The sequence below is a fragment of the Phodopus roborovskii genome, unplaced genomic scaffold (genome assembly GCF_943737965.1).
Source record: "Phodopus roborovskii unplaced genomic scaffold, PHOROB, whole genome shotgun sequence".
Classification (NCBI taxonomy): Eukaryota; Metazoa; Chordata; class Mammalia; order Rodentia; family Cricetidae; genus Phodopus; species Phodopus roborovskii.
In genome coordinates, this window is record NW_026125052.1 from 24,414,912 (window position 1) to 24,539,326 (window position 124,415).

Genomic DNA, 124,415 nt, shown 5'->3' on the forward strand with positions numbered 1-124,415 from the left:
TATATCTATGAAACCTTGGTGTGATGGTCTGTTCAGGGGAATGCATATCATACTGGGGAAAGGACCATGAAGCATACATGCATGTTATAGCATTTTATATATACATTGATATTTTACAATTCTGGCAAATATGCATAGAATTTATCATTTTTAACAATTTTTAAAAGCAGTTTGGTGGCTTTGGTTACACTCACATTTTGGGTCAGCTGTCGCCACCATCCATCTCTAGAACTTCTTTCAACTTGGAAAACTGAACCTCTGCATTCATCATACATCAGCCCTCTACATTCTTTTGTCCCCATCTTACATTCCAGGGGATTTAGAATTCAAGACTGGTTTCTTTATAGCTTGTGATGAAGAGAAAATCCTACAGTCTGTCATCCCTTGACTCCCTTGCACCTTCTGCTCACCTACTGAGTTATTGTGAGAGTCAATAAAAAGTCACATTCTTTAGGAGCAGAGACCCAGATCCTGCTGGGTGACTTGTTTGACATGGACAAAACAAATGGCTCCTCTAGAACTGAGAAGCTTCACTATTTGCCAGACTCTAGCCTGCCTAGTAATGTGTGAGGGCTGATTCCAAACACTAAGCTTTACAAAACAGGCATTCGATGCTTACTCTTCAACCATGTTTATCAATTTAGTAATTTAAGAGAGCAGACAACACGTGATTAGCTTAGCTAGGATTAAAACCCATATTAACCCAATATCAAAGCAGGCTTCCCTTAGTGCTCCTACTGCCTTAGAACTCATCAGACATAGACTGGGGTAGAAACCCACCCTCTTCAATTTCTTCACAGTTCAACCAAGAAGGAAACGATAGATCTTCAGCGCAACTCTTTGAAGAGATCAGAAGGGCATATAATAGAGATTCCCTTGACTACTACTAGCAAGTACTCCCCTGAAGGGAGGGGACTCCATTGTGTACAAGAGATAGCTGGTGAAACTTAAAATAATTGTCGTGATAACCTGCTTGTACACATCAAGCCTGCCTGAAGGCCAAAGAGTGGAGCTGGCCACTAGCTAACCACAGAGGTCTGGAGGTCTGTACAGACAGGAAGTGAGGTAGCTGGGCAGAAACAGGGTATAAGCAGGGAGAAACAGGAATTCACTCTCTTGTCTGCTGAGATGCTAAGGAGGTGAGGTGTGGCAGTGGCTTGCTCCTTCTCCCTGATCTCTCAGCATTTTCCTCCATATCTGACTCCAGGTTTTTATTACTTAGACCAATTAAGAACTCCATTACAAATATACTTTGAGAATTTCATACAATATATTTTAATCATATATGTTCATTCCCTTCCTTTAATTTCTGCCAGATCCTCCTGTAATGATTTAACAGTAGAAGGTACCTTGGCTGATTGTAGCCAAGGTGTCAGAAATTTGGTGAGAAGGGGATCTTGGCGGATTCCATGGTGGTTGAGGGACAAACACACCAGGCAGGCAGAGCTTGAGTGGAAAGTTTTATTAGAGAGGGATGGGAGAAGGGGGGAGAGAAATTTAAGAGGGCAAGAGTGATGATGATGATGATGATGATGATGAGAGAGAGAGAGAGAGAGAGAGAGAGAGAGAGAGAGAGAGAGAGAGAGAAGTCCTGTCTGCCCCTTCAGAGGAACAGCAGGAAAGAGACTGAAGTGGGTGGAGGGGTGGTGGGGGAGGTTTCTCTTTTAAGGGGTCCTTTGCACTTGCATACAGACTACCTAGTGACTTAGCACCCATGGAACCCTGGGTTGACCGGGGTACTGCCTGAATGCTTGACCATCACACCAAGGTTGCTTACACAAGGGGCGGGCGCCACAAAGTCAGGCCATGCAGCAGCTCTCATGTGAGAGGGTTATTGGGAGGAGGGTGCAGAGGCTGCCTGTGAGCAAGAGTGGAAGGGGAGGGGAAAGAGGGCAGGCAGAGATGACACTTGTTTTTTATAAGGGGATTTAGCACATGTGCCTAGGGAGAGTGTGTGACTTGTGACAGTGTTGCATCTTGGCAGTTGATAATGACGTATTCTGCTGTGGCTCTGACCAGTGGGAATGCCTGAATGCTAACTAACCCCACCTACTTCTTCACCCACACAATTTCACATTCTCTCCCTCACCACAAACTAACATAATGTCATTCCCTTTTCTTTTCTGTCTTTTTGAGACAAGATCTCACTACTCATTGTATAGTTCAGCCTGGCCTTGAACTTGATACATGGCCCTCCCTGGCTTTTAACTCGTATTTTTCCCATCTCAGTGCTGGAATTACAGGCAGGTGCCACTGTGTCATACAAAGCAAAACATTCTTGATGCTAATTTTGAAGGAAGATAGCATGATCTCTTCTCCAGCAGACCTCCTCAGTGAAAATAACATCAACTTGAACTTGATAATTTTCACCTTGCCAAATTGGCTGGGATGTGAATTGATTTATTATTTATGTGCAGTACTCAAGAAGAAAAATGTTACTGGGGGAGCTTGGATTTCTCTGATGTTAATTTGAAAAATTTCAACAGCTGCAGGGAATCAACAAACTAATAAGAAACAGCACTGGTATCTAAGCTAACTCTAAGTTCCCACATTAATAAAGAGATGAACAAAATACTAATTTAAGCAATATGACTCAAAGCAAACACCGTCTTCCTCCTCCTTTTCAAGCTGGTTCAGAAAGTCAGGGCTCAGGCCCAAGATGAGGTTTCTCATAGCTGTTTACCATTGTCATTTAGGTGTCAGGGGCTAAGTAGTTCATGACTTTCTTATGGGACTGAGATAATATTTAACCATAATTGACTTCTGAGTCCAACAAGAAAGCCATAAAATTACAAGTGTTTCACATTCATCCTCCTTCATGAATTACAATCCACATTTCACATGTAGCTGGGTCACTGGTTGAAGGAGCAAGTGTATTCTAAGAACAAAGTACAAGAGTATTAGCTTGGAGATTCAAAGGAGAGAGAATAAATTAGTCAAAAATAGAATTTTATCATTTCATAATAATGGAGGTAAACACACATTATTGGAGCTAGTGGTAACTTAGCAAAACCAGAGAGAAGGCACAATGGCAATAATTACTTATCTGAGCCTAAAACCAAGTCTTGGCACTTTAATCCTAAGCCAATTCTCCTCAAAAGTCTTTGAAAGTTAAGTTTTTATATGAACTTTATTTTAAAATTTAGATTGAGAATTATTACATCACATTTAGGGATACATATGTGTATCTCTGTGCATGATCATTTTTATTCAGTTGTGGGTGTGCATACAGCTATGTACTTGTGTTTTGTTCTTCAGCATACCATCACTTTATTTATTTATTTATTTATTTATTTATTTATCTTAAAACAGGTCCCTTCATTAGCCTATAACTTACCTCTTTGCCTAGGCTGACTGGTCATCCAGTCCCAAGGATTGACTTTACCCTACTTTTCTTGAATGTGTGGCAAGTACTTTATTTGCCAAGCTACTTATCCAGCCCTTTAATAACATATACTTATGTCCACACTTCCCTTTGATATTATAGTCAGTTAGGAAAGGAAGATGACAGTGGCCATTGTGGAGGGAAATTCCCTGGAAGTGCTTTTACCTCCCTTTTCTTTGATTCCTAATACACTTTTCACACTCAGGGACTTACAATATTTTGTTGGAATCAACCAATTTATTTCCATCTCTTCTAGTTAGTTGTGTTTCTTGAAAGTAGAAGACACATCCGTCTTTGTGTGCTTAGACTATCACATGTCAACGATGCCATAAAGCTTCAGTTAGTGAACAAAATATGTGGTCTAGTCATTGGAGAGGTGCAAACAGTGACACATGCATATATTATTCTAAAAAGAAATTGCCAAAGTTGATTGAAAATTCATATGTGTTATAGTTAACTTTTAAAAATGTTCTATGATTTTAAAAAATAGGCATAGTTGAAAGCTGGGGAATTTGGCTTATTAGTAAAACATCTGCTTGTTGTGTGCAAGATCTTGGGTTTGATCCTACACAGACACACACACACACACAGACACATGCACATGCACACACACAGGCACACACACACAGACACACACACACACAGACACACACACAGACACACACACACACACAGACACACACACACAGACACACACACACACAGACACACACACACACAGACACAGACACACACACACAGACACACACACACAGACACACACACACACAGACACACACACACAGACACACATACACACACACACAGACACACACACAGACACACATACATACACACAGACACACACACACAGACACAGACACACAGACACACACACACACACAGATGCACACATCCTTCCCCCCCCCCACAGAGGCACAATTGATATTTGCATATGGGGCATCAACGAAGATTGCTTTGAGAAATGTAGCTTCCCACTCTTGGATCTGCAGCTTCGTCTGGGACTTCAACCCTCAATCACCTCAGCGTACATCAGGGACACCAAATAATCGTCAATCTGCTTTTGTTCTGTGCCTGCAACGAACTCACCATATGGCCAGTTAGCAATCTGTACATGTTTTTAAATAACCACAATTATCTGGCAAAATTATTATGAAATTAAATGAACATTTTAAATAGCTGAGTACCAGTTTCTTCTAAGAAAGCTCTCCCTGCTGGTTTGCATTTATTGATTAGGTGTAAATGCTCCTTAACTTTGGACTCACTAATGTTGGTCAGATGAAACTCCAACAGATGAAATTTTGGGAATTAATTTAAAAAATTTAAAAAAAATGTGGCATTAAGTAATTAAAAAAAAAATGAAGGAAAAAAACCCCTCAACAACAGATGTGGGAAGAACTCGGGTGTGTTTGTTGACCGGTAGAACTAGCCTTTTGGAATTGTGTGCTAAATTGTTGTCATAAGAATATTTCAACAGGAAGGGAACAATCATTTTCACTTTATTTTACAGCCATTCAAGAACTGCTAGGAAGGTGCACACGTTCAGCAACAGAAGATGCGTGACAACTGCATGGCGGTTTATTTGTCAGTTGCTTTTCCATTGTTGGGGTCCCTGAGTTGAGGGACTTTGTGCTCTGAAACTGTAGTCTCCCTTTTTGTGTAATGTTACTAAGTTTTTCATGCTTCAATTAAACCAGCCAGAAAAACCAAAACAAACCCCCAAAAACAAGTGCAAGGAAAAACTTGCAAGGATCTTCCCTCCATAGACCAGGCTTGACCTATGAATTTTAAAACTCATGCTGGAGAACCTTCTAATAAGTATGTTAATTATTTAAAATGTCTGCCTTATTCTAATTAGCCAGGCAGTGTGTGACAAGTGGAATATACATAGTCTTGATTAAGAATATTGTCTGGTTCTGGCCGGCTCCAGCTGGTTTTGGCCGGCTCACTCTTGTTCTGATTGGTTCTCACTGGCTCCATCCGGTTCAAACTGGTTCTGACCAGCTCAGACTGGTTCAAACTGGTCCTGATTGGCCCAAACAAGTTCTGACCGGATTGAGCAGGTCTTAACAGGTCAGAACTGGTTTGAACCATTCCAGAACCCGTTATAAGCAAAATTATAACCTAAAGACAAAATGGTCATCCTATGTTAGGGAGGGAGGGGCCAAGAAATGTAAAATGGGTTTTAAGTACCAAATTACATGATAGCCATTCATATTTGAATACCAAGATTTATAATCTATCCCCCAACGTGATGCTTCCCTGAAAACCACAACTGGCAAAGCCTAAGCAAAATTACTAAAACTGAAAGAACCAGTGTAACTCTTGATCTTATTGACCTGGCCACTTGACTTCCTGAAATCCAGGCTATCTCCCAAAGAAATGGAAAGCCCAAGTTTTTGTGGAAGTTAATGCAAGGCTTAGGCCACATCAGTGTGGACAGAAATTAATGTTTTCACTTTACAAAGAAAACATAGTTTCTCTCCAGTAACTCTAAATCAAGTTGCGCTTTGAACAGGTTCATTGTTCTGCCTTTGCCAACACCTGCTATTACAATTCCTTGTTTACTTACACAACTGTATAATTATCTTTTCTAAAAATAGTACATTTTATTCTCCAGGAAAACAATTCACAAACATGCATATAAAGCATGAGTGATAATGTATATATTTTAAATTTTTATTAGATTTAGAGTGTTTCAATTATATGAACATATGTATATCTGTGTATGGGTGTGTGTATGAGAGTATTCGTGCCTGTGGTAGCCAGAGAAGGGTGTTGGGGTTCCAGAAGCTAGAGTTATAGATGATTATAAGATACCTTATATGAGTGATATATACCAAATTAAAGTCTTTGGCAAGAGCAGAAATTGCTCCTAACCACTAAGCCATCTCTCTAGCCCCTATTTTATTCTTAAAATAAAGTTATTTATTTACTTATGTGTTTGCATAGTGTGTGTGCATGTATGCACCTGTGAGCTTCAACACATGTGGAAGTCAGAGGACAACTTTTGGGGTTGTTTTTATCACTCTACCAAGTCTGGCCCAGGGATCAAACTCAACTCATCAGGGTTGGCAGCAAGCATCTTCACCTGAGACAACCATATAACTGTATTTATTACGGCCTCTGTATTCTTTCAATCCAAATGTATCTTCAAAACACCATAATTAGAAAAAGAAGAGGAAAGGGACTACATTTGATCAGAAGACAGTGTTTGGAGGTGAGACAGAGAGGGAGCCAAGCATAGACACAGGACAGTGGGAACACCTTGGAGGATGGATGTATTCCCTAAATTCACAATGAATTCTACACCAAGTGTGGGCCTGATGGAGACTACTATGGGGGATAAAAGACTGAAAATGGGGTTTGTAACAAATGTCCTGTGGTGAGGGTGCTGGCTGAAAGTTATTCATGTGTACATTTCCTGCTCCATTCTGCTGTAAAAGTGTTCTGGAAGCCTATCCAATCTGTGATGGGTTGAATGATGAATGCTCCCTCCACATTGGTTGATGTGTTTGGATGCTTAGTCCCCATTGTAGCTGTGAAGGGGCTGTTGTGGAACTTTGAGGATATGGAGACTTGTTGGAGGAAGCCCATCACAGGGTAGGGTGGTGGAGTGGGGTGGAGGGGGGGCAGGCTCGGAGGCTTTATAGCCTGGCCCACTTCCAGTTTATTCTCTTTCTGCTTCCTGTGTGTATGAAAGATATGATGGCTCAGTTCCCCAACTCTACTGCCATGCCTTCCCAACCATGACAGACGACAACCTTTCAGAATAGTAAGCCAAAATAAATTTCCTCTGGTCATGTTTTTTTTTTTTTAATCACAGCAACAGGAAAGAAAACTATACAAAATCCAAATGAGTTAAAACAACTGACATAAAATCCCCACTGCAGAGACTCTTTACTCACTCTACAGCCCTGTTGGGCCTCCCTAGCACATTTCTTTCCCACTTGTGCATTATATGGACTCTATTTGTAAGCATACGTTTCTCGAGTCCCAGGGGTAAACTCGTGAAATTTTCCCTTTTAGGACAGATGGAAGAGATAGGCACATCACAGAGAATTGAGATCACGTGGGACTCCAGAGACAGTGATAATGGCAGGCAAGGAGTTGGGTAATATGCTACATCAACACTCCCAGGCAAGAAATGATGCCTCCTATGGTGTCTCCTGAGAGAATGTTCTGGAACATCCCAGAGCAACCTGACTTAGAAGAAAAGAGAGTTAGACTCGGGAGGGAAGCAGAGGAAGCCAAACTGACTGACCTCAATGGGAAAGAACACAAGCATGGGCATCCATCAGTAACAGCAGATGCTGCAGGCTCTGCAAGCAGTAGCAGATGAGGTGAACCCTTGCAGGGCGACCTATGCAGGGCTGCTCTAGCTGCTCTGGTGGATGTGCAGTTTTTGTGCAAACACGCCCCTCCATCTTGGTCTTGTGCTTTGTACCCACTGCCCTCTTCTATATTTTAGTCTCACAATGTCTGGCTGACATGAGAAAATTTGAAGAGGGGTAGTCTGTCCCCAGGTCATCACAACATTGGGTTTCTAGTCCCTGCTTCTCCTGGTGTCGAGTGTGGAGCTCTGTAGCCATCCTTCATCCTTTTTTTTTTTCTTGCCATCCTCTGTGAACTGTATTTTGGGACAAATTTCTATTTTGAACCTGCTTTTTTCTAGTTTTTTTTTTTCTCCACAAGAATTCTCTACAACTTCTGGTTCACCTATTGTCTCATTTATCTATGTTTTCCATATTCATGATAAATTCATTATAAATCATCTCTGGTGATTTAGAATGGGCTGAAGGACATATTTATATTAGAAGGGACAGCATCTGTTTCAGATTGAGATAGCAAGAAACAAGGAAAACACCAGTTTCTTCTCTTTTCTGATCTCTGCTCCCACAAAACTCATGCCTTCTAGTACATTTGACAAATTATGGGCCTACTGTGCCATAGTCATTCCTGAGTTAGCAATGAAGAATTCCTCCATGTACATCTCTTTTTCTGCACTGTGAACAACCCAGACTCCACTGCTATATGTGGTTATATTCTGTCTTGTACATGATTTCCTCACAGCAAGCTTCATTGGGGGATATCTCTGGGTGGGAAGCAAGCCTGCACAATTGTTATTTTCCTTCTTTCTTTTCTCTGAAAATTCTACATAGAGACTCCATTGAGTAATTAGGGTAACAGAGAAAACACTGTGAGGCTCCATTATGCTCCTGCTCAATTAAACCCTGAGTATGCTGGGCGAGCTTCTCCAGGCCATCCTAGATCGGGGTGGTGAAAACTGGTTCATCACAGGCCAAAGTCTTTACAATAAGCAAAAAGAGAAATTGCTCTTTGTTTTAGTTGCCTTTTCAATGGTGGTTTATGTAAGAACCCAGGTGTTTTGTTTTTCTCCAAGTATTTATCAAAAATTTTTAGTTCTTTAGACCAGGGCTTTTCCCCTCCTGATTTGTGATAGCCATAAATTAAAGTATATGTGGTTTCTCATGGCATCAACTCCAAGATCCCAAACAAGAAATCCAAAGCAAAGGGTGCTATGAATATTTTCTTTTACTTATCTCTAATATTGATCTTGTTTGTGGCACTTTAGGTTTCTCTCTTGATTTGAAAGTATCATTTGATAAATTAACCAAGTTGCAAAATATTTTTTATTGAAGTAAATGTTTAATGTTTGGCAAAAATTTCATGGATATGTCCAGTTTAGATTTGAGGAAATGAATTAAAAGCTCCCAGAATATGGCTCCAAGGGAACCTGGGGTCCCACAGAATTGTTGGTGATTCTGGAGACTGCCATCATGAAGGAGGTCACCTGGAATGAGAAGAAAAAGGACACCAGCCAGGAAGATGTTTGAAGTGCTGGGTTATTTCAAAAGCAACCAGAAAATTGATCAAAACTATTACAAGTAGATATGGCCAACTGATTTTCAATTGGTCAGCTCATGGATACAGACTATGCTGGGAAAACACAAAGACTATTAATGATGAGTATCAAGACATGTATAAGGATCTTAACTAATCAATCTCTCAAGTGTACTATCCCCAAAGGATGGAATAAATAAATAAAAATAAATAAATAAACCAACAACAAAAACCCACTGCTGTAAACCTGATGTTCTGTTTGTCATGGAGAGATCGTCTCCTCTCACAAATCCGTCTGGAGTCACTCTTGCCCAGATGTTCTCTCCTGAGAAGCTGTCTTTTAAGGCACTATATCTCTTTCTCGTGAGTCATCTTTCTCATTCTCTGAAGCTTTCTATTCTCAAAACCCCAAACCATCATGCAAGTCTTCTTAAGCTGACTCAATTCTTTGAGTACTGCCACTGAGCAGTGTATATATTTTAAGCCTTGGTAAAGGTGAAGTAGGTTGCACACTACATAAACAGAATGTTCCTTCTTGCACTCCTCTGGGAATCTGGGTGAGGCAGAGACATTCAGCTCTGATGTCTATGCTTGAGCCTTTGGACCTAGGGAAGGCAATCGAAGAAAAATGCAAAGAAGAGACAAATTCATTGTAGCACTATTGACCAACCATACATAGAATTTGGTGGCTGTGTCCACCACTGTTGTCATCCATGATTTTTTAGTAATGGTGGTGACATTGTGACCCTCAGACTGTCTATGAGGGTAGCTGTGTTCTACTACCTTACTTCTGGTTTCCAAGACTGACTCTTTAGCTTTTCTAGAATTTCTGTGAACTCTCCAAATACTTTATATTAGACCCTTTAACATCACCCAGATGTGACTTTTATGATTTCCATGAAGATGTTTTAAGTATCCACAATGCAGACCCAGGAAGCATTGTGTTGGGAGTGGAAATCCTCTTGAGTTGCTGGTGGTAGCACATATGTACATACATGAAAATTCATTGGTTATTACATGGATTACTGGCTCATTACATGAGAAAGAAGAGAGAAAAGATATCAACTATAAAATTGTGTAAATTAGTTTGATCCATGTCATTTTTCTAGGAATAGCACTATTTTTTATTAAAAGCCACCCAGAAAGGCAGAGAGGCCACATGCACCCACTGATCCTGCTTGTGTCCATCTCCCACCAAGAACAGTTCATTTTAACACTTCCGTGCCTTTCTCTTTGATCTGGATACATTTTTGTACTGCATACTACTCCAGTTTGTTCCCTGTGGAATGAGACCCTTGTCTTGCTTTGTTCCATATCTTCACTGGACCTATATTTTATGGTGCTTGCCCATCACTATCCTACCTTTAGCTTCCAATACGTATGTAACTGGTTTTATAAGTATTTCTTTCCCTTATCTCCACATGATTAAGTAGAAATGGTCCCCTGGGTGGGTAGAGCAGACATAGACGTTGAGATTGACTCCTTACAGCTTCCTGCATCATCTCTTCACTTCAAAGATACTATATTCCAGACACTTCAGGCATGCAAGGCCTTCTCCAGCTGCTGCTTGGGCCATGTGTAAGCTGAGGAAGGTTCCTGTTCCACATACCTCAACTTCCACACTTTTCCAGATGTCACATGTGCCTCCCATATGTCTGTAGATTTGTAGACAGGACTTTTAGTCACTTTTACTCTAAGGCTGTACTCTATGACAGGAACAATTTTGGGAGGAAGTGTTTATTTTGGCTTCCGGGTTAGGAGGAGACCTCAGTCCATCAAGGTGGGGAAGGCATGGTGGCAGAGAAAGCCTTTACCAGATTCTACTTACATGTGTGGACAGAAAACAACCTAGGATCAGGCCCAGGTATAACCATTAAAAGGTTACCTTGGTGACATGTTGCTGCTGGTAGACCACACTCCTTAAAGGTGATACACAGGCTTCAAAATAACTCTGTAAGCTGGGTCCCAAGTGCTCAAAATAGAGTTCATGGAGGCTATTTCAGAGTCAAACATAATCACAGTTTTGTGTGAAAAGGATTATAGTTTCTGTCTTTCTATGACCTCTCAATGTCTAGACTATCTCAATTAAATTTCTGCCTACTCTGCTCACTGGCCTGTCAAGTCCACTGCCACCAGTGGCCGAGCTGTGGGTCTTTGTTGCCAGCTCCAAACTGAGTGTTAAGGCTCAGAAAAGGTTCTGCAGTTGTAATGGGGAGGAGGGGGAGGGAGACAAGAACACTTTAGTCAGGAGCACTAGGCACCTGATATTGTTCAACCACAGAAACTATTTTATCAAGAATATGGTTATCAGTAGGTGTCTTTTTCAGGTGTTTCCATCATCACCTCAGGATGGTCCTTCTTTATTCATTTGAAAATTGTATCTAGTTTTGCCCTGGGTTTATTCGAAGGGAATTATCCAAACTCTTTTGGGTTTATTTGAAGGGAATTATCCAAACTCATGTCACTTTTAGCAGAAGCTGTCTTCACAATTGTTCTGGGAAAGAAGACAAATGGATTTAAGGTTCATGTGCAAGCATTTCTATTCTTTTTATTTTTAACAGAAAAATTAAGTTTGTCTTGATACAAGACCAACATTACAGAGTTATTTTCTTACCTATCTACAAAGATTACTTTTAATTTCCTTTCTGGTCTGTGGGATATCCCTCACAGATGCATCCTTCAGTCCCAGGGGTCTTCAGCAGCTGCAGCACTTTCAAGTGCTCACAGATTGTGAAGTGTGCTGGACAGACAATATTAATCCCTTAGAGATACAGCTGGAGCCACTTCTGATGGTGAGAAATTATAGCATTCTCTTCTAAAACCATTTGTGGAAATGAAAATAGAATAATAATTTTCCATGTGCCTAATTTTTTATCCATCATTTTCCTCCTGTCATAATGTTTCCCACATATCATTGTTCTTCTGTTCCTTTATCGTTGTACAAATATAGTCATTTAAAAAAAAATAGTATAAGCAAGTTTAACTCCTTTATTGCAATACAAGAAGGCACAAATAAAAAATGAGAATGTTAGGGAATTGGAAATATGGTTTAATCAGTAAAAAGCCTTCTGGTCTGAGGTAGAGAGAGCTAGTGTCCAACTGACTTGCTTTTCTGATCTTAAACATGAAACTTGAACCCCAATGTCTGACTTTGGGTCAATTATTTATTGTGTTATACTTACTCTTACTCCGTGGACTGCTGTGTATCTGAATGGCTGTGTGACTGGACCCTGAGTCCTCTTCTCCTTGTTCTCCCGTTGCTTGTACCTCTGTTTTCTCCTTCTATTTATCCTCTCTACCTGCCAGCCTCACCTATCCTTGCTCCTGCCTCACTATTGGCCATTCGGCTCTTTATTAGGGCCACCAGGTGTTTTAGACAGGCACAGGAACACAGCTTCACAGAGTTAAATAAATGTAGCACAAACAAACAAGTCACACACCTGGAAACAATATTCTCCGGTAGTTAACAACCACACTTGCTTATTTTAGAAAATATTTTTAAATGGCTTTTAATGAAATTTGTAAATATGAGGCCACTGAGTAAAGAAGGGGGGGGGGGACACCACAAAGCATGTGAAATGGAAAAGCCAGCCAGGCATAGTGTTGAAGTCCTTTCATCTCAGCACTATGAAGGCAGGCCAAGTGGATCTCTGTGACTTTGAGGCCAGCTTAGTCTACATAGACAGTTCCAGGCTAGCCAGGTGGTAGTTAGACCTGTCCCCACCATCTCGCCTGTGTGTGTGTGTGTGTGTGTGATTTTACATTTTCACCTATTTGGTCATGTGGTTCAAACCTAAATTCATGAGCAGGTGACACTCTGGTGGGTTCTAACAAACCCAGTGTTTTCCAGAACATTTGCATATTTGTAGGTCTTCAAAGCTCAGAGCCTTTAATAGTTAAGGATGGACTTAATGGATTCAGTTCTTTCTGTACAAACATGAGGACTTTAGTTCAGACCTCTAGCTCCCACATTAAAGTCAAGCAAGGCAATGCACAGTTTTACCCAATCAGGCAGACAGACAGTAGGGATGAAGAAACAGCTAGATCCCAGGGGATGTTGGCCAGCCAACCTAGCCAAAACAATGAGCTCATGATAATAAATAAATAAATAAACAAATAAATAAGGTGAGATCTCTCAAGGGAGGTGACTGATGTTGACCTCTGGTCTCCACATGTATATGCAAATACCCCATCCTCCCCCCCCCCCCACACACACACAGAGAGAGAGAGAGAGAGAGAGAGAGAGAGGAAGAGAGAGGGAGAGAGAGGTGAAGAGAAAGGGAGAGAGAAAGAGAAAAAGTGTTAAGGATGGAAGAGAAACGGGAGGAGGGTGAGTTAGAAAATCTTTAGCTCCTTAGCCCCACATCAAGTTTAAACAAATGTAGGCTCGCTAATCTGGGTGTGTGCAGAGGACATTCTATTATTTAAGTTTATACTACATTATATTCTATAGAGGCAACAATCTTATTCATACATTGAGTGATCTTTAGGTTTCTTCTATAAAAGTTTGGAATGTTCATTGAATTTTTTTCTGCCATATTTGCCTATAGGAGTTCTTTTTGATTCTAGGGACTCAGCTGTTAACTCATCGATTTTGTTAGCCTCCAATTGTAAAGCTCTTTAGCATATCCAATTTTTTGTGTAGTTTTAGTCAACTTTAACAACTTCCCCCAACCTTATAGTTTATGTGTATTTCTTATTTAGAAAGTACTTCTGGGTCTGAAGACATGGCTCAGTAGTTTAATAGCACTTGCTGTTCTTACAGAGGACCCAGATTCAGATCCCAGAATTCACACTGGGCAGCTCATGAGCATCTGAAACGTTAATTCCAAGGGATACAGCACCCTCTTCTGGTGCTTGTAGGCATTTGCATGCACATGGTGCACATACACAGAAGCAGTTTCACACATATACGCAGATAAAATTTTATTTAGAAGAAAAGAAAGCATTTCCATGCTTTGAAAATTATATGTACATGCTCCTTCATCTTCTTCAGTGGCCTTAAATTTTTTTTGGTTTTGTTTTATTTTTTGTTTTATCATTGTTTACCTTGGGTATATAATTTTGGTATATATATATAAAGTGTAAAACAGGAGGATCTAAGATGTTGTTGGTAAACTCTTTTGCTTTTATGTCTATAAAGCAAACAGCTCCATCACTAACTTCTTTAAGCTATTTCCTTTTTTCTTGATTTTTTTATGTCTCACTCTCAAATACTAGATATAAACATGTATAAATGTTTTTAAATACTCTATATTTCCAATTAGCCTCTCTGTAGCACTTCTTATATGCAGCACGGTTATGGAGCTTCACAGTAAATGCTCTCAAATACCAGGGAAGATGCTGTGCCTAGTCTCTTACAGTCTTGACGTCCTAACACCTTACCTCCTGTTTCAGACACTGCCAGCTCTTCACCAAGACATCTTACCATCTTTTTTTCTAATCACAAGCAATTCTCCAATCATAATGACAAAGAAATTCCTTTTAGCCAGTAGAATATAAACAGGAGAAATACATGCTATTTGTTGTTGGAAGACGTTGCTGACTGGTCAGAGGTAGCAACCTCTCCATGGCCTAACAGCTTATCTCAATAGCTTCAACAAAGATTCTTGCTCTCTACCTGCCCTTATCTGGAGAATGTCCTTGGGTCTGGAGGACTGAAAGCTGTCTCTAAACCAGATGCCTGATTCATCTTTAGTTTGTCCTTTAGTACAGATCCCGGCTGAAAAGACCTGTACTAGGGGCTCTGCTCTGCCACATACTAAGCCTTATGATAATGCAAATTAGAGTTTGTTCCCAGGCTTCCAAATCCTAGATATTACTTATACACTGGAATAAAATTGAGCTGATTCACTGAAATCTGTATCCTTGAGGACTGTCTCTGTTTGTGCTCATGGACTACTAAAGTTTTCTGTTACCCCATCTCTCCCCTCTTGGCCAATAAACCCAGAGGAAAAGAGGACTCCCAGAATTCATGAGTTTTAATCTAAAATAATGGATGGATTTCTCTTTCATATTCCCTTTCTGCTTTTCTAGATGATCTCGGAAATAGTGTAGTCTCCTCTCAAAGGAGACAGGCCAACTACTGACTACATGAATCATAATGTAAATATTTTTGGAGACAGAAGTTTACCAAAAGACTCATGACCCACAGATTGAGAACCTCTGATCTACACAAATATCTCTAGACACTTTCCAAGCAAATCTGAAGACACTGTAGAAACACAAAATGAGCAAGCTGAACCAATTAAACAAGGTTCAATAGAGTCAGGATATGAACTTTCATGGCTGAAGATGAATAATAAAGGGAACAGTACAAAACTGCTTTGAGTAACATGTTTATTTTCACCTAATTCTGTTCTTTGCTTACTTCTGCTCTACCAGCCACAGAGCACCCTCTGATTTTAGTTAGTGTGTGTGTGTGTGTGTGTGTGTGTGTGTATACATATACATATATATATATATGTATATATACACATATATGGAACTATAGTTCCCATGATGGGCTGGGTTCCACTAATTGCCAACCAACTATTATGCTATATTTACAACCCCTCCATGTGTTCAGATAGGTTTCTTGCAAAATAATTGTACTGGCTGGTTTTGTATCAACTTGACATAAGCTAGATTCATCAGAGAGGAAAGAGTCTAGTTGAAGAAATATCTCCATGAGGTCCAGCTGTAAGGCATTGTCTCAATTAATGATCAATGAGGGAGCACCCAGTCCATGGTGGGTTGTCCATCCCTGGACTGTTGGTCCTTGGTTCTATAAGAAAGCAGGCTGAGCAAGCCAGGGGAAACAAGCCAGTAAGCAGCACCCCTCCATGGCCTCTGCATCAGCTCCTGCCCCCGAGATCCTACCCTGTTTGAGTTCTTGTTCTGACTTCCTTAGGTGATTAACAGCGATATGGAAGTATAACTGTAAATAAACTCCTCCCGAAGTTTCTTTTTGGTCATGGTGTTTCATTGCAGCAACAAAAACCATAAGTCAGTAACCAAATGACAATTTGATCTCTGTAGTCAACATTAATCCTATATACTATGGTTATAACACAATTCAGGCAGAGGTCAATCTGCACTTTATTTCTTGCGACAGGAACTCCCACTAGCCTAGAATTTCCCAAGTAGGCTAAATTACATGACCAACAAGTCCCAAAGATCTGCTTGCCTCCTTCTTACACTGAGACTACAAGTATGAACTAGTATAACTTACTTTTTTCACATGGATTCTGGGTGTCAGAGTTCATGCCCACAGCTTGCATGCCAAGCACTATACTGAGCTACCTCCTGGCTTTAAATTACTGTTTCTGTAACAATTATATAAAAACTAAGCCAATCTTATCAGAAACCATGCAAGCAAACAGATTAACAGAATAAGCTCTTCTGCATATACAAAGAATTTCGTCAATGTAGGCCTCTCACTAAGCAGCAGTAAATTCTAAAGACAAAACAGAATACTTTTTGGAAAAACAAACATAGCTGAGAGAATTTGGCACACAGCAAATACTGACCATACTACTTTAGTCCTAGATAACCACAAAATAAATATGGAAATAAAAAATTCAGCTCAAAACATGGTATACATGAAATGAAATACCAAGATATGAAAAAAGGAAGAGTAAGTATGTGGGAAGTGAAAAGCGTACATGTGGTAGGTTCTTCAACCACTTCAGTAATTATGCTAACTATAAGTAATTCAAGTACTCTAATCATAATGTTGATTCATAGATTTAATTTCATGGAGATGTGATATAAATATATGCGATCAATAGCAACACAAAGGATAAAGAAAACCAACAACAACAACAACCCTACTTTAAACATAAAGATTCAGAGATGAGAACTAAAAATTAGGGAAAGCTGTTTCAGATGAATAGTTATCACTAGATCACTTGAGAAGAAGAATTGAGAGCCTATGTGAATTTTTTGTTGTTGTTTTGTTTTTCCGAAACAAGGTCTCTCTGTGGCTTTGGAAGCTGTCCTGGAACTAACTCTTGTAGACCAGGCTGGTCTCGAACTCACAGAGATCTGCCTGCCTCTGCCTCCCAAGTGCTGGGACTAAAGGTGTGTGCTACCAACGCCCGGCTGAGCCTATGTGAATTAACAGGAAGTGAATTTTGGGGCCAGAGTTATTCGCAGAGATAATATCCTCAGCTGTATAAGGGTTAATTCATTTGAAGATATTAAAAACACAACTGTGCTTAGGCTTGATGCTATAACTCCACAATTCATGAATGCAATAAAGTAAAATAAAGAGACAATAAAAAAAATCTGTGCTTAAAATTTTTTATTTCTCTGTAATTGATAAAAGCTAATGGATAAAAGCATCAGTAAGGGGATTTGATGCATTTGAACAATGCATCAAAGTAATTGACTATTTGGCCTTTTATTAAACACACTAGGAAAAAAAATGCCTCCAAACAAATGAGAATTCTTTTATGGATGTAATGCAATTAACCTAGTTTCATTTCTGTTGCTGTGCTAGAATATCATGACCAAAAGCAACTTGGGTGGCAGGGAAAGGGTTATTTTAGGTCACAATTCCAGATCACAGCCATCACAGCAGGAGAGCAAGGCAGAAGGCCATATCCAGATTCAGGCTACACCAAGGACAGCACTCAGCATGTCCCTCCACCAGACTGGGTTCTGTAAGTGTTTGTCACAGGAGGCACAATCACATCCAAGAAGAACCCAGGGAGCAAAAAGGCCCTCTGCCTTTTCTCCTGAAGGTTCCCTCACAGTTCACCATGTTCTTTTGTTCCAACAACTTCTATGCCAGCTAACATCATGGAAGCATTTTTCTCAACTAGGATTCCTTCTCCCCAGATGCATCTAGGTTTGGGTCAAGCTGACAAAAACCAACCAGCACAGGGTTTTATACAAAGTAATCAGTCATCAAAGCAGAGTGGGAGAGTATTTGCCAGCTCTTCATCTGTTATAATCTGTTATAATATCCTTGATATATGAAGGACTAAAAAGTGTACCTAACCTAAAACTACTCCAATCAAATAAGCAAAGAACCTGTCTAGCCATTTATCAGAAGAAGTACAAGTAGCTTATACATACATACATATACATATACATATACATATACATATACATATACATATACATATACATATATACATACATATATATATATATATATATATATATATATCAATTCTTGTCTTATAAGGAATAAAAATCAAAGCTATAATGAGAATATATTCCATACTACCTGGAATAGCAATTATTAAATTTTTTAAAGTTGCTGATAAAGATGTAGAGAAAAAGCAATAATTATATAGTATTGGTGGGAATGTATATTTATAATATAGCCACTCTGAAAAGCAATATCGAAATTCCTCCAAACCAAAAATATCACTATCATAGGATCCTATTGCAGTTAAATAAGGATCAGGATAAACAAATAGGCCGAATAAATGTTTATTCAGGGAGAAATAACTTACAACCTAGACAGATGAACACCAGCAAGTTCCACCAGATGCTCTCCTGTCCGAGACCGCAAGAGAACGTTTCCCGGCTCTTCCTCAGACCTCCTTCCTCAGGTCACTTCCGTCCATGGCTCCACCCCCCAATGGGCGTGGTCAGTGCCACAGAAGGAGACAAAGTAAATACCTCACTACAGGATCCACTTATTCTAATCTTATATGTGTGTCTAAAATAAGTGAGTCAACATTAAAAAATAATTGCATGCATATTCATATTTATTCCGATACTATTCCCAATATATAAGGCATGGAATCAGCCTAGAGACCCATCAACAAATGAAGGTATAAAACCACAGTATCTACACAACACACAGTGAAGTATCATTAACCTATAATGAAGAAGAAAACTTTGTTATCTGAAGGAAAATACATGGAATTGGAGTGCATTGAGCTGAGCCAAATTAGCCAGATACAAAGTCAAGAAGTGCATGTTTTCTCTTACATGCAGAAATACACAAATCAAAATATCCGAAAGCAGAAGAAGGACATAAAGGGGGCTGAGGGAAGGATGGTGGGAAAGGACAGAAACGAGGATGGGTACCTTTATGCACAGCATATACATGTATTGAAATGTCACAGTGGAACTCATTAATGCATACAATTAACTTGAGTTAAAATGATGACAATATAAGGAAAATTTGTAGAGAATGAGCTAGACAAATGGCTCTTTTTAATGCTCACTGATCCAGTATCTAATGCCATTCATAAGACTTCACACTCATGACCTAATCAGTAGCATCTGTCTCCATGGTCAAATGGTTTATCCATCAGCAATGGATATGTAGCAATAAAGACAAAATTACTTTAAGCTGTTATAGGAGAAAACATCCATAACTAATAATTTCAGTATTAAGCCTCTTCCTGTGGGAGGAGCTTCCACCTCACTGAGGGATCAAGTTCCTTTTCAAAACAATCCAGCTCCTGCTCCTTGGGGAGCTCCAGGAAGACCTTGAAGAGAGGGGGTGGGTGGGGGAGCTAAGATCATATTGCTTCTTATAACACTGAATTCAAAGACCATGCATTTAGTCTTTGTAAGGCAAAGTCACTGAAATTGACCCACCTGCTCCAGGGTGGACTGTGAGAGGCTGTATTCCTCCAGGTCAAAGCTCTGTTTAACTGTGTAAGGATAACCATATGTCAGGATTCTTGTATGTTAAGTCTTGTATGCTTACTAAATCACCACAAGGCACAACTAGCAGCTGGGAACCATTAAGTGAAGTGACAAACATTCTTTTTTCTGAGCACTCTGCACAACTGTAATTAATGTGTACAATGTTTGCTTAGATTTGGAGGGGGAAGAGCTGGTGCTACATTTGCATGCTGTGCAGTTTCTATGGTCTGCATCATGGGACACAGCGATGCCTAGAAGACTTTCTTCCCCAGTGAACCATTGCTTCAGTAGACTTGGCACAGAGGCAGGTTGCAGGGAAAGAGATTTTTGAAAAAAAAAAAAAAAGAAACACATAGAGACAACCTCAAAGGTTATCTAACAAGCTACTACAGCATTGAAAACTCTCTGTTTAATCAATTTATACAGAAGGACAGTTCTATATAAATGGTATATAGGGTTTTTAGTGGAAAGATGCCACCAAAAAAAAAAAAAAAAATCCCAGAAGAACCATGGCAGTAATGTTAATCTTAATCTTAGTCGTACGGCAGTAATGTTAATCTTAATCTTAGGCGTACTGTGAAGGATCACATGTCCCAGAAAGTTTAGGTGCTAAATTTAGACAATGGGATGAAGACACATCAAAGACAGCTTTGGATGTTGCCAGCAGAAACCAGAAGATATCTATGGGGCAAGAGTTGGCTATCTCTTTCTTAGTAGGAGAAGTGACAGCCAAGAGGAGATATTATTGAGCAGTACAAAGGGCTCCTGGGATAAGTCATGCAAGCAGCCATGAAATCCAAAGGTGGACAAGAGAAATCTGTGCAAAAGGGATGACTAGAATGTGTTCAAATTTACACTGAAGACCCTCAATGGATACCAGAGTATTCACACTCATATAGGAATTTACAGATCATGATTAGCCCGAGTCAATAAAATAAAATTTACTTTAATGTATACACTTTCAATATGATCTCTAAAAGGAAATAGAATTTTAGATCTAAAAGGATACAACCTTCAAAATATAGTGAGTTTTGCCTTATATGCAAAGTAAAAGAAAGAAAAAAATATGAAACAAAAGTGGAAACAACAACCCTTGTCATGCACGTGCCATACAGAACAAGCTTACTCCCTTTAGTTTTCTGCTTCTATATTTTAAAATGAACTTTGAGTGTTCCTATTTAGCACAGAATGCTCTAATTCAACTTCTTGCCGCTGTGGGTTCTTTTAAGTTCTGGGATTATTTGCTCTCGGTCTCATCTCTAACTAGCCTCTTACCTGTCTCTAACTTGAAGAAGGCTTAGGATAAATGTTACACACCCTCCCTGGGCAGTTTATAGACCATCAGAGAAGAGTACCTGAGGAGAAAGGAAGGCTAGGTTGACCTCTAAGCACATAAGTTAACATGCATACCATTCACTTCTTCTTTCCATTAGGAAGACGATTTGGCACAGTTGAATGCCTGGGAGTGAGCCCACTGAGGCAGGTCAGTCAGTTGGCAAGGAGGATGAGAATTGGTTCAGTATCTTGGGCTCCTTAGAAGGATATGGGTAGGACCAGTCTAAGCAACATTTTGAGACTGGTCTTTCCCACCTGGTCTCAGGTTTCTTATTCCATCTCACGCCTTCCTAGAATTTCCAAACTTCACAGGCATCCAGGTGGCCCAAATGGCCTGCCGATATTGTCAAGAGAAGAACTTCAATGCATGGAGTCCTCCGACTCTTCCGGATGTTATAGGAAATTCCACATGGCAGAGATGAGAAACAATGAATGCAGACTAAGCAAGATGGAGTCAGGAGGAAGAGGATTATCAAGCCAGTTTCCAGAGAAACATCGGTGGTAGATACATCAGAGGCTGTCACGAGGAAACACGCGGAAGGACAGGTGGAAGACATTCTGAGTGGAAAGGAGGACAGACTGAGAAAGTCAGGTACACAGCGCCCTCCTGGGAACCTTCTGTGTTGAGGAGCGATGCACAGAGGGTTCACAGTGACAGCATGCAGAAACCCAGGCCTCGTGAGCTGCGCGACAAACCAGGATTAGGGCCGCTGATTGTATTAACATGAACCCTTTTGAAATCACAAGTCCGATCAGGCAGGTTAAAGCTGTATAAGGATTGAATTTGACAGAGAATATGGATGGTGTTGGGCAAACTGTTTGTCATCTAACAATACTGATAAAATTCAAGAACTCCCCAACAACTGTGGTTGCAGCCTTGAGGGTGACAGCTCCTTACCATATCTGCTGCTGCCCCTCTGGGTCCATCACCGTTGATTGCTCATCCAGAAGTGCCACAGACGGGTTCCCCAGAATGCTCAGCGCAAAGCACAGCTGTAACAAGGACAGCCCGTCGGGCACCAGCCTTAAGTGTGCTTGGAGTATCAATGGGCCCTGTTCATACCTTTCTCTTCACTCCCTCTGATAATGTCTTCACGGGAGCCTTCATCTGGTCCTGCAGCTTGAGCGCATCAGCCAACCTGAAGAGAGACAGTGAGTACCACAGTCCATTCCACAATGGAGAGAGATGATGGGCATATAAGGTGGTGAGCCCGGGCAAGATGGAGGGTTAGGGTGCAGGCAGGCAGTTCAGGAAATGTGTGGAAACATTCAAGAAGGTTAGGCTGACAAAGGTTGTGATTTCCCCTAGCTAGAGAGATGCATTTACTGTTTGTGAAACTATTAGTATAATGTAAAATATTTCTATAATTTAGATTGTAATTAAATGTTGAGTACGCTCAAACATTTACCATTGAATATTAACCATTTCCATGTGTGCTTAAAGTGAAAGTGGAGAAAACGTTGGAAGTTTCCTCTACCCCACCTAGGCAAGCAATAGAGCCTCCTATCCCAAATGTATTGTGAAAGTGGCTGCCTCTGGCCTTCTCCCCATCACCTGGGTACACAAGCAAACAGGTGCAGACCCCTGTGTACCGTGCAATGGACACTGCGGCATCGCCTTTGCTCATCCCCTTCACGGCAGCAAATATCTCCAGGTGTTCCCTCACCATTAGGTTGGGCCACAGAGCGTTTTCCTGATGACAGTACCCCAGGAACCCCTGGGTGTCCTCTCTTCTGTTTCCTTTCAGCAGAACCTACAGATAAAAGGTCAGTGTCAGGGATCTCTCTCTTCACTGATCCTCAAAGAACTGCTGTGACCACATGATCTCACAAAGAAGAAAGCATTCGTTCACAGAACGAATGCATGAACTCAAGTGTGTACAAAGGTGTCACACCATATTGGAATTACTGATGGTTGTGAGCCACCATGTAACCAAACACAGGTCCTCTGCGAGAGCAAATGGTCTTAGCCACTGAATCATCTCTCTAGCATCAATAATGCTATACATCAGTAATGAACATGTTGAGAAAGAAACTCATCTACAACAAGTACACAAAGTAAGATATATTGCGGTAAACCTAACAAATGAGTGGAAGAAAATCTCTATAATTAAAAGTATAGGATAATGGAAAAAAGAAGCTGAAGACACTGAAAAATTAAGCAAAAAGATGAAGTGAAAGCTGAAGAGGGGCTACTAGAGACTGGAGAGATGGGTGGACAGAGAGTGGAGGAAAAGGGAGGGGAGGGAAGGAGAGGGGAGGGGAGAAGGGTAGAGTGAAGTGGAGAGAAGTGGAATGGAGTGGAGGGGAAGGCCAGGGAGAATTTGGATGGCTGGATATAAATACTATACCACATTTGCTTGCATGACAATATCAGAGTGAATGGCATTAACTTTCACAATTAATATGTATTAATTAAAGAAAAACCATATGATGCTATGGGTGGAATAATGGCCTTGATGACACTGAAAGGGGACAGGAACTCTTGAGTTTCAGCCACTTGCCCAAAGTCACAAGAGGAGTGACTAAGTCACACTGGGTGGGAGAGAGGCAGAAGTCAGCGAAAAGGCTCCTTTTACCCTGTGGTCAAGATATCAGGATGGGATAGCAGAGTGTAGATCAGTTCCCTGGTAAACAGTGTTGACCATTAGGGAAGCAACAACAGTGACTGAATAGGTGTTTTCCATGGTTCAACAACAACAAAACTGTGTGATTTCTCATGCCAGTGTGACTGTGCCCCTATTCAGAGGGAAAAACCATTTCCATCAAAAAAGATGCAGTCAAGGTCACTCTACTGGGGAAAAAAAAGAAATGATGTAGCTTCGGAAGCATGCAGAAAGAAGGGACAGGAACTCTAAATGTTTGGAGGGTGCTCCTGAGCAGAACCTGTGTCCAACCTTTTCGAACACAGAAAGAGATATTTCTTGTTGCTATCTTCTTCTTGCTCTTACAAACAAAGCATTTCTTCTTTCCCCTGTACTCCTTGAGAAGACAGCTGACAATGATAGCTGGCTTCTGCAAACAACAAGACATCCCAGTGAGCGGTTGTTAAACGCACAAATCTATAGGTAGCTTCTCAAAACCAACTTACATTGCCCTTTGGTGTTTTTTGTTAGTACAGCTATAATCTATGTAATCTCATTGATGTCCAATAAATAGATATTTTAATCCCAAAACTATGCCTTGACATGAAAGAACAACAAGAAATACTTCTCTTGTGTTTTAGTGATACTTTAAAATATTTTTGAAGTACATCTGCAACTGTAAATTTTACCTAACGCCTATTAATTTAGAATTTAATAATGTTTCAAAATAATGCAAATTTTATTATTGCTTTGCAGGTAAGGATGAATTGTTAGCCTTCGAAGAGACTTGATTTCTCATCTCACTGGCTCCCTTTGGTTCACTGAAGGAAAAGATCTACTGTAAAAAATAAAATAACAGAAACAGGTATAATAAAGCCTGTCATTTACTTTTGGTTTTAAAGTACTAATCACATACCTTATTGTACAGAACATCTTGAATATCATTTGTGGGTGGCGAGTGTTTGTATCAGTTTGGGAACAATCATTAGGGTAAAAAAAAAAAAAAACAAAAACTTATGGTCAGTTGAATAGAATCTCTCAACATTCCTGCTGGGAAGGTGGGCTCATCTTTAGCCATGATAAAGAGATAGGTGCATCACTTCCTTCCTCAATGAGATGCTGTGCTCACTCGGACACCTCCAGGAATCTTCGCCTGCAGTACAAGAGCTTATGGGCTACATATAGCTGTGCAAGGGCCCTGAAACCTGCCATGCTTTCTGAATGTTTGTGAAAACTGAAACTACTTTTTTCCATCTCTTTTCTAAGCATGTGTTCCTCAACTTACCACTTTGGGCTTTTCTCCCAACATTTGGGCTTCCTTGTTCTTTCTCTAAAGCACCCTCCCTGCAGTGTGGCTGCTCATCCACCATGTGTCTGATCTCCAAGCAAGCTTAAAATGCCATGAGTGTTTCCTTCTGCCCTCCCTTCTCCCTTTCTGGATGCCTGCTATGGTGTTAGAGTTCTCCTGCCATGGGGGTTTTCTCTAAAACTATGATAAAATTAAGTTTCCATCTTAGCTTATTTCAGTAATGAGACTAAGAACCCCCCCCCCAAAGGGCACCCCAACTTCCACGGTATCACAATCATTCAGAAGGTAATGAGGACAAGGTAATCTAGTAGCTGGATATATTTACTAGTGTTTGAAAGAGTTTAAAAGGGTTACAGATTCCAATGAAAAGAATAAAAAGCCCACTGGGACACCCATGGGGGCTTAGATATACAACAGTAAAGGAAGAAATTTGCTTAGTGCCTGAGGAACTCAGAAAGCTTGGTAACCACTGCCCAGCATTTTGCTATTCTTGTTTGTTTTTACATTTATTTATTTGGTTACTTTGTGTGTGTGTGTGTGTGTGTGTGTGTGTAAGAGACACACACACACACACACATACACAGAGAGAGAGAGAGAGAGAGAGAGAGAGAGAGAGAGAGAGAGAGAGAGAGAGAGAGGGTGGGAAGAGAAAGATCAATTTTAAGAGTTTGTTCTCTCCTATCACAATGTAGGAACTGGGGATTGGACTCAGATCATCAGTGTTGGTGGCAGGTGCCTTTATCCATTCAGCCACCCAACTCTCCCACCCAAGTGGCGATTTCCAAATGTAGAATCCAAAAGTGAATGAAAACACAAAAAGACTAATATGTTTCTGGTTGTGTTCTTGAATCTTGAATTAAGCATCCTCACTTTCAAGCTCCCCAGATACATACTCCCATTTCTTTTTATATTATAGGTTGTTAGAAGATGCACATGACCCCACTGGCTAGGCTCCTCACTCCATCAGCAAGAGAATTATTGTTGCTGTCATAATTGCCCTCCACAACTCTGTGGTTCTTTTTGGATTGACTGTCCCACCCCCAGCTCTCCAGTACACAAAGCAGTTGTCATTCAAACTAATCTTTTTGGATGTGATGATTCTTGGGCCTCTCCTGCATACAGTGACAGATGAAGCCCTGGATTTCCTGTGTTTCTGTTTTGACATGGCACCACAATCATCTTTAAGATCCAGAACCCATGTTGTGATCATTGCATATATGTTCCCGTAGTTCTTTCTTCACCACAGCCTGATGGACAGGTTGTCTATGAGAACCTTTATACAAAATCATTTAGTAAAGAATACAACACCATTTGGTTTCTCCAAACCTAAAAGCAGGATCCATTCTCATAGTTTTCATTCCAGTCTTGCTTTCCAGACATCGAAGAATAATGAGGAAGATGACAAAATGAAGGAAAGACTAAGGGAAAGAGAGACATTGCCAATTACAAATTCCAAATGTTAACATCAGCAGCAGTACCCTGCAAACTTAGCCTTCTACAGATCTATATGAGACATTCATATTTTCAAAATTTTCAGAAATTTTGGAACAGAAACACTGGAAGTGTTCACACTATGCTACATTATATTATGTGTTGAACTTCATTCATACTTAGTTCACACATACTGTGTGTGTGTGTGTGTGTGTGTGTGAGAGAGAGAGAGAGAGAGAGAGAGAGAGAGAGAGAGCATGCATGTATGTATGTGGGTGTGTGTGGAGGACAAAGGATGACATCAGGTGTTATTCTCAATCACTCTCCAGCTTATTCATTAAGCCTTATTTCTGTCTATCACTTGAACCCAGACATTGTTGGGTGTTGAACACAGCTAGCTAGACCGGGGGATCCCTTATCTCTACTTCAGAGATATCATACCCACCCAGCATTTAAGTGAATACTGGAGAGATAGACCCTAGTCCTGCCTCTTGTATAGTAAGCAGTTTATCCATTGATCCATATCCCCAACCCTCTAGTGCAGTCCTCAACCTTCCTAATGCTACAACCCTTTAATACAGTTCCTCACATCATGGTGAGCCCCAGCCATAAAAGTATTTTCATTGCTACTTTATAACTGCGATTTTGTTACTATTATGAATTGTAGTGTAAATATTTTTGGAGATAGAGCCAGGTTGAGAATTACTGCTTCAGATGTCTTTAGAATTGGAAGATGCAACTTATTTTGTCACTGGATATTTGTTTTTAAAATGGCTCTCTATATAAAAACATATTGCTTTTCTGGAACTTAGTTGTATAAAACATCTTAATTTTAAAACCAGGGCTGGGGGTGTTGTTCAGTGGCAGGACATTTGTGAAACAGGTACAAGTTATAGATTTGATCTCCAGAACTGAAGTTTGATTCCCCCCCAGCAAAAAAAAAAAAAAAAAAAAAAAAGGAACAAGAAAGACGCCTTGGAGTATTTACTTAAGGGCCTTTCAAGGGGTTACTTACTACTAGGAACAACAGAATGGTATAGTCCCTTGTTGGCTCTTCAATACCTATATCAAAAAGTGCACACTTCTGCAAAAGAAAGGACAATTTAAATGCAAAGGTTTATAATTTATAAATTTTATCCAAACATGAATAGGCCATCAATCAACTCTGCTTGTCTACTATTTCTCCAGAATTTGCCATGGGCACGAAGGAAGTACCAATTGTTAAATATATAGCAAGGGCTTGCCATTTTTCTCATGGTCTAGGAGTCATGCAGCTTTTCTCTAAAGGATGATATTCAATGTTTGGGGTCAGCTATTGAGAGGACCCAGGAAACAGAGGATATAGGGTTTCTCCCAGAAGCTTCCCCTCCTATATTCAGTCCTTGGTGATGTGCTGTTCCTTCCTATGCTCCTCCTCTGGAAGCTCTGAAGAGTGAAATGATCATCATTTCCAGGAAATACATCTGGTCTGTGAGTAAAGCTGGGGTTGCTGCTGTATCAGCTCTAGTTAGAGTGTCTCAAATACACAAATGTAGCATAAAAATTGACAAAATTCTAGCACTTTAAAGCCTCAAACCTCAAAGATTAGGGGAGAATTTTATATGTTCTATCAGAGCTGAGAATGTCCAAGGAATTTATTGGTGTTAGTATTATAGCATCCTTTTTCATAAGGCTCACTACCCATCTCCCCAGTAAACAGCCACAAAGGCTATGATTTTATTTGTAGGTAAATGGAGTTATGGTCTCCCCTCAGGCAAAACCCTAGTTCAGTTTAGAATGTTCTACCTTTTCAGTCTTCCCAGTACATATTTTTAAATTTGAGGATAAAGCTTTTCCAATTGTCCTCCCATTCAGAGACACTTCTACAAATGTTACACGTTTCTTACCTGAAAATGTAGTCTTGTGCAGCCTACCAGCGTATTGGGTGGGATATATAAAACAGCAAGTCTACAAAGTAATCAGTAAGCATAAAAAAAGTAGAAAAGAGTACGACCTAGAAGAAAATAAACACATTTTAAGTTGTTTTCTAAAATGCAGAGTTAAGGGATGACTCAGCAGTTAGCACCCTTTTCAAGAAGCTCACACCTTCCTGTGACTCCAGCTTCAAGGGACACAACACCTTTCCTGGCATCTTTACTAGTGAACATACACAAATAAATATGTACATATTACATGTATGCACAATTAAAAAATACACCTCAAATCCAAAAATTTAATGTGCTTTCAATTCAGAGAAAGCTTAAATAGATATATTCTAATCTTATTTCCATTTTCATAAACTAGATTAAAATCAACATCATCAGAAACTTTTCTTCCTAGACTTAGCTAAAAGCATTTGGCTTGACATTTGAAATTTGGCAAAGCTGGCCAAGTATAGGATCTGATGCATAGATTAAAGTTCCAATTTTAACCACAGAAGAACAAAAATAAAATAGGTTTGCTGTTGTCTAGGGAGTTAAATAATCAAAGAAAAATAGTTTCAATTTGATAAGAAGCAGCACTTTTTAAGATTCTTTTTATGAGCTATATTGATAAGAGGATTTTAGGCGTGCATCATGTCTCTAGGTAGAACTGTTCTATAGGCTAGGCCTGGACTTTCCTTCTTTTGGCTTTTTACCCTGTTTGCCTTTTCTTCTAACAATGAAAAGTGCGTCTCTAGAAAAACATCATCATTAGGAAATCTTACTCCTTACTAACTTTTAGGAATTAATCTCTGCTTCATATATGCCTTTTATTTTTCAATTGTGTGGATGTGTCTTTCACACATATATGTATGTTATTTTAATTATTCTGTTTTATGATACTATGACATATGTCAGTGTCCATGCTACTTGTGGAAATAAATGACTATAAACTATTGCAATTGATTTGTATAAAATGAAAATATGAATAATGTGTCAAATACAAGTCTATATGGTCTTCATAATAAAAACTCAGAGTCAGATATTGGGGTTAAAGCTGAAAACCAGAGATGCCCTCACCTCTACCAGAGCTCAGACCTAAAGGGCCATCATTATCTCCAGACTGCACCATTCCTCAGACTGCAATCTGTCTCCACCACACCTCAGACTGCCCTGAGCTCCTGTCTCCTCCTGCTTTATGTCCCTCTCTAGTTCTGGGATTAAAAGCATGGGATCCAGAGTACTGAGAATGCCTTTGTGTGAGCTCTGTTTCTCTTTTAGACTGGATCCATTTTGTGTAGCTTGGGGTGGCCTTGAACTAACAGAGATCCTCCATCTGCCTCTGTCTCCAGAGTGCTGGGATTAAAGGTGTATACCATCACTACCTGGCCTCTATGGCTGCCTGGTATAGCAAGCTTTGCACTCTGGTCTTCAGGTAAGCTTTATTTGTTAGATACACTACAGTGTATCAAGCCCTCCAGTGCCTCAAATAAAAAATATTAGGGGGAGAAGGTTAGTTCTTATTTAATTCACTGGTAGTGGAGACTAAATAATCTGAATGTTTTCTTCCTTAAATTCTAGTACAGAAAGAAGAAAAATCAAGTATTTGTTAGACAGTAATAAATTGAGACATTAAAAATAAACCTAGAATAAATATGTGTAAGTCACACATATTCCCTTAAAAGGTTGGAAAGAGATATAATTTGATTATTCTTAACAAAGAATCTCTCAAGAATCATATTTTAGTGTTAGATTTTTAAATTAACAAAATTTATAGTCTTCTGAAAATTCCATGTCCCTTTGAATCTCAGTTAATTCTTTTTCCTAAAAGGGATTTCAAAACAACTTTTAGGTTTATTTTATGATTCTATAATTTATTCTGTTACCTTTAAAGAAAGTGAAATGGAAATAGAGACAGTAATTTTAACATGTTATAAATCTCCATAATTATATTATAGAACATGTGAAATTTCTCAGAAAAATACATGTGAAATATTTAAAAGTATAATTAGTTTATCTTACACCAACCAAAAACATTAAAAAAGTATTAGTACTTAACCATAAGAATAAAAACATAGTAAACATACTTACAATATAGAAGCAAAGAGACCAAATGCCACTATTTTTCCTCCCCTTGCGAGAAATAAATGAAATCACATAAATCATAAAAATAATTGACATGGCATAACCACCACCGTACAGAACCTGAAATAAATAGGAATATGAGAATAAATATTATGACACATGAAAACATTTGAATACATTAATATCAAGAAACAATGTTTTCATGGCCTTCATCTATGTTAACTTAAATATCATAGAGAGTGGTAGAGTGGGTGGCTTAGAATTCTCATTTCTCAGCAGGAACATCATAAAATACACAAAACCAGTAGAGAAAACTGCCAGTTTTCTGCAAGCAAAAGTCTACATATGACAACTAACTCAAAAAAATGACAACTTAGAATGCTTTGGTGTGCTGTGAGTGCTCTTGGTTTACCACAGTCCTTGATTGGAGACAGTCACGTGGATGATTTCTGTTTCTGTTACCACCAAACTGGGGCTTTGTGTGTGTTTATGGGGAAGGGTGACAAAAATGTTCGAGCATATGCAACCAATGTTACTGAATCTCACAGTTAAAGTAAGCAAAGGAATCCAGTCATGGCGGTACACATCTTTAATTTTAGCACTCAGGAGGATCTCCATAAGTTCAAAGCCAGATAGTACTACATCCAAATAAAAAATAAAAAGAAAGTCATAACAACAATTTTATGCCATTTGTAATTTTAACCAGACTTTAAGAACGCCTTATAAAAATGAAAATATTAAAAACTAAAAGAGTCTGTGTTATTGCCAGTTTTGGTTGAATCATTTAATGATAGCTGTTTTAGGAATGTTGTCACTTACCTGAGTAAACAGATCTCTAGTTGTAAGCATACTCTCTTGAGGGGCTAAGGCGTAGAATGCGACACACATAGACAAAGTGAGCAGGTAGTAGATTGGAACCTCAACCAGAGCCTGCCCAAACCAGTATGCAGATGGGCAGAGGCCTGAAACCCACAGCTGAAGCTGAACTCTGTCCTGATGTAAAAGCACAATCATCAATTGAATATTATTTTTGTAAAAACATGAAAAGTGTAGAAAAAAAGCAAATGAGATAGTCATCATTAGTGATTAAACCCTACACACGCTAAAGGCCCTAGCTCCTTCTAAAGCTTTTCTACCGAAACTTGCTGTTGCTATTAATAGAGATCTTTTATACTAATGTGTTATTATAGTTAATAAAAAGAAATCCTCCACTGTCCGAGGTCCCTTAGACTGCCCAGGCCTTCTAACTGAGACCCACATTCAGAGGGTCTTTCAGTCTGGGGGGCCATGAGCTCCCCAGTGTTCAGGTCAGCTGTGTCTGTGAGTTTCTGTAGCTTGGTCTTGACCCTTTTTCTTATCACTCCTCCCTCTCTGCAACTGGATTCCAGGAGTTTGGCTCAGTGGAGGGAGGAAGGGAGGGATGGAAAACTGGGATCGATATGTAAAATAAGAAAAAATAATAAATAAATAAATAAGAAAAAATAAATCCTCCAAAGTCACTGACAGAGAAATAGTGCAGTCAATAAAACATTAACTTAATGACCCAAGGAGAAAAATTCCCCAAGTACTAACTTCCAGTGGTAAAATAATTCATCTCTTATAAAAATGAAAGTAGTCATTTTTTCTATGCAAAAATTGTCTCATTGTTTTATTCTGAATGAAAATGAATGATTAAAATACTGTAAATAATTGCATATTGCATGATACTTTTAGATAGCTTTATAGTTGCTCATTTTAAAGTCATTAAAATATAATATAGTAATATATATTGTCTGTGTAGTTATTTTATGTTCCAGATATGTACTGCACTAAATTTTATATTTTAAAAAAATCTACCAAGTGATATAAATGTTGGATGTTTTTTCAAGTGTGTTTTCCATCATTTCTATCTCTTTTGCTTTTGACAATTTAATTAAAATGTATGATGGATCAATTAATATTATTGTCCCATGAATCATTCAAGCTTAGATTATTTTTCAGAGTTGCTTTTCCTTTCTGTGTTTTAGTTTTACTGTTTTGCTGTCCTCCAATCCATTCTTTTTTATCTGTGTGTTTATTCTAGAAGTCACAATCATAGTTTTTCATAAAGATGTGTTAAGTATTGACAGAAGTGAGTTCCACTTCATTTGTTTCTTATATATTTCCTTACCATGTTCATTTTAGTTAAAACCTTGATCATATGAATCTGTCTAAATGTTACTTCTTTTATTTTCCTTGTCATTTCGGGGTTTGTTTTCAATTATTTTTTCCTTCTTGTTTCAATACCCATTTTCCTGTTTCCTTGAAATCCAAGCAATTTTTCTTGGATATTGGGCATTGTGAATTTATCTTTTCATATACTGGGTTTGTTTTCATATTTATGAGGTTTGAATTTTGTCGCAGCAAGTGTTAAAATTTCCTATAGATCAACTTAAGCCCTTTGTTTTGAAAGAATGCTTCACTGAAGAAGAACTTTAGCTCGTTTCTTTTGGATGAGTGTGTGTGTGTGTATTCATATACATGTGAACATGTGAATGCACAGGTGTGGGCTTGCAACTCATGGATGTATGTGCCTTTGGAGGCTGGAGATTGAGACTGATGAGACATCATCATCATCGTCATCATCATTATCATTATTATTTTACACAGGATCTCTCACTGAACACAGGGCTTATTGATTTGGTTAGAGTGAATTCCTGGGATCCTCCTGTCTCTGCTTCCTAGTGCTGGAGTTGAGAGCATGCCACCATGACTTGATTTTTACATGGATGCTGGAGATCAAAGTCAGATTCTCTTGCTTGTGCAGCAAGCACTTTACTCACTGAGCTGTGTCCCTGGTTCTTCAGTCTTGCTTTGAAGTTGAATTCTTTGGTGAGCCCCTACAACTAATGGTTGGAAATAGGTATTTCCAGTCCTGTACTTCTTGAACTTGCTCATCTTATAGAGATAAGTATGTTCTTGACATCATGAAGTTCTACTCTATGCCTACATGGCTCAGTATTGGCAACAGATTCTAAACAACCCTTGTGTAGAGTTCTACAGCCCTTGCTCTATGTGATTTCTTCTTTGACAGAACACTTACATGCAACTTCCAGCAACTGTAACCTGTTTGGATTCCAAGGTCTTTTTAGCTTAACAAGATTTTTATGCACTGCTTGAGATCTCTCTCTGTTTCATGAATGAGTTCCAAGAAGAAATGTGTGATATACAACTCAAATTTATTGTTTCTTTTTCTAAGGAATCTCACTCAGTCTTCCACTGAAAAGATTTAAGTTTTAGGGAGTCAAATCTCATCACAATGCCTCCATTGTACAGAAATAACACAAACCAAAATTTCATCTATTTCTCATTTTCCTTTCTTCTTCTTTCTCTTTCCAGCTGCTCCTCCTTCATCCTCCTTTTATTTCATTCTTGCTTTTTTACTTCTATAATGTTCAATTGTATTTGAATCAACTAACTGTTCAGTGTATAAACATGCACATTATACAAAATTCCACAATCACATCATAAATAACTTCCAATTGTTTAAATCTAACAAAATAATTTCCATTATTTTCTACTACCTTATAGTTATCAATGCTGGTCATGGAAATATAAGGTGGAACACAGGTCATCAAAAGGAACCATGAGATCAAATAAGGCATGTAATAAAATGGTCCGTGGCTATCATCCTAGGAATGAAAGTAATGCAGTGTACTTAATGTGCAAAGTTAAAAAATCATTGTCTAGATTACATTGCTCAAAACATAATCAATTACTAATAACATTGCCTTGGGTTTGTTCTGAGATTTCCTTCCCCTTACATCCTAATTCATTTTTCAATATAGATTTTGCTTATCCATGATTATGAAAATGAAAAGTAATAATGAGAACAGGCATTGTTATGATTGTAAAGTTCTAAAATTTAGGCTGACACTTAAAGATGGTCAATATTTTTAGACTTTCAATAATTATTTTAATAGTTTGTCAGTTTAAACCACTGCATCCAATTTAATGTTCAGGAATTCCAAACTCACAAGTTTCACATTCTAGCTGTTTTCCTCCTGTTTTTTTTTTTTTTTTTTTTTTTTTTTTTTTTTTTTTTGACATAGTCATCTTATGTAGTGCAGGTTGACCTTTAACTCACCTTAAGCTCACAAGTGCTAGTATTATAGGTGTGAGTCAGTGTGTTTGGATTTTCTCTCCTAATTTACCATCTAGTGCTTATTGGCAATGGCTCAACTGAATATGCATGGTCACATAAGATATACTGTAACATTCTACATATCAAATTAATGTTAAATATACACTAAGATAGATCCAAATGCTGATCTAATGTATGAAAGAAGCTCTATCATCAATTTTGAGATCAATCTGAATGGAACAATCTGGTAAACTCCAGATATAGCAGAATCTACAAGTACACACCAACCTCGGGAAATGTGCTGCGGTCAGTTTGAATGCATGCGGATGGTGTGAAGAGTCCAAGCAGCCCATTACTCACAATATCCACCAGAACCGGAAAGCAATTTAGTCTCTTGGTGTGACATGCTAAAGTGAACTGGTAATTCTAAAATGTAACAGGAAGATTATCGATCTGGAAAGAGAAAACAGAAAACCAATGTATGCAACATGCGAACACACTTTCCAAATGCTGACAGGAGAGTGTGTTCTTTGCAGTGGGGCTGATGCTCTGGTGCTTCTTCTACTGCCCTTTCCTTGAAGATGCACAAATCAAAATCGTAATTTGTAAATACCATAACTAAGCAATGGAACATAATTAAAATGTAAAACAAACCTTAAATGGGGCAAACTAATTATGGCTACAGTCATGTAGCGATCCCTTGGAACTGAAGCATTCCCTCCCGAAGGGAGAAGTGAGATTGGTAAGAATCAAGAACTTCATGAAATTACGTGGCTTATGAGGCACCTTACTGCAGCTATGACATAGTTAAGTTGCTGTGTAATAAACTATAATATGCACATTTTGGGAATTGCCACCCATGCTGGGATGAACTCTATGGCAATACAGATGCTGGACTCACCCATACACCTGTAAGAAAACCCAATAAGCAGGCTCTCTAACATAGACTTGTTTAGAACAAGGTATTTGGTTTTATTCACATCTCCTCAAGAAAAGCCATGTAACATTTATAGACTGTACCTAATTTAGCATTTATACTTTGGATCTCTGGCTTGCGGTTTCAAATAATAAGTATAAACTTTATTGTTTTTAATATTTACATTTAGTTATTAGTGTATGTGTCTACATATGTGCACACATGTACATACATGTGCATGTGTGGAAGTCAGAGGACAACTCACAGGAGTCAGTTCTCTCTACCATGTGGATTCCAGGAACCAACCAAACTCAGGTAATAATTATATATTGAGGTAGTAATGAATATAATTTTATTATTAAACTCATGAATAAAGTTCTCTGAATAATGAATGAAAGTAGAAATCATTTGCATTCTTTTAAGTAAACCTGAAGTTTAAATGGTATAATCATAGACCAAATTCTCTCCTCAAATGCAAAACATATGGTCCTATGTTATTTGTCTGTAATGGCTCAGACTCAATGTTTCATTTAATTGCCCTGTAATTGCCACAGCTCTGTTGCTAGTTGCTAACTAGCAACTGGAGATACACGTACATTCTCACCACCTGATAGTATGATAACTCCATTGTAGAGAGTCTCTTGTATGCCATTTCTACTCCCAAACGCATCAACTTTCAAAGATATGCTCTGTTTCTCCAGTGAGCATATGAAGTCATCAATCTGTGCTCCTAATAGACAGAAAAATGTTAACAGCACTGCAAACCAAGGGGATATAATAAGGTTATGTGTCACAATGACTCTTCAGTCATTTACCACCTACAGCGTGGACTAGTACAGATTTCAGTTCTCTGTGCATTTCTATTTGGAACAAACACCTGTTATTCTCTTTTGTTTTATGTTATGTGTGGGAGCACATATGTGTATGTGCATGTGAGGCCAAATGTCAATGTCAGATATCTTCTTTGATCACTCTTCACTGCATACATTGAATCAGGGTCTCTCACTTCAGCCAGACTCACCAGATCAGTCAGTCTATCTGGCCACCTTGTTCTGGGTACCCACTGTCTCTACCGCTTGAGCTCTGGGGTTACAGCTAGACCTCTGTACTCAACCAGCTTTTATGTGGGCTCTTGGGGTCTGAACACTGTCCTCACATTTCCATTGACCACTGGACCTTCCACCTAGGTCTTTGTTGTTCTTTTATAAACTTTCTAAATATAGCTCAATAATAATGTTAATAGTAATGCTCATGTACTTATGATTTCTTCTAGCAAAAAAGAAAAAAAAAACTTATGACAAATTAAGAATAACTTCTGCTTGTAGGGCAATTCCATCCAGGTGGGGTCATGTAGATCTGTCAAGTCATTTGAAGTAGGGACTAGGACTTCTCTCCTGTCTCTAGGTTAAGGCAGTTATCCCTCCATGGGGGATGTGTCTGCAAAGTCTTTTTGTGCACCAGGGACATCCTGGTTCCACTGTCTGAGGTCCCTTAAACTGCTCAGTCCTTCTGGCTGAGACCCATATTCAGGGGGGTCTGAGTCAGTCCCATGCTGGATTCCCAGCTATCAGTCAGGTGGCCCGTTAGCTCCTCCTTGTTCAGGTCAGCTGTCTCTATGTGTTTCTGCAACTTGGTCTTGTCCTCTCCCTCTGCATCTGGATTCTAGTTCGACTCAGTGTTTAGGTATGGATGTTTGCTTCTGTTTCCAACAGGGTTCCATGATGGTGGGGGGATGGGAGGGGAAGGTGGCCAGGGTGCATGTGAGGGGGCAGAGAGGGTAAGAGGGAGGGTGAGGGAACTGGGATCGACATGTAAAATAAAAAATAAATAAATTAATTTAAAAAATTAAAAAAGTATATTTTCTTAAAAAAAGAATAACTTCTGCTAGCATCCTGTGATTTTTTTTATAATAGAAATTTCTTGAACTAAACAATGTATTATTGCTTTATACTAATGGCTACACTGGTGATCACATAATTAAAATGCCTTTAAATTTACAAGTTATTCCTACCAATATGTTATTTTATCCAACTTCTCAAATCTCTCTTTATGGTCATTATAACACTAAACTTTCACAGTATTTTTAATTGTTACTTATTGGCTTTATTTTCTACTGTTTGGTAAGATACATACAACTCAGTTTTCAAATGAAAACAACAGTGAGGGACATTCTATCCAGTGTGAACAAGCCACCGCCACTGTGAACCCACACTTAGCACCACCGTTGTGAGGGGTCAGGAAACAGGAGAGGTTTTAGTGTTTGAAACAATGACCAAAGGATGGAACAGGTCCTCACTTCTGAGAACACAGGGTTGGAGGCACAACTCACCTTCACAACAGTGACTTGTGCTAACTGACTTACTCTCTCTGCTTGTTTCCTGTGTGGGAAGTGTGACCATCACTGTATCAAGCAAGCTTTGATTGCTGTTTTGAGAGCTCTGAGTGATGTGTCACGTTAGACACATAGTGTTATACTTCATACATATCAACCTAATGCTCCATGCTATGCGCTATTATTGTGGGTTTCATTTTATAGCTCATGGAAAATGAATTACCTGGAAATTTATTTGTTCTTTCTAGGGGTAATATGTAGTTCATTTCCCTTTGCTTTTTGCTGACAATTTGGAATCAGGGATGTTGTTTGACAAGCCATGTTATTCTCTCAGGCACACATGTTTCATTCAGCTGCAAGCTGTTATTTAAAAGATGGAACATGTTATTTCAAGTGGTTTCCAACATCCAAAATAACCAGAAAAGAACCCTTTACTTCTGCCTACACACGCACACACACACACACACACTCATACATGCACGCACATGCACACACGCATGCACATGCAAGTGCACACATACACACGTGCACACACACGCACACATACACACAAACATGTGCAGTACACTTTTACACATATAATTTTAAATATATTTCTATTAATTCTTTGAAAATTTCAGACACATATTCAATGTATGCTGGCTGTAGTCTCTCCTGCTTATCCTTTCAGATCCCAGTGTCCCTTCTCTTCTAGCAATGACTGCATCCAACAGCACCTTTTGCTCTAGCCCAGCTCTCATCTACCCCACCTGCCCCTAGAAGGCCTACCTTAAGTGATAACCAATCCCCCACTTCTCCTTCAGAGACAGAGATGAGCCCACACACTTTAGTTTCCCATTGGAGATGAACACTTTCCTGTCTGAAAAGGAAGACGCCATGAAGAGAGATAACATTCATTTTAGAAAACATGAAGTACAGCAAACTGTATAGGAGTTTATACAACTTTAAAAGTCAGATGCAATTATGGTTAGAAAAAAACCACCATCATCTCTGATGATTATGTAGATTATTTATGCCTCAAACACCTGAACAGAATGAATTATGTGGAAAATTTATGACATAGATAAGCATTAACATGTATTTTAGCTGGTTTTGCACAAACATTTCAAGTTGATTTACTCAATTATGACAGTCAACTGAATGCCATTTATCTTATAATTAGGAAACTTCCTAAGAAGGCCATGCTGTGTGTCAATCACATTGCTGTAGAATGTGAAGGGATACAGACACCCTATACCTTTGTCAGAAAGAGCTGGGTCGTCACACTCAGCAACATAAAAACAGCAAGAAAATAATTCAAGGTTTTCAGACCTAAGTCCTCATCCTGATGCTTAAGGAAGTCAGCAATTACCAGCCAGAATGTCAGCCTCATCCCTGAACTGTGTGCTAAAGAGGACCACACGGTCTGCTTTGTGCTCCTTCAGGAGGTTCCACACTTGGTGCCTTGAGAAGGGATCCAGCCCAGCAGTGGGCTCATCCAGTAGGAAAATCTAGAGGAGGGATCAAATGAAGGAATCTTCACGGACTGAAGCAGGCAACACAGAGGCTAGGTATATACTTGGCTTACTACAGCACCCACGGGTCTACTGTATCACCTCCATCACAGTGCCTTTGTTGGTGAAAGGCTGTTTCCAAATGGAATTTTTGACTTTATGAAACCCTGCTGACTTACCTGAGGGTCTCCTAAAATGGTGATTCCAAAGGTCAGCTTTCTCTTCTGCCCTCCACTTAGGTTTTGAGCAAGGGTATCCTGAGTATTTTTCATTTCCAATTCCATCAAAACTCTTTGCACCTACACAGGCACACACCACACAAAGAAAAATATGTTTAAGCCACAACTAGAATGCTTTTTAAAATTTTTAACTCTATGAAATAAACTGTAATAGTTTGCAATAAACAGTAATATCTGCTTGGGTTTTCTATAACTCCATGTTTACTTGATATATGACTTGGGGGGGAATTATCTACCTCTTCAAAATTCAATCTCATTTGAAGATGAAGATCACATCACTTATCTCAGACATTTTTAAGGCACTATCACAGGTTACACATGCATGCTTGTTATTCCTATGTTTGCAGCCAACCTTAATACACCAATTTGCATGCAAGCAACTTAATACAAACCAAACCAAAGAAAAGTAGCTCAAACATTAATTGAGAAGCATTTGGAATTTTTATGTTAGTCTTAGCATACCACGTACCTCCTTTTCAACTTCATGTTTTTTAATCCCTTTTATCTTAGCAAATAGCCTGAGATTTTTCCCATACAGTGAGGAAGTCAAATTGTACATTACATTGTGGACAAACTCCAGTGAGCTTGATGATGCTTTCAAAGTCTGTCTTTTCTGAGAGTTTGTTATTTTAGATAGTGACCCAACCTATAAACAGGGATTTCAAAAGACATTATCAAGATAAAACAGCATCTTCAACTTACAATAACGTAAAACAAAAAACTTTACAAAGTAAAATTAGACATGTGATTTCATCTATTCCAAGATTCATTTTAGTATTCTATCTCACCTGTATTTGAGAACATGGTACATCCTATCTCTTACCATCAAGAAATGAAGTCAATTTCTCTAACCTCTTAGCTATGTATGTAACTTGCTTTGAGCAATGCAATGTGAGTGAATAACAGCAAAAGAGAATATGCAACGGTTGCTTTACATTGGCATTGATTCTCTCTCTCAAATCCTTAGAACCTCAGCCCTAGAAGTTTTCCAGAGATGAGAGATAGACAGACAGAGAGACAGCTAGAGAGAGACAGAGAGGCAGGAGGAGACAGAGTGACAGAAAAACAGAGGTGGATAGAGAATATTGCAGCTAAAATCTCAGATGTATAGGTAAAGCCACCCTAGGCAATAAGCTATAGTCAAACAGTAGTATTGAGAGACCTTTCCAGTCAACCCATCTAATCATGACAAATAATAAATGATGACATTTTATAAGTTGCTGGGTTTTGATAGTACTTTATACATAAAAAATGTGATCAATATATGTGGTGAATGTCTATTAAAACAGTGTGAATCCTATGAAAATTTGAATATTCTTAAATAATAAAATTCTGTACATTTCAGTTAATATCATATACATTTATAAAAGAATTATATATATTAAATGTCAACTTCTAGTTGACATCCATTTTCAAGGTGTCGTTTTTTCCCCCACTGACTAACTAATGGAAGCAGATGCAGTGACCAACAGTTAAGCACTGGGCAGAGTTCCTAGAATTCAGGTGAAGAGAGAGAAGGGGGATCTTATGAGCAAGTGGGGGGGCGGAGGTCAAGGTCATGATTAGGAAAACCACAGAGACAGCTGATGAGAGAGCTAATGGGACTCAGGACTCTGGACTGCATGGGACTGAACTAGGCCTTCTAAATGTGGTGACAGTTGTGTGGCTTGATCTGTTGGGGGTGGAGCTGGCAGTAGGAGCAGGACTTATCCTGGGTACATGAACTGGCATTTTGGAGCTCCTTCCCTATGGTGGGATACATTGCTCACCCTTGAGACAGTGGGGAGGGGCTTGGTCCCACCTCAGCTTGGTATGCCAGACTTTGTTGAATTCCCAGGGGAGGATTTACCCCCTCTGAGGAGTTGATGGTGATGAGAAGGGAAGGGAGGTGGGAAGTGGGAGAAGAGGGAACTGGGGGTGGTATGTAAAATGAATTTTTTTAAAAAATGTCAAATTTGGTGAGTTTAATTATCTCTGTCTTTAGCTAATGCTCAGATGGCTAACAAAAACACCGAAGATCCACTTGTCAATCTTGAGAAAAGTCTCTTGCCTTTGGTGGGAACATACGTCCCACTAATGATGTTTAACAGTGTTGATTTCCCAGCTCCACTGTGGTCAAGGATTGCAGTGATCTGCCCTTTATATATGTCCAGTGACAGATCTGGAAGGAAAATGGCATGAGGGTTTAAAATCACAAATGTAGGTTTAATGCAGGGCTCATATTGTGCCTATGCATTTACAGCATGTGGCTAAAATTTATGAAAGTATACATTAATCCATTTATGAAATCAAAACAAATGCTCTACTTTTTCACCTTCAAAAACACTGAAGTACGCAGTTTCAGTGGGATGGAAACTGTTTAATGTACACAGATTAAATGGCATCACCTTGGCACACTATAACCATTTGATATCTCTTAAATTTGGAACAAATCAATAATGTTGTTATTATCTGACTGAAAGTCCCACAAGCCAAAAGAAAATTTGCTTCCTCCCTTCCCAAATGTACATACAATATTAAAGATCATCTGGTTGCCATAGTGAACTAGAAGTGGTAGACATCTCTCGTGTGATTACAAAAATTACATAGCACAGAGATGTTAGTTCAGTTGGGGGGACGGCAAAACAGCAACATGAGAGCCAATACCTGTTTACAAGGCTAGAACTGCTCGAAGAAGGTTTCACAGAGAGAAAGTTAACTGACTAAAAGATCAAGATTTTTCTGTATCTTAATTACTCACCTTTCAAAGCCTCTGTCCGCTTGGACTTTTCTGTGTATTCTTTTGTAAGACTTCTGATTCTGGGGAAGAAGCAAGAAGTGGTTTAAAAGGCCACGGTTCTCTTCATTATCTAACTCTGAGTTTGGTTGAAGAATCTGGGTAAACTTGGATTGCAAGAATATGGGGGAAAGCATGTGAACTTCATTTAGCTGTGATTAGAGGCAATAGTACTTTAATGTTTTAAAAATTGACCAGTGCTTGAGCTCACTTGGAAGAAAGGCTGCTTCTTTCAGTGTGGGCTGAGGCTTGAACGCTGTTCTTGATGGTTAGCAATACTCCTGACATGAACCACATCTAGTAGTGGGGAAGCTAGATAAGGATACAAGACAGCTAACATAGCAAGGTTGAGCAGGAAACTTAGCAACATAGAGATGTTCGAGGTGACATCTTCATGAAGCCCAGAATCTCTTCAGGTCAGTGAGTCAGTAGAGAATGGCAAGAAGAAGAAATGTCATGAACAATACCAGAAGCTATTATCGTACTTTATTTAATAACTGACAAGTATAATTATCCCCCATAATTCTGCTTTCCTGCTTTCCTGCTCTGAAAGGAATACTAACAGTACAGACATTGCAGTTAGTTTGAAGACTAACAAAGTGTAGCATGATGGCAAAGTAGTCCGTGGGAGGAGGACCTGTTAGGGGGAGCAGGGAGAATTGGAAGTGGCTAATGGGGTTCTGGATATGATTAATATATATATATATATATATATATATATATATATATACACACAAATATATATATTTCTCAAAGAATAATCAAAGATATTATTTAAAGTAAGAGTTACAAACATTAAGACCTTGAGGATTTCTTCCTTATTTGAAACAAACGCAACTAGCTCTACATGAAACAGGTATTTTATTGTAGCCCAGAGTGCAGGTATGCATGACTGGAAAGCCTGTTGTGCCAATTTCCTGTTTGTCTCCAGCCCTTTCACTTGATTCATCCATTTCCCTTTGTCTTCTTTGTAGAAACAATGAATGTATAAAAGAAGAAATATTAATGGGAGAGAATAGAAGCAGTAAGTGACAGGCAGAGAGGAGTTCTGCTGATTTGTAGCTGCTAGTCTTACATCTGAAATCTGGTACTAAAATAATGAGAATACAGGACAGGACATTACAGGCATTGTGGATAAGGGTAGGTCATACCGCTGTGAAGGACTCAAAGGAGGGATCATGTGGCTTAACTGTGTGACTGGAGCAGGCTTTAGGCTGAAGACAACATTGCCCCGACCTGGCTGTCATCTGACCACACAGGATCTCACCTGATGGCTTCTTTCCCATGGAATTTTGAAGACACAAGTTCAAATGAGTTATCAGAAAGCTCATAGTCAATTTCACTGTCAAGGGCTTGATTTTGTTGAGACCAAAATGAGGGCTTCAGGAAATACAAGGGTGAGTGCCATCGTCCATATCCACCTACTGAAACGGTGTAATTATGCCTGAGGTCAGCTACTGTTCTAAAATCCCATCTTCACCTCTAAATGTGAATACATTTCAACACAAGCAAATACTGTCTTACAGGGTTACAGGGATTTTGCATTGGGAATATTACATAAAAATATAAAGATATTAAGTTAACTACCTAAGCAATGGAAATTTGAGGGAAAATGAAGATAAAATATCATGAAAAAATGAAAGACTTTTCTAATCGTGGGCTATCCAAAATGCAGATCCAAATGTACTATAAATTCCAATACAGTCACTAAATGGATGAGAAATTACTACTTACATATCCAAATACAGTATGAGTTTACATAATCAATTAAATAATCATAATTACTAAATGAACATTTTAAAGAAAGACAGCATAACTGAACTAAGTTATGTGTTGGATCATAAGAAAGAGTGGCAAGGGACACCACACATCAATCCAAACAATATGAAGGGCAGATGAAGCTAATTACTATAATCAGAGTAAGTTTAATTTATCTATTAGTTCCTCTCATCATGTCAACTTGTTTGGTATAAGAAAAATAGAAACAAAATGATAACCCGTAAGCTAGCTATGACATAATCTCAATTGGCACAATACACAAAAGGGATTCATAAAAGAACAGGTAATGTAAACTAAATAATTTCCCAGTTTTTCCAAGAATTGATGAAAATTCTGGTCATAAATTTAAAATGCTTAAGGAAGTCTAAATATGAGCATGTATATGTGCACACAAGTGTATACATACAAAGGCACACACACAAAACAAACTCATTTCAAAATCAGAAAGCTTAAGAGCAACAAAAAGAAAATATAAAATTCTTAAAAGATGCTAAAAATAAAATGGATATTACAAAGGAAATTGATAAGAATGAACAGATATTTCCTGTAGGGAACCATGCAAGCCAGAAGATTGTGATGGCATTAAGTTTAAATTACATTAAAACAGCAATTTTGCATTATTGAAATAAAAATAAACCTGCCAGTTTAGAGCTCTGTACTCACCTAAAACATGAAGGCAAAATAAAAACTAGTGTGAGCATAAGATATACAGGAGGGAATAGATCAAAACAATATAAAATATTGTCGAGTAAAAATTGGAAAAGCTCATATTTCAAATAAAATTTAAAAACGTTTAAAATTGAGTTTTGAGAAAAATTGAATTATATTATGTATTGCCCAAGGTTTTGGTCAACAACTAAAAGAAAAAAAAGCATTTAAATCTTTCATATACTTTAATGGACAACCTCTGTGTTACATTCCAAGTAGCATATTTACTATTTAAAGAAAGATCAGGGTTTAAAAAAAACAAACAAAGCCAAGTGAGTATGTATATAGCTTATCTAGACACTGCTTTTTCATTAGGAGAAGGCATTACTCAAATTTATTCCCCCCCAAAAGCATTATGTTTTATTAACATGTTCAAAAAATGTTAAGTTCTTAGCTAGGAGACTAGTATATCATGTATCACTAACATGATCCTTACCTTTATTAACATGTTAAACAATGTAAAGTTCTTAGCTAGGAGACTAGTATATCATGTATCACTAACATGATCCTTATTTTATACTGATACTATGTTGAACTGTGTAAGTATGCATGACATTATATAAAAGGGAAGAGAGTAGACAAAGTATATTCTTACTGAATAAAGTGAGTTTTAATTCATTGTCCATAAACTAAACATGTGGAATCCTTGGCAGGTTTCCCAAGCATTTGTCCCTAATTTATCTTAGAGATAATGGGTTTATATGAAGATAAACTCTGTATAGACATAGAAAGTTGTATTCATCTAACAATTATTTATTAACATTCTAGTTTGTGCCTTTGGGAATACTTTAGAAGGGTTGAGTTCATTACATTTTCACCCCATAGAGAACATCTGTGAAACAGAGGTCAGGCCAAATATTGACAGAGAAATTTAGAAATGTGGGTCTTGGGTAGAAGTTCAGATTAGGGTTAAGTCAGAAGTGGATTCAGTATTTAGGGCTAAGGTGCCCAGTGCAGACATTCAGGTTCAGAGGGCCAAGATTGCTAAAATAATTAATGAGGTGTCAGGGGTAAACAGGTTTGGGAAGCTTTGTATCCTTGTGGCCCATGGGTGCAAGAAGGTATAGACAGGAAGGAAAACCTCAGCATAGACTAGGAACTAAGGCTGCAGAGACTCCCAGGACATGCTCTGTGGTGAGGGTGGACTCTGAGCTTTTGAATCTGCTGCTCAGGTCAGAGTCCGAATGCAAAAGTAATGGTTACCTAAGCCAGAGCAACAATGGGGACAGAATATGACTAAGAGAGGGAAGAAGGATTATAGAGAGTTCCAGTCAACAAGTCAACCTGTTGATGGACCATGGGAATACTGTCAATCAGTGACAAGTTCCTTCTGACATACCTTCACACTCAGATTCAACTCACATCATTGGGTTCTTTACCCCTTCCTTTATAATAAAGAACACTATAGGATTGGATTTGTATTTAAGGAAAATGAAAAGAATAAGAAGAAAAAAAGTATTGTTTTTCATTCACTGACTTTAGCTTGTCTTCCTTCTAGTAAACATTCTAAGATTCATTTGCAACAGTACTCTGCTTGTTTATTTTAATTTGAGATGGTTTGGATGTATTCTTACCCACCCCAACCCCCCAAAAAAGAAAAACGTATACATTAGGATTCACTTACAAGTGAAAGACTCAATATGCATTACATGTTATCAACCTTATCTTATAAATGAGGAGAAAGGGAGCTCAAAGGCACTTTAGAAAATACTTGAAGTATTACATTATAACACAGCAAAGCCATTTTTGGTCACTGCCTGATGTGGACCTGGGGCAAACTGAATCATTTAAAGACTCTACTATTCTGAAAAAAAAAATCAATGCTAATTATTCTTAGGTCAAGAATATGATTATAGAAGATAATGCTAATGTGCTATACTATTAGGTAATTTTGACAATTAGGATTTCATCCAGAGAGGTGGGAGAGATGGCACAGTGGTTAAGTGTTCCCAGAACCCACATGTCAATTCACAATTATCTGTAACTCCAGGTCCAGTTGATCTGATGCTTTTTTCTGGTCTCCAAAGGTTCTGTATGCATATGGCACACAAACATGCATGCAGACAAAAACAAACAAACAAAACAAAACAAAAACCCCCATATGCATAAAATAAAAGTCTTTTTGAAAGTTAATTAAATGATATGCAGAAGAGATGCCTCAATGGGTAAGACTGTTTCTTCTACAAACATGAGGACCTCAGTTCCAATTCCCATGCCCCATATAAAAAGCTGGGCATGATTATACATGCCTGTAACCCCAGCTATTGGAAGACATAGAGAGATTCAGAGAGCTTTATGACTAGTCATAAAGCTAACCTAACCTAACAGTGATACCGTCTCTAGGCAAGGTTGAGGATGATAAATAAAGATGAGCCTTATCCTCTTTGGTTCTCTGCTGGCTTCAACACCTGGATGCTAATGTGAATGGAACACACACACACACACACACACACACACACACACACACACTCCAGAGCTTATCAAGTGAACTATGCATTAACCAGTGTGTGTAACCAAATTAACTAGGAAGACAGATTCCTTCTGATTTAGCCAAAAAACTCACCTGTCATGTCGGAGGCCAAAGAGACTTTATTCATTATTCTCTCAGTTGTTTTGGTGACAGGTGTGTATGCAATCGTAAAGCTGGAATCATTAAAAAAGTCAATACGTCCCAGGTCTACATTAGGCAGATGTGAAAAATCATAAACTTCATGAATTTCAGAAATTGCAGATAAGCTACACAGTATAATTGCAGTGTAAAGGAATTCCTAGAAAGCCAAAGAAAAACAATAAAGACCATTGTAATTTAAAGTAAGACAAACACAATTGGTTTTGCCATTTAGCTATGATTTTTATTGACAAAATTTTCCAGTTTCTCTGTCTCCTAGCATAGATTTAAAAAAAAATCAGTCTACTGAGATTAAGCATTCCCTATAATTCTCAAGACTTATTGTTTAAGGTATTATCTTGCTATATAACCTAAGATAACTTTGAAGTTGTGGTCCTTCTACCCCAGCCTCTCAAGTGTAGGACTATAGCCATCACTCCCAGTCTCCTCTAGGGAATTTTGGATGGAACTGAAATTTAACACTGGTGTGAAGAGAGAATCTGAATTTTAAAAGGCAGCAAAACTATAAGGAATAGACTGTGACAAGGACAAACACTCCCTGAAGCACTGCTAAGTTTATTTGCTGTGAGAATCAGTGGATGGGGACAACTCCAAGTCATTGATAATTTAGTAATTGTTATTGTCTTGGCATTGATAGTTTAATGATAATTTCTATTTTGGCCATAGTTTTAACTGCTAGGTAGAAAGTTCAACAAAAAAAGGCAGGGACCTCAGAATACTGTTTTGATTTGGTAGGTGTCTATCAGGGATAACTGAGAGCTACCAACAACAGATCACTTTAAAGGTTTTGTTAATTTCCAAAATGTGTGTGTATGTGTGTGCTTGCATACATGAGTGCACATATGCACTCTTATGCACATGCGTCACTGTACACATGATGAGGTCAGTGACAACTCATAGGAACCAGTTCTCTTTTTCCTGTCATGAGTTTAGGGACCAGATTCAGGCCATCAGGCTTGCATGCAAGGGCTTTTACTTTTTAAGCCATCTTACCAACCCTGGTATCTTTTTTCAGTATTTGGCTTTTTAAAAGTTTGCTGGATATGTACTTAGTATAATCACAACTTAGATACCAAATGCTACCTGGCTTCACCAGCTGATACTTAAATGGAAAGATTATAAGGGAAGATTTTTCTTCACAATATTATGACAATTTCCCAAAGTCTGTGTTCTTAAGAAAACAATGCCTTTTTAGAAGAGAAAGTGATCCAAAAGAAAACTCCTCTGTCATTAGTGGATGCATCCATTAGCACAGTCCACACTTTGACCTGTTACTAATCTTAATCTTATCAATGAGAAAAACAGCTCTGAATGCTTTTGTGAGGGTTTAAAGGATTTATTGTGCTCTCACTTGGCACCCTCCTTTGTTATACTTAGCCCTTAATGAATGGCCTCCCTCCCACTTCTATTTAGAGACCTGATTTCTTTTTCAGGGACAATCTTCAATATTTGCACACATGGAAAACACACTGTGCTGTCAGACACAGGAAAGACAACAGATCCCAAGTCTTACAAAAAAAAAAAGTGTCTCCTTTCATTCTCTTATTTCTAAGCAGGTTCTTGCACAGTAAGGCCCATATTTGTTGACTCACGTTTATCTCTCGGTCAACCATTTTGGTCTGTTAAATAAGAGAAAAAGAGCCAGTAAATACTAAAATGTTAAGAGGAAATTTTCTGTAGATGTCAGGGCCTGGTTGCCCTTTATTCCCAAGGAAGTGCTTAGGTGCTGGGAATTGCTAGGTTATCCACTAAGCATCTATCTCTTCCCTTTCCTTCCCTTCTCGCCTCCTCACACACAGACTCTTTCAACAGTGTATCTCTATAAATTATATGCATCTCTCGGTTTGTAAATACATCAATATTGTAACTGGTATAATATGTAGTCACTTAAACACTAAGAGAGAAGGGGAGGGAGGGAGGGAGGAAGAGAGTCAGAGAGAAAGAGAGAGAGAGAAAGAGAGAATGAGAGAGAGAGAGAATGAGTTAAATGACTCTAGACCTGGATGTCCTTTACATATAATGTATAAATCAACACATCTAGCACGATGTAATGGGTATATTAATTGGAAGTCAGAAGACTACCATATTTCACTTACCCTGGGGGAAAACAAAATCAGTGAAAACACTCAAGTGTTGAAGTAGAAAACAAGATAGAGCTTTGGGTCTGAATGGCTACTTTTCTAATACCATAAGGAAAATGGTATCAGGAACAATACTGGTGCCCCGTGCATATATGGAAGAATATGTCTAGAAGAACAGAAAGTATTTGGTAAGGAGCTTAATCTTCTTAGTCCTTGTTATTGTTGCAAAGAAATGTGTTCAATCTTTATAATACATCAAAGTAGACATTGCACATATCATGATCTGAAAAGATGATGAAATTAATTTCACAGGTTGCCATGGGAAAGTCACATTATGCTTTTGCATGTACTTTGAGGTAATGCTAAAATCTCCCTTGAAATGAGATTCAAGTAGGCTTTAGTTGGGTTAAAATTCGTGAGCTTTGACCTAACTTTTTCAATTTCCTGTTGTTGATCATTTTGGGGCATCAAAATGACAAGGATTACAAGGAACTCTGTTACGAGTAGTATTTTCCTGCCGGCCTAGACCCACAGCTGGGTCCAATTAACACATAAAGCCGCTGTATTAGATATAATTCTGTTGGCCATTTCTTGTTTCTTATTGGCTAGCTCTGTCTTAATTATTAACCCATTTCTATTAATCTAAGTATTTCCACATTGTCTCATCTTACTGGAGAGAGGGACTGGCGTTTTGCTCTCTCTGTCTTCCATCTTGGAACTCCTCCCTACCACTTCCTCTTAATTAACCAATAAGAGAAACATATTTGGTCACCATTATGTTACGAGCAGTTTTTTCCGGCAGCCTGGTCTCACCACCACGCCAGCCCCAAATAACACACAGAGACTCTGTATTTGATATAAAGCTGTTGGCCAGTTACTTGTTTCTTATCGGCTAGCTCTGGCTTACCTTACTGGAGAGAGGGGCTGGCATTCTTCTCTCTCCGTCTTCCATCTTGGATCTCCTACCTACCACTTCCTCAATCCTCCTTGTTTCCTAGTCCCGCCTATCTTACTTTCCTATTGGCCAACAGTGCTTTATTAATTAACCAATAAGAGAAACATATTTACAGAATGACATCTCCCATCAGAACTTGTAGTCATTTTAATGGGGTAGGCATACTACGTAAAAGTATGTTTGTTTGGGTAGGAGAAGCTGGGAGTGGGGAGAAATCGTATTTATTCTTTCAGTCATACTAGTGGCAAGGTGGAGGGTAGAGGATATAGGCACAGTGGAGGTGAGCCTTATGAGAAAACATAACTTTCTGAATGCTCTTTTCTGATAAGTGATGCAGTAGAGACCATGCCCTAGGCACCTGGGGAGGGTGGGAATACTAGTTTCCCAGTCAGTGTTGAAGTGAGCAATTTGATTTGTGAATGCTTAACTTTCTTGTGGCACAACTCTACTTGCTGGATTTTGTTGTTGTTGTTGTTGTTGTTGTTGTTTTAAGCAATGGTCTTCCTCACAAAGCTTGAGAGATACTGTTGAGGACAGACTTGGGAAGATTGGGCTCTTTCCATAGCTGACAACCAGCTAAAATTGAGCTAGACCATATTGAACTGAACTGTAGGGATTTCCATGGAAGGGAAGAGCAGGTGGATCGGTGCAGGTGCAAAATTTGGCAGCTCTAGTCATCTCACACTCAAGAGAGTTGTAGCCAATAATATGAAGCAATGATGCCTTGTGTATGTGTGTGTGTGTGTGTGTGTGTGTGTGTGTGTGTGTGTGTAGTGTATGTGGGTACCATGGAGTTTGTGGATGGAGAGATTATCTTGGTGAGTGGTAGAGCATTATAGAAACACAGAGATGTAGCCCTGGAAGTCTTTGGAAAGAGCCCTGTACATGGGGAGCCAGAAAACAGAGGATCCCCTTTCCAGCAAAAAATGCAAATCAGTCTCAGCATTTATCACCAGTAGGAAAAGTGTACACTGAGACTGTGAACTTCTCAGAACTGGCTAATATGCTCATCCAGGCTCTTCAGAGAAACAGAAGGAACAGAACCCAACTGAATCAACATCTAGCAATCTAGAGATTTTAGAAGCTCTCATCCCATTCTTGAGACAAGTTCAAACAGAGAGCCGCTTATTTCCCAGGATGAAAGTTCAGGTGAAGAGTTCAGGGGACAGTTCCATTGAGAGAGCACGGTAGCTACAGCAAGGCCATAGGGTTATTTCCAGAAAAGAAAAGCGCATGCAGCTATTAAGTAAGACTGGGAGGCAAGTCTTGCTACAAAATTATGGGAGAAGGGATATTATTAGAAAGCCTGTGAACTGACAAATAGAGGGGGGGTGTGTAGATCTTAGCAAAAAAAAAAAAAATGAATGTTTTAGGTCAGGGTGTCCAGGAGCCCCAGGAATTGCTCCTGGTAACGTGTACATGCTTAAAGAGTTGGGACAGCTTGTACCAGCCAAGGAAGCAGCCACAGCCCTTTGTAACTAGAAGAACTGACTCTAACTCCCAGTCCCAAAGTTTCAATGTGATTCAGTCTGGCAGTATAAATAAGCTCATTAAAACATCCCTCTTAGCCAGGCCATGGGTCTACAAAGTAAGTTCCACGATAGCTAGAACGTCATACAGAGAAACCCTGTCTCAACACTCCTCCTCCCCTCCCAAAAAAACCCTCCTTGCTTTCCCTTCCTTCTCTGATTCTTAGGTGGTTGCTAGCCCATGTACAGATAAAAATGAAGTTTTTGTTTCAGGAGGAGTTAATATTACTGACTCTCTACACCAGGCAACAAAACTCTGTTTACTACAAACTCCTGCAGACAACAGATGATGTGATATTTGAAATAATCTTATGAAATGGTCCCACTCAATAGGACTCAATACATCATACCCAACAAATAAAAATGTGCAGTAAAGTATCTTAGATTTTTTTAAAAAAAAAATCATAATTTTGAGAATGATGAGCTGAAATATGCAAGTATTTCTCTAAAAGTCATTCTAAACAAGTCTCAGGATTAGAGAAAGTGCAAATTATTGTGTGATAAAATTACAAGTGTGTAACAGCAGCCCAATAGCAGATCCTCGTTCATATTCATGCTGTAAATTCTTCCAGAAAGACCTTCTACATCCCTCATGGTCACTATCATATAACTGGCACATTCTCACATTAAAATGTCAAAATATGACTATGTCTTTTAAACTACCCATCCCTTTTCCTGTAGACCACACAAAAATAAATCCAAAGACACTAAAGTCCCTATTTTAGAAAATAATTTCTCCCTAAAAATTGGTCATTGAGTACAAAAATCTCACTTATAATTACACAATAGAAGCCAAACAGAAGCGAAAATGAATTTACTGTTGGAATGACTAAAGAAAGTTTCCTAGAGAGTTGGCTTACCTCTGTGTTTACTTGCTTCGAGAAAATGGTTTCTATTTCTTCCTGGTCTCTATCAAGTCTGCACTGTGCTTACTCTGTTTGCCTGTTTTGAATATCCCCAGTCAGAATGACTGTGGTTTTTGGAGGAAGGTCATGGCTGTCATTTTCTTGGCCTGCTGAGCACTGTATTCACGTGCCCGCCCCTGAACAAATTTCTTTTTTTGTTGACTTCCAGCCAATACCCACAGCAGAGACCTGCCAGCCCTACTTATTTAACTAATTATAATGTCATAAAAATGCATCCTGCAGAGGGAATCCAAATTTGTAACTTGTCTCTGCTCCTCAAAAATCATATAGGCTGATTTCAAAGAATAAAATATTAAAAAAAAAACTAAAAAGAATAAAATGTTTAAAATATTGTCTTTGAAAAGGTAAAACATAAAGGTCCTTGACCTGAATTACTATTTTGGTCAATGTAATCCTATGTAATTGTTATAATAAACAATTCTAAAATTTCAACTATTTTGATATCACAAAGTATTTTGTAGAAGTTCAGTTTTCTTTATTGTTCCTCTCAACTACTCTACTATAGGATATCTACATTCCTTGTCTTGTGACCCCATACTTTTCAAAGACAATCAGAGAACATCATTCTCCTGCTCTGAACCTCTGCAACTTCCTCCTTCTACGGGTCAGAAAAAGCTCTGTGCTCAGGTTATTAGACTATCTTTCTCCACACAGATGACAGCAATATCAAGTGTGTCATGTAATGTAACAGTTTTGATGGAGTATTTGCATACCAGTCTTAGTCTCTGATTAGAAGGCACATCTTTTGTGGGCCATTTTAATATTTGCTTTCTTGTTGAATTTTCTTATTTTATTGTTTGACTGTTTCATATATTCATATATGAATAGAAGTGATTTGCAGCTCCTGTTTCCATCTCATCTCTGTGCTCATCCCATCTCTCTGAAATACTTCTTCCCCAAAAGTTCCCCTCCTGCTTCCCTATCTTCTTTTTACGCGTGATCCACTGAGCTTAATTATAGATTCTTGCCCAAGTGCAGTGAAAAGTTATTTTCTGGAGCAAGCACTTCTCAGTAACTATACCACTGAAGAAATTGACATCTTCTCCCCCTTTTGGAGACAGGCATTCTATGGCACCAAACACAAATAAAAACAATGTGTTGCAATATTGTTATATTTGCTCATAGAAATGACCACAGAGTATGAATTCTTAGCCATGTAAATGTTGGAGATGTTGCCATTAGCGTACTATGCGTTTGAAATGAAACATATTTCTGAAATTCTCTGTGGTTCAAGTCTGTGGTCTTGCTGTAAGTTTCAAGGACAGGATTTCCTGGAAGCTTTGGGAATCCACCCCATAAAGGGTGTTGTTTGTATATCTGCCTAGAGCTCACAGGCACCTTGAGTTTCTTTCCACGTGGCGCCCCCTGGCGTCTGGGCAGCCACTCAGGTCTGGATGATTTCTGGAGATGCTGAGTCTTCCTGAGCTGCATTGCCAGCACTGATGACCATCAATCCTGTGTTAACATAAGAGACTCACCAGTTACTGTCCTATCTCATCCCTGTGGGCCAGATGCTCCTAATGACTCTTGTAACTGTCGACCTGGGCATCAACTCGGGAGTTGCCTTTGGGGGTGACGGTCACTGTGTTTGTTAATTTAGTGAAATAGAGAAAGAATGAAAGTCCTAGGTTGGCTTCTGTAGGTGTTTTGTGCCAGGGATGGGGATCTTTCTTACCTTGTATTATACAAAACATCTCTTTGAACTGTGGTGGTTTAGTTAACTCAACAAAATTCCTATTCTGTTTCATGACTTAATTGCTTATTTAGGTTTCATCAATAAAATGTGTTTATTATTTGTGTTTCCTCAAGACAAAAAAAATATATATATAAAGAATCATGAAAGAGGAAAAGAGGGTCTCAGGATGAGAGTCCTCATTGCTTTTATTAATTAAAACAAAAACAAAACAAAACTCCATGAACAAAAGTCACCCAGGGAGGAAACATTTCATTTCGGCTCTTTAAGGCAAGGTAGGAACTCAAGACAGGAACCTAGAGTCAGGAACTGAAGCAGAGACCATACAGGAATGTTGCATAACTGGCTTTCTCTGGTTTGCTCAGTTACCTTCCTTACATATCTCATTCTGATTTGCTTAAACATGGTACTAAGAGTATGCTGTGGTCCCTCACAGAAGGGGAAATGGATAAGATCTCCTGAGAAAACTGGGAGCAGGTGAGGGGGAGGAGAAGAAGTTAGGAGAAAGAGGAGGGGAGAGGAGAACATGAGGGAGCAGTAATATTGAGTTGGGGCAAGAATAGAAAAAAAAAAAAAAAAAAAAAGGAAAGAGATACCATAATAAAGGGAGCCATTATAGGTTTAAAGAGAAATCTCACATTAGGGAAATATCCGGAGACCTACAAGGATGACCACAATGAACAATCTAAGCAATATTGGTGAGGCTATCTTAAACACCCTTCCCTGACAATAAGATTGATGACTAACTTATATGCCACCCCAGAGCCTTCATCCAGTAGCTGATGGAAGCAGAAGCAGACACCCATAACAGAACACTGAGCTGAACTCCTGGAATCCAGCTGCAGAGAGGGATAAGGGATGAGCAAAGGGGTCAAGACCAGACTGCAGAAACACACTGAGACAGCTGACCTGAATGAGGGGGAACTCATGGACCCCAGACTGACAGCTGGGAAACTAGCATAAGTCTGACTCAGACCCCCTGAACATGGGTCTCAGTTAGGAGGCCTGGGAAGTCTATGGTACCTCTGACAGTGGAACCAGGATGTATCCCTAGTGTAGGAACGGGCTTCAGGGGTCCATTTCCCATGGAGGGATATTCTCTTAGCCTAGAGACACGGGGAAGGGCCTAGGCCATACCCCAAATGATTTGACTGATTTTGATGATCCCTCATTGAAGGACTCATCCTCCTTGGGGAGTGGATGGGGGATGAGTTGGGGGGATCATAGGGGACATGGGAGGATAGGAAGTAGAGGGAACTGGAATCAAAATGAATAATAAGAAAAAATATTAAAAATAAAAAAATGAAAAAAGAGTATGCTGGATATTCTTCCATCCGTTGACAATCAAGAAAATGCCTAGATCTGGAGAAATATCTCAGTCCTAAGAGTACTGGCTGTTCTGTCAGAAGACTTGGGTTCAAATCCCAGGAAATGGAAGCTCATATCTGTATGTAATTCCAGTTTTGGTAATCTGATGCCCTCTGGTCTCCATTGGAACTGTGATGCACAGATAGACATGCAATAAAATACACATAAAATAAAAATAAAATGTAAAGAAAATGCCTCACAGACATGCCAGCAATTCCTCAAGTTCCTTTGTTCCAAGTAATTCTAATCTGTGTCAAACTGAGAGAGGCCAAATGAGCAGAATTAAGAAGAAGAAGGTTTTAAAAGGCTTTGGAATGCATGCTTCACAAAAATAGAAGAGGGCTTGTGGATGAGGAAGATGACCATGAGGCATAGTGCAGGAAGTAAGGGAGGAGAACAGAGAAGGATCAACAAAAACAAGATACACATGGGAACACCACAATGCAGCCCATTATATTGTTTATTTCATTTTTGTTTGTTCTGATTGCGTGTGTGTAGACACATACATGATACCACAAGTGTGTGGAGGTCAGAACACAGCTTGACGGGATGGTTCTCTCCTTCCAAAGTTTGGGCCCCTGGATCAAACTCTGGTCATCAGGGTTGAAAGGTCATCAACCTTCACTGCTGAGCCGTCCTTCTGGCCCCAAATAAAGTGCCTTTAATGAACTCTGTCAATTAATTTGCCATCTATAAGGCCAACTAAGTCATCAGGGCCAGCATTAATGAAAGGCTTAGAGCCTTTGCTCAAGATCTAGTGTGAGAATTCTCATAAGTTGAGGGCAGTTGGTTGGTATTCACATACAACCCTAGACTCAAGGCAATTTTTTTCACATGACTTTTTGTAAATGTTTGGTTAACAAGTAAAAACAACAGTAGTAACAACAAAACTCTCATAGACAAGAGTTTGTGGCAACTGTACTGATATTGCTGTAGATAGGCGTCAGAATACACAGACTTGGTAAATAAAGACTTGCAAAGCTCGTCCTTTTACATACACACTCACATCATTAACAAAATTTCAGAAATGATTCAAACTTTTGTGCAGTTACGTACTCAGTCATTTAGTGATTATATAGTCCCACATGTGGAAAGTTGTTTTTTGAAGTCACAGTAGAGAAAACATCTCTCTGTACCCCAAAATCTACAAACTGTTCAGAAATGAAGAACCAATGAATGAAGAACAGGTCAAAGTGAGACACAAAAAACAAATACTGTGCTGTTGGGAAATCAACTGATGCCCTTCTCCTAAAATCAATATTGTTTAAATTACACCTTACCTAGTCAATAAGGAAAGAAAATAGTTAATGTTTGAAATTCAAGGGTCAGGGTCGGGGAGAGAGAATCAATCAGTCTCTGCAACTTCCTCGGAAATGCCAATATTATTACAAATGGATTTTAAAACTCCATACCGTGTGAAATGCGCCTTGGTTGAGGGTCCCCTGGCTGCATGTCCTAGCCTGTTCTCACTTTGGTCACCACTGTCAGAAATAACTATGCAGAGAAATTCTGACATGGGTTTCAAAAATACTTAGTGCTACGTCTGAGATAAGTATGACACGTCAATACAACTGAATACCGCCTTTAAAAGGGACATGAGCGTGACGATGGAGAGAACATTTCAGACTTTACAGCTCTTCCTGTGGGAGGAGCTTCCACGTCACCGTGGGATCTAGTTCCTCATCAAAATCATCCAGTTCCTGCTCTTTGGAGAGCTCCAGGAAGACCTGGAAAAGAGAAGTGATAAAGAAAGAAGTGAGAGGCATACCATACTACCTTCTGTAGCTGCAATTGATGCCAAGATTGCGTATTCCTCCTAGGCTTAACATTATGTTTTTGCATGTGTATGTGATGTGTATACATTCATGTCTGCATGTATGTTGTGCAGGTATCTTTAGAGGCCTGGAGTTGATGTCAGGTGTCTTCACATTTTATGTACAGGCATGGTACTCATTGAACCTAGAGCTCTCCAGTCAGCTAGTCCATGCAGGCAGCTTGCTCTGATAACACCTCTGTTTCCATGGTGTTAGGATCGCAGGTGTCAGTCATGCCCACTTGGATTTTGTCTGGACTCCAGGGATTCAAACTCTGGTCCTCACACTTGTCCAAAAAAGTGCTTTATCCAATGAGTCATCTCCCCTACTATTAACTTATTTTTAGTAAGATATACAACCACTAAGTATTACCCACCTGCTCCAGAGTGGATTGTGAGAAGCTGTATTCTTCCAAGTCAAAGTTCTCTTTCACTGTGTAAGGATGAATACACATTTAGTAGCTCGTATCTTTTTTTTTTCCACTCAAGAAATTTCACCAATTCATATACAAAACAAAACAAACAAATAATAAAAATATAAGATAAAACTATAACTGGAAATTAAATACACCATTTAGTCATATAAAGAAATAGAAATTCTGTCCTTTTTCCAAAGAGTTTTGGCAAAGGCACTAGAAGATGAAAAAGGAAAAACAAAAAACAAAACAAAACAAACAAACAAACAAAAAAAAAAAAAACCAAAGGGGGGGGAATTCTAGAACACCAATCTGAGATAAAGTTAAAACATGGCTCCCTTTAAGGAAATTGCCATTGCCTCCTACGTTTGCCCTTCTTCCTGCCCCAGAGGCTGGTGCTAAGTGACATGTCCGTGGCTTTTCAACAGAAAGGAAAGAAGAGAGGTCATGGTGTTTGTTCTTTCCTTCCCTGTCTGATGCTGAGTCTCCTGACTGATGTTACTATTTCTCTCAAGGTGATAAATTCTACACCACTCTGCCCCAGGCTGTGTCTTTCTGTCTCTTTAGCTCTAGTGACAATGGTAACCATTTTGCTTATTTATAGTTTCAAGGTGATGTGCTGTGTTCCTATACAGATGTGATGACGATAGTGCCCGTGATCAACCAGTTTTGTTGCCATGTTGCTTCTTCTCTCTTCCTTTCTGCTCTACCACAGGGGGGTTCCTAATACCAGCTTACAAGACAAGGAGGGGACAGAACAAGGAGAGAGATTAAATAAAACCATGCACCTTCCTGCCTATAGGCAAGTGTGACCTGAGAGAAGAAAGACCCTGACATTGTGCTGGGATTTGCAATACCTACATTTGATCTGCTGGTATGGTATATGGATGTTCATGGAGCATGAGTTGCTCTCGAAAAGTTCTGAACTTAGTTCTGATAAATATATTAAAGCTGAGAATGTAGTGATGTCTAATAACAGTTGAAGGAATGTTAATTACATGCCTACATTTGGCACTTTGTATTATCTTCCCAGAATAAGACAGAAAACTGGCATTAAAATTTGTTTTAAAACCTCCTAAAATGAGAACTTCAATGTTATCAAATTAGATAAAAGGAATATAAGTTAGAAAAGTGTATTGGTGAAAGCAAAGCTTTTAAAGAAAATCTTTACAGTATTCCAGGGAGTCGGCCTTCCCAGAACATCAACCCCATTGATATTTATCTATTACAAAATAAATACATTTTATTTATAAGAGCTCCATGACATCCTTTTCATCATAATGATGCAAGCCTAGCAACCAGGTCAAAATGAGCCTGGAAAATAGACCATAGTGTGATGCAAACAAGCACTCCATTGGGAGTTAACCTTGAAGTCACTTCTGGAAAGGTGCCTACCATAGCTGTGTCCTGAGAATTTGAGTGAGGCTACACTCACTCAATAGATGGATTAGATGGGTGGAGAAAGTTTTGAGACAAAACAGCATTCAGAATATAGTATAACTATTTGTTGCTTTTACAATGAGAGAAAGGAACAAGGGGAATAAACATTTTGAAAAAGTGTATAGTGTGGGTACATTTAAAGTTACTATAGACAAAGTATGTGTAGAGGAAGGAATTGTCATTTGTGGCACTGAAGGAAAATAATAGAAAATTAGGAAAGTTGCCTTGAGGGCCAGACTTCTTCCATAAAAGACCACAAGGTATACAAATGTAAGTCAACTGAAAAGTAAGTGACTAAGCAAGGAGAGTATCAGAGCATTCTTCTGGTGAAGGACCATGGATAGAACTTTCTGGTTTCAGCTACCCAGGCACTCAGAGGCTGCTTCAGCCTTGGTGAAAGGGCATTTGGATAATCAGCCTTGGTGAAATGGCATCTGTGTATTTCTCAAGCTGACAGCAGAACTTGGAATCATTTACAGAGTACAAGTTTTACACACATTCATAATGAAAAAATTGTGGAATAATTGGGCCTTGCACCAGAGTTTCCAAGAAAAGCTTGGGAGGCCAGGCAAGGTATAATAGAGCCAGTCTCCCTGGCAAGCTACCCTGAAGCTTTGAAGTATAAAGTCTAATTTCCAATAAGACTTGTAGGATGTTGGAGATGCCAGAGATGAAGAACATCTACTAAGAAAATATTCAGGTGTTAAGTAGAACAGGCCCAAGAAGGCCATATGTGATAGAGTGGCAGGATCATAGGAGGAGGATACATAACTCTGTAGGCAGTCACCTCATGCCAAAAGATGCTCTGGCTATCTGACATGGAGCTACAAGAGTTAATGTGGCCTACCCTGTGTGTTTTGGTGATGGTGATGTCGCATGAATGGTCTTTCTGTTTGTTCTGAGTATGTGTTGCTCTCATTGGTTGATAAATAAAGCTTCTTTGGCCTTTGGCAAGGCATGATAGGGCCAGATGGGAAATCCAAGTAGAGATACAGGAGAAGGGCAGAGTCTGAGAGACACCAGCGACTGTCCAAGGAGCAACAAAACAGAGCACCACCAGCAAGCCACGGACCACATGGCAATACATAGATTAACAGAAATGGGTTAATGTTAGTATAAGAGCTAGATAGTAATAAGCCTGAAGCCATAGGCTAAACATTTATAATTTATACTAGCCTCTGAGTGATTGTTTGGAAATGGCTGCAGGATGGGGAGGAAGAAAGAAAGGCCTCTGTTTACATGTTGGTCTTCCTATTGTGCAGTCTCTGCTTACTTTCCTTTAGATAGCAACCATTACTCCCCTTTAGATAGGATCCTATGTTTTCTCTGAGCCATTATTTGTTGTGAGTCACTAGGGCTCACAAATTGGAGTTTGCCTTGAGTCTCATGAAAGACTTTTGGGCAGTATTGGGACTTTTAAGAATTATGGGGACTTTTGAAATTAGGCTGAATGCATTTTGCATTATGAGATGGACATGCTAAATCACTTCTTGAGAACCACTGGATTAGATGTCTTGCAATTTATTAACTATGTATCATGAACATTCTATAATTTTTAAAGCTTGTTTGGATTTTTATTTTTAAACATTCACTTACGTGTCTCCAATTTGAAGAAAGCCTGTGATAAAGGCTGTACATCCTCAACAGGCAACTTATAGACCATCAGGGAGGAGTATCTGTGAAGAGAAGGAGGATGAACCCTCAGATTCATGGTTGTACCCTCTGATGCATGCATGCCTGAATACAAACAACAACCCTGTCAACTATTTGTGTAAATGTACATCCTTTTTTTCTTTTTGGTTTTTCAAGGTAAGGTTTCTCTGTATAGTCCTGGCTGTCCTGGAACTTGCTTTGTAGACCAGGCTGGCCTCAAACTCACAGAGATCCACCTGCCTCTGCATCCCAATTCTGGAATTAAAGGCATGTACCACCACTGCCCAGCATAAATGTACATCTTATGACTTGGAGATAGCTGCAGTTCCAGTGCTCTTTGACCAACAAAGTCAGCCTGGGAGGAAGAAGACTGGGCCTCGAAAGAAGAAATCAGTAGCAAGATGCTATAAGAAGGGAGGAAAAGGGACTGCTCTTCCATCTTAGAAAACAGAGATGGGCTAAGCAGAAACCGCCAGTTATTGGTATCACCTCATCTACTCTTGCCTCAAGAACTACCATTCATGGATTCTGATGAATGTCTACAACTACCACTGAGCTCTATCAGGGCATCTCCTTTAATATGGCTGGCTTGACCCTCTGGCAAAGGCCACTGAGATAACATAAGCACAGACATACAATAGTACATGGTATATATCAGAGCCCCACAAATGCTAATTCCCTTACAAGAGCCAGCCTGCAATGAGCAATTTATCATCTTAGTTATTTCCTGTGGCAGCCCTTGGAACAGAGGCCTTCTCTTAGTAACGAAGGTACCCACATTTGCTGAAGTTAAAAACAATGAGGAGATAGAACTTTCACTTCCCATCATTCTAAAAAAAAAAAAAAAAATGTACTACCAAAAATAAAGATTAAGATAACACATGCAGTACCTCTCCTGCCGAGCAGCCTGGGGGAAAAGCCTCATGATCTCTGCGTTGAGGGCCTCCACCTGGGCAGGGGTCTTCACCTTCATCTCCAGCAGGTAATCTTTGCCAAATTTGCTCTTCAAATGTTGGATAGAACCAATACATCTGGAGACAGATCGAAGAAGCTGAAGTCAAGCATGGCAAGAAAGCTATCTATGGGCAGCGCTGTTCAGCATCTGGGTGCTAGGGGCAGGGCCAAGCAGAGACTGCAATAGGTTCTCTAGCTCGTCGCTGTGGGCAGTGTTCTTCTATTGCAGAAGGCAACTGGGGGTCAAAGGCAGGCCTGACAGGTACTCACCTCAGCCTTCCAGACACCATGATGGCCACACGGTCACACACAGCCTCTGCCTCTGCCATGTAATGTGTGGTCAGGATGGCGCCCCTCTCTGTGTTTGTAAAGGTGGCCCGGATAGCTTGCCTAGAATTAGGTCAGGGAGAGCAGCCGATGAAAGAGAATTTTCAAGGTATGATGGGTCCTTGGTTTCCATTAGCCCACATGCAAAAACAGTAGTGCATCCAGGAGAAACCAAAACCAATGTATTTTTTGTAGAACTGTCAGATAACTAACCTAGCGTTTGGTTAGGGTATACAATTTAGAGATGGTTTGGAGCTGAGTGTGGAGGTTGGTACTCTCAAAAGTGCTGAGCAGCAGGAGAATTAATGAGAAGGCCGGGGAAGAAGTGAGGACTTCCTAGAAAATATGATAATCAAAATGTATACTACAAGGGCACAACGTGATCGATTTTGGAAATTTCATAAATATTGATGACTTGGGGTTTTTATTTCCATCTCGATGACTATGTCATGTTGTTATTGCAGAGGATTTGAAATACAATAACTGATTGAGTGGACTAACTGTGCTTTATGTATACTGAGATATAAGAGGAAGACAAGATTCTTATAGTGGGTGTGAGATGGAAGGGCTATGTCTCTTGCTTTTGTATTACAAGTGTTGGCCAGATATGAAATTGCATACTTTTTCTATTAATATTGCTTTTCCTGCCCAAGGATGAATACATTTGTGCTTTTAAGTCAACTACATTGAAAGTTGGTTTTTACAAGACACAGAAACCTACATAAGTGCTCCTGAGATCTCACCACATCTGCTGCTGCCCTTCAGGGTCCATCCCGGTTGAGGGTTCATCCAGAAGCACCACCGATGGGTTCCCCAGGATGCTCAGCGCGAAACAAAGCTGAAACAATAGGGACAGCCTGTCTGTCATCAGCCTGCAGGATGCAGAGTGGGACACTGAGCCCCGTGCATACCTTTCTCTTCACTCCCTCTGATAGGGTCTTTACAGGAGTCTTCAACTGGCCCTGCAGTTTGAGTGCATCAGCCAACCTGAGAAACACAGTGAGTCAAACTTCTTTAAGCAAGAACAGGAAGGAAACTGGTGAGCAAATATAAACAGTACTACAGTAGTGAACGTTTTAAAAGTCATCAGAGTGGTCGCAACTTGATACCCCTAAGGTTACTGCTGTTGTTAAGACAGTTTGTTCACCAAGGACTCGTGCACTTATTCCTAGTTGGTGATGTTAGGAAACAGTGTGGGCCTTTAGAAACTGTAGAGATTAAGGGGAACACCTAGAGAGACAGGGCTGTGTTTTCAGAAAGGACTATAGAGTCTTTATCTCTCTCTGGTTTCCTGGATGACCATATCATCTCCCACTCATCAACAATCCTGCACAATCATTGCTATTTGGCCCTCACCGGAAGGCTGACATCTTGAACTTTCACCTCCAAAATTGAGTTAAATAGCTAAATCTCTTTTCTTCAAATGTAGCCAGACTCATGGATTTCATTAGAGTAATATGAAGCTGGTTAATACTGATATTTTATAGCGCATTTTGTTTATCGCATTCTTATTTCCGGTATTCTTTTGCATACGAAAAAAAATCAGTAAACTTTTCTCTCTAGGCTTAAAGTAAGAGAAATAGCAATAGTCTCCCAGTTCACATCCCAGTTATGGGATGACAAGATTAATAAAATATCACCATCGTGAGCAGGAATGTGTGTGGCTTCTCTATGTACCGTGTAATAGTGGCCAAGGCATCCTTTTTCTTCATCCCCTTCACAGCGGCATACAGCTCCAGGTGTTCCTTCACAGTCAGGATGGGCCACAGCACATTCTCCTGAGGACAGTACCCCAAGAACCCGAGGGCAGCACCTTCACCGCACCCTTTCAAAAACACCTACACACAATAAAATCTTGCTCAGATTCTATTCAAAACAGACAATAAAATCTTGCTCAGATTCTATTCAAAACAGACAATAAAATCTTGCTCAGATTCTATTCAAAACCCTGTGTGTGTGCGTGTGTGTGTGCGTGCATGTGTGTGTGTGCATACATGTAGCCATGATAATTAAGAAGACAGCATGAGTTTGAGAGGTAGGCATGGAACATGGGAGAAGTTGGAGAGGTGCAGAAAGGGGAAGAATGGTATATATGCAGTGCTTACGTATGAAGTTCAGACAAAATCCATTAAATGTTTACAGAGTTAATTCATCATTTAGCTCTGGGGAAGTGATGAATCCCTCTTATATTTATGCTTGTGAGCCTAGCCTTTAATGGATAATGGAGCTATCCGTCCAGCCCATAATGAATCTCTCAATAATTTAAAAGGCAAATATTTCACATTACTATATCTTGGTATCATAGACTTTATGACGAAATCCACCATCACAGTGCAAGACTGCCTAGCTAGTGACTTATTACTTGAGTTCCTTCATTGATCCAAATGCTCAAAACAATATCTGGTAAGCACTCTGCTCCCCTAGTAGGGCAGTGGTTTTCAGTCGAGAGCAGTGCTGGGGGTGCACCTCACACTATCTGGAGACACGGGTAGTTACTTGTCACATGTGTGTTCATTTCTCTGCTGGGAAGGATACTACTGGCATCTAGTGGGTAACAGCCAGAGACGCTGTTAAATACTCTGTACACACATTTATTCAGTCCACAATGCCATCAGATCTAAAGTCCAGCAACCCTGAAACAACTAACAGAGGAATATCCTTTAGCAATATATCTACTACTTGAGATATTATTTTGATGACACCAGCACTGTGCTTTATGTAACAGCTAATGTGGGCTCAGTGATCATATGTACTGGAAACTAAGCACTTATTAGATCTTAAATTATGCTATTATAAAAAAAAAAAATCTCTACAGTTAGCTGTGTCCCTATTAGATATGTGAACCTAATGCGTTCAAGGATTAAGAAATCTGCATAAGGGTCACAGAAGGTAAACTTGGGAACTGAAACAAGGATCAACTTTCAGAACCTAAGCCCTTGACCTTGATTCTCTCCCCTATTGTTATTTCTCCCCGGTACAAAAGAGGGAAAAAAAAAAAAGAGTCAACTTGGCCTTGAAGAACTTTCATTCTAGAAAAAAACTGCAGAAAACAAGTAAGTTGAAAAATAGGGAAATAATGAAAGCCTCTGCTTAATGCTTTCATGATAATACACACATCTAATATGTAAATTAATGAAGTGAATAATTTAGGCAATAAAAGGCCCTTTGAGAAGTGGAACTTAGAGTCATAATAAGGAGTTAGCCAAACACCTGGAGATCACTCTGTCTACCGGGAGTTCAAGCCCACATAACCTGCAGTGAGATCAAGGGCCAATCCACGAGGCAGAGAGAGAGAGAGAAAAAAGACAGCTGGCACAGCCTACATTGTGCTGAGCCATCTACAGCCATGGTAGACTTTGGACAGCTATAGCAAGAGTTTGTAATCAGCTGAGTGATGTACCTTCATTTGAATTTTTAAAGGACTGCTCCAGTGGCTGCATCAGGTAAGAGTGGAACAAAAAGGAAATTCATGAAGTATCTTTAGCAATCAGCACCATGCACAGCAGTCCGAAAATCTACCCTCTGATTTTAACCTCAGATCAAATGGCAAGAGCGTGTTCTTCTGAAGTTGGAACTCTGGTTTCTATCCATCATTTATCTAATTTGGCCTAGAAAAGTGCAATTTATGCACAATTTAGGATTTCATCCTAGCCTATGGACTATTGAGTTGCTTGTCTCTAATGTCTGTCATCTTGGGAATTCTAGGTCTCCTGCACAGCACCAGGCTGGAGCTTTGAGACCTCTGGTACAACTTCAGAAGCATCTGACACTGCCAGCATCTCTCCTGTCAACTGGACACATCTCAGTTATTACCAGAAATCTTTGCTGACTGTCTTCGTTGCAAAGACACTTGTGGCCCCTTCCTACACGAGTGGCACACAGCCTTTAATTATAGCATGGAAGCAGGGAATAGTTATTAAATATGGGGCTTCATGACTGTAATGACATTAGAAAGACTTGTTGGTTTTTGTTTGTTTTGTTTTGTTTTGGACTTGTTGGGGTTTTAACAGAGGTTCTAGTATAATGCTGGATGAGAAACTCATCTTGGGACAAATAACAAAGCAATGGTGGTATCATGAAAGTATGTATGTGTGTGTGTATGTGTTTGTATAATGTATAGAATATTTTCATTAATATTCTCTAGTCAGAGCACTGTACTGATATGATTAGCCCTTCTACAGTCTATGGGACCTCTGACAGTGGAACCAGGATGTATCCCTGGTGCACAAAAGGACTTTGGGAGCACATTCCCCATGGAGGGATACTCCCTTAACCTAGAGGCAGGAGGGAGGGCCTAGACCCTACTCCAAATGACCTGACAGATTTTGATGATCCCTCCTGGAAGGCATCACTCTCCCTGTGGAGTGGGGGAGTGGGATGGGAGGGGGTCAGGGCACATGGGTGTGAGGGAGGGAGAAGGAACTGAGATTGATATGTAAGAATATTAAAATATATTTAAATAAAATATGATAAAAAACTGGCCCTTCTCAAAAAAATTTTTTTTTGCATTTAGCAGAAAAAAATTTAATCAGCCAGCTTTACTGCCTATCACTATAATTGACTAGAGACCAACTAGGTCACCATGAGCAGTCACTGTAAGATGCTTGCTTTAGTCAACATTGTGGAACATATTGCTCTGCATATTACTGACCTGCCCAGCAGTTGGTTTTGTGTCTCCAGTTATCATACTAATTGTTGTACTTTTGCCGGCTCCATTGTGTCCTAAAAGCCCTAGAACTTCACCTGGAAGAAACAGGCATACTCAAGAACATGAAAATAATTTCAAAACATAAAACTAAATTTAGGACTCTCTCTGTAGAGAGACAGTGCATAAACTGTACTATATACATTATTTCAATCTCTCCCCCCCCCCACACATATACACACACACACACACACACACACACATGCCATTACTAGTTTCACCTTATGGGGGAGAAATCTGAGTCTTAAAGAATTCAGATAACTTGGCTAAAGTATGTTACTAAGAGGCCAAGCTGGAATTTCAACAAACAGTTTTTGCATTACTTCCATAGCATACACTATTTCTTTCTCAACTTGAGATAGGTTCTTACTATGTAGTCCAGACTGCCCTGGGACTTATGTATACATCTCAGGATGGCCTTGAATTTGTTACAATATTCTTACTTTAGCCTCCCAAGTTCTGGGATTATAGTCATGAATTGCTATGCCTAGCTACCATAACTATTTGTTAAGAATGAAATATACACTACTGTGACTCAGTCTGTCCTATCTATTATGAAAAGGTTCAATATATCCCTATGCCAGGTTATATTGGAATGTGTCTCACTGGTAGAACATTTGCCTAGCATTCATGAGTCCCTGGCTTTATCTTCAATACTGAAAAGTAACTGAATATTTGAAATAGTTGATAATTAAATAAAATCTACGCTATCCTTTTTACCTCTTTCAATGGGGTTTTAAGAGAAAGCCTGTAAGCCTCTCCTCCTTTGCAAAGAAAAACTTGTTATTAAAACAGGTTTATCAGCTGGAAGGCACAGCCTGAGTATCCTGGTGAGGCAGCATTCACCAACAGAATATCGCAGTCTCTCACTCAGCACCCCTTAGATAGACCCAGGCTTCAGAGCCCACAACAGCTCCAGTGACAGAACTGTGGTTCCCAACCTTTTTTAACACAGAAGGAGACGTTCCTTGTAGCGATCTTTTTCTTCGCTTTGGAAAAGCATTTTTTCTTTTTGCCTGTATATTCTTTCCGCAGACAGCTAGCAATGATGACTGGTTTCTGTAAAGAGAGGTGACTACCAATGTACCATTCTCACTTTCCACTGAGAGACTTCTTCGCACCCTTCCACCAGGACTTTACTTGCATAGAATCATGAGTCAAATCACCCCTGCTACAAGCTACTGTTTTCAAGTGAACTCTTCTGAGTCCCTCTGTGGGCATTTGATTTGCAGAGCTGTGTTTGATTTGTACTTTCTATTTTGCAGAGAGCTGGCATGAGGCCACTCATTTGTTAACACACACACACACACACACACACACACACACACACACACACACACACACACACACACAGAGGCACAGATACAGACACAGGCACAGGCACAAGAAAACTCTTTTCTGAATCATTTGTTACTAGCTTAACTTGGATTATAAAACTCATAAAAGCTGGAGTTGGAGAGATGCTCAATGGTTAAAAGCACTTGCTGCTCTTGTAGAGGACCCGAGTTTGGTTTCCTGGCTCATAACTGCCTAAATCTCCAGTTCTAGAGGAATCTGATGCCCTCATTTGGCTTCTAGTATTGGTGGGCATCTATGCAAAATGATGCCCATACATAAAGGAAATTTCATTTACAAAAATGCATAAATTACAAAACAGATCTTTAAAAGAAACTCATTAAAATCTTAAGTTTTCTAATGTTTACCTGTATCGTGCTATGACTCTAAAAAATAAATTAACAAGTTGGCATGTGTTTTCCCTTTGTTTTCATAGACTGTGGCACTACGTACCTACTGACATTGAATAATGAACTGTTAGAGCAAAAGAACCCTGCCCTGGGCCAAGCTTTTAAGAGGATTGGCACTGGAATGTCTCTTGCTTAGCTGGCAGAACTGTGTGAAGAAGGAAGGAAGAATACGCTTGTGCGTCCCACCTCATCTATCTGCTGGGCAGTCACAGCACTCGCTGTCCTCACTCTTTCCATCCGAACATCTTCATCCTCTTCTCCAGGCTCTTCTGGGTTAGGGAAAGCATTACAGCTTCTTGGAGAGATTCTAAAATCCAAACAGTGTGTTAGACTTATCGGTCACTGAAATAGATGAACTGGAAACAGCACAACTTACTGTGTACATGTCAAGTACACTCATTTCTTTCTGTCATTGAGTCAAATGATTCTGCTCCTATTCATTCTTGCTTTTTACATAAATATAGTTCTCTTAGTCAGTGATGACATTTCCCCCCTTTGGCTAGCAAAGCAGCACATCCCCACTGTTATGGATGTTCAGGCAGCTTTCCTTGAAAAAGTGGAGTTGGGGTGTGTTTATGATTCTGTAAGTTTCATAAGAATTAATAACCAGAGCACATGAAATTAGGACTATATCCCAGTTGATCCAGGGTGTCTGATAAGAATCCTAATGTCCCTTAGGTTACTTGATGTGCTACCTCTTAAGGATGTGTCAGTCAGCCCTTCCTGCTGCTGTCAAACAAGATCTTTAATCAACCATAACTTAGTTGACTGATTCTTTCTTCTCTTCCTTGAGTCACCTTAATTACTAAGCTTGGTTGATTTCCCTAAAATATGATGTCATCTGGCGACCCTTATTTTTTTTTTTCATTAGATTTGAGTTTGATTTGTATTTTTGGGAGAAGCTAGGTGTGTGTGTGTGTGTGTGTGTGTGTGTGTGTGTGTGTGTGTGTGTGTTTGGTGATGGTAGGGGTGGGGGTTTGAATAAGAATGGCTTCCATAGGCCCAGATATTTGAATGCTTGGTCACCAGATAGTGAAACTATTTTGGAAAGACTAGGGCCTATAGTCTTGTTGGAGTAGGTGTGTCATTAGAGGTAGGCTTTGAGGTTTCTAAAGCCCATGCCAAGTTCAATCTCCCTCTCTGTCTCTCTGCCTGCTGCCTGTGTATTGGGATGTAAGTGTCTCAGCTAGTGCTCCAGCACCATGCCTGTATGCTTCCTACCATGTTAATCATGTACTAATCCTCTAATCCTTAAGCATCTAATTAGGTGCTTTCTTTTATAAGAGTTGCCTTAGTTATGGTGCCTTTTCAGAGAAACAGAACAGTAAGTATGCAAAACACACTCACATATTGGTTGCTCATTAAGTCATTTTTAATACCTTGCCCATACTTCCCTATTTCAGTAACTTCCAATATCCAGCTTCAATTTTATTTTCTGCTATCCTCCAACACAAGCCTTTAAATTTGTCCCAGCTATTTCCTCAAGTCTGTGGGGAAAAGGGCCCAAATCTCAACTGTTGTCTTACTACTCAGTTGACAGTCTTGGACTATCAACATTTATCTAATTGTATATCTGCCCATTCTTTAAAGCTATCACCTCTTGTACATAAATTATGTGCCACTGAAATTTCCATCTCTCCTCCTTTGTCAGGGTCTTGTGTATGCTAATGTCACTTTTCCTACTAGACTGTAAGATCATGAATTATAAAAATTTTGCCACAAAACACAGGTCCTTAAAAACAATCATAGTTGTCCCACCCTCACTAATTAATTTAGGCATGTTAAAATGTCTAAAGAATGGAGATTAAATGAGATATGAAATCTATTTGAATGCTCTCCACCTGAACACGGGATCCATTCTCAATGATTTCTTCCTGAGGTATCTTTCCAGACATCGCAGAACAAAAAAGAAAAGTATAAAATGGATGTAAGGCTAGGGAGAGAAAGAAAAACAAAATTAGCTGCATCATAAAAGCAACTATTTTCATATCGGAGTTAATTTACTAAGACTGGCCATCTATAAGATGGTGTTTAATGACATGCTCACAAACCTGAATGCAATCTATTTGATATTGTCTAAAGCTGTCAAAGTTAGCTCTTCTGTTATTCAAAAAAAAAGGAATAATATAAACATAGTAATAGTGAGCCAGCGAGAGAGCGCAGTTGGTAAAGGTGCTTGTTGCTAATCCTGATGACCTGAGTTCAGTTCCCAGAACCCACATGGTAGAAGGGGGAAATGACTACCACAAGTTGATCTCTATCTTCCACATGCATACCACAGCATCTTCCTCCCAATAGATAGATAGATAGATAGATAGATAGATAGATAGATGTAAAAAAAATACCAACACAGTGCTTGACATCAAACACTCATGTTAGTGGTTTAGAATTTAAAGGTGTGTGTATATGTGTGTGTGTGTGTGTTACTTTTTATGCCCAAAATTTCCACATAATTTTTAATTTGTTGAAACTCAAAGAAACACAAAAATGAACAAATGTCCTATGGTTGCCCTGTGTTTTGGAGATCTTGTAGCTTTGGGTCTGCGTGTAAGTTCCCTTCAAATGCTCCAACAGATTGCAGAATGCTCCAACAGATTGTAGTAGGGTAGATGTTAGGGCAGGCCAAGTCCTACCCTGGTTCTGGACCTGGGCAGCTGCTCAGTCCTAGTGAGGGCCCAGAATTGATAGTGTAGCAGTAACCAGAGGCCTCAAATCAAACCAATGACTCTTTGCAATGATCAATTGCAAGTAAAGATACATGAACAACGTGGTTTACTGCGTGACTCATTGTGTCACATTGCAGCTTCCATGGTGAGATTTATAATTTTCTCCTTTTTTTCTCTATTACATTTTCTTTTATGAAGGGGGGAATGCAGGAGTGGAGAGTAGATGTGAAGGGATGCGGATATGAATGGGATCAAGACACATGATGTAAAAGACACATAGGATAAATAAAAAAGAAAGTAGAAAAATGTACAAATGGGTCTCCTAATGCAAAAACATTCCAAAGGAAATGCTGTCTTACTATTAGCAATGCCAGAAATACGACTTGAGAGTCTGAGGCTCCTAAGTAATCCACTGAGTCATAAGGAATCTGCAAAATAAGAAGACATGTTCAAGCGAACGCTCCTCTGTTCCTGGTTCATCCTGTTTGCAACGAGCCCATGTAACCTGGGTATTGGGTAGAGTCTGTTTCTGACGGCAGTATGCTGTTCCTGCTCCCCAGTGTTTCCATGAACTTGAGCTTGTCCACAGGCCAAGCGGCAGGATACTGTCCTGTGCAACACTGGGAGCGAGCAAGACTGTGGGCAGTGCTGACGGCACCCACTAAAGACACTGGCAAGTCTTTCTGAAGCAGAGCCTCTCCCCGACTTCACTTGCCTTTCTGTCTCCTTTTCTCTGCCACTCTGGAGGCCCTGGAGTCATACTGTTTTCATTTCCTGACATTCATCTTAGAAGGTAATCGTGACTACCCTCCAAACCAGGCTCACTTTTCACATGGAGTTTCACATGTACCACATTTGGGTACACTATCCCATTCAATCTCGATAAAGGACATCTCATTTCATCATGAGTAAATGGTCATGGGCCAATTTCATTTCGTGAGCTGTACTCATCAAGAGACCTTCCCGAATAGCTTTAACTCTCAGTCTTCCTTAAAAAGGAAGTTCTGTTCCCACAGCTCTGCCAATCCTACTGATTCTCACTCCCAGGATATATATATATATATATATATATATATATATATATATATATATATATATATATTCTGGTATCAAAGTGTTAATTCTGCCTTGAACTTGTCACACACAGTTAATGACTGCAATTCTTATTTCCCCCAAGAAAGCAGCCATTCGAAAGAGAGACATCTCATTTTCCAAAAGAGAAGCAGCCTATTCTCTCTCTTCACACACTCTGTTATCTTAATGGATCCCGTGTGATGGACAGCAGCCTTTCCACTTGGACAACACATGCTGGTGCTTTTCACTCAGCTTTTCCGAGTTTACTCCTCTGGATAATGCTCTTCTCTCTGACTATGGGGAATTTGCTATTTCCCATCAGCGCACTACAACACTCTTTAGGAAAACTAAATTAGCAACGCCGACCACCTTACTGATTCCCGGCTCTCCCACTTCTGCGCTCTCGACATAAAACGCTTTGGCATGCTTGCATTGCAATAGGCACTGCCAGCGTCTGTTCGCATCGAATTCTCTATTAAACTCACTGAGTAAAGCCGATGCTTTCGTCAAAACGGACACTGTTAAGATCACCAGTCCTTAGATGGTGTGGTCTTTTCTCACCCTTCTGGACTGTTCAGGGTTAGTTAGTGGCTTAAGTGATTTTTACTTACAGAAACACTGTTATTTCACCCCTGGAAACTGACAAGTAACTGTGGAGGCAGAGCTTGGGTGAACGGATGTGACAGTCTGATGTCAGCCATTTCTCTGGCTCCTGTTCTCACTGATTTGCCGACTCTTCCTCTCTCCAAAGCTCTGAAGTTTAAGTTCAAAGACAAGTTCTGGCTCTCTTTTTATTTCAACCTCTATTTGCTGTGTAAGTTACATCACTCAGTTGTACTGACTTTTACCAGCACTCATAAACTGATGAGTCTCAGGTATCTGCTGTGTTCTCGGTATCTTCCCATAGGTCAAACTCTCCAGTTCAGCCATTACATACACCAGGCTGGTGCATGTTTCTTTTCAGTTATACATCCTAACCTTAACAGAAGAGGGGCCTCTCTTCTGACTCACAGTAGCGTTCCCAGGAATGAAGGCTATGAAATGCTACTAATCTGGGGCTCCCTTTAACCTACGTGAACAAGGGCAGGACTTTCTACTTAAACTGAACCTGGCTGAGCCCTTTGCTTAGTGTTGCAGAGAAATCCCTTTCTGAAAAATCACAGCTTCAAACATAGCCAAGACTGGCTTTACTTGTTTTTCTAATATTCAATGCTTTCTGTGGTGGCTCTACCCTTGATGATGGAAGGAGAAGGGTGAAATTACTTACCTCAGAAAAGATTAATAGAGAGCCAATGAGTGTGAAGGGGGGTATTAAAACGGTGCAGAATAGGAGCCCTAGAAACCCATACTCATTTATGTCAGTAGCAACTAAGGAGAAGATGGTGACCTGAAATGAAAGCACAGCATGGTGTCACTAAAGCACAATGACATTTTTTCTTTTATATAAAGAGAACAGAAACTCAGCTCATCAATGTCCCCATTATAGATTCCCATTCATGCAATATAGCATTGGCATCATACTTCTTTAGCATCACAAACTACGCCATAATTTTACTGGAAGGCAATGCTTTTCAAACACGATGCGTGTAAAAATCAGATTTTGATGATGGCATTCTTTGGTCATTCATTTCTATACATCTTTTTTTCTTTCACTTCAACCTAAGTCTTGGATATCTTTCTGAGTCTAAGGATACTGACTGCTAATTTTCATAGATAAATATTTCCTTGATTGAATGTGTAATAATTTATAGTTTTGTCTTCAGATTTTTGTTGTTTAATTTTTCTGGTCATATTAATTGTGGTATACCTTAATATTTTCCATACTGATGCTTTCAGTGGTGGGGATTAAAATCTTTCTATTATATTTTCATTTATTTTATTATTTTGTGTGTACAGGATTTTATTTCGACTTGTGTGTATGTCTATATACTATATGAATGCCTGGATTCTGAGGAGGTCAAAAGAGGATGTTGGATTCCCTGGAACTTAAGCTATAGAGAGTTGTGAGCCACCATGTAAGTGCTGGGAATTAAACTCTGGTCCTCTGGAAGAGAAGCCAGTGCTCTTAACTACTCAGCCATCTGTCCACCTCCTTCAAATTAAAATCACCATTATGCATTTATAAGTCAACAGCTGTCAAAAATACTTTCAAAAACTTTGTGACATTTTGTTCTTTTAAAAGCCATGATTGGAATGTATATTATGGATATATCTATTGATGGTATTGTACAGCAATGGAAAGAAATGAATGGCTGTGGAGTAGATATCTCTAACTCTTGGATTTCTCAAGCTCTCTCTGTAGACAGACTCCCACACTGTTTATATAGACCTATGATAATCTTAGAGCAATTAAAAATTTCTGAATCAAATTATTAATTTGCCATTCTGCTTAGTACAACAATAAAATATACACTCCTTGGGGCTGGGGAGGCTCAGAATTTAAGAGCTCTTGATGCTCTTCAAGAGGACCCAGATCCATTTCTCAGTGCATACATGGTGTCTTACTATCATCCCTAACTCCAGTTCCAAGGAATCTGATGTCCTCTTCTGAACTCCATGGGCACCAGACACATATGTGGTACACATACATGTAAGCAGGCAAAGTAGTCATACACATAATAGAATATAAATAAGTCTACAGCAAATTTTAAGTAAAATAAAATATATGATCTTAGACTTTTCAAGAAATAGTTAAAAATAAAATAAGATGCATCATATGCATACTTACAATCAAGAAGAAAAATGACCAAATGCCACTATTTTTTCTACCATTGCGGAAAATGAAAGAAATTATATATGTCAAGAAAACAAGAGATGATGCATATCCAATACTACACAGGATCTGAAAACAGAAACAATCAGGTTACATAGGTGACTACTACTTAGGAAAATATTCGTACACAACCCTCAATTCTTCAAAATAATAGCATAGGCAATTTGAGGTTCTTTGGTTCAATAATAATAATAAAACTGGTGGTGGAGGCTAGGTGGGAAGAAAGGGAATAAAAGGCCCCCTGCTGCCATCTCCTTCCAGGCATCATTTGAGACATGAGTACCAACACATCTGCTTCATTTCAAAAGAATGGTCTGACTGATGGTTGCTAATATCTGGTAGATAAGGTCTTTAAAAATGTAAAGGTAGACAAATTTTAAGTGCTAAAATGGAAAGAAAAATTCTAAACTGCTTGCAACAAATTTTCAAGTACTGATTTCCCAAGGCTTGATAAAAATAAAACAGCACTGAGCACCTTCTGTTTGTAGCAAATGAAGATTAACACTGTGATCCACAACTGGCCAACGCACAGAGTATACGAGACTGCAGCATGCCGAGTCCCAAATGGAACATAAACACCACACACCTCTCCCCACCATCCTGCAAGGCCCAGACATCATTGCAGAAGGGGCGGAATGAGTGTAAGAGCCCGAGGTGGTAAATGACAAAAGGAACCATCTGGACACAGCTGACCCTATGAACTCACTCACAGCAGTTTCGGTAGCATGCACAAGACTCTGCAGGCCCGAGCCAGACCAAATCCCAGGATAGAGACAGGAGTTAGGCATACAATTCTACTCTAAGCCATAGAGCTACTGGCAATTACTAGCTCCGGAGAGAGGGTAAGAGTGTAGACCCTGGTCAACTACATAATCTCCGGTGGAAGACCACACACCTGTGAAAACATTTGGGCAGCACAAAGTTGGTCTTGAAAGGTATATTTTAAGGATACAAGGTATAAAACCAGAGTAGGAGCCCTGTTGGCTTCACTTCAAAACAGGAGCCATATTGTTAAGTACCCATACTCTACTAGAATGCTGTTTCTAGGGAAGAAGACTATATTGGGGGGTGGAGACAGGGACTGGCAGGAGAGGAGAGAGGGAAAACCGCCACTAGGGTATAAAGTTAATTAATTGATTGATTGATTGATTGATTAATGTGTGAGTAGGGGGGCAGAATAAGTTTCTGTTTTCTAAACCTGATGAACCTTGCAAACCATGTCTTTGGACCAACGCTGAACTTGATGCATCTCATGATGCACAACTGTCTCTTGCCTTGTCAACTATGTTTTCAGGATACCTTGATCTATACCCATGACTAACAGCCCTGTGATATATGACTCCCCACCTACATGATGTATATTCTTGCTTTTATTTTCCAAGACAGGGTATCTATGTATTGCTTTGGAGCCTGTCCTAGAATTCACTCTGTAGACCAGGCTGGTCTCAAACTCACAGAGGCAGGTCTACCTGCCTCTGCCTTTGGGGTGCTGGGATTAAAAATGTGCACCACCAATGCCCTGCGAATATTCTTCCTTTCATTCTTGTTTTTTGCTGTAGTTTTCCTAACAGTCTATTATCTTGCTCCTGTAAACACAATAGAGAACAGCTATTTTCTATTAACCTTATGGCTTTTCCCTATAAAAGGGACCTCAAAAAGCCAGTTCACAGCTGCTCTCTAAAATTCTGACTTAGGTGAGACATCCGGCTGGCCAGTCCTGGGTGTGCCTTTAAAATAAAGTTTGTTTTATTTGGCCAATTGTGAAACTGGGTTTTCTCCTCACATATGTGAGATTAACAAAGGTTGGGTGGGTGAACAGGGGAAGTGTTGGGAGGCAGGGTGTACATATGATCAAAACATGTATGAAATGCTCAAAAACTATCTTAAAGTAGAATAAAAACAATAAAACATGGCTGGCCTTTCAGTAGGATATAACAGTTCTCAGGATATTTGGAACTAACACGAGGTTCATGACCAGGACTTTAAAGTATCCCAACAACAACAACATTAAAGGGCAAACTGACAGTATAGGTAGGTGCCCATCAAGTCACTCTTCATCCAAAGCTAATACAACAAGAAGATAAGCTAATAACAAGTGCAGTTAGTTACTATCTCTTCTTCTCCTTGACATATCCCAAGGCCCCAGGCCCCCAGCACAACGGCCCACTCACCACAGGGCTAAGTCAAATAATATTAATGTGCAATAGCCCCCCCGCTCTGTTGATCCAAAAGTGTGGGGCACTGCTTTTGAGCTGGTGTTGTAAAGCCTATTACCCTGGAAAAGGACAGGGTTTGCATTCACCCTGTCAGTGAAAACGCCTACCTCATTCTGTGTCTCTTCACAGCATTCTCACTTTGCCCCAGAGGCCTCTCTTTACTGATTAAAGTTTATCTATCTCATTGTTTCAGCTCCCTTCTATTGGCCATTACTAATAGTTTCAGCTTACATGGCCTGGGGTTTTTCTTGTTTGGACCTCAACAAATTATTCTCAAGTTCCTTTCTGGGTAAGTTTTAAATTCTTTTATCAATGGGACCCAGGGAGACCCTGTAAAGAGGACTCTGTGACCCTAGTGACAACATTCATGGGAGAAGAGGGTCTAATGAAACTTTATTCCAAAACGTAAGGGTTTATAAATCTTTACCACTTACCTGAATTAACAGGTTTTCAATTATAAATACGATCTCCTCCTGGCTGAAAACACAGTCCATTATTTGCATGAGAAGGAGAATCAGAAAGTATAGGGGGATGTCCACCAGAGCCTGTCCACACCAGTAAGCAGAAGGGTATAGGCCTGAGACCCACAGCTGGGAAAGAACTTTTTTCTGATAAAACAAACAACAAACAAACAAGCAAACAAATAAAAAAACTGGAAAGATCATCATAAAATTCTGAAAAGCTGAGACTAGGGAAACTGTAAATACATAGTTACAGCAACTATTTTTACTATATCCTTTATAGCTTTTACTTTTGTTTGGCAAACGACAGTATCACCTGCTACAGCAATACTCTAGAGGAACTGATAATATTTCAAAATGAGACAAATAGATTGATCCAATTCTCCATGAGGCTGTTAATCTAGGACTTGATTGTTTTTTAATACTGTCAATGATATTGATGTTAATAATAGAGGTTTATCAAACACTTTTCCTGTTTTTTCTTTTGATAAAGAAGGATAAATGTTGGGTATTTCTCTTTGACTGGCACCTATCAGATTCTGTCCTTGACTGCTTTGACCAGGGACAGTAACTCTAGTTCCAGGGAATCTGACATGCTTTACTAACCTCTGTAGGCACTCCATGCATGTGGTATATAACTTACATGCAGACAAACACTCTTACACTTAAAATAAGTCTTAAGGAATAGGAGAATGAAAACTGACCCATTATTCATGGAGATAAGAAATGATAGATTACGCAGAATTTAGAGGAAAAAGTATTCCTATTTTAATGCAGTTCATTCCTAGGGAGAAGAAACCGTTAACAAATGAGAAAAGTCCTATGATCATAAGTGCCATTTATATATTTCTTAAATGAGTTCACATGGCAGTGATGGGGATCTTTTCAGACTTATTAAACAGGGGAGAGGCTTGGTCTGAAATTACCTTTGTGCTGAGAAATGAGTAACAAGAAGTCATCTGCACAAAGAACAGATGAAGGAGGGGACAAAAAGGTTCAAAGAATGACCAAGTGATATTTGACTTTGTTAAGTGTGAAAGCCATGTTAAAAAAAAATGGGCTGAGCAAGGGGGCATTTACAATAAAGAAAGAGGAGAACTGGACAAATCATGTAAAAAATTTAATACAATAACTGCATGGAGAAGTTAACCAGATACTGTAATTTGAACTTCTCAATGCTCATTCTGGTTGGGTGAAAGGAATTCACTGGAAGTAAATACCAACAGATATCTACAGCAGTGGTCCAGGCAGGAACAGTGATGATACAGACTAGGATGTAAACAGTGACAGTAAGAAATTGATGGATTTGACTAATAGGAACACAATGTAAAGGAATTACTGATGAAGTAAACAAAGAATAAGGAAAGAAACAAAGTCCAGAATTTTACACCAGAGCAAATGTAGACAATAATAGGACTTATTGAGGTAAAAAGAGTTAGAGGTGACAGATCTACTCAGGAAAAGTTTTTCTTTTTGTTCACTTTTGAAACATCTACTTCTCGTCTCTGTGGAAATATCAGGTGGTTTGTAGTGTACGTGGAACATTGATAATCTGACAGTAATGAAAATGGGCCCTCACATTAAACTCGACTGTAGAGGATGAAAGGCCTTGTGCACACAGCTAAGCTTTGGAGAAGCCTGGGAAGTTAAACACACAGCTCAATGGAGGGAAATATGCAGCTGCTCTTCTTGGAATGCCAGGAATGATGTCGTTTTACAGCCTGATGGTCCTTTTTTCTATTTGATGAGGCAGACTCTGCCTTATCTCCCAGAATTTGTTTTTACTTATCCAAGACCTTTCCCCCCAAACTTTGCACACTGCTTTTAGAACATAAATCACACTCTTAAGAATGATGTCACATGTGCTATACAACAGCCTAAGTAACTTCTATGATAATTTAGAGATAGGTCAACACAGTGTCCATTCTTAAGATAGAAGCCAGATGTACTTGGTAAGGAATCTCATTGTAAACATGTCTTAAGTTGTATACTTGTGAGTGGATTGTTATCTGAATACTTTTCTTTTTTCCCAAAAATTGTGCTGTGCCTAACTATGGCTAAAGTAAAAATATCTTGGCCAGACTCTAGAAGTCCTGGTCCACTTCCAGTTACAATAAAATCGGGCCGAGCCAAATTTCATTTTTATCTCTTTGTGGATCCTTTCCCCCTGCCTGCTGTAAATCCTGCAGGGGAATCACCACACTTTATATATTCAGATATCCAACGCACTAAGTATCACTTCACTGGATCCTAATGGGACCCACTGTAACTCAGACGTAACCACCACACAATTCACCAGAGACAAACTAAGACATGTTTGTGATTACATAACTTTTAAATTTTATTCAGCCTGAAAATTGAAGAGTTAAGAGCAGAATAAACTAAAGTTTACTCCTGACTATAAAAGCATCTCCTGAGCACTCATGTGGACAAAAGAAGCACCTGGTGCTATGGCAACAGCATTGGTAAGGGAAAGGGGGTCTTCACAGGCAATGCGAGTACCGGGGAGCCTCAATGACTGGCAGAGGCTTTCTGAATTTTATACGAAAGCATCACAAATTTAATTTTAAAGGGGATTTTTTTTCAACAATAATAAAAATACTGCAGTGATTAGATCTGGACTATTTAAATAATTTCATTACCAAGTGAGGGTGTAACTATGTCTGTTGGTTGGTGTCTATTAATGAGACTAAGAGACACATACTTAAAAGTTGTCTTTACTACTAGTTGGTGGTATTTTCCTGTCTAAGAAAAATGTATCTTATTCATATTTTGACAACCTATTATTGAAATGATTGATTATACATTACAGCCAACACCTACATTAGATTCACTATCTGCTTACAAATCTATGTTCATAAGATCCAAAGGAAATTTTCCTGGGCACGAAAGGTATTTGAAGTCTTTAATGCTCCTTACTTTGTAGTCACTGATGCTGCTCATTGCGATGTAAGGAGTGAGACTGGCAGCCAATGGTATCCAGAAGAATGCATTGCTCATGTATCCATGTTCATAAAACATATGCTCCTAAAATGATACAGACATAGTGAGCAGAAAGAAACTAGGCCTCTTATTTGTTTATACTCTCTTCACCGCATTAACTGAATAAAGGAGCTGACTTGGCAAAGCCCTTCCCAAGGTCCTGTTTGTAGCATAAAGATTACACCATTTCACGCATCAATAGCATGGATATCTGTATTTATATTTAACTATATCTCTTTCTACACACACACACACACACACACACAAAACCTATTAAAAAATATATATTCTTACACCACCAATGGAGAAGATATTTTCATATTCTTAGAAATGTGCCAAAGCAGTTCAGTTCAACATTTACCAAGAGTCTTTCTTCTGCTTCCAGATAATGCAAAAGTGTCAAATTTAAATGTTTTCATAAACATGTCAGATAGAAAGCAATAAGTACAAAATTGTTAGAAAATAATTCATTGAAAGCCTCCTCCCTGAGGACAAGCTTTCATGGTACCATCAGGTTTCATTGGAACTTACAAAGAAGCAGGGATTGGGGAGACCAATAGTCTTACCCAGCTATGAGGCTTATGAACTAAAACAATGACCAGCATGGAGCAATATCCCTAAGGGTGAAATATTGCCACTCTTATCTTGTTGGTAATCCACAGCCATCTAATTGGAGTTAAAGCCCTGCTTGACAAAAGGGAAATCTTGCTGACTACTCAGGGCTAGTAAAGTCATGGATCTTGAAGGAGAATCGACAGTCACCACTTTCTTAACACAGCAGAATTACCGACCATGTTCTAAATTTAACCATGTATAAATTCAAGGTCACCTGAGCTAGTAGCTAGCAATCTTACGTAGTTAAGACATCATACTTATATCATGAACGTATTGAGACAAAGTCCCATGATACACCCTGAACTGACATCAAAGGAGTGAGCCCTCTGTATTTACCTTCTGAGTGCCAGGATTAAATGCTTGTGGCACCATGCCCAACAAGACACTTAAAAAAACAACAACAAACAACCCTGTAGCTGTCTCAGAAGGAAAAAGAAAGCAGGTGTTTAGGCATGAGCCACTCTTCCTTTTCTAACCCAACAGGCCAGACTTGTGTGAAGTAAACGAAGGAGCAACACACAGTCCCATCTCTTCCCCACTCACACACTGCAAGTTAACACTGCAGCATGGTGTCTGTTTTTCTTTTATTGACCAGATTCTTTCCGCATACAATGTATCTTGATTATAATTTCCTCTCCCTCTACTCCCCAACCCCCACCCCATCCTCTGGATCCACTCCCTTTCTGTCTCTCATTAGGAAAGAACAGGATTCTAAAAGATAGCAATCAAGCATGGAAAGATAAAATATAATGAGATGAAGCAAAAACTACCATATCAAAGTTTTACAAGGTAAGCCAAGAGGGGAGAGTCCCAAGGACAGGCATATCCTTAATAACAAATGTGATTTTAAGAACAATAGAATATGCTCAAAGTGAGATCAACAACTAACTTATCCATGGAGCCCTCGTCTAGTACCTGTTGGAAACAGAAGCAAACACCCATACCTAAACATTGAGTCGAATTAGAATCCAGATGCAGATAGAGAGGACAAGACCAGGTTGCAGAAACACATAGAGACAGCTGACCTGAACAAGGAGGTGCTAATGGGCCCCCAGACTGATAGCTGGGAATCCAGCATGGGACTGACTCAGACACCCCCTGAATATGAGTCTCAGCCAGAAGGACTGAGCAGTCTAAGTGATCTCAGACAGTGGAATCAGGATGTATCTTTGGTGCACAAAAGGACCTTGTGGACACATCCCCCATGGAGGGTTACTGCCTCAACCTAGAGACAGGAGAGAAGTCCTAGTCCCTACTTCAAATGACCTGACAGATCTACATGCCCCTACATGTGGAATTGTGGAGGGGGGATGGGAGGGGAGGGTGCTCAGGGTGCATGTGAGGGGGCAGAGAAGGTAAAAGGGAGGGAGGGAGGGAAGATGGCAGGAAGAGGGAACTGGGATTGACATGTAAAATAAAAAAAAATATGCTCATAGTATCTTCTAAGGCAAAAGAAATTCAAGATAGCAAAGTAAAATGGATGGTCCAACTATGATCCTTTCCCCAATCTAGTTAGAGGATGTAAGCATGAATGGACAACATATTTTAACTAAAAGAAAAGAAAGGTGGTATTTGATATCAATGAGGATATCAAACAATGGGATATTGTTCATAAATGTGGTGTGTGTGTGTGTGTGTGTGTGTGTGTGTGTGTGTGTGTGTGTAGGGAACAACTTTCAAGAGTAAGTTTCTTCCTTCTGCCATGTGGGTCCCAGGGGGTTGAAAGCAGGACATCATACTTGATTATAATTTACCAAGCATCTTTACCAACTGAGCCATCTCATCAACCACAATGATTCTTTCCTTTAACAAATGTATACAGTAAAATATTCATAGATAAAATGATATGATCTTAAATTTAATTCAGCTACTCTTAAAAGTATGCATTTATAGCAAATGAAGTTGGCTTATAAATGTGGAAGGTTACTGCATTCTCTATTAATGTGCTTGAAATGTTATATAATAATTACCTTTAAAATAATCAAGAACTATTCCCATGTTCCCACCTATAATCACCCTAATCTAGTCATTCTATACTGAAAGTTTCTTTTAATGCATCTCCAAGTAAAATAGTATTAACAGTAATAATGACCAGAAATGTAATTTATTTTGTTAATTAGTGTCTTAAAGACTACAAAAAATCAGTTATTTTAAGAAGGATACATACTCGGACACTAAAAACTTCTACTATCAACTATGCCCCACTATCAAGGGCTGCAGAAGGTTCCATACCAACATTTTTCCAAGTAATTGTACTTCTTGCTGTCTCATTGCTCCCCAAACCATACTGTTTATACTGTTCATATTCACAGCAAAGCTGTGCAGTAATATATGTTGTTATTTATATATAAAATATAAGATCATTACGTTAATAAACACTGATATGGTGTTATTTCCTGCATTACAAGGACTTTCTTGAAAACATCTGGGTCTTCATATACTTACTTCAAAAAATGTGCTTCTGTCAGTCTGAATGCGTTCTGAAGAATTAAAGATTCCAAGCAGCCCGTTGCTAATAATATCCATGAGGACTGGAAAGCAGTTTAGTCTTTTGGTATTACATGCTATTGAAAATCTGAGATCCTAAAATATAATATATATTTCATAATTCTCAGAAAGCAATTGTAAAACTTAATGGCATGTTATGTTAGAAAATAAATAGTAAGATAATGGTATAATAGCAACATTCCCACTGCCTACATTATTTAATTCCCAATATACTTAAAGGAAATTAGGACTTTGTTATGGATTTTTACACCACTATCCCCAAATGTCAGCAGCATGAGTATTTGTGCCCAGAATCTTACAAAATCAAATAAAATGATTTTTAGTAGCAATAGTGGTATAAAAGTTTTGGGATTACCAACCACTCTGGTTGGATTTAAAGCCCACCCAATGAGATGGACCTCTGACCTGGTACTGCTATCAGGAAGAAGAATCTTTGGGTAGATAAGTAACTGGCCCTAGAAAGGAACCTACTACTATTATTCTCCTAAATCAGAGGTTCTCAAGCTGTAGGTCATGACCCATTGGGGGTTGCATATCAGATATTCTGCATAGCAAATATGTATACTACAATTCATAACAGTAGCAAAATTAGTTATGAAACAGTAACAAAATATTTTTGATTTTATTAAAGGGTCATGCATTAGGAAATGCTAAAAGAACATAGCATTTAACAGACTCCAGACAATTTATTGCTATACCCATAAATTAGTGCATCACTCAACCCTCACTGGGGAAGTTTCTTGAAGTTGGTGGCAATGAACAGAGACATGGAAGTGGTCAGTAAGAATAAGAGAGTAGGAGACTGTGGAGCTCTCAGCTCTAAATGAGATGTCTTTATTAGATACACTTCCTCAAGGACTGGGGAATCTTCAAAAAAGAGGGGGAAGAAGACTTTAGGAGCCAGAGGGAAAGGATTTCTATAAGGAAGGGGTGTTTTCTGAGTACAACAGGTCAGTTACACATATGAACTCACAGTTGTTGTGACAGCATACACAAGATCTGTGCAAACTCAAGCCAGAAGAAATTTCAGCATGATGTAGGAGAGGTGGGCACAAAGTTCCACTCCTAGTTAAAGAGCTATTGGCATTTGATCATTTGGGGGATAGAAAAAAAATGGTTTTCTTTATGGGTGTGATGCCTAGTAAGTCAGTCATACTCTAAGGCAGGTCTATAACCAGGAGTAGTTGGGCAATTCAAACTCAACCTGATGGATAGTAGACAGACAGACCGACAGATACATAGATAGGTGATAGATAGATAGACAGATAGATAGATGAAATTCTCCAAGAATTAATTAAAATGTTTTTTAAAAACTCCTTCAAGATCCAGGTAAGTAATATAAATGAGTGAGCAGTATGGAGATGCAGCCGACTGATGATTCAAGGCTAAATCTAAACTGAGCAGTTATTCTTAGCTCCACTGAGAATACAATTTAATATAATAATGAGGCAGAATTTAATTGATAGAATTTAAAAATTATTGTTAAATCGTTATTAGTTATATTGGAGATAGTAAGCAAATAATTACAGCTCAGCTTCTCCTATATGGGAAATGTCTTGTTCGTATCAAGTTATTTTGAGTTATTCAAATCATACCTCCACAATCTGCTTTTGGAGACACACAGCCATCAGAGTCTAACATACCTTTTCATCACCCAACACAGTGATAGCGCCATTGTATAGTGCCTCTTCTATGCCATTTCTGGTCCCCAGGGCATCCATGTCTAATGCTATGTTCTGCTGTCTCAGTGAGTGTACAAACTTATCAATGCTTGAACCTACCATGAAGGCCAAATCAAAGGAAGCAAAGATGAGTTGGTTAGTATAAAAAGCAACAAAAAATTAAGTGACATTACACAAAGCATGTCATATATCCTTAGAAGGCAGAGTTAGAGTTGATTACAAAAATCCATTATGTTAATTGTACATATAATAGAGATCCTCTATATACAGCCTAAAATTTTTTAATATTTCTAGTATTGTGTAATGTCTAGGAGTATAACTCAGTAGTAAAGCACTTCCTAGAATGCATGAGACTATGGTTCAATGCCCACTACCATGAATTAACAATAAAAACAAAACCACAATTAGCCAACCAGCAGTGTGATCTTTGATGCTATGAGTTTTGATCTTAGGAATCTTGAGTATTTTGTTCACAGAGCCTAGCAATATAGGGGATTACAAAATGATATAGTAAGATCTCAAAGTCCAGTAAACAATTTGCCTTTTTTTAAGCCTCTTTGGTTGTTTTGTCAAAAGCCTTAGAGTTCAAGTAAACAAAACAAAACAAAACCAAAAAAAAAAAAAAAAAAAAAAAAACTTCTAAAACTACATTGTGGGTTTTATTCTTTAATTAATTTCTGTCTGGCCTTATAAATGTTTTTGATACACAGAAGCCATCCTTTTCCTCATGTTTCCAGGCAATCTCCCACCCAAAAAAATGTGTGTGGATGTTACAATTTACCTGTTTTATTAATGACCAGTAAGTGGGTCAGAGGATCCTGTGGTGGCTGTCCTGGTGAAAGGAAATACATACTTGGAGACAGTCCCCATGAGTAACTTTCGTGGTATAACTCATAGAACAGATGTTCCAAAAGTTGGGGAAGAAAGCTAATACCAAAAAGCAATAACCTATGAGGAAGAAAATAAATATTAAGTAGCAAGAATTAATGATCAACAGCAACTTTTGTGGGGCCCCAGGGCATAGGGAACATTAAAATCCTGCTGCTTCCTCCTTTCTAGAATAAAATGGCATAGCTTTGGTCTTTTACTGATGACCTATTCTTTCTTTTAACATTTTCTTTTGCCTTTCCATTATGTTTGATTTGCTCTAGACAGGGTTTTGTATAGTCCAGGAGGGCCTTGAATTTATGTAACCAAGAATGACCTAGAACTTCTCATCCTCCTGCTTCGAATTCCTGAGTGCTGAGATTGCAGGCATATGAAAATCTCACGTGAGAACTGATATTCTAAAATTACTGGAAGAAAAAGTAGTGGGGACAAATGTCCAGCACTGTCAACTTGTCTAACAACTCAGATCTGGGGAGATAGAAAGCCCACATGGGAAGAAAGCATATTCCTGATGGTTAACTAAACTGGCTTAGCAGAAAACTGCCTTCTAAATTACTGCTTATACCTGGAAGCAAAAGCAGCTCTCAGCCTAATCGGAGAAGCCCCTCCTTATGACGAGCAATGGTGAATGCAGAGACTCCTGGCTGCCTAAGATGCAGAACTGGCCCAGCCCCAAACAAGTCACTAAGAGCACCCCCTCTAACACTCAGGGAGCATTGCAGAGGGAGTGGGAATTATGTAGAGAGCCAGGAGATAGAGCGAGAGTGTATGAAACTTCAATTACTGGGGTATGTCCCTAAGTGGAACTGTGGGAATTCAGACACTTGGGGCACCCTGGTCTTGGATAGGAACCTACCTGGCTATGAAACAGAGCAGATTTCCTCTTTATAAGTGCATCGTCTTTGGTATTCCATTACAGTGATAGAAAGATAATACAGTGTCTTATGTCTAATTTAATATATGTGAACACATTAAACAACAGGAACATGTGTGGGAGTGCTTGCATAAAGAAGTGTCCTGAGAGTAGAGGCAGGTTTACAAGGTGGAAGCTGCAGGGGTTTGGCCTTTACAGCATGTACTAGATAACATTGAGAAGTTAAGTAGCAGTCAGTACCCAACCTGTTGGTGGCAAGACCAAAATTAACCTGTGTTTTCAGGCTGCTGATCTCTCCTATGAACTTCAGTTTCCAGTCCACACAGAGGTACAAGCAAATTCCTGAAAATCAACCCCTATCTCTATCTATCTATCTATCTATCTATCTATCTATCTATCTATCTATCTATCTATCTATCTATCTTGCTATCTATCTATCTTGCTATCTATCTCTATCGTTATTATCTATCTACCTTTATCATCTATCTACCTACTATCTATCTGTATATCTGTATATCTATCCACCTACATATCATCTCCCTCTCTCCCACTGTCCCTCTCCATACATCATACTACAGAAAATGCTAAGAGATTTTGGTGTCTTGTGAAAGCAGACAATGAGGTTTTTGGTAAGGACAAGATCTGTATGTGACTGCAATAATCCCAAACTTTATATATTTTGATTACATATCCACAAGGGCGGGTGTTTTAAATGAAACATTTAGAAGGCTGTGTGCAAACTCTGGAATGTTTTTATACTCTTTATCTTGTGCTCCCAAGCCATCCGCTGACTGGGTACTCACATGGTCATTAGGCTTTTTCTTTCATTCTTGAGCTTGAGGAAGCGAACCTTTGCAACTGCACAGAGCTGCTGCCTCCACAGTGCCATGCCACTCATTGTGTCCCCTGATGAATCTAGAGAGGACAACACTTGCTCCAGCTCAACAAGGGTTCGCACATCTTTCGGCCCTTCGCTATGTGAGCGTCCAGAGATTCCAACATCTGAAATGTAAGACCAGTCATCTGTAAGGCACCAGTTGACTGTGCATTTCCCATAACCATTTACTCAACAGGAAGTTCCAGCGTTAGTGTTGTGAGCAAATATGCAATCCAATTCATGACTACATGAAAGAAAACACTGAGGAAACAAGAAAAAGGGAAAACACTTTGAGGTAATAAAAAATACTGTAATTTTTAAAAGGCATATGCAGCTTTCTATGACATATTCTAGGAAACCCATGAAAATAAACCCATGCAAAATTTCCTTGTTACAAGAGATAAACCACCTTGGTGTTTCTGGCCAAAGTAACAAAGCTAATAAATGCAGAAGCCTCTCCTCTCACTCCCTTCAAGAACATAAGGATGGTAGGCATGATATTTTTGATACAGCCACATTATAAAACGTAGGTAAAATTTGCTCCTTTTTATTAGGAACATGGGAAAAATGAGATTCCTAGAAAATTATAAAATATGTATAAGTTAAGTACTTAGTAAAAGATAGTAGCACAGCTCTTGCCTAGAATGATACTGAAAAATAAAAGTATATGGCTGATTGTGGGTGTACCTGCCTTTAATCCCAGGACTTGGTAGGCAGAGCCAAGAAAATATCTGTGAGTTCAAGGCCAGCCTGACCTACATAGCAAGCTCCAAGCAGCCAAAACTACTCAGTTGAAACCATCTCAAAAATGAATGAACTCATTTTCAGCATAATTTCTAATTTCCCTCCAACATAGCCTTTTCTATTCAGATAATCTGACAACTCATATTTATTGTCTATTTCATGAGGATCTAGTGTGGTACATTGCCATCTCCTATACGTCTAGATTTATTCTGTACTTTTTTCCCAAGGCCTGTACCCACAAAGGCATGCATATCATCTCACTCAAGGCTCCCTTCCTTTCTCCATCTTCTACTGCTCCCTTACCTGATTCATCAGTCATTGACTTCCCTTCTAATTTCAGGAACACCTCATTCAGAGTTGTCATGGAAACACCATAATTCTCAATGCCTTGGTTAGAACATCTATCAAGATCCCTGTAAAGTTCTAAAAGTAAGCACACAATAGATTACAGTATAATTTATAATGGGGCAGTTAATAGTATCTTTCAAACTGAGAAAATATTGATAAGATACATGTACTTTTATCATAAACTGATATCAATGTTCACTTAATTTATACAACATGACTATAGAATATATTAGTTTCCATGGTTTCTTCAGCATCAAAGTATAACAAACACTTATGCTTCCATACTTGGATGACTACTCAGTTTTTTTAAAAATTGATTGATGTGTTTAAAACATTTTAATTCCCAAGGATGAGAAACGATTCAGTGGTTAAGAGTACATGCTGCTCTTGCAGAGTGCCTAGATTCTGTTCCCAGCACCCACATGGCAGCTCACGAGCACATGTAACTCCATGTCTAGGGGATCTGACGCCTCTTCTGGTTTTCAGGGGCATCAAGCACACATGTGGTGCATAGGTGTACATGTAAGTAAAGTACTCACACATAAAAAATGTTAAACTTTTTTAACTTTCAAATTTTTAGGTGTGTGTGTGTGTGTGTGTGTGTGTGTGTGTGTGTGTGTGTGTGTGTTACCATGGAGTCTGGAAGAGATCTCCTATAGGTGGAGTTACAGGTAGTTGTGAGCTGCCTGATGTAGGTGCTGGGAAGTGAAGTTGCGGCCCTGGAGGAGTAACAAGCATTCTTCACTACTGAGCCATCTCTCCAAGCCTTTTCACTCTATTTTAAATTCTCTTATGGAGGTGGGTGTTTAATTCTATGCTCTGATTAAGGATTAGTATCCAGAGAATAAAAATTTATTCTTTTAGGTTAAGATGAGTTAAGAAACTATAATCACTGTCTTAGGGTTTCTATTTCTGTGAAGAGACACCAAGGCCACAGAAAGTTTATAAACCCAAACATTTAATTGTGGTGGCTTATACTTTCAGATGTTTAGTCCATTATTGTTATAGTGTGACACAGTGGCATGCAGGCAGGCTTCTCCAGGTGCTGGGGAAGCAGCTGAGTGTCCTACATCTTGGCTTGAAGGCAACAGGAAGTAGTCTCTGACACTGGGTGTGGCTTGAGCATATATGAGACCTCAAAGCCCACCTTTACAGTGACACACTCCCTCCAACAAGGTCACACCTACTCCAACAAAGCCACACCTGCTAATAGTGCCGCTCCCTTTGGGGGCCATCTTCTTCCACATCACTACAATAAGTGAAAACACTGATGCCTACAGAAATAAGTGATTTCAATAAACTCTGTGTGAAAAATACAAATTAAAGAAAGGACAAAGTAGAGCAAGTATATAGTGTGCCTTTGTGTTTTCCCTGGAAGACATTCTGTTCACTTATATTCTCTCTTTCCCTCTATCCCTCCTCCCTCTTCCTCTCTCCCTTCCTTCCTCCTTTTCCTTCTAAACCTGTTATGAGAGTTACTCAGAAATACTGATATATAGGGTACATCCATGTGAGGGATTAGCAAGCCATTTTGAGAATTTTTAAGTGATGTTGGGAATTGAAGTTATCTTAATTATATACTAAATACTAAAGAAAAGTAGTTAAGTGCTCCTAGTTTCTTAAATCCACTCTTCAGTTGTTCTCAAAATCAGTGGGTCTCAACCAGGAGTCTCCACCCACCTGGTGGTCGAATATCAGATATCAGGCACAATAGATATTTACATTACAATTCACAATAGTAGCAAAATTACAGTTATGAAGTATTAACATAAAAAAATTTATAGTTGGGAATCATCACACATGAGGAGCTATATTAGAGGGTCACAGTGTTAGGAAGTTTGAGAACCACCGGTCAAAATGACTCAGCAGCTTGGATGCATTTTAAAAGATAGTCAAGTAAACCACGCTGTTCAGTCTTCATAGAGATTTCTATCTTCACAACGGTATATATCTCAAATGTATTGTGTGTACATCTAAGACTAAAACCTATCCCTGCTTCCAAGACGAGTTTATTTCTTCCCTTTTTAATATGCTAAAAATTCTGTTTACTCTTTGAGAATTGCATACATGAACACAATATAATTTGATCATATTCACTCCCCAGCTCTCCCCTCTCCCCTCCAACCCCATAAGGTACTCTCATCTGGTCTGTTGTTATGATTGAGTGATTCTTAAAAGCAATGCATCTCAAGAGAAAGAATGCTGCCGTCTCTGATATTCTGATGTGAGGATGGATCATGGTTTGAAAGGACAGCACTCATCCTTTTTGTCTGATCATCACAAGTCCTTCGTATTGCTATCTTAGAGCTGGGGAAACACCATAGTAACCACATGTCAGACACAGTCCCTTTATGTGTTATAGATATTAACAATATGTTTAAATGTTATGCATGATAATTTAACCATCAGAACAGACCCATAGACATATGGACCGCCATTTCCTTTATGCAAAGGAGAAAACTGAAACACAGAGATGAATGTAACTTGTTCAGGATTACCTGGAAATTTGTTTGTCCTTTCCAGTGGCAAGATATAGAGGAGTCTTTCTTCACTTTGTGTGACCCGTTTGGCATCAGGGATGTGCTTTTTGACCAGTGAAGTTATACTCTCTGGATCACATTCTTCATTCAGATGCAAACTAATATTCAGAAAAAAGTAAGATAAAGTTATTTTGTCTAACACTGCCTCTAAAAACAACTTCTTATGTCATATATGTTTGCAACATCATGAATATTTATAAGACAAAATTGTGTAATTTACAGAGAGGAACTAGACGAAATGGTACTAATATAATCCAAACTTAATCCGTACAACATAGCAGAGGAACTAGTAAAAGGGGGAAGATTAGACTCATTAAAGATAATTCAAGGACTGTCATGTGAAGGAGAGAAGTACCAATTCCTGGCTTAGGTAAAGGAAGCAGGAATACCTGATTATGTCTCTACCTATTGAGAGGACTCAACTATGAATTCTCCTTTTCCAGTTATGTAGGGACTCTGCAAAAACTTGAACTTGTTAAAGAAAGACAGAGATAATTGTGATCATTAAGAATATGGTATTAACATCATATTGTACATATCCCAGAGCCCAGGTGAATTGGTCACCATCTCTGAATATTAGAATTCTTATTGATGAGATAAAATACCCAACTCTTAAATTAACCTTAACAGGCAGAATGAAACAGTATTTATGAGGTAGTGCTGGATGTTTCATGAAGTAAATTCTCAGTACATGCTAGATTTATCATTTTGTGCAAAATTTATTCAAGTAATAGCTGAAGTCTTCGATAGTAGTCTATGTAGTTCTTTATAAAATGTGGGGTTTTAGAAACACCATTACCAGACCCCAGACTGATAGCTGGGAAACCAGCATAGGACTGAACCAGACCTCCTGAACGGGGGTGTCAGTTAGGAAGCCTGTGAAGTCTATGGGACCTCTGGTAGTGGGCCAGTATTTATCCCTAGTGTACGAATGGACTTTGGGAGCCCACTCCCCATAGAGAGATACTCCCTCAGCCTAGACACATGGGGGAGGGCCTAGGCCGTGCCCCAAATGATATGACAGACTTTGATGATTCCCCATGGAAGGCCTCACCCTCCCTGGTGAGTAGAAAGGAGATGGGATGGGGCTCCATGTGGGGCATGGGAGGACGGGAGGGAAAGGGAACTGGGATTAATAAGTAAAATAAGATTGTTTCTAGTTTAAATTGAAAAATATTTTTATAAAGGAAGAAAAGGAACACCATTGTTAGCCATGTCCACTGGAATGTACTGGGGTGACAAAGTGGTACAAACAAAGCATGTCACTGGTTACATGAATTTAAATTCAATGTTAAAACTGTTCTGTGCTTTAAAGGTGCTATGCCTAGCATGACCAAGGACACAAAGCAGAAGAAATCCAGCCCCCTCCCTAACATCACTTGCAGCAGTGTTTGTAGATCTACCTTGACCTGATTCCAATGGCACCTGTCACCAGTGTGCTTATCATGCCTCTGTCTCCAGTATTGAGAGCTATACCTTAAATGATAGCCAATGCCCCATTTCTTCTTCAGGAACAGAGAAGAGCCTGCACACCTCAGTCTCCCATTGGATATAAACACCTTCCTGTCTGGAAGAAACAAAAGATAGATTTTAATAAAGAGTATTTTTTTCAGTATCCATAAATGTGAAAATCAAAATGCATGAACAAATGACGTTTCAGAAGCATGCCACAATAGAATAGTGATATACTCATCCTGTGACTTTCTAGGTACTCTAACAACTGAAATGCTGAATTATGTTTGCTTATTCTCTGCACAGGTGGGAAAGTTATGAAGCACTTACACAGTGTCTTTCAAGCCTGCTGACCCATATCCACATGGAATAAAGCATGGTTGAGACAATACTGTATATATTACAGCCTCCACTTCTCTATGATAGGACAAGACTTGGTCCATGGGACAAAGCCCTCTATCTGGGACACAGAGATTCAAATGGTTGAAAGCAATTCTGTGTTGGCTGTGGCTATCTCTAGTGAGATGGGGTCTGTTTTTAACCCATATTTAAACTCTACTTTCTCACTGTGAAACATAAAAAAAAACAAAAACAAAAAAGCCTATAGTTACCAGCCAGGATATCAGCCTCATCCATGAACTGGGTACTAAAGACAATTACTCTGTCTAGTTTCCTCTCTTTCAGTAGGTTCCATATACGGTGCCTTGAAAATGGATCCAACCCAGCAGTTGGTTCATCCAGTAGCAAAACCTGGACAGTAGAAAATGTCACAGTCATTTGTCCCTTGGGGCAAGATTATTCTAAAAAACAAAACAAAACAAACAAACAAAAACAAAAACAAACAAACAAACAAAAAAACCAAAACCACTGCAGTTGTGAAAGTACTGGTATTTTTGAGTAAAACTTTTCTTAAACATATCATTTGCAAATGTATCAAATGCAGTAGTTTCTGAGTCTCCACTCTGGTTCCATGCTTGGCTTTTGTTCCCCTTACCTGGGGGTCTCCTAAAATGGCGATCCCAAAAGTCAGTTTCCTTTTTTGTCCACCACTTAAATTCTGAGCAAGAATGTCTTGAATATTTTCCATCTCTAAATCCCGTAACACTCGTTGTACCTAACAAAATAAAAATCATTTAGTCTAAAACCCATGATTTGTTCTCTCTCTCTCTCTCTCTCTCTCTCTCTCTCTCTCTCTCTGAGAGAGAGTCTCCCTCTGCTGCCCAGGCTGGCTTAACCTTCAGCAACATTTCTGCCTCCCAAATGCTGGGATTGCAAGCATGAACTACCCTGACTACCTTACTTTTAAAACAGTTTTCTGTCATTATGAAGATCCTGTGTGCCTAACTTTAGATGGTGATTGTGTACAGACAAGACAAGCACATTTAATATTTCCGGGTGACCACTTTCACGCCCCTTGTCCTTGTTGCGTAACTGCGGACGTGCTCGTTTACCTCTTGCTCCACTTCATGCGGCAGAATTCCCTTTACTTTAGCAAAAAGCCTGAGATTTTCTCTCACAGTGAGAAAACCAAATTGTATATTGGATTGTGGACAAACGCCAGTGAGCTTGATGACAGCATCAAAGTCATCCACTTCTGAAGGTGTCTGATTATAGATGGTGACAGAGCCTATGTAGAGAAAGTATAAAGAGTTACCATCAGGACAAGGTGCAAATTACGCAAATCACAAAATTCATTCAAGCATATAGGTATAAAGTATGGAAATCACAAGTTTCGTTCAAGCATATCTTGCCTGTTTGTAACACAGAAATGGTAAAGTGTTTATTATGTGGTGTGGGAACTGGGGTTTACATCTCCAGCATCATGTGAAACTTGAGCGCGTGTGTGAATCTGCCAGCATGCACCTGGAGTCTTAGTGCTAGGAAGGACAGGTGGGTGGAGACAGGAAGACCCTTTGAGCTCATTGACCACCGAGCTGGACCAAACAGTGAGCTTCAGGTTCAGTGCAAAACCTAGCCTCAAAGAATAAGGTAAAAGCAATAGGAAGTGACTCCAAACTTCCAGCACAGATGGGAGAGGGGTTCCTGATGCCCCACGGCAAACTGAAGAGCTAATGGCTTCTGCAAGAAGCAGGATTACTTGGCTTTGTGTGTGAAGGGTAGGTTGCCTGTACTCCAGGGGATGGACACACACACATGTGCATTTGGACAGAACTACTTGGATTTGTGTGTGTGTGTGTGTGTGTGTGTGTGTGTTTTAAGACATGAAGCATGAAGTTGGGAGAGAGGAAATAAAGTTGTGGTGGGACTGGGAGGTGCTAGAGAGAGACAGCAGGCGTATGGGGTAGGTATGACCCAGATACACTGTACACATTTATGGAACTTTCAAAAAGTCGAAATAAAAAGAAAATTTAAACAGTCATTGAAAACAAAAAGGTGAAGAAGTGATTGAAAAAGGTATTGCAACATCAACCTCCACATGCACTCACCCAAGCAAGCTCAGCACACATATCCACACACACACACACACACACACACACAATCACACAATCACACACACACACACAGAAAGAGAGAGAGAGAGAGAGAGAGAGAGAGAGAGAGAGAGAGAGAGAGAGAGAGGGAGATTCAATGTTCAGAAATGTCACTTAATAACTGAATAATTTTAAAGTCACTTACATCAAGTGTAAACATTTTTCTAAATGTGCACAATTATATAAAAGTAAAGAAACTTTAAAACAGTTTCTCAGCTGAAATATGAAAACATAAAAATAGTATCTACTAACTGGGAAACATATAATTCAACACCTGCATACATGGGAAAAATTCAAATTTTTTGTCTCAGTGACATGGTGTGACAAGTTAACTGGTGAAAGCAGAGCTTATTCATTCGCCCTTGAACTTGCCTTTGGTGTGTGTCCTCTTACCTGTAGTTGGAGGTGACAGTCCACAAAGTATATTTATCAGTGTGGTTTTCCCAGCTCCACTGTGGCCAAGGAGGGCAGTGATCTGGCCTTCATATATGTCAAACCCCAGACCTGGCATGAGTTCAAAGAGATTACATTCAGTACTTGTACAGCCAGTTTATAGTCTCCATTGTTCACAATTTGTCATTGCATAGATGTGTGTGGGTTCTAATTTTCAAGATAAAATCAGTCTTAAAATTGGTCCAGCTTTCTGTAATCTCTCTTTCTGCCCTACTGAAGTTTCACAACAAGTCTCTAAATTAAACATCAATGTTAAATGTAATCATATTTTATTACCTCTTAGAGCTTCAACTTTTCCATGCTTTCCTATATATTCCTTTTTAAGATGTTTGATCCTGCAAAAAAGAAAACAAACCTGTTTTTGAGGAAATTGCAGAGATTAGGGGAGTCTTCATAAAACCTGGAGGACCTTCATTATGCACAGGCATAGTCAAGCATCTTGGGCATCCCATGAAAAGGCAACATCTCTGACAGTTGCACCTCAACAGTACTTAAGTGGAGGGAGTAGCTAGCATGTGAATACATGAATCTGTATGTTCAGATTGTGGCAGATGACTGGAGAAGAAAGCTGAGGACAAAAATCAATGCTAGGAGATCCCATGGTGTGGGTTAAAGGAATCATGTCAGTGCAAAAAGGCTTGAGTTTTCGAGCTAAATACTCTGAGTCAAGTCCCATCTGTGTAATTTACACAGAACTCCGGTACAAATACAGAACTCACAGAGTTCAAGTTTTCAGTAGTAAAGCAGGGATGCCAACCAACACTAATTATCACATAGGGTTGATTCCTACAGAAAACAAGAATTTTAGAACCCAAGATGTTTGAAATCTCAAAAGAAGAAGAAAGGAGAAGAAAATGATGAAATGGTTTTAAGAGTCTGTAGAAGTGAAGTATGATTGCACATAACCATATCCCAGCACTTGGGACTGAGGGAGGAAGTTTAGGAATCTGAGGCCAGCCTGGGATACATTATGAGTTCCAGGCCAGACTGGCTTACAAAGTAAGATCCTGTCTTAAAGAAAGAAGAAAAGGCATACAGAAGACTTTCAATGAATTGAAGGTCTGTTGTGCTTCAGATCCTGTGCAGTCTACAGGCATTAACTTCTTATAATAGGAAAGCAAAGCATCATGTGAGCTATAGACAAATTCAAGCAAAGGTAAGGATGTTTGGGATGTGTAGCTGTTTGGAAGTCATAGCACTGACCACAGCTCATGCATGGCTTCAGGGGGAAGGGATGCAGGACATTATTGCCCTATGGTCTGATCATGTCTTCCCATCTTTCTGGAAATTCTCTAGATTCCTTTCTGCATCACTTACATTTCTGCTTTCAACTTATCCACCAGGAAGGGAAGTGAAAAGAGACAAAGTAGATGACAGAGAAAGAGGGTGAAAATAGGGGAGAGGTTGTGGCACTGTTTATCACCAAGAGACCATTAGAGCAAACCATGAAGAAGAGACAAGGAGGATGATGAGAACAGGAATGAAGTACTTATTTGTTGACAGTTGTTACTGTACCAAAAGATGTAAGTGTATATGACAGAGATAGGATAAAATACAGTGCTTTCTAGAATAAGAATATCCTTTTGGAAGAACAGTGGGCTGGGAGGATGTGGGTACAGAGGGGCTCAGAGGGAAATCTTTGTACATCAGTCTTGCCCGGAAGTTCTGAGGCCTATTCTCTATTGTACTTCCATGTGATTTATTTGTTACCTGATGGCTTCTTTTCCCTGGAATTCTGGAGGCACTGGTTCAAATGAGTCATTTAGTGAAGGATCAGAATCTATTTCATTCTCGAGGACCATGTGATTAGCTCCTCTGTGTTGAAACCAATAAGACGACTTCAGGAAAAACAATGGAGAATGTTGATGTCCATACTTATCTACATGGACAGGAGGCAGGTTAAGTATCGGGTCAGTCACCACTCCAAAGATTGCATTCCATTCAGCCCAGAGATCCAAATCAAACTCTTTGACTCTCACCCTGAGCCCCAATTATCACCTTAGATAGTACCACCTAATGTAATATTTCCAGTATGGAAAAAAAATGCAGCATTGTAAACTAAAAGAAAAAGTCTTTAGGGCAAAATGGTTTGTTTCAAGAGGAACTTAGACATTCTATTAAGACCAAGATGAATGGATAATTTGGCACACACAAACATGAAATATTGCTAAGCTCTAAGAAAAATTAAATTTGCAAGTAAACAGGTGGAACTGGAAAAAGTTATAGAGTGAGGTACCTCAACCCCAGAAAGACATCAAATTTTTTTTTGTGTGTGTGTCTAACTTGGAGCAAAATGGAAGTCAGGAAACTAGTGGGGGTTGGGAAAAGATTAATGGAGGGGCATAGTAGATTAGAGGTAAAATGAGAATAGTAAAGTGAAATACCAGGGTAGACAGACTTAAATGGGGAAGGCCATTGGGAGTGTGGGAGATATGAGGGGTTAAACAGGGCTAACCCAAAAGAAGAGGATGAGGAAAACCACACGGGCTTCTACTACCTCACAACCCAACTTAAAACAGTATCAGTATAAGGACAGTAGAACACATGTAAAAGGAGAGAAGAGGGGAATCCTGGGGGTTAAGGGATCGAAGGGAGGTAGGGATGAGAGAATGGGAAGTGGAGGGAATGACGAATGTGTGAAACAAAGCTAAGTATTTATGAAAGGGCCTTATGGAAACCCATTAGTCAGTAAGCTAATTTCAAGAGTTCAAATGAAATTACCATGCATGCATGGACAATGTCACCCCAGAAGACGTAGGTAATTATTAAATGAAAATTGGAATGCAAGGCATAAGATACCTTCTGCAGAGATTTAAAAAACAAAAACAAAAAGACATTGACACTGTCTTTAGACACCCACCCTAGGTATATGGTAAGACCCTGTTGCCTAAGACACCACACACTTTGGCTAAAGGACATAGAGAAATTAATACCCAGTTTCTCAGGAAGCTTTTTCCATCCTGGTCAGTTTGCATAGTGCCAGAAGATGTAAGGCAAGATACAGACCACATGTGTTACAGCACCATCAAGCAAGATGCATCTACTACAATAATGGCACAGTTATTGTCAGGAAAATAACTACTTTATGATTGAAACTGAGGTCTGTCCCACAGGAATAAATTCCATGCCTGGTGCTATAATCCTGGTCAAAAACCCATAACTTGGAGCTCATGGGCCCTGGGGAAGATCCTGGTATTGTTATTTTGCAAAATGGCCATGTTGTCAAATTGCCTCCTAAATATTTACATCTATACCCATTTTCTCAGTTATGGTTTCAATTGTTGTGATACCATGACCAAAAGTAACTTGGGGATGAAAGGGTTTACTTCATCTTACAACTTACTTGACAATCACTGAGGAAAGTTAGGGTAAGAACAGAAGCAAAGCAGAAACCTGGAGATGTAAACTAAAGCTAAGGCCATGAAAGAGTGATATTTATTAGCATGACTCCCATGACTTCCTCAATCTGTTTTCTTCTAAAACCTAAGGCCCAAGGGTAACACTGCCCACAGTATATCAAGTTGATATAAAACTAGCCAGCATACCCATAGACCTGGGCTACTCTCAACCATCATCAGAGAAATGATTTTTTGTTTGTTTGTTTTTGGGAGGGTTGTTTTTGTTTTTTGTTTTGTTTTGTTTTGTTTTAATGAATAGCAGCAACTGGTCAAAGCTCTGAGAGCAATAGGCTGAATGTTCATCCTAAATGGAATATCTATGCTAACACCTCCATCACCAAGGCTCAGTGAACATCGTGGAAGAAGAGGTATAAAGACCATCAGTAATGGAGGATGGGGAGGACTACTATGAAATACTGTCTTCTAGACATGATGCAGTGATGGGAGATGTCATTCTGTAAATATGTTTCTCGTATTGCTTAATAAATAAAGCACTGTTGGCCAATAGGAAAGCAAGATAGGTGGAACTAGGAGATAGGGAGGAGAGAGGAAGAAGTAGGGAGGAGATTCAACATGGAAGACAGAGAGAGCAGAACACCGGCCCCCTCTATGGTAAGATATGACCATGTGGAAATACTTAGATTAATAGAAGTGGGTTAATATTTAAGACAGAGCTATCCTATAAGAAATGCTAGTAACAGGCCAACAGCTTTATATCTAATACAGAATCTCTGTGTGTTATTTGGAGCTAGTGTGGCTGTGGGACCAGGCTGGCAGGAAAACTACTAACAATGTGGCTACTGCAATCTTGAGCTAATAGCAGCTGCGGTTATCTGCATAAGACCTCTTCAAGATCAAGCAAGTCAAAATGTCAGCACAGGTGGGAGAGAGGAGCTCCAGGCCCCATCCCATGCTGAGGAGATAGTGTCCATGCATAGTTGCTGGGAAAGGGAGGGTTGTCTTTTATGGGGATGTGACCACTGGTTAGTTTCCCACACTCCGGTGGATAGTCATATCCTCATACACATATGGACATTTAAAACAAAAATAAAGGAGTGAAAGCATCTTTTGAGGGACATGGGGGGGGGGAAGTTGGAAGGGGAATGGAGGCTGGATATGACCCTGTTTCATTGTAGACATGAACGGAATTCTCCAAACGTTATCTATAATTTTAGAATTTTTAAAAAGAAAATGCTACACCATTTATATTCAATACATTGTAGAAGAGTGGTTCTCAACCTGTGGATCTCAACCCTTATGGGAGTCAAATGACCTTCTCACATGGGTTTGCCTAAGATCATTGGAAATATCAGATATTTACTTTATGGATTTTTTAGGGTTTTTTGGGGGGGACAAAGTTTCTTTGTAACAGTCCTGGCTGTCATTGAACTCACTTTGTAGACCAGGCAGGCCTCAAACTCACTGAGATCCACCTGCCTCTACCTCCCAAGTGCTGGGATTAAAGGCATGTGACACCATCACCCACCTACTTCATGATTCATAATAGTAGCAAAATTATAGTTATGAAGTGACAATGAAAATAATGTTATGGTTGGGGGTCATCACTACATGAGGAACTATATTAAAGGGTCACGGCATTAGGAAGGTTGAGAACCACTGCCATAGACAGTTTAAGTAAATGCAGGTAATAAAAATGTATGAAGTTACAATAATTCTACTACTTACTGAGTAAAATTTTGTTGAAATACAATGCCAGAACCAAATAGAGAAGAGTATCCAAAACCAACATGAAAAGGGTGGCTATGATCAGGTACGAGTTGTTTGGAGAGTCCAAATTAACATTAGAATTCACATCATAGTCCAAGTGTATAAGCTGAAAAGAGATACACAGAATTTTTAAAGTATTAATAAAGTTTTGTAGATAATTATGGTCTTAATTCTGCTAGGTACCAAGGGAAAGATAAATGAGACACAGTTTATTTCTCTATACAGCTCAGGCCTATTGCCATTCATAGTAGCTACTTCTCTAACTACAAACTACAGACGATAGTGAAATCTTCTTAGAGGGGGTCAAAGCTACAGAAAGAAGGTATTTGAGACATATCTAATACAAAAATTCATCAGGATTAAAAGAATAAATGGCAAAATTGTCCTTGAGTGGGGCACTCCATTTGAGAGTGAAAAAATAAATAAAATGGAGACATGAAAGTTTGTGAGTAGTTGTGCAGAAAAGAGAAGAAACATTTCAATAGCATACAATGATTTCAGATGAATTAACTTTTTTGAGAGATTTAACATTGTGTAGAAACATCCAATTAAATTTAATTTTTCAAATTCTCAATTTTCCAGTATTTATTAAGCTTAAATCAGACAAATATTTAGTTAGAAATATAAGCTGAGCCACATCAACCACCAAATGTCATTCTACATCTAGAGATGTAAACTAATAAAAATATCTCAGTACCAGTCATGAGACACTCCTTTGCAAGTTGTTGTTATGGGAGTCCAAGAGACTCCCCAAACAACACAGGCTATTGCTTCTGCCTCCCAGAAGTTGGAGGCAAGTCTCTGCTGTAAAATCACCATGCACTTCATATGCAAGGCTCAGAGCATTGGACCTATATCTGACTTGAAAGCATCTGCACTAAAGACTAGTTTTAATAGCACTGGACAGCTGTATGCAAGCTGCCAAGGGAGAGAAACAACTAAGAATCCTATCCAGCTGTGATGTGTGTTGCCTACTAACCACGACCAGCATGGTATGACAATCCTAAAGGTGAAGTAGGGGTTCTCATCCCTTGGTTGTTAACCAACAGCTCTGTGACTGGATCGAAACCTTACTCAACAAGAGGGAATTCATGCCTGGCACAGGAAACCTAGCCAACTACCCAGGGCTGGTGAGGCCTTTGATCTCATAATGAGGCCATTGGTAGAGGAAAACCTGCTACTGACCACTGAATCAGCACAGCCCCTAAATGCATTTTAAACATGTGTTACTATGCCCATAGTTAAGTGCATTTCTCACTTCTCACCAAAGATGCTTTTCTTTGCAACAGATGGAGACCATTATGTAAAACTACAATTGGTCAAGACGTAAAGAACAGCTGACTGTAAAGCTCCCTGCTGACAAGACAACTTGTACCTCAGGCTTGGGGGACAGAGGAGAAGGAATATTTATTGTAAGAGTCAGGGGAATAGGAAAATTGCTGTGATGTGAATCTCCTATAAATGACAGGGAAACTATACCCACTATACCTCAGTAATATTCCTAAGCAAGATCTGAAAAAGGACAACACCAACAGACATACTAACATGGAAGAGGAAAATCTCATAGGGCCCCACCCTTAATAAAGAAACTACACGAAACTTCATATGAGAGACAAAGAATGTCTTCCCAAAGGAAGAACCCCTAATTGATTATCCAATATCAAGTAGTCAGCCCTGAAAACATATACATACAAGCAACACTAAAAGGATTCAGTTTGTGTATATATATATATATATATATATATATATATATATATATATTGTGTGTGTGTGTGTGTGTGTGTGTGTGTGTGTGAAACAAGAATAAAGAAAAAGAGGCCAAGAATTTGAGAGGGAGTGATGCAGATGGGGAGGAAGGGCATGGAAGTGGATGGGAGGAGAAAAGGGAAAGTGGGAAATGATGTGATTGTAATTGTTAAAAATTACAAAAAATAAATTAAAATTGTGAGAGAGAAAACTAAAAATGTCTCTTATCCCTTAAATTTCTATATCTATAAAAATGGGGAGAATACTTCAGTGTTTAGTGCATATTGCATAAATCATAAAAGGAGTATGCTTAGAGTATTGTGTGCAAAAATAAAATCCTAGGATAGCAAGGACAGCTCAGATGGTAAAAGTGCCTGAGTTTGGTCCCCACGATCCACATGGCAGAAGGAGTGAACTGACATTGGCCAAGTTGTCTTCTGACTTCTGGTGCCACAGCATGCCTGTGCATGTGTACACACACACATATAAACAAATAAAAAGAAACTTTAATAACATGACACAAAACAATTACCTTACTTCTTACCTGGGCCATCCCATTAGTAAAGGCGAAGGGGCTAAGAAAACACAAGGTCCATTCCATAAAGGCAGGAAGATGTTTGTACAATGCTGTGAATCCCAGACTTCCCCAAAAGATGGTAAGGAGGAAGACAGCCAAACCAGTGAGAAAGGGCTTCTTCAACAACACACTCATGAGGAAAGCTAAAGTGATCTGAGGGGAGAAAAAAGTAATTGGTATGGTGGTCTGAGGACCATCACTAGCACACTAAAGGGGATTTCATATTGGTTAAGTGTTATTCAAAGGCTCCCGTGTTAAAGTCACCAGCTTGAAACACTACCAAGAGGAGGTAGAATCTTTAAGAAGTGGAGCATATGGGAAGTTTTCCTGTCATTGGATGCTTATCTTTAAAGCGGATTATGAAAGTCCTGCCTCTTCCTCTTCTTGACATACTGGCCTTGACATAAGCAACTTTGATATACCTTGAACTGCTGACATGTCTGGGTGTGTTGCCCAGACACAGACCCAAGCAACATAGTCAACTGACCTAGGATTAAGAACTCCAAAACTATGGGGAGGGGGGAACCAAACCCTTTTCTTCTTGTTAGCTGAATGCCTCAGGTATTTGTTACAGGAACTGAAAGATAAGCAGCACAGTGTTTGGAAATTATATCTCATCAATTTTCAGTTGGATACTATAGGGCTAGTGCCTTGTGCAAATACTGCATAGAACATGACACATGATTGATGGAAAGGAAGGAGAAAGGGAAGGGAGAATTCACCAACTTACCAAAGACAGGCCATACAGGAGAAAAAGAAGGAACACCACCATGAAACCAGTTAAGACAACAATTTGGGCAGACTTCACAATAAGAGACATCAAAGTAGCGACGACAAGGATAAAGCCAGCATACATCAAACCCCAGGAAAGCCTGGCCAAGAAACACAGGATCAGTGCAAACGCTATGACTTGGTCACTCCATTCATTTACTTACTGAGAAAATGGTTTCAAAAGTGTGTGATTCAACTAGAGTTTCTTTTTAAAGGGTAATTCCTAACAAATCAGAAAACTTCATCTAAAGCTTGTGTTCTATAGAGAAAAGTCGATTTAAAAAAAACCAAGAGAGTACAATAAATAGCTGCCCTAGTTAAAATTGTCAATTTGATTGAGCCTAGAGCCATCTGATGGGAGAAACCCCAGTTGTGGAACTGCCTAGATCAGCTTGGTCTGTGGTCATGTCTGTGAGGCATGGACTTATTGATTGATGCAGAAGGACCCAGTTCACTGTGGGTGGCAACATTCCTCAGACAGGTATGTCTGAGGAAAGTATAAAAATGTATTTTTAAAAAGCCAGCTAAGCACAAGTCAGAGAGCAAGCCAGAGAAGGAGTCAGCAAGCAGCATTCTTCCATGGTTCCTGCCTCTGAGTACTTACCATGAGTTCTGGCCCTGTCTTTCCCTGGAAGTCTAATCCAAGTAAATCCTTTCCTCCCCTCAGGGTGGCTTGTTGCTTATCACAGCAACAGAATGAAAGTGAAATGGTATCTGAGTGTGCAAACAAGAAGGACATGAACTGGACAATGAGATGAAAATGATGAAGAAAGGCTTTTAGGGGGAGTTAAAGGAAGAATCTGTGTTACTCTTTCAGCTCTGTTCAGCTTCTTTCCTAAGGAAATCATGGAAACAATGCGTGCATCAGAGACACTGCCCACATTTTAGGCTTTGCAAGCCAAACAGGTTTGTTTCCATCGGTGCTGCCTTCACAGTGCAAGAGCAATCGAGACAGTCCATGCCCGATGTATGGCTATCTCCCAATGAGTGTACTTGTAGACAATGGCATTTGAGTTTCCAATAGATTTTTATGTTCCCTAAGCAATTACTGCTCTTTTTTGTTTCTTCCCAGCTGCCAGTGAAGAAGCCACTCCTCTTTCACAACCTGCATAAAAGTAGTTTGCCAGCTGCTGGCATAGATGCAGGGCAAGCACACGCAGGGCGTCTCCATGGAGAATACAACCACCAGGAGGATATGAAGAGGTGTGTTTCCCAATAATGCCAAAAACGGAAGGAGGCTCTGCACAGGGTCCAGCAATGCCGCAGACTTGGGTTTGAATTTTCTGTTAATTAGAACTAAATATGTTAAGAAGCAATTGTTTAATTTCCTTAAATTTCAATTTCCTCTCTGGGAAAAGATTAAAGAATTAAATTAGTTGGGCATTTTGTGGATATGATATAGTGATAGGTTCACGATGGACATCTGGTTTCCTTTCAGTTATACTAGGAAATCCCATCAAGTTCAGGAAGTCTTGTTTCTCCTGCAATTACCTAAAACTGCTCATCCATCTGCCTTCTATAAACGTCTTAATTTCATTCAAATAAAATGTCAGTCTTTCCTCCAAGAAGGGAAAAAAAGGCCCTGGCATTTTTAAATTCCCCCTCACTAGATTTTTTTTTTTTAATACATTACCTTCCACTGGCTCTTCATAGTTTTCAACATCTTTTAAAATATAGTGAAAAACTATCTTCACTATCATGGACATAATTTTAATGCACAAAGGAACAAAAATAAAAACAAAAAACCTTACATTGTATCAAACCTTTAATCTCCTATTTTGAAAGATTTATTTTATTTCACATTATGTTTATGTGCATCTCTGGGGGGGTGGGGGAGAGTATGTGCGTGTGTGTGTGTGTGTGTGTGTGTGTGCGCGCGCGTGTGCGCGCGCACGCACGCCTGTGGAGACCAGAAGCATCAGCCCCCCGACCTGTAGTCAAAGGCAGCTGCAAGCTCCCCTGGACCTGTAGTCACAGGCACTTGTAAGCTATCAAACAGGAATGCTGGGAAGCAAACTGGGGTCCTCGAGAACTGCATGTACTCCTAACAGCTGACCTATTACTCCAGCCTCTGTCTTCTTTACTTCCACATTTAGAATAGTGAACATTGTTTTAAGACAAAATACCAAATTTGACACAAGCCAGCCAGTAAAATGTGTAGTCTTCCTCCTCAACTGTGTTTCTCTTTAGACACCAGCAAGTTTCTGGAACCATACATACTCTCCATACCATCTTTAACACTGAAAATAATGGTAAGTTCATGAAAGGCAAATTTGACATTCAACTCACTGCTTTTTGACTCATTTCTACCTCTCTACTTGTCTCTGATAGATCACTATTGGCTAATCTTACTTCGAGATCTTGTCAGTAACTATTGGATCTTCAGCTTCCTAACTTACATCCACTATCCTTTCATGATACACTGTTTTCTCCACCCCCAAAAACTGATAGCTAACATTGAGTATTTAATGTTTCTCCACTTAGGGGTAAAGCACTCTCTAAGTGCATTTTGTTTAATCCTGCTGCCAACAAGAAGCAGAACCGGGGTCAGTGCTTCACAGAGAAGAAAACAGAGGTTTAGAGAGCTGAAGTCACACATGCAAGGTGGTAGCTCCTAAGTGCTGAGATGAAGCTTCCACCGTGGCTTCCACCTGGGCTAGTCACTGTCCTAACTACTGTACTTTCTTGGTTTACTAAGGAAAGCTCAGTGCTCAGGGTATAATAGCTTTCTCTTCAACCACCCATGTGAAAAAAAAAACTCATCATCAATTTTAGCACAGTATCCACAATACATATTTCATTTTACATAAAAATAAAACTCTTAACTTCTCACACAGTTGGTTCACATAAACATAGTAACTAGTAACTAAGAGTCATCCTCTGTGTTGTTAGTTCCCTGAAGATAGGAAACACTTTAGGCTTTCTTTAAGTCAAAGAAATACAGAAAATTCCAGTTACCGAGCATGTGAGTCCTTGTATTGCAAACATTCTTATATGTACTAGTTTACTAAAGTACCAAGTCTAAGTATGACATAAACAAGCCTCAGGAGCCCCCATGGTTAAGCTATTCTGTTTACAGATGTTGAGTGGTGTATTATTGACATGCGATTTACCAGAAAGCAGACTCTTGAAGTCCCATCATTGTCATCAGTATGGTAATGTATTGCCTTTCTTGAGTAATGTTGACTGATAAATAGTATGTAAATGAAGAAAAGGACATAACACAGAAAAAAATTAAAAAATCAGTCGTAACTCCTCCTTGGGCAATAAAAGGTAGTATCTTCATATTTGAACCAATAACTGACATCAGTTCTTCCATCACTGAATGATTTGTTGTGATCTAAAGAAAGACACCAATGAACATATTATTGTCATTAATCTAATTGCAACCTTGGGCTCTTTTCTTAAATCCGTAAGAAGGCACAATTTACTACCAGAACTCAATTTACTACCTCACAGTAGACCCTGCACCCTTATAATGGCTGCATAGCTAAACTTTTAATCTCTGTGTTACCAGGATCTCTGCTTAAAAGTGACTATTCTATGTATATATTCAAGACACCAGAACCTAGACACTACAACCAAATACAGAAGCTGTTTGGCATACTATGCTTAGTGGCTAAAAGCAAATAAATTACAAAATAAGACAATCCCTATCTGCACCTACCAAATTTCAGTATACAATGTGCTTTGCTTCCTTTAACTTAGTACTCACCTCTATGATGCCAGCATTAATGGCAGCTTGAAAGGCGACAAAGCCTTTCTCCCAGAAGATTGAATTCCTACAAGTTATTTTGTTGTTCACTGTTTCACAAGGAGCTTCAGGGAAAGAAGAAACAACAACTATTATGTGACCAGACAGTGTTAGCAATGGGATAAATAAAAATCTATAATTCTCCAAAAATTGGTTTAAAATCTATAATAGAGCAATAAATATATGGTAACGCAAACTGGTTCATGTCCAAAAAAGACATACCAAAATTGCTTTGTGCACATTCTTTAAGATGAGCTCTTGGTTATTTTCTATGCTATTCTATGCTATTTTATAATTATTTCAATTTTAAAATGTTTGTTTCAACTGCTTCCTTCTGTTGTTTGTGCCAAAAAACAAAGAATACTCACACCAACATAGAAAAGACCAAGCTATTTTAAGTGGGTGAGAATGACTGAGAAGATTTCTTGAAGCTTTTAATAATCCAAAGAGCAGAAATAATAATATATATAACTTTCAGTTTTTTTGAAACAGGATCTTATTCTTTAGTTCATGCTGTTCTTGGAGTCATGGCAAGGCTGTAAGTTCTTAGTGGAACAACGGACTTAAAAGCATAACTTTAAAATAAGCATGGAGGCTCACAAAGATACTAAAAGTGGAGCTGTTGTATATAAAAATCTGTCTAGCGGGAGGTTATGCCAGGTCTCTGGATCTATATACCATAGCGGTGTGGTGAACCCCTGTCTTTACTGTAGCACTATTCACACTAGTCATGCATAAAGCCTGTCTAGGCGTCTATCCACAGATGAGTGGATACACCTATAGACGATAAAGTTTTATTCAGCCATAAAGAAAGAGACTTGATATAGTTTGGAGGAAAAGGGATACCACCGGAGGTCATGATAGTAAACGAAACTAATCAAACTGAGGACAAATTATCATATTTCCTCCAGTTTATAGAACCTGGATTTTATATAAAAACATGGAACCATATATACATATATGTGAATGACATGATTATAGAAGCAAGACTGAAAGGGAACAATAGGAGGGGGGAGAGGAGAAAAGAGAAAATGAGGGGGTAAATATGGCCAGAGTGCACAACATACTTGACTGAATATGTTTTTATTAAACCCATCACTATATACAAGGAATATATGCCAATAAAATTATATTTTTAAAATATATATATAGGCTTTATTTAATAAGGATCAATCTAGTCATGCTTGGAAATTGACACAGGGGATTGTATCATTCATTGCATTTCTTTTGTATGTGCCCCTCGGGTCAATATACATAACAGTTATCTACCTTAATATATTTTCCTACTGGCAAAGTTACCTGAATGGTCTTTGTGTTCTTTTACTTGAGGGATCCTCTGACCCCAAGAAAATTTCAAATGATATGAGAACGTATCCTTAAAGATGACTCTCACCGCATCCACTGAGTAGTTTAACTCTAGTTCCTCCATACTGTTTTCGTCAGGACATGCTACAATTCTTCTTCCTGCCGTGGGAAGAAAGGGAGTGGTTCAGTAAGATCCTATGTGGTCCACTGACAGCACACCAGATTCAATCACATAGAGGCCTTTTTAAGTTCAAGTTATTTCTTCCCTCATACACTCACACTTAGAATGAAGTGGGATATTTCAAATGTTATAGTCAACTGGAAATAATCTGTGGCAAATACTCTGTTTTAGATTTATTTATGTTGTGTATGAATGGTTTGCCTGCATGTATGTCTGTGTGCCTGGTGCCAGAGGAAATCAGAAGGTTCAAGGTCCCTGGAACTGAAGATATGGATGGTTGTGAGCCACCATGTATGGTTAGGAACCAAACCCCGGTCCTCTGCAAGAACAAGTGCTATTTACCACTGAACCATCTATACAGCCCCCGGCAGATTCTCTCACAGAAAATATTTCATGCCTCTTCAAAGAATTTAGCCAGTAGTTTAAGCCACGATGAACAAGGGAACCCACAGAAGCAACTAACCTGGGCTCATAGGAAGTCACGGTTTTAAACTGTGATGTCCTGTTTCTATGATCTTTTCATTTACTAGAAGAAAATATTTATAAAACAATAGTATCTCTTATCTATTGGGTTGCGTAATGATAGCATAGGTTGCATAGGGTTCATATTGCTATTTCCTCTTAATTTAAAAACTTTTATTATCAGATCTCATTTTTATTATATTCTAATAAAAAATAGTTAAATATTTCTTTCCACTTCATCCTGAAAATATGGACTTAAAAATATCTATTTGTTGAGATCTGGATCATCATATAAGTAGAAGCCAAATTTATGCCAAGTTGGTTACCAAGGTCCTTTTGGCCTATTAGTTTCGGTTTCTTAGCTATCTGGAGAGACAAGAACTCTCTTCCCATAAAATTCCTAACTTAGACTGTTGCCTCTCCTTTCTGCCACACTGAGACTTGCTGTTTTCAAAGACACAGGGTAAGAGAATGAGACTATTCTCTGGGTATCTGTTTGATCTCTCCTATTTCACATCTCTAACTTCAGAACTGCATTCTCAGACTCTCCTACAAGTACAATTACTAAAACCTTTTAGTTGCTGTCCTGTGGATATGCATTAGCTCAAAGAGGGGTCTTCTCAGAATCTCCAGGTATCCCCTGGCTTCTTTGCTATTGTGCTGACCCCAAGGATAGATGTCATGCCACTGTGGGGGCATTAAGTGCCTCTTCTGCCATCAATTCCATCATGAAATACAGAGGACACCCCAGAATCTGCTTTTGTTGTAAACACTGTTGATGGGTTCTGACAGTGCTACTCACTTCCTCCCTAGATTTTAACACATTTGGAAGTCCTAACACGTCTTGTTGCCATCACCATTGGATATCTTCAGAATCTTGCAAAACTGTACATCTAAATAACCCAGGATTTATCTCATTTTGATATGCTTTGTAAGGAATATTAACCCTCTCTGAAGCACAGTTTTGTTTTTTTTTTTTTTTTTGCTCAAAGATGTTACTATGGTAAGATATCCTTCTTGATATCAGAAAATAATATCCATCAAGGTTGTTAATCAACTCTAGTAATGCCAATATTTAACACAATTATTTTTTCAAGAAAACCTTGAAATAAATTTGTATATGTTGAAAGCAAAGGAATTTTTCCATGAACTGCCACAGAACATACCTTTCATGAATGGGGTTGATGCAACGATGCTCATTATCTCATAGACAGTTTTAGACTCCGGAGCAAAGGCAATAATATAATTAGAATCATTAAAATTGTCAACACGTCCCAGATCCATTTCAGGAATTTGAGGAGCATCGTGAACTTGATGTAAATTGGAGGATAATCGGTATGCAAGAAATATTAGAAGAAGTGAGAAAAACCATTCCTACATAGGAACGAGAATAAAAGAGAATATCAGGTTTTCTACCACCAACAACTGAAACAATGCCACCCCCTTATATTGCTCCCATTCTATCTGTCCTCTCCCAATTTAAAGTAGCTGATTTTATTGTCATTCTCTAAAGATCCATTTCATTTACGTATGATGGACAGAAGAGGGCGGCCATGGCCCTGGGCCTGGAGTTAAGGGATGGCTGTGAGTGCTGGGAATGAAACTCAGGTCCTCTGCAGGAGCAGCCAATACTCTTAGGTACTGAGCCAGCCCTCTAGCTCCTACTTTTGTTCTTTCTCCTGCATATTTTGAACACGTGCATTGTTCACCAACACAGAGCTGTGACAGCAGTTCCAGTTATAACTGAAAATGTCCTTGTATTCACCAGTGCGAGGCCAGATACTTGTCAACTCTGACAGAAGTCTCTTCAGACTCTTTGGACACCACACAGCCTCAGGAGTGGACCACAAGTTTGTATTTGAAAAGGGAGGTGGCATGGAGTAGGTAAGTACTTCCACCAGCAGGAGCAAGGCCTTGTTTTTGTTCTTCAGCTTCCTACTGTGGAAGAAGCTGCAAAATAATGCTCATCGAAAGAATTTTTAAGTTCTTTATTATGGACACTGTTCTAGAACTGTAAATACAACCGGACATGTTTGAAGCCCAGTGCAAAGATTTCATTTTACCATCTTAGTTTGAATTCAGAGGGAACTCTAATTAAACTCAGGGGCACACAAACACACAAAAGCACAAAAGCAGAATGGGCACTTGTGATATGAAGGGTTCTGGTGAAAGAGGGTAATGACTAATAGTAAAATCATTATATAAATGCATGAAACTGTCAATTGCAAAAAGAATTTATTTATTCTTTTCTCATGGTAAACCACAATCATCATACACAATTTTAGCTGTATATATGCATATACCTGTGTGCATGAACAGAGTTTAAAAGTGTAAATGTTTGGAAGTATAACAATTACTTAAAGTAGTTTCTCACCTTCTATATTAATATTTATGTGACCATTGCTTTATGCTTAAAGGTCTTGCATATTTTATTTTTTGACAATCTAAACATTCATCAAATATTTCTTGGATGAATACACATACTGTTCATAGAATAGGACATTAATTTGCTAATTCTTTTAATGAATTACTTTAATTTGTGTTTACCATGAATTCTACAGAAAACATATCTAATCACTGTTAAAACAAAATGAGTACTAGTACAATAAAAATAAAGACCCATTTTGTTTCTGTTTATTTATAAGCACATCATTGCTTTCAGGTTGATCTTGTAGTATAATTGTAGAGAAAAACATGATAATTGCATGGGTATCACTCCACAGTTTTATAATTTCTTTGTGGTTGGTAATTTTTCCTAGAAAAAAAAATCTTTACAAAAACTGTTAAATTTTTATGGCATTTTAAATTATGTATGTGCTTGATTTTTAAATGACAAAAATTATATTCATTTATTTGTACAACATATTTCAATAAATTATGCATTGTAGAGTGGTTTAAACAAAGCGAATTATATATTACCTGTATGTGACTTTGATGAAATCACATGGATTGAATCTTTTCAAATATGAAGGAAAACAGCATTATATTATTGCATACAACTATGCTAACTACACCATCCACATCATTGTAACCTATCTTTATTATCCTTTTTGGAATGATCACAGGCTCTCATTTTGTATAGATCACCACTCTTTCATGTATTCATGGTAATATGCAATAAATATTTTTAAAGTATTCACTGTGTTTCACACTCCTGCAGTACTGCATATATTTAACTTAAATCCTTTTCCATGAGACATGTATCCATGCCAATGTCTAAACATCAAGTTTGCTTCCTTCTGTGCTTGAGAACACACACTGGTGTGTGAATTATTCTTGTCATGCTTATATCACAGAGAGCTCTGAGAATTGTTTGGGGCATGGAAATGCAGAGAAAGGGGAGATTGCCAATGGCAGTTCTTTGTAAGAGGCTTTTTCGTTTATTTTTCAACCTTAGGTTACACTCTGAAGTAATTATGGATTAAAGTTTGTTTCTTTGATGACACCCTGAACCTCAGTGTCTATGCCCTTTCGTGACACCCAAACTAACCCAGATGTTAATTATTATCTCTGAAGTATAAAGGTACAGCTTCATTTTATCAGGCATTTCTGAATATGAGTTCTTTTTTAAAATGTCTCTAATAAGGCATTTAATGGTACATATTTAATTTTTATTTGAAAAAAAAATATATAGCAGCAAAGTCCAGGACTTGAAAAATTGTAGCCTGTTAATTATATCTGGGACATAGAGAAGTCATTGATTATTTACTGCACTGACATTACTGAGAAAATACGATTTCCCTTTTCTAAATACAGGAACACATAGATTCTGAGCCATACCATCACTGTTTCTCTTCTCATCCTGCATTTCTTTAGCCAGTTCTTGCAGAGAAGAGCCCACATTTGCTGACCCGCCCTCAAGTTTCTCTTTCTCATTTCGACTTGTTTCTTTTTCCGAAGGATGTAAGGGAAGTAAATGTGGGAGTCTGAAATAGAAAACATTGTGCAATCACGCCAAAAAAAAAAAAAAAAAAAAAAAATTGAACAGCTGTTTCCAATCATATGCCTAGAGAAGAAGGGCGCCAAACATAGAAAATGGAGGGAAAAAAAATATGAGATGGCAAAATCTATTGAAAAAAATTAAAAAGGAAAACAGTTATGAGAGAGTCTTTGCTTCGAAGGAATGACTTTTCAGAGACTAATAATGTCACATGCGTCTATCCCATGAAACTTGGCAGCTAAGCTATCCATGCTGGAGGTCTCCTATTATCCTGTGAGTTAGTTATTACTAATTACTAGTAGTTATTGCTAATTACTACTTGCTACTTAGCAGAACCTCACTACCAGTCAGTTCTGCTCCTGGATCTGTATCCCAAGGCAGGGGTTCACGAGGGGCCTGTACCCAGATTCTTCCTCATATGGATCACTGTGACCAGGTGTCATAGAACACACTTTTCCAAATACTATTCAAACGTAACTCAATAACATGATGTCAACTAATTGTTTTTAAAGAAAAGGTTAACATATATAACAATATAGTTTATATGAATGCACACCATGATCAATACACGTTACTAAATAGATCCTGTAACTAAAAGATAATTACTAAATATAACTTAAAAAGTTGTATTCTTAGGCAGTGGGAAATAGGGATGGAGGTCAGGTATGAGATGGAACTTCTGAGTGAAAGGAAATAAATAAACAAAAAGAAAAGATAGGCACTTTGTATGTCATGAACTCAAGACAATGATTAACTCAACCCCTTATGGACCTTTCATAATTAAGTCTGAAAAACTCTTGTGAAAACCACTAAAACACCCACAGGTCAATAACATCTAAGTCCGAGGAAGACAAATGGACATTCTAGATCATTTCAGATTGCTTACAGTATTTGGATTTTCCAGTTATATAAATAATCTCCAAGTAATAGTGTCATCAATATGATAGTTGGAAACTCCAATTAATACTAAACTATATTTTCAGTTAGAAATCATTGCTGTGGCAAGACTTGGTATCCAAAGCATCTAAGTACCAACTCTTCTTTCTTGGATAATTAATATATATGGAGGAAAATATTCATAAAAAAGAGCAATTGTATAATCAAAGCATCATGCATCAAGTTATTAGTTCCTGGCTGTTAAAACTTAATTACTCCATCATACATATTCATTCAAAATGCTATTTGCTCTAGAAGACTAAAATATTAAGTTAGCTTAAATTGTGTAGTTTAAAAATAAAATATTGGTTGTTAAAAGCCAGTTGGACAGTATTACTGCTACTCAGGGACTACACCCACTGCACAAGTCAAATCATTTTACATATTTAGAATGAAGAACAGGGTCAGTAGAGTATTTCCTAAGTTTTCTTGGTTAAATACTCTCAAGTCAGTTAAAAACAACTCAAAACTCATAAAATCTTGTATCCTGATGTTTACATTCCTCTGGCAGTAAAACTGAAAACCGCGGCTCACAAAAAAGGAATAAGCAATCCAAAGCTCTTGAAAACAGCAAGAGGCAAACAAGTAACATTCCTTTCCACTTACCCACTTGCCTGTTCCATTATATGTGGTGTTTATGTAAAATGCTTTAGTCATGGATAAAATGGAAAAATCTGTTTTCCAATTGCTGTTTAGCCATACATTATAAAATACTCAAAGGTTTGTAAAATCAAAATAACTTACTAGTAACTTCCTACAGTTAATGACTTCCACTGGTTGTTTAACATGCTTTTTCTTGTCCATTACATTTAAGTGCTAATAGCCACAGTTTAGTCGTTAACTTACTGAGGAAAGCTCAAGCAGGAATCTTCAGAAAGTTCATCCACAGATCTTTGTCCTGGAGGAGAATTCACATTTCTTCATTCGGAGCACTGCTGCGTCTTGGTTTTCAGTTTGCTTACCGGGGATGGGGTCGGTTCTGTTTTACTCTGGTTTCTGAAGAGAATTCTTCACCAAGTTCAGACTGCCTGCCAGAGCTCAGCTCACATACTAACTCCTGAGCTGCTTTTCTTCCTCTGCCTCCCGCCAGTTACTCAGCAGGGAATTTGTGGTTGCAGATGGTTGGCTGGACATAGTGGAATGTTAGCAACTATCAAACCAGGAGGAAGCCAGGCTTTTTAAAAGCTTTTTTTTTTTTTTTTTTTTTTCTTTCAGATTAGACCCCAATAGGAGAGCCAATTCTTGAAAGAACTTTAAACAAAATCAACAAAAGGCCAGCTCAGAGCAGAGCACAGCAGAGCAGAAAGAATTTCCTAAATTACAGGAATAAACACACACATTGGATAGGAAGATATCTTAAAGCCTGTCAGAGTTTTTAAAAGCTGGGTCGACACATTACAATGAAGCAATGTTTTCACGGTAAATCTGAATTTTTACCATATCTTAGTAGCATTGTGTGTATTCTATTTGTACCATCATTCTTGTGGCAGAAAGGAGACTATTTAGAGAAATGATATGTTCAACAGGCTGAAAAAAAAAGCTCACTTAGTAAAAATGTTTGCCTTGCAAGGTACTGAGTTTGATTCCCAGAAACCATGTAAAAATGTCAGGGGTGTTGGCTAGGGGTAAATTCACAGTGCTGGGTTCAGGGGTGAAGAGATGAGGCGGGGAAGGAAACAGGAGGGTCCCTGGAGCTTGCTGGCTAGCCCCGCTAACCTAATTAGTGAGCTCTGTCCTGGCCAATGGGAAAACTTGTCTCAAAGGAGGTGGGCAATGTTTCTAAGAATGATAGCCAAGGTTGTCTTCTGGCCTTTATCTGAATTATCTGAGTGCATACACATATGTAATATACCCCCCAACACACACACACAGAGAGGGGGGGGGAGGAAGGGATTGATTGTTATATTAGCAAGGTCCCAGGAAAGAAACTTCTTAGTAGACAACCTCTGGTTTTCAGTATGACCTGTTCCCCATGTTGTCAAATGATTGCCGCAGGCCATGTCTACATTATCATGAACACCTTGTGTGCGTGGAAGACAAAGCATCACATAGATATCTAATATTCCTACAATATTCATTCAAGCATATTTCCTTGTTACTAATGATACTAGATCTAGAAATTGCTCAGCAAAGTCTGTAAATCCAGACTGAACTCATCATCCGTGAGAACAAGTCTGATTGTTTCTGTATGTCTGCAGCCTTCTGTAGAACACACATTAGCACATTCAATAACCCTGCTAACATTCTGCACACAGAGACTATAATTTAGAAAATGTCTTATTTCTTAGAAATGAATATATTTCCTCTTTCCTCAGACCTAGTTGAACGGCATACATGCAGGTTTTGTCTGATATCCTCCTTAAATATATATCTATTTTTTTTTTTAAACAATGTGTGAGGGACTTGATAGATAGCTCAGTAGTTAAGATGACTTCCTCTTCTTCCAGAGTACTGGTTTGGTTCCAGAACTCACATGGAGGTTCCAGAGAGATCCGATGCTCTCTTCTGGCCTCTGTGGACACTGCATGCATATGAAGTAAAGATGTATTTACGTCAATATTCTCAATCTTACTAATGTTATGACCCACTTGATAGAATTCCTCATGTTGTGGTATTCCCCCCACCATAAAATTATTTTTGTTGTTACTTCATAACTGTAACTTTTCTACTGTTATGAATCATAATGTAAATACCTGATATGCACATGGCCTTAGGGACTCCTGCGAAAGGGTCATTTGACCCATAGGTTGAGAAGCAGATGATTTAAGCAAAACATCCTACAAGATTAAAATAAATAAATCTTCATAAATATATATTAAGTAAATTATACTTGATTCTGTTTTATGTACCTTTCCCCTGGAATATCCTTTTAATCGTATATTCTAGCCCTCCACTTCAACTTTCATTTCTTAAGTATATTTTGATCAAGCACCATTATTTTGTATGTTAAGATTCCTTGTTAAGTAACATAATTAGATTTTTCCTTTTATTTAATTTGATTTTCAAATTCTGCTTTTATGAAAGAAATACAAGTCTTTAAAATGGTAAGTCAATTCCCTCCACTTGTTTTATTTGAAGCATAATTTAATTTTTTTCCTGCTGCTTTCTAGTTTTCTATTTCTGCACAGACTGTGTTTTCTCTGTTGCTTTCTGTGGATTCCTTTATACCATAACTTGTCTAGAAAGTGCTGAATATTAATTTTGATCCACTAATGATTATCTTCAAATGTTAACATATTTGAACTTTGGTTACTCTACTGATCTATAAATTGAGCCTCTGTCTGCATTCAGTTTTTTTTTTTTTTCCGCCCTTCCAGCTTCCTACAGGTTAAACATGTTTGAACCTGAAGCTTCACCTGTACACTTTATTCAATGCGCCATGCTGAGCAAAGGATTTGCCCTAAAAGCCCGAGTCTCCACATTTACGAGACCTAGAGCACACACAACAATATCCAAATAGGAATCATTTTAAATTTTAATCTTTGGGATCTAGGGCTGTAGTGATGGCCTATCAGGTAACAGCATTGGCTACTTCTTCCCAAGGACCTGAATTTGATTCCCAGCGCCTACATGGTGACTCACAGCCATCTGTAACTCCAATGACAAGGGTACCAGTGTCCTCTTCTGGCCACAGACAACAGGCACACACATGGTGCACAGATGTGCATGCAGGTAGAATAGCCATGCACATATAATTTAAAAAATTAGAAATATCTTTGCATTTGAAGAATAAGATGGAGAAAAGGGGAAAACATATCAAATGTTGCTCTTGTTGGGTTTTGGTTATAATTAGTGTCTTCTCCATGCTAAAAATAATGTAATTTTTCTTGTCTCCTACAGTTTTGCTGATGAGAATATATTTATAAATGCTGGAGAGATGGCTCAGAATTTAAGAGTGCTTGTTGCCTTTGCAGAGGACTCAAGTTCAGTTCCCTGAACTCTTGTGAGATATTTTGTTTTTCTTACTAGGAAATTAATTTTTTTCTCTTTCATCACAATAATATGAAATATGACAACATGTTCAGATGTAGGTTTTGTTTTGTCCTATATGGAATTTTGTAGTTGTTTACAAAGATCTTTGAAGTTCTGAGAAATTATCAAATAAATCCCTTTGTCAAATATTGCTTCACTTCTAATCTTTTTACTATATTCCTCTCAGGAATGCTCTGGTGATGCCCTGCCTACACTGAAAACACACAGCCTTTTTGCCTTCTGGTTCTGACATGTATACAACTCCTGCCATATTGGGTAGTGACTGTACCATTTTCTATTTACCTCTTTTCTTTACAAGACTTAACTCCAATGTAGTGACATATTATTTATGATTTATTAAAGCTTGCCTGAGGATTCAGAAAGCAAAGTCAGCCACAAGCCATAGAAATCAGGCACACACTTTTAATCTCAGAAGCCAGAAGCTAGGTGATGGTGGTACATGCCTTGTGGTACATGCCTTTAATCCTAGAACTCGGGATTAAGAGGTAGACAGATTTCTGTGAGCCCAAGGTCACCCAGATCTACACAAGGTTGATCCAGTCCTAAAGAGAAATAGCTCACACAAAGATGATTTCAGCACACAGGATCACATGCCTTTAATCCCAGCAATGGGCAGGTATATAAGACAGGAGCAAGGTCTCAGCAGGAAGCATTCATTCTCCAGCCATATTGAGAATAGGAGCGCCACAGCCCTGTTAGAAGTAAGAGCTCTCTGGTAGCTTGGCTACTTTGCTTCCCTGATCTTCAGCTGGAACCCCCAATATCTGTCTGTGGGTCTTTTATTAATTCATGTTACACTCCAACTCTCCTCTGGGTCTCTCCTATGAGGGTTACACATCACTGCCAGGTACTCTTATAACATGTGATGGATACCATGTGAAACTCATTTCATTATAGACTAGGCATACTCATCTCTTACCACATGGTCTAAAGATCCAGATGATGATAAAGGATCCATAAAGGGAGCTGAAGAAATGGGTTAAGAGCACGGGCCACTCTTACAAAAGACCTGGGTTCTGTTCCCAGCACATACAATGTTGTTTACAATGTCTTATCTTTTTAAAAAGAGAATATGTATTATAAATACCACACAGCCTACGATATGAAAGTTGCTCATAATAAATGTTTTGAGCTTAAGTGTATAGTGAAGAATATGAAGTGGAGAAACAAAAGAAAAATATCTATTGTTTTCTAGCAATATAGTTATGAATATAATTCTGTGGCACCTAAATCAAGTAGTTTGGGGTCAAGATAAGGTTCCTTGTGTGTTTTCTGTTGTTGTTAAGTGTAGGGTGCTACTAAATAACCTAACCTTAAACTCAGACCAATCTTCCTGTCTCATCCTCCCCAGTGCTACAATTATAAGTGAGAGATGCCATGCCTAGCTTGATTTGGGCTTTTTACATTTTTGGTTGTGAGCCTAGCCTTTAATGGCTGAGCCATCTCTCCATCCCACCTTGGGCTTTTTAAATGATTAAACTTAAAGAGGCAATGAAGAGGGAGATGCAAAATATGGGTGATATGCAAAATATCAAGTAGCAAGCAAAGTGTTGTTTTTTTAAATGAGGTATGGATGACTCCTAATGATATATTGCTATACCCATAACTAAGTATATTTGTTCAACCATTACCAGAGAAGCTTCTTCTTGCAATAGCTGGTAATTAACATAACAAAAAGACACTGCACAAACTGAAACATTTTGGACTTAGCTCTCAATGTCTATACCACATTTTCTCCTTCCATTCTTCAGTTGAGGGGCATTTAGGTTGCTTCCAGGTTCTGGCAATTACAAATAATGCTGCTATGAACATAGTTGAACAGATGTTCTTGTTATATGAATGTGCATCTTTTGGGTATATGCCTAAGAGTAGAATTGCTGGGTCTTGAGATACACTGATTGCCATTTTCCTGAGAAACAGCCATACTGATTTCCAAAGTAGCTGTACAAGTTGGTATTCTCATCAGCAGTGGAGGAGTGTTCCCCTTTATCCACATCTTTTCCAGCATAAACTATCATTAGTGCTTTTGATTTTAGCCATTCTGACAGGTGTAAGATAGTATCTCAGAATTATTTTGATTTGTATTTCCCTGATGGCTAAGGATTTTGATCAATTTCTTTAGTGACTTTCATCCATTTGAGATTACTCCATTGAGAATTCTTTACTTAAGTGTAATAGTTATATTGTTTAAGTATTTGTTCCTGCTTTACTCAGGGAAGTTTTAATCAGTCTTTTTAGCTAAGTTCCCGAGTATTACAGATTATTTTCACTCACATTTCCTGTACCTATGAGATTAGTCAGATATAGATGCTTAATCTTCAGTCACTTCATAGACATGCAGAACATGGCATTTAAATGTTTTAATATTAGTACTCCATTGACATGAGACACTGTTGCTCCTGACAGCACCGTGCACTTTCCCGAAAATATGTTGGACACTGTTGTTGCTCCTGCTGGAGTTCAATCTCGCCTCAGCTAATGGCCTGTTGGGCAAAGAATTGCCCCACCTTGACCACTGATTTGGACATGCAATCCTATGTGCTTGCAGAAGACAAATATAGAAGACTGCTTGACCTTGCCAAGTCAGGGTAAGACAGCCATTCTACCTCCCTGCTGTTGTTGTGGTCTGTCAAGTTCTCTTGGCCTTAGCCAAATCTGGGTGTACCAACGTTGCTGTGAGACCTAGGGTGACTGTTCAGGTGGCTTGCTGTTTCTGTCCTTGCTGCACCTTTTGTAAGTTGTCCATCCGCATTTCCTGTCTACTCTAGTATTGTTAATTTCCTTCTCAGGTCTTGATGAGGTTGAAGATTAAACTATCACAACTATTATTCTCTCTTCCTAGTTAGATATATTAGGTACTAGACTTACGTTTTCCAGCTTAGGACAACTCTATTGTAAGCTCCATTGCCCTCACCCTAGGACTAGATATGTAGGTCATTTTGTTCTCAACTTTCCTTTTCTTAGAGCACACTTGTTATTCACTGTTTTGTATATAGTTTTGTATTAAGCCTAAATCTTTTCTTTAGACTAAAAGGGGAATTGTAGTGAGATAGTTCTGTGGCACTGACCACGCCCATTGGGGGTGGAGCCATGGGCGGAGTGACCTGTGGAAGGAGGTGGGAGGGGGCCAGGAAAGGTGCTCCTTTTCTGGTGTGACTCGGACAGGAGAGGATCGTGTTCAATTTCCTAGTGTTCATCTGTCTAGGTTGTAAGTTATTTCTCCCTGAATAAACATCTATTCGGCCTATTTGTTTATCCTGATCCTTATTTACCGTGATACTTAAGTCTGTACCCAATTTTTTAATTGGATTATTTGGTGTTTTGGTGACTATCTTCTTGAGTTCTTTGTATATTTTGGAGATCAGCTCTCTGTCAGATGTGGAGTTGGTGAAGATCTTTTCCTATTCTGAAGGCTGCCATTTTGTCTTGTTGACTATGTCCTTTGCCTTGCAAAAGCTTCTCAGTTTCAGGAGGTCCCAATTATTAACTGTCGACCTCAGTGTCTGTACTACTGATGTTGTGTTCAGGAAGTGGTCTCCTGTGCCAATTCATTCAAGGGTACCTCCCACTTTCTCTTTTAAGAGGTTCAGTGTGGCTGGATTTATGTTGAGGTCTTTGATCCATTTGGATTTAAGGTTTGTGCCTGGCAAAAAATATGAATCTATCTGCAATCTTCTACATGTCCGTATCCAGTTGTGCCAGCACCATTTGTTGAAGATGCTTTCTTTTTCCATTGTATAGTTTTAGCTTCTTTGACTATAATCAGATGTTCATGGTTGTTTGCATTAACATGAGGGTCTTCGATTTAATTCTACCTGTCTGTTTTTGTGCCAATACAAAGATGTTTTCATTACTAGAGCTCTATAATAGAACTTGAAGTCAGGGGTTGTGATATCTCCAGAAGTTCCTTTATTGTACAGGATTGTTTTGGTTATCAAGGTCTGTGAAGAATTGTATAGGGATTTTGATAGGTATTGCATTGAATTTGTAGATTGCTTTTGGTAAAATTGCCATTTTTTTCATCTTCCTTTTTAAATTTAAATTAGAAACAATCTTATTTTATATATCAATCCCATTTTTTTTTTAATGGGGGGAGTTGGTAATGTGGTATTACCTATGTTTTTATGAGTGAAGCTAATTTCCTTGCTTTGGAGTTTTCCTTCCAATACTTTCTATAGGGCTGGATTAGTTGATACATATTGTGTAAATATGGTTTTGTCATTGAATATCTTGTTTTCTCCATCTATAGTAATTGAAAACTTTGCTGGGTATAGTAGTCTAGTCTGACATCCATGGTCTCTTAGGGTCTATAGAATATCTATCTAGGACCTTCTGGATTTCAGAGTTTCCATTCCATTGAGAAGTTAGGTGTAATTGTGATAGGTCTGCCTTTATATGTTACTTAGTCTTTTTCCCTTGAAGCTCTTAATATTCTTTATTCTGTATGTTTGGTGTTTTGATTATTATGTGATAAGGGGAGATTTTTTTTTGGTCCAATCTATTTGGTGTTCAGTAAGCTTCTTGTATTTTCATAGGCATGTTCTTCTTTAGGTTGGGAAGGTTTTCATCTATGATTTTGTTGAATATGTTTTCTGCATCTTTGAGCTGGACTTCTTCACCTTCTTCTATGTCTATTATTCTTAGGCTTGGTCTTTTCATGGTGTCCCATATTTCCTGGATATTTTATGTTAAGGATTTGTTGGACTTACCATTTTCTTTGGTCAATGGATCTATTTCCTTTACTTTATCTTTAACATTTGAGATTCTCTCTTCCATTTCTTATATTTAAGCTATACAAAATATTATAAAATTAGAGTAGGAATACAACCTGGCCTTGAAATATTTTCTGGTGACATTCAGGATTACATATGTATTTCAAGGGAAAATTAAAATAATATG

The 124,415-nt window shown here is 38.9% G+C and overlaps 2 protein-coding genes across 2 annotated transcripts; both read right to left on the bottom strand.

The window, feature by feature from the left end:
- Nucleotides 1-19,593: 19,593 nt before the first annotated feature.
- On the bottom strand, nt 19,594-49,088 carry LOC127221064 (ABC-type organic anion transporter ABCA8A-like). Its single transcript, XM_051182968.1, is given in 28 exon segments — nt 19,594-19,692; nt 19,805-19,860; nt 21,131-21,210; nt 22,089-22,183; nt 22,254-22,329; nt 22,784-22,944; nt 24,077-24,205; nt 26,205-26,263; nt 26,388-26,502; nt 27,531-27,566; nt 28,092-28,121; nt 28,402-28,462; nt 30,452-30,621; nt 31,321-31,494; nt 34,044-34,151; nt 34,892-35,029; nt 36,116-36,249; nt 38,075-38,211; nt 38,620-38,710; nt 39,203-39,341; nt 39,524-39,643; nt 40,053-40,109; nt 40,111-40,229; nt 41,634-41,744; nt 42,324-42,382; nt 43,627-43,780; nt 47,410-47,615; nt 48,994-49,088. Coding segments are annotated over 28 exon segments (3,009 nt in total).
- Nucleotides 49,089-56,483: 7,395 nt separating this feature from the next.
- On the bottom strand, nt 56,484-116,712 carry Abca9 (ATP binding cassette subfamily A member 9). Its single transcript, XM_051179686.1, has 39 exons — nt 116,370-116,712; nt 114,428-114,573; nt 111,814-112,021; nt 109,999-110,163; nt 108,661-108,764; nt 108,059-108,285; nt 104,905-105,046; nt 104,142-104,327; nt 101,810-101,957; nt 98,436-98,604; nt 97,002-97,060; nt 96,666-96,776; nt 95,232-95,407; nt 94,775-94,894; nt 94,392-94,530; nt 93,805-93,895; nt 92,287-92,426; nt 89,744-89,863; nt 88,623-88,821; nt 86,839-87,005; nt 86,019-86,152; nt 84,313-84,450; nt 81,190-81,297; nt 78,244-78,417; nt 75,549-75,662; nt 74,088-74,207; nt 72,106-72,174; nt 70,922-71,013; nt 69,267-69,387; nt 68,277-68,394; nt 67,282-67,373; nt 64,308-64,468; nt 63,542-63,617; nt 63,374-63,468; nt 62,574-62,693; nt 62,240-62,380; nt 61,293-61,372; nt 58,218-58,273; nt 56,484-57,754 (listed from the first exon to the last, which is right to left on the bottom strand). The coding sequence occupies exons 2-39, from the start codon at nt 114,521-114,523 to the stop codon at nt 57,656-57,658; spliced, it is 4,875 nt and encodes a 1,624-aa protein (XP_051035643.1). The 5' UTR covers nt 114,524-114,573; nt 116,370-116,712; the 3' UTR covers nt 56,484-57,655.
- Nucleotides 116,713-124,415: the final 7,703 nt, after the last annotated feature.

Coding starts and splice junctions, on each gene's coding strand:
- Abca9 (XM_051179686.1), bottom strand. CDS start 114,523: ATGAGAAAGAGAAACTTGAGGGCGGGTCAGCAAATGTGGGCTCTTCTC. Junction 93,896..94,391: donor TGAGGCTGATATCCTGGCTG/GTAACTATAGGC, acceptor TGTTTCTTCCAG/ACAGGAAGGTGTTTATATCC. Junction 61,373..62,239: donor CAGGCTGCTCGGCAGGAGAG/GTACTGCATGTG, acceptor TTCTCTTCACAG/ATACTCCTCCCTGATGGTCT.